Source organism: Dreissena polymorpha, chromosome 4 (assembly GCF_020536995.1).
Source record: "Dreissena polymorpha isolate Duluth1 chromosome 4, UMN_Dpol_1.0, whole genome shotgun sequence".
NCBI lineage: Eukaryota > Metazoa > Mollusca > Bivalvia > Myida > Dreissenidae > Dreissena > Dreissena polymorpha.
Window position 1 is genome coordinate 33,085,408 of NC_068358.1, and position 144,179 is coordinate 33,229,586.

General features: G+C 36.2%; 2 protein-coding genes and 1 long non-coding RNA gene across 11 annotated transcripts; 2 read left to right on the forward strand and 1 right to left on the reverse strand.

Annotated features, from left to right (window-relative positions):
* Positions 1-6,993: 6,993 nt before the first annotated feature.
* LOC127876723 (serine/arginine repetitive matrix protein 1-like) lies at positions 6,994-11,208 on the forward strand. 4 transcript variants are annotated; one of them, XM_052422151.1, is made up of 5 exons: positions 6,994-7,125; positions 8,055-8,191; positions 8,845-8,962; positions 9,419-10,870; positions 11,039-11,208. In XM_052422151.1, exons 1-5 carry the CDS (start codon positions 7,103-7,105, stop codon positions 11,190-11,192), a joined length of 1,884 nt encoding a protein of 627 aa, XP_052278111.1. In that variant the 5' UTR covers positions 6,994-7,102; the 3' UTR covers positions 11,193-11,208. The 4 variants fall into 4 exon arrangements, with proteins under 4 accessions (XP_052278111.1, XP_052278112.1, XP_052278110.1 ...); XM_052422152.1 differs by having other exon boundaries at positions 9,419-10,702; XM_052422150.1 differs by having other exon boundaries at positions 9,419-10,563; positions 10,606-11,208.
* A 4,717-nt stretch (positions 11,209-15,925) lies between these two features.
* Positions 15,926-78,649, forward strand: LOC127876718 (polyamine-transporting ATPase 13A3-like). Of its 4 annotated transcripts, XM_052422130.1 has the most exons (32): positions 15,926-16,134; positions 26,931-26,999; positions 36,462-36,629; positions 37,462-37,520; positions 38,331-38,403; positions 39,298-39,380; positions 40,321-40,465; positions 41,685-41,819; positions 43,001-43,067; positions 43,469-43,600; positions 44,594-44,770; positions 47,788-47,933; positions 48,314-48,514; positions 49,455-49,516; positions 51,768-51,912; positions 52,258-52,362; positions 53,585-53,744; positions 54,390-54,510; positions 57,343-57,467; positions 57,676-57,863; positions 58,814-58,930; positions 61,139-61,218; positions 62,242-62,394; positions 63,232-63,328; positions 64,697-64,769; positions 65,498-65,648; positions 70,936-71,087; positions 73,774-73,862; positions 74,331-74,414; positions 74,656-74,735; positions 76,253-76,428; positions 77,605-78,649. In XM_052422130.1, exons 2-32 carry the CDS (start codon positions 26,946-26,948, stop codon positions 77,709-77,711), a joined length of 3,705 nt encoding a protein of 1,234 aa, XP_052278090.1. In that variant the 5' UTR covers positions 15,926-16,134; positions 26,931-26,945; the 3' UTR covers positions 77,712-78,649. The 4 variants fall into 4 exon arrangements, with proteins under 4 accessions (XP_052278090.1, XP_052278091.1, XP_052278093.1 ...); XM_052422131.1 differs by lacking the exons at positions 15,926-16,134; positions 26,931-26,999; positions 36,462-36,629; ... (3 more) ...; positions 40,321-40,465; positions 41,685-41,819 and adding exons at positions 41,987-42,858; positions 42,909-42,930 and having other exon boundaries at positions 42,981-43,067; XM_052422133.1 differs by lacking the exons at positions 15,926-16,134; positions 26,931-26,999; positions 36,462-36,629; ... (3 more) ...; positions 40,321-40,465; positions 41,685-41,819 and adding exons at positions 41,987-42,822; positions 42,873-42,894 and having other exon boundaries at positions 42,981-43,067.
* A 55,804-nt stretch (positions 78,650-134,453) lies between these two features.
* LOC127876738 (uncharacterized) lies at positions 134,454-141,461 on the reverse strand. Of its 3 annotated transcripts, none has more exons than XR_008048050.1 (7): positions 140,824-141,461; positions 139,318-140,223; positions 137,124-139,153; positions 135,445-136,907; positions 135,119-135,220; positions 134,927-134,986; positions 134,454-134,762 (listed from the first exon to the last, which is right to left on the reverse strand). It is a non-coding gene; the product is annotated as an uncharacterized LOC127876738 (long non-coding RNA). The 3 variants fall into 3 exon arrangements; XR_008048049.1 differs by having other exon boundaries at positions 137,124-138,570; positions 138,725-139,153; positions 139,318-141,458; XR_008048048.1 differs by having other exon boundaries at positions 139,318-141,458.
* Between the last annotated feature and the right edge of the window lie 2,718 nt (positions 141,462-144,179).

The window sequence follows — 144,179 nt, forward strand, 5'->3', positions numbered from 1 at the left end:
TAAGTAGTCATTTTTTTACAACAAACAGCCGCGCAAGGTAGGTTTTTTTCCAATATCTTTGCCATACATGCCATAATTTTTCAGACCAATTCCGGGACATTGAGTTAAATTGTCCGGGACTTTTGCCGATTTTCCGGGACATGTATAAAATGTAGCGATATTTATAGACATATGCCTTTTTGGCAGGTTTTTTTTGTTCCGCATCGTTAATTGCAAAAGTTCGAAAGCCTATCCGAAATACACATGATCTATTAACGTCAAATTAAACATTGCTACTTCCGTTACTAGATACAAGCCACGTGTTTTCAGTGTAAGCGTTCTAAACATAGATGGTGACGTCACTGCGTTATTGTTATTAAGACCGGTGTGTAACGTGTAGTTGTTGATACGCCTTTATTCATTTATAACATTTATATACCGGTAATAAAAAATACAACAATACAGTACCGTTAGATCGTCAACTCAGATCAATTCACAATACATACAACCAATCACAATAAAACAAATACAACAAAACAGTACCGGTAGATCGTCAACTTAAAATCCGGACAGTCACACATTAGCGAACATAAACTGCTTTTAATTTTTTACTCAGCGATGTTGGACTTCAGAAGTGTGAACAACTATCCTATGCCCTTACGCAAAGACTTTGCTGATCATCCTCTGACTTTCATTCGACCTAGTGCGGGCAATATGGCATACATATAGCTTTCGATCGGTATATCACGCGTTTTATGTGTTGCTCTGGTTTTCGAGAACACTTCGACACAAATTTCCATTTAAGAAGCAAACGTCAGTAGTCAAATTACAAAGAGTCAGTGTTCTCGAAAATTAACGATCACAGAATTGTCTATGCTTTACCGGATGAACATATATTACACATGTCCATGCATAACAAACAAAAATATCTACCGGAGAATAAATAAACGAGTGAAAACAAATATGGCAAACGTCAGTAGTACGTTTAGAAATGGCAAACGTCAGTAGCAAAAATATGCAACCGGCAGTAGACGAATATATGCAGGGTTTTCCTTCGACCTTTTAGGGAATACCACTACTATGTTTACTTATATAATGACATTTACTTTAGCAAGTATTTTATTAATGCTAAACAAATAGATTTAGAAGCTTGATAGTATTTATAACCACGCACACTTTAGCACTACAACTGTGCTGTATAAATTAATACGTACGAAAAGTGAAAAAGTTCCTTAGAATTTGACGTTCATGACCGAATATGGCAAATGATATGGTGCGAGCGCGACACGCGTGTGCGTGTTGTACATGTAAATTTCCCCAAGAGTGGTCGCCCGCTGTTATAAGTTATAAAGATATGCCTTAAAATGGTTACATTACATTTTACTATGACTTTTTTAAAATATAATATCTTATTCGTTTAATTACTAATTGTAATAATAAATAATTATCCCGCAAACATTACATTTTAAAAAACTATCCAAAGTTTATATCTTCGCGAATTATTTGTTTACATTATACATGAGCTGTGTTTAGTTTCCGAACACAATGCATAGTGTTTATTCGATATATTAAACCTGTTTACAGATATGTCACATGCGTGTCGTTTTTAGAGAGACGCCCTGAAGACCACGTGGGGCTAAAACGACACGAGGACAGGCACCGCTGCTTGTCAAAGTATTCTTGCTGTGAGAAGCAAGTTAGCACAAAAGAGTACCTTACCAGACACATGTGCGTATTTGTTAAGTTAATAGCAAGAAGCATTAACCGGCATTTTAAATAAGTTTCCGTACATGTTCATATTCACACTAAATCATTTCAAATTAATTAAATGGACTGTGTCACTATAGGGCCCCAACAACTCTGAAATGAAGAATATACGATTATTTAATAATTAATGTTTATAATGATTTTTTTTGTCTGAAAAGTGTCGAGGCATTTTAATAGGAAATAGGAAACTCTATTATTCTGGTTGTTACTCTTTTTTAATATTCTGTATAACATTAACAGTTGCGTCGAAATCGGTAATTTGATATTTCTTCATTTGAACCCGACGTCGTGAGCTTGAACACCGCTTTATGTTTAAATTCTTTAGAAATGTTATCGATTTGTTTTATCTTTTGTCAAATGTGGTAATGCCAATATAATTAAAGACATTTTTCGAACAGACTAAAGCATTTCAAAAAACAAACAAATGTTAAGCTATTTGTGGCTTGGAGTTCACAATATTCAAATTCAGTCGGAAATGAATATCTTTTGGCGAATAAATTATACATGCTCCTTTCAAATTAGAACGAGTGTTATAGTGTCTTTGTGAACTTATTTTAAGGTGCAGTGTGCATGGGAACACGAGACAGTGATGTGTGTGGGGCTGAATTGAAAGAAAGGATGGACTTACAGGCGCACATGCACATTCATAGTGATTTAAAATGCAAACATGTTACAAATGTGGGAAGTCTTACACACACAGAAGCAGTCTGTCAAAACACAAGGCAAAAAACATGCCAATTAAATAAGCGTATTATTAAGATAATAATAATGCTGCATTTTTGTTATTTAGTTCTGTTTTCTTTTCAATGTTTATTTTTCATTGTTACCGGTAGTACATTTTACAGTTAATATGATCTCACCTTGTTTTGTTTTGTTTTCCGTCCGAAAGCGGAGGTATATTGTTTTTCCCCCCAAATGCGGAGCGACACTATTTTAGCGTTTTCCGTCCGTCCTTCCGTCACACTTTTCTGCCTAGAGATGTTTTAGAAGTTATGTATTACCTTTCATAAATCTTACTCTAGCTCATTGGGTCATTGTCGACCTAAAATGGAACAAAAGTCACCCGGGGGTGATTAGAAGCCGATTCTTGTTACCCTAGGGTGACTTCAAGCCGATTCTAGTCACCCGGGGTCAACTAACGTCGGCTTGAAGTCACTCCAGGGTGACATGAATCGGCATGAAGTAACCCCCGGGTCTTCAAGCCGATGCATGTCAACCTGGGGTTGATTCGGGTGACTTCAAGCCGATTCATGTCACCCTGGGGTGACTTCAAGCCGATTCTAGTCACCCGGGGCTGACTAGAATCGGCTTCATGTTACACCAGGGTGACATGCATCGGCTTCTTGTCACCCCCGGATGACTTTTGGGTCATTTCAGTTCGACAATGACCCAATGAGCCTTACGCTCAAGTGGATCATCATACTGCGGTCATAAATGCTAGTTTCTGTCGAGTTAAACGTGATAACTCCAGGTTTGCCCCCCCCCTTCTTAATGATAAATAATATCCGATAAGGTTGTCAGTTCTTTAAATGTGTTTGTTTGATTTTTTTCTTTATCTCAATTTGATTTTTGATATAACATGTTGATGGTATTAACAGTAATTGTTTGGTGATAATAGAACTGTACACTATTTATGTACACTAAATTAAATGCAAATTGTGAAGCAATGTTCATTATTTATAAAGTCTTATGCTTATACCTTGTGTTTTTTTTCAATACGGTTTATTCGGAGAGCTGCACTCAAGTAGTGTGTGTGCGTGTGTGTGAGTGAAAATTATTTGTTCCAAAAAGGAAATAAGTAAACGGGATAAATTTAGTTGTTTTATTTACTTTCTAAAAGAAAGAAGCTACACAGTCAACACAGTTGGAATAGTTAGTAAATCAGATAGAATATTCATCAAAGGTTACTTAAATGTTAATGCATGTTCCTGCACATTTACACCGAAACATATATCTGTGTTTGCAATTCTACCACGACACTTGTATTCTATCTAGACAAAGAAGAAAATGAAGTGTCGGCTATTATGTATAAATAACTATTGTTCAGAGCTTTATGTTTGGAAAAAAGTTCCTAACAGTTCACAGAAATATTGTAGTAAAATGCATATGCTAAAACGCGCTCTTAAAGAAATCTAATAAAACTTGACTAGTTTATAAATGTAATATATAACAAAGAGTAGTATTTTTATAATAACGGGAATAACTGCATCTACAAAAATGTTATCCTTATGGAAACTTCATTTAAATATCACTTATAGCATGTCATCTTTTCAGCAACATTAATAAGCTTGACGTTATTTTCGACTTTTCGTTATCAATGAAGGAAACGTAATTTTCAAAGTACTAATGACCGAAAACGATGTCACATGTATGTACCGATTCAATGGCGTCACTAAATAGAGCTTCGCACTAGGCATCTATAGGAAAAAACGGACACTAATTTCTGCATTCTGCGGCATAGTTGCATCAAATTATTACCAAAACAATCATGCGTAAATCTAACAAAATTTATCTGTTGTTTTAGTTTTCTTTTATTTTGTAGCAATAATCAAAATAATGTGCTGTGTTTACTGATATGTATGATGTCACGTTGATATACCGCGCACTGTTTATGAATGAATAATGCGTCATTTGATATACATTTTTTACAATGACGTAACATGTATATTGAATTCGCAGAAATGGGGAGATTATATTAGCCTTGTTCTGAGAAAACTGGTTAATCAGGGACGACACTGTTCGTCTAAACTGGTTAATCAGGGACGACACTTTCCGGCTAAACTTGATTTTCGGTAAGGAGGGACTTCCTTGAAACTAAATATACCATAAAAGCGGAAAGTGTCGTCCCTGATTAGCCTATGCGGACTGCACTTTACGCACATGTATTAAGCCCAGTTTTCTCAGAACGCGACTCATATATAAACTTTAAATACATGGAGATTGTGACCTCGAACTGATCGAAGAGTAATTTTTGGTTATTAAGGTTATCTTAACCAAGGGTATTTCGTTTCGATGCGTGTTAGCTCACATGAGCCTCCTGCTCTCAAACCACTCGGTCTGTCTGTCTTCGCATGATTTAATTCCTAGACACCGACACTTCAAGCCGTGGGCTATTACGGCAATAACCAACTCTTACCCGTCGATGAGTTCTTAAATAAGTTTATAATAATCAGTTGTCGTCTGTTCCCATCATGGATGTTCAAAACATCTTGGAATCGTTTCGTCGAGCTTTTTCCCACCGAACTCACAGTGTTCCTTTGTGAATGGCATTTCTGTTTGTAGACACAGTTCATAATTTGACCTTTGTCTAACTTTCTCTTTTGTCAAACTCGTGGTCCCTGAAAGAATGTCGCAAGTTATATGCCGATATTTGATTTCGCAAACGAATAAAGTCATATTTACGATTAAACGTGTTTCTACAGAAATCAGAAGAACACAAAACCTACTTTATTTGAACACATGCTTTTAAGCCGACAACGACTGATTTAGCGTTAAAATTCCCGGGTACGTTTTAGTATATTTACCGTACCCGGGGTACATGTAAGTATACTTAAGTGTACCCGGGGTACATGTGAGTAGTAACCGAGCCGACAATGACCAATCGAGCGTGAGTAAACAAATCGCATACAAGTACCTTAAACTGTATTGAAACAAAAACTTGAGTGTGCTTCCCTTTTCGAGCGGCTGGTGAGGCAGATGATGTTTACGTCGACAAAAGCATATACTTGAGGCTAAGCTGAAAGAAACAACAAACACCTCAGCACTTTTGACGATACACAAAAATAATCATAGACACCCTTTAAATGAATTCTACAGAAAAAGTTCAAACAAGTAAACTAGTATAAGTCACAAATCAATAAGATTTCATATTACTTTATTAACATTAGCTCATTGTTGTTGTTGAAGAATTTATATATGTCGTGCATTATGACATCAATCTTAACTTGTTATATCTAATTTAAATCTAAATTAGCATAAAGTATATTGTTTCACATGTTTTTTTATATTTAATTAACCACCTGCATATATTCGCCTACTGCCGTTTGCATATTTGTGCTACTGACGTTTGCCATTCCTAAACGTACTACTGACGTTTGCCATATTTGTTTTCAATCATTACACGTTTATTTATTATCCGGTAGATATTTTTTTTGTTTATGCATAGACATATGTAATATATGTTCGTCCGGTAAAGCATAGACAGTTTTGTGATCGTTAATTTTCGAGAACATTGACTCTTTGTAATTTTACTACTGACGTTTGCTTCTTAAATGGAAATTTGTGTCAAAGTGTTCTCGAAAACCAGAGCAACACACAAAACGCGTGAGAGACCGATCGAAAGCTATATACATGCCATATTGCCTGCACTAGGTCGTATGAAAGTCAGAGGATGATCAGCAAAGATATTGGGAAAAAACCTACCTTTCGCGGCTGTTTGTTGTCAAAAATGACTTCTGACGTTGACTTTTGTGGTCACGTTGCAGTTTTTGTTCATTCACAGTGGTATTGCTAACTTGTCGTCTACATTCTATCTCTTAATTACCATTAATATAGTACAATTGACACTCAATAAAACAAACAAAATAAGGAAATAAGATTTATCTAATAAGACAGGTCCTCTTATAATAACATTGTTAAGCGTTTCTGTTTTTTATATATGCATATTGTATCCATGCTCAATGACATTGAAGGAAGTGAGACAGGGGAGGTAAATGTGCACATGCAATCTCAAAATTGATGCCCGTTTTAATAAAAGTTGGCGATATTCTGTATTCATCTATCAAACGTAAAGGAAATATTGTGTTTTGCATTCTTCATGTGTTTTTCCGCCACTCAGTCGGCATGTTGACAAAATTTCGATGTATTAGTTGTTATTTCAGTAAAATTAAATTAAATGAAATATGATGATTGGAAAAGCAGACATCGGTTGCAAATGTAGTGAGCACGTCTGAACTGTACCCACGGGAAAATCCCATTGTTTCCGCGAATAGTTTGTTACAGGTTAATCATAATATCATCACGAATAGTGTGTGCTTTTCTTTAATGTCCCCTGCCTAACGGATTGATAAACTAGAAAGCTGACCTTACATTAACATAGAATAACCCTTTATCCCAAAAGCTACACAAAGTACTTTTTCTTCATCATTACTTATCGCATCAGTAAATAAAACCAACCTAATGCAATATTATGCGTTGGTCCAAACGTCAATTATAATAAAAAAGAACTGACGTAATAATAACATCAATGTCGTGACGTCGCGACGTCGTGACGTCGTGACGTCGCTCATTCAGTGTTGCTAGCAACAGCATTTCACAAACAGCAAGTATCAATCAATTCCGATTTTCAACATTTAAGATGAGTATAAGAAATACCGAAGGGTAAGTATGTTATATGTATTATAGAACGTCTATACAGTTCAAAGTCCCATACAATTTGAATGTAATATTATGCGTGGGCAAAACCGACTTTTAAATAAAAAAGAAATTTAAAAATTATATAACGTCTATCCAGACTTTACAAGTTGATGCTAAGATCATGGAAGACGTAATGGCAGTGATTAAATAATTAAATTGAAGATATTTTAAATATGTATTTCTTATTTATATTTTATTTACAATTAGTCCACGATTTCAATAACTAAAATTTTTTTTTTTTTATTTAAAGGGGCCTTTTCACAGATTTTGGCATTTTTTTAACTTATTCATTAAATGCTTTATATTGATAAATGTAAACACTGGATCGTAAAAGCTCCAGTAAAAAATCAAGAAAAAAATTAAAAAAAGGAAAAGAACATTGCCCGGAGCAGGTTTCGAACCAGTGACCCCTGGAGTCCTGCCAGAGTCCTGAAGTAAAAACGCTTTAGCCTACTGAGCTATTCCGCCGAGTACACATTCATGACGTATTTTATACCTTATATAAGCAATCTTCGTAGTTTCACAAAATTTAACGACAAAAACAGAACTCTCCAAATTATTCAATCGTTTCGCGTTGCAACGCTTTATAATTTTTAGGTTTTAAAATCGTCAAAAGATGCATATAATGGCTATATTAGAGCATGGTTAATGTTCAGTATTACTGTTTCCTCACAAATATCATAACTAAAACGAAAACTTACGAATCTGAAACAACTTTTTTCAATTTTGTCAATTTACCAAAGCGTGAAAAGATCCCTTTAAGTGAAGATGCTATTCAAACTTACCTAGGTTCTTCGTTTAATGTATTAACCATCTTTTTAAAGACAAAATATACAGAATGTTTATGGCACCTCACAATATAATAATGGAAAGTAATAATTTTTATTCCTAAGATGGCAGTCACATCATGGCAGCATATTCCGCCAGGCGGACGGTGACAGCGTGCATGTGACTTCTGGTGATTCGTCGCAACAAAGCGGAGTTGGAGAAGGGGACACTTGCGCCGAGCGAATCAACAAAGATGGCGACGGTGGATATATATTTATTATATACCTGACATTCAATGAAAACCATGTTCATGTTATTATTATTTATGTATACGTTATCTATTTATAAATTATAGTCAGACTCATACAATGCGCGTTTTATCTCTGCCACACTTGCCCGGTGAGCTGTATACGTTTATTTTTTTGTTTACGTATTCTAAAGACTTCAAGCAAATCAAGTCATATGGTTTTCACAATTTAACATACTGGGGCGAAAACCAAACATTTTTACGAAGACATGTTATTTGAAAGTCTTAATGGCTTGTATTGAGTGGATCTTTTTCCTAATTGGCAATTATTCTGCTAACTCTCGCAGTCATCAAAGCACAGAAAAATGCAAACCATGGCAAATAGTTAAGTCAAATGCAGTCTTTGTCATGTGCTCTGCAGTAATAAACAAATATTATATTTTTTATTTGAAAACAATTGTACGATTTTTTATTAATTAAATTATTTATTGTTGCGGTATCTTTTACCATGCTTCTGTGTGATTATTTAATTTCCATGGCTATTTTACTTTTGGTTAAATAGTTTATACAACATTAATAAGTGACTAAGTGATATATATTTAGTTGGCCGTATTATTCCAAACGCCTGACTTGATCTCGTTTTACGATTTTTTTTATTTTTCACACAGATCCCATCTCCCTGACACCTCGTGCGCAGCAACGGAAGTTGGAGGAAGTGCGCACGCGCATTGCAGAGCAAGAGAAATGCATGATGAGTCAGCGCCAACGCCTTGAAAATAAAAAACAGTACGATCATCAGTATTTAAAAATTATGGAATTCTTCTCAGCTGTGTCTTTAAAATATAATATATAATATAGGTCGTGTCTCTTTAAAAAATAAAATATATAAAATATAATAATAATAGAATAAAAACATACACACTTTACAATAACGCAACTAAAATATATAGTCAATTAGATATATATATATATATATATATATATATATATATATATATATATATATATATATATATATATATATATATATTTATTTATTTATTTATTTATTTATTGTCAACACAAAACTGACCCTTTAAGGAAACCAACTAAGTGTTTAGCAATAAAAATTAAACAAGTGTGTATCCAAGTATACATGTAAATGGTCCTTATCGAAACATATCGTTGATGATTTTGATCGAGATAATACATTGTACACTGACTAAACTTCTTTTATAACTTTGACTTTATTTTGACTTAAAGGTTTTACGAGCACTTGTACACGATGTATGTGAGCGAGACAAACGAAATGGCACAGAAGGAAGCAGAAATAGAGAAAATGAACGCAGAGATAGAAGAGTTCAAGAGAGAAGCGCGGGAGCTCAGAATCATCAACAGAAACGTGATTTACAGGGTAGCCGTCGAGGACCAGAACTTCAAGGACACAACAAAATACCTGCGCAGGTTTGAAAGCCAGTTGAAGAGAACACAGATGCTTACGGCCAAAGCCGAAGGTATTGACGATGATCTTGTTGTGGCGTACCGGAAGGAGAAAGAGAAGTTGAAGGAGGCTCAGGAATCAGCCGAAAGGTTACAGAAGCTGCACGACACGCACAAAGAGAATCTAGAGTTCGTAAACAAGTACTTGAAGTCATACTTTGAAGAATACGGCATGATTAATGGTGGGGAAGATTTAATACCTTCGGATGTTCTTAAGAAAATATTACATGAAAGGTCTGCCGTTTTATCACATTGTCGTATCGACGACCATGATGATGATGACGACATCGTGTTCTCTACACGAATGGACAATTCACCAGCTCCAATCAACTGTACTCGGGACAGTGATACAAACGGACGTGAATCACCCATAGCAACGGTCAAAGCTACCGAAACTTATGAACCAGAAATCGATACGTCTCCCAAACTGGAAGGCGCGCTGGGGAGTCTAAAGACGAATTCAACTGTATTTTTGTCACGCATACAAGGAGCACATGAACTTAAACGAAAAGGGGAAGAACAAAATATTGCTCTGAAAACTCAGGAAGAAAAGTTACTGAGTCCTTCTCGTAAAGCAAATGACTCGGTTAAGGAGAAACGCACATCTCGACAACGTTCTACTGGTGCAAGCACCGCAAAGAGGCAAGTACACACACGAGATGCCAGAACAAACAATGTCAGTCAAAAACTAGCTCCCAAACCACAAATCGATGCCATTCAAGCAAAATGTAAGACTGTTACCCTGCCTGGGTTTGAATCGCGCATAAACGTACGTCCAACGACAAGCGAAAGTTCTGCTGGGCTAAACTGGAGTAAACAAAAACAAGGTGTTAAGCTCCCTGCGGTTGTCGGTATGCGAAAATCACGTTGCATCGGAAGATCCTCCAGATCCACGCATACTCCTGCACCTCCCATCGGAAGATCATCCACCTCCACGCATACTCCTGCACCTCGCATAGGAAGGTCATCCAGCTACGCGCATACCCCTGCACCTCCCATCGGAAGATCATCCAGCTCCACGCATACTCCTGCACCTCCCATCGGAAGGTCATCCAGCTCCACGCATTCCCCTGCACCTCCCATCGGAAGGTCATCCAGCTCCACGCATTCCCCTGCACCTCCCATCGGAAGGTCATCCAGCCCCTCGCATACCCCTGCACCTCCCATTGAAAGGCCATCCAGCTCCACGCATACTCCTGCTCCTCCCATCGGAAGGTCATCCAGCTCCACGCATTCCCCTGCACCTCCCATCGGAAGGTCATCCAGCTCCACGCATTCCCCTGCACCTCCCATCGGAAGGTCATCCAGCCCCTCGCATACCCCTGCACCTCCCATTGAAAGGCCATCCAGCTCCACGCATACTCCTGCTCCTCCCATTGGAAGGTCATCCAGCTCCACGCATACCCCTGCAACTTCCATCGGAAGGTCATCCAGGTCAACGCATACCCCTGTACCTCCAAGGACTAAGAATGAAGAAAAGAAACGGTTTTCGCGGAAAAACAAAACCAATGACAGTTTAAATAAATTGGATAGATAGTTGCATATATGAATATAAAAATTATCATATAAATCTGGTTGTTGACTTTATTGACTGAAAGCAAAGTTTCATTATTATTGCCTGACCTACCGTTAAAAAAGCCGACAATTTTTTATTTAATTCTTACAAAATGTGTAATGTGTAATTCATTTGAGCACATCGCTATGCTGAAATGTGTGCGTACGTTTATTTGTTTAAATACTAATTTAAACAAATACTGGTTTATATTATCTTATAAACAACATGAAATCAATTATCATTTCAATCATGTTGTCAAACTTTCATTATCATCAAGCCACCAACAGTCTTAATTTAAAATAAGCTACAATATTTTTATAGAAAAGTTAGATATACGAGAATTCTTATCTAGAAAAAAAGTCCTTTAAAACTATTATCCAATGCGACTTATTTTTATAATCAAACCATCAGCAGTGTCAATCTGGTAACGTTCAACGTTTTTAAGTTAAACCAGTGTATAAAGGCTTTAGGATACCATATGATATATGGTACTTGCTAAGTTCGCCGTACAGAGGACTTCTTGATATTGACTTTCTGATGCACCAAACCGTGTTGCAAGATCGTGGGTGCTTTTCGTAACCTCTCGATTTACATACACAAAAGTAGTACTTTCATCTTTAGATGATATGCCAACTGTAACATAAACTTATAGATAAGTTTTGCTAACAAGCATATGTATCCGTAGAATCGGCCCTCTTAATGAAAACATCCGAATATTTTACGTGAAAAGATTGAAATACATACACGTTTAATACGTCAATCTGTAGTTTAATGTGTATTCTTGGACATAACAACAAAAACTGCATTAAAATCGGTAATATTTGCCAAAATATTGGCGAGACAAAGCCCTATGTAGTTATCGGTATCATGTAAACCGTTTCTCATAATATCTGCCCTTCTGATTGGTTGCTAAGGTTTGTTACAAAGTGCATGTTCTTTTTATATAAAAAGTTTCTTAATGGAAACACAAAACTGTTGTTCATGTTTCTCTTTAAAAAAAAATCCAAAAAATATTGGCTTATACAACATTTGATCAACCTACTAATTAACCAAAAACAAACTACGACAATTATAAGGGTCGTGTTATGAGAAAACTGGGCTTAATGCATTTGCGTAAAGTGTCGTCCCAGATTAGCCTGTGCAGTCCGCGCAGGCTAATCAGTGACTACACTTTCCGCTTTTATGACATTTTTCGTTAAAATGAAGTCTCTACTTAGTAAAAATCCAATTAAGGCGTAAAGTGTCGTCCCTGATTAGCCTGTGCGGACTGCACAGGCTAATCTGGGACGACCCTTTACGCACATGCATTATGCCCAATTTTTCCAGAACACGACTCATATGTAAACATAATATCGGCCTGGAATTAACATGACCTACTTTCAAATTAAAATCATGAGAAAGATCGTCGTTATAGTCATTTATAAACAGCAAATAAATAAATACATAAAACTTCTAAATATGGAAAAAAACATAGTTACTGGCATTTCTTGCCGTTTTTCTTCAAAGGTACGATACAATGAAGACGGTTGATACTATAAGAATAAGGGATAGATAGCACATATGCCAACATCTCTTGAGAATAATGCGTACACACTTTAAATATTATTTCTTTCTATAAGAACGCTCAATTTTGCGCTCTCTGCCACATGCATAATGAGATTGAGCGTGCATACCAAACATTATATGATTAAAAGCAGAATGTTAATGGTGTATTACGGAAAACAGTAGATGGCCGTTCTCTGTGAAAAGGGGGTAAAGGGCTTTAATGAATATCGCAAAGTGTTGTCCCAGATTAGCCTGTGCAGTCTGCACATGCTAATCAGGGACGGCACTTTCCGCTTTTATTATATGTTTTATTTGAAGAAAGTCTCTTCTTAGCCAAATTCAAGTTTATGCGTAGAGTGTCGTCCCTGATTAGCCTTTGCGGACTGCACAGGCTTATCTGGGACGACACTTTACGCACATGCATTAAACCCCTTTTTCAAAGAGCACAGCACAGATAGACTAACCACAGCCTATGTAACAAGTATGGTTCACATCTACTACGCTAATGATGCGATCATATGGCACAGTATTTTGAGCGGTAACAAACAAAAACAAGCAAAAACAAACATGTCACTTTAACTTAAAAGTCCTCCCTTCTCTGCATTTATAATTTATAAAACGCGTGGGAAAGGGGACTCTTTAAAGTATTTATTTTGCTCCGATAGTCGAAAACTTATCAAATACTACCGTTTACTACCTTACCATAATTGTAAAAATATCTCAAAATAAGCGTTAATCGTAATGGTGGATAACCGGTACACAAAAACGCAAGTTATGAAGAAAGTGAGCCTTGGAAATTGTTTCTAACCCTTATTAGGCTTAACCCATTAATGCCTAGTGGACTCTCCCATCCTTCTAAATTGGATCAATTTATTTCCAAAATTAGGGATGTCTAGCATATTTATTTCTATCTTATAATATTTTTTACAGAAATTTCTTTAAGCAAATAGCGCAGTCCCTGATGAGACGCCGCATAATGCGGCGTCTGACTCTCATCTGGGTCTACGCTGTTTGCCAATGACTTTTTTCTAGACGCAAGGCATAAATGGGTTAAGTGTCAGTGTTATTTCTTGCAATCAGCTTTAAATGTCTACGCTATCAGCATTTGATCTTCTGTATTGCCATAGTACAATATGCGTCTGTAGTTTAGTTTCCATTTATTTGTATTAAACGACATAAATACTTGCCGATAAGTTTTACTTAGATAAAAAAACACGAACAGATTTCATTGGGTTTACACTGTGCTTGTGTCGGTACAGAGAGTTTGCTGGTTTTAAAAGTGAACGCTCTGTTAACAGTTCGGTGGCGTAATCGCTGCGAGATGTGTGTTTTTTTTAGACCTATTCTTGTTTAGACTCAGATTCTTAATGACCTGATGTGCTGCGTTAATATCGTAGCATTTTCTTTCTTTCGTTCACGAACAAATTAACCGTTTCGCGGCTTAAAAGTCATATAAATTCATAAAAGTCTATAACATCAATCAATAAGAGAAATAAGTATGCGTATGTCTAAAATCATATTACGCTTTATCAATAAATACTTTAATGAATTTGATTTCTGCATAGAATACTACTCTCTTCCGCTTTGAAAATTGATTATAAACGGAGAGAAAAACACACACACTACTGTTTATGCATACTTTGTTTCTGTTGTCGTTAACTCTTTCAGTGCGGGAACCGAATTTTGAAGGCCTTTGCAAACAGTTTGGATCCTGATGAGACGCCACAGAACGTGGCGTCTCCTCAGGATCCAAACTGTTTGCTATTCTGATAGTATTCTTTGAAAAAAAGTCGAAGAAAATGCTAATTTTAGAAATTCTGCAGACGACATTTTAGCAGACGACAAATTTCCCAGCATGCAAAGGGTTAAGCGTTATGTTCGTTTCAGACTTGTTAAAAATAACATATAAGCCTTGTATTCAGCATTAAAGGGGCCTTTTCACAGATTTTGGCATTTTTTAACTTATTCATTAAATGCTTTATATCGATAAATGTAAACATTGGATCGTAAAAGCTCAAGTAAAAAATCAAGAATAAAATTAAAAAAAGGAAAAGAACATTGCCCGGACTAGGTTTCGAACCAGTGACCCCTGGAGTCCTGCCAGAGTCCTGAAGTAAAAACGCTTTAGCCTACTGAGCTATTCCGCCGAGTACATATACTTTAAGTATTTTATACCTTATATAAGCAATCTTCGTAGTTTCACAAAATTTAACGACAAAAACAGAACTCTCCAAATTATTCAATCGTTTCGCGTTGCAACGCTTTATATTTTTTAGGTTTTAAAATCGTCAAAAAATGCATATAATGGCTATATTAGACCATGGTAAATGTTCAGTATTACTATTTCCTCACAAATATCATAACTAAAACGAAAATTTGCGAATCTGAAACAACTTTTTTCAATTTTGTCAATTTACCAAAGCGTGAAAAGATCCCTTTAATATGTGTAACTGATGACTTAAATCTGAATTTCTTTCTCCGTGCACACGCTGGTTGAGTGTGTAATTGTTGTATCTCACGAAGAAATGTAATAAAGATACTACGGTAAGCACCCAAACTCTCGATTTGTGTGTGATTTTCGCCAAATCAATGGCAGGGAAACCATGCTGCAGCAATAAATGTGAAGAAGTAACATTAGATACACATTTTTTCGTATATGTCATTTTGCATGCACTACGAATTTGTGATAGAAATTTGCATTTTCAACCTACAAGTATCTGTAAGTCACTTGATGCATGTAAAGTAAGTAAAACCAAAGCGGACTTTGATGCGTTGACTTTAATCATGTGATTGTAAACAAAGCTGCATCTACGTGAGTGTCCATATCTGTCTGAACGCGTGCAGGTTTTATCAGTTTAGTAAATTTATGGGTTTAAATCTAGACCAAGGATACATGCTACAGTGGTCCATCGACAATGTTACACCCGTGCTACTAGTAGTACATACATTACAACAACTTTTTAATTAACCTCTACATCTTCTCCAGTTGATTAACACATCTACTTAATTTCTAAGTTATTTTTGTCGTTGTCCTTATACGGTGAAAATTATATGCACCGTGGATAAGACGAATCGGCTTTATTTCATTAACCTCTGAAAAGAGATTGGGCGAGTGTTTACGGGCAGTGTCATATAACCGTTCTATTTAAACATTAAACAGGGATGACCTGTTATCAAGAAAAAGATCGCCCACTGACGGGTTATATCAGTGGTAACGTCGCTTAGTGTTAAAACGCGAGCACCTCAGCAAATGACAAAGTATTAATTGAGAATCGTCGCTAAAATCGACGACAAATCAGTTTTAGTCATTATTTGACAGCGGTATGTTAGCGTGTGTGTTCGATATAAAACGTTTTTATGCGAAAGTTGGATTTGGCAGGTATGTTGTCCGTTTCATTAGATTTATTATAATTTTGATAATTTAGTTTGCTTTGTATTTTCTTTTTTCTAAACTGTCTTTTAAGGCGTTCGAAATTGCATAATGGTACGGTGGTCAAATGTACAGGGACCTAAAAGTAATCACCTCTTTATATACTATAAAACAAATACAAGTGATACAACTGTGGAGAAAAACACATATTAAACCCCCTGGTCTGCACACAGTTCACTTTATTTTATCAGACGCCGATCATCGTATAAATCTAGCCATATTATACACAGAGGGGTAATCACGTGATAGTCAAGATGGCGATGTCCATTACGAGACAGTTATTGTTCGCCGTTTTATACACTTCATTATTCATTTTTATTTTTTAAATGACGCTCACTTTCCAGCCATATCAGTAAATATCAGTAATCATGATTACTCAGAAAATAAAACAATTTATATTCTCCCGCATGTTTACATGACCGAATGACTTAAGTCAAACAATCAAAATATATGGGTATTTCTCTTAAAAGGAATGAACAAAACCGATTTGAAATAATGCAAACTGAGCATTAAGATTTCTTCGCCACAACCTCAAAATTGACTTACCAAACGTGAAAGACCATGCTAATAAATCTATAACAAGGCTCTAATCAGAATACTCCTTCACTTCCTGGGATTCACAAACGAAAATTCAAACACATAAAGTGAAAACGGTATATATCTCAATATAAGTTCGGTAAATAATATAACGGATTCACTTTATTGGCATACACTTTCAAATGCGCCGAACAAAATTCGGTCTCATCATGCAATATAAAATCATTAATCATGTAGTTGCCGTCATTCCTCCTGATATTCTTCTTGTTTGTGTCGACCCCGGATCCAGGCTCAGCAGTATTCATGGTTTTGAACACATAAATAACCAACCTGAATGGAACCAGCATAGCTGGATCAAATCCCTGCGTTCATAACCAACCACGTGATGATTGCCGAGCCAAGTGGTACAATAATTTACCTGTTGTTAATTTTCCTTTTTTTATTTATATAAATATTTTTATTATTATTTACGTATTTTCAAAATATTAAACAAAATGTTACTACCGGTACTTTTCATAAATAATACTTAAATAAGAAAATGAAATCCTCCAAAATCTGGTAGGATTTTTGTGTAATGGCATGGATTTTATGTGAGACCATGGGACGAGAACTCTGCGTGGAGATTAATACGAATCTCAGAAGACTCGTCTAAATTTCCATTCTATCCGTAAAACGCAATCCCATGGATTTTTGTACCACCCTTGTATGTCATAGCCCCCTCCCCCGTTGACATTTTCCGTAATAATAATTTTTAATTAACTTACATCCAACTGAGCATCTGGAACAGTCTTCACTTTTTACCTATTTGGCGCCGGAGCAAAATCATTATCTTGATGAAACTCAGTCAAAATGTTTAGTTAGAAAGTATCGATGGCCGAGTACATATGCGCATTTTGTACAATTAATGAAATTGAAGATGAGTATCATTTTGTTCTAGTATGTCCGTTATATTATAAGTTTAGAAATGTACATGTTGTTTACAAAAGATAATAAACCAAGCTAACCAAGTATATTTTTTTACAATTATTAAATGAGACCAGATAAAATGTATTGATACGTCTAGCTATTTAAAGCAATTAGACTAAGAATTATAATATATAGATCAATGAGAGTTCCCCCCCCCCCCCACAACTGAAATTTAGTACATAATATCTAACTGAACTAGAAGTGGCGCGTATCCACACGCCGCATAGATGTTATATTAAAAGGCAATTTTGGGTAGGTAAGGCCTATGTTGTCGGGGTCCCGGGGTGGGTAATGTGGACATGGATGGTCGAGATAGACCGTGTTATCATAAGAGATGTTCAGTATTAATTTGAAGTTAATTGGTGAATAAATAAAGTTATGCTAAAACAAAATTTTGGGTACGAACAAACATTTGGGAACGACAATTTTGGGTATGTACAAATTATGCCCCAAAAAAATTTGGGGTACGAAAAAATGTGGGTTAGAAAAAAATGTGGGTACGAAAAAAACTTTTGGTGCGAAAACATTTGGGATAGAAAAAAAATGGGTAAGATAACAAATGTTGGAACGAAAAAAAAATTTTGTACGAAAAACATTTGGGTACAACAAAATTTGGGTACGAAAAGGTTTGGGTACGAAAAAATTATGCCAAAAAAAGATAAAATTTGGGTACGAAAAATAAATTGGGTACAAAAAATATGGGTACGAAAAAAAATTGGGTACGAAGAAAATTTGGTTACGAAGAAAAAAATTGTGTACGCAAAAAAATTGGAAACAAAAAAATTTGGGTATGAAAAAGTTTGGGAACGAAAAAAAAGTGGGTACAAACAAAATTGGGTACGAAAATAAATTGGGGTACGAAAACAATTTTGGTATGAACAAAAATGGGTAGGACATTTTTTTTTGGTACGAACAAAATTGGGTACGAAAAAAAATTGGAAACGAAAAATGTTTGGTACGAAAAAGAATTTTGGGACAAAAAACAGGGTACGACGAAGAATTTGGGTACGAAAAAATTTTGGTATGAAAAAATTTGGGTACGAACAAAAATTTGGGTAAGAAAAAAAAAATGGGTACGAAAAAAAATTTGGGTACGAAAACAATTTTGTTATGAAAAAAATTGGGTAGGAAAAAAAATTGGGACGAAAAAAATTGGGTACGAAAAACAATTTGGAAACGAAAAAAATTTGATACGAAAAACAATTTTGGGACAAAAAATGGGTATGAAAAAGAATTTGGGTACGAAACAATTTGGGTACGAAAAAAAATGTGGGTACGAACAAAAAATGTGGGTACGAAAAAAAAAGTTGGGTACGAAAAAGATTTTGTGTACGAAAAAAAATTCGGGTACGAAAAAAATTTGGGTACGAACAAAATTGGGTACGAACAAAATGGTTACGAAAAAAAATTGTTACGAAAAAAAATGGGTAAGAAAAAAAAATGGGGTTACGGGGAAGTAGTACCCGTGGACCTCTCGATAAATTTGAAAAAGGACGGGAATTAAGCTGCCTTTTCCCTTTATCAATGGCCCAGAGGTGGGTAATGTGGACATGGATGGTCGAGATAGACCGTGTTGTCATAAGAGATGCTCAGTATTAATTTGAAGTCAATTGGTGAATAAATGAAGAAGCTATGTTTAAACAAACTTTTGGGTGGGCGTGGTCGGCCACTATCTCCTCCTACACTATTAGCACGAGAACCTTGAAACTTACACAAATGGAAGCTATGAGCATATGTGCGACGGTGCACTATCGGAATTTTGATCTGACGGCTGGGTCAAAAATTATTATCATGTGCGTCGCATGTTGTTCGTTAAATGAGATTTGTTTTACCCATTTTACCCATTTATTTACCCATAACTTGTGACCCAGGGGTCAGGTCAAAATTCCGTCGCCGTTACCGTCGCACATATGCTCATAGCTGCCATGTGTGTCAGTTTCAAGGTTCTAGTGCTAATAGTGTAGGAGGAGATAGTGGCCGAACGGACGGACAGAAAGACGGAGACCAATACAATATCCCCACGCTTTTAAAAGCGTGAGGATAATAACATTGATAAATTCCATCGTGGAAGAGGTATTTATTACGCATACCATCTGTACACGTGGTAATTTGGGGGATGTCGGTACGCGCGAAATCTTCTGTTATTGGAAGTTCAATATTCACATGTAGTATAAACGAATTCCCCGTTATCGAACCTTAATTTATTAAAGAAAATAAAAACTAATTTGTTGTTTTGCACAATTCATTTTAGTGATTCAAAAATGTCATATTAGCAATGTTTCGTATATATAATATCACCTTTTTAAGTACTAACGGTGGTCATGGCGCCGGCTCGGCGTCGGAAATCGTGTTAAACTTTCCGAAATCCCAGTTATACAACGTTTGATCGTGTCAGATGCACGTGCATACACTGTTTAACCCATTTATGCCTAGTGGACTCTCACACCCTTCTAAATTGGATCAATTTATTTCCAAAATTGGGGATGTCTAGTATATTTATTTCTATATTTAAAATATTTCTTACAGAAATTCCATCATGCGGCGTCTCATCTGGGTCTACGCTGTTTGCCAAGGCATTTTTTTCTAGACGCTAGGCATAAATGGGTTAAACAACAATAACATTTCTTAAATACAATCGTCAAATACCATTGTATACGTGTCATGTATTAGTAATACCAACATGAAACCTATTTACATGTTGGATTTCGGTACCCGCGCGAGCGTCATGGAGCGTGTTTAACTTTCTGAAATACCAGTTGAACAACGTTTGTTCCTTGCAGATGCATGTGCATACAATGTTGTTTTTTTTTGTTTTTTTTTTGTAAATAACATCGGTAAATGCCGTTGTAGATGTGTTATTTTTTTATTAATACCATCACGAGACCTAGTAAAATGGGGGTTTTCGGTACCGAAATACCCGAAGGATCCGATGGTAACTTTACATCTTTTCTGTAGTATCATGATATATATAATAAATACTCTTATTCGTTAAAGTGTCACATTCGTAAAACGTTATTTTTATTGCATTGTTGCCTAACATTAGATAAGCTATTAATAATAAGCTATTAATAATATTGAATCTGAAATATGCTGTATACATTGCACCTGAAAATTTACCTGCCCATTCTTTATAGAAATATGATTTTTTTTTCAATTTATTGATTGAATCGATTTCAATTTTTATCAAACCAAAGTTAATGTAATTTTACTGGGACACACACTCGCTAACGGGAAATAAAGCCGAATACATCGAATATGATAGGTATGTTAGCGATACTGATTTTGATATTGACCCAGATATTAAAACCCTTATCCCGTGTTCAACTTGTGACCCGGTTAAGGATCGATTGGAGTCTACCTCTAAGATATATATGCAAAGCTACAGATATTAGTATCGTGAACGGATGGTAACACAATGCCCATATTATATGAGCCGTATGGATGGTAACACAATGCCCATATTATATGAGCCGTGCTCTGTGAAAGAGGGGTTTAATGCATGTGCATTAAGTGTCGTTCCAAATAAGTAAGTGCAGTCCGCACAGGGACGACACTTTTCTCCTGATCTGGATTTTTGCTAAGAAGAGACTTTCTTAAAAAGAGAATATCATAAAAGCGAAAAGTGTCGTCTCTGATTGGCCTGTGTAGTCCGCACAGGCTAATCTGGGACGACACATTACGCATATGCACGGCCCATATGTAAAATAACCTGCTATTCATATAATGTTTATTATTGTTATATTTTTCGATCAAGGATATATCGTAGATAATTTCTATGCTGAAAGTTAATTTTACTCCCGCCATTATTATTCTTTCAAATTATTTTTTAAAAAGAATTATGACTAGAGAGATTAGTATAGATTTTATTCTTAGGGGAGAAAGCAACACTTGTGTGCCTATATTATTTGTGTTCCACTTGTAACAACTCATTTACTTTATCCCAATTTTACAGGGAATTCGGTTGATTAAAGCCCCGTTTATTAAATTTCTGCTGTAAACCACGGCATGTGCTACGTTGTTAGGCTACTTTGTAAACAAATGTAGTTCCTTGTATATAACAACTAGATGTTTTATTGATGTTATAAAACTTTTAGATTTGCAATTCAATATGAATAAAATTGTAATTAATAACGCACGACTCTTTGTCACAGAACGATATTCTGATCTAAACAAAATGATTATTTGATCAGCGGTTATTTTTGGAACGCGGAGTAATACACTGACCTTGGTTACAATACAGTTACTAGTATTATCAAAGTACGACAAACACTCATGAAAACTAATTGTGTTTAAGTTAAAAGGTTTACTGACTAAACAGTGGGATAAATATAATGATAGATTAGTGTTGATTTTAGATAAGGTTTATCATGCTCGGCACGAAAACGAAAAAGCACTCGCCAAGGTTCGTGCTTTTTGTTTTCTAAACCTCGCATGATAAACCTGATCTATAATCAATACTTACCTATTATTCTCTATATAATGAATGAATATTTAATGCATTCATATATAAATATATACGCGTAACACATAGGTTTCCATAAATCAATATCTATGTTCATAATAGTGAAATTTGTAATATTATGATTATGAGAAATGGGGATAAAAATTGGCTGTCTACTTGGAATATCTGAGAACCCTTAATTGTTTTTTTTTTCAGTTCTTAAGTTTTGATTTTCGATGCAGATTACCATGGTAATATGCGGTAAAAGAGCAGACAATCAAAATGATACAGGTCCCATACATTAATTTTTGGAATAAAATTCGCATACTAACTTATATGTAGTTAACGCATTTCTAACAACAGGAACATGCTACACCGCGAGATCAAAATCAATTTGGCATCAAAATGGTATTGATACAAAACACCGGAAAAGTATGTAACATGTGATCAACAGCAAAATAACTTGCTACATGCATGTATCATGTTCATGCTTATTATTAGGCATTGCAGTTTGCTAGTTGTTGGAATCTGCACACACACTATTTTGTTGATTAATCGAATAAAACAGAGGCCGAGTTTTGAATTAGTCAAGACGTTATATTGTATTGTAAGTATTTAGTATAACAAGTTAATTCTTGTAAAATTTATAATGTGTGCTTGTTCGTCTGTAAATAATTTCGTGTTTCGAATAGACTTCTAATGAATTTGAAACGATTTTTTTTAAATAGAGCTTTTTTACCTTCATATGTTTCTAATGCATGCTCGAATGCATAAGATCCATAAAAATGATTTTCAAAGTCATATTCATCTTCAAAAACAGAACTGTTATATCCATTAGTAAGAGTTTGAATGACATCATAATTATATGCTGATATTTTGTATAAATTCCCTTCCGAGTAAACTTGACTTAGAAACTGTTTTTTTCACATAGTTCAGCAAGGGTTCACTTTAACCCATTTATGCCTAGTGGACTCTCACATCCTTCTAAATTGGATCAAATCATTTCCAAAATTAGGGATGTCTAGTATATTTATTTCTATATTTAGAATATTTCTTACAGAAATCCCTTTCAGAAAATAGCGCAGACCCTGATGAGACGCCGCATCTACGCTGTTTGCCAAGGTCTCTTTTTCCAGACGCTAGGCATTAATGGGTTAAGATGGAACAAGTAAAACGGCTGTATCTCCATTGCCATTCGTTGTGTTCTGTATGGAAGAAACTAATCCAAGAACATTTACTGCATTAAATCTGGTTTTCCATCAATTTGTTTGCCCATCTTTTTCTGCATTCTTCACACATTTAAACGCATAAGAGCTCTTTAAAGTAGATTCAGTTGCTCTTTTTTATTGTAATGATATGTCTAAAATCTTTAAAGTAAACCAAATTTCCCCAATACTCATTCTCTACACATTTTTTTTAAACAGATGTTAACAACTCATTGTGTCTCAAATATGCTACAACTCTGCAATAACAAAATGAAGCAAATAGTATCATACATGTATTAAGCGTCATGTTTAAATGCTAAACTTTGCATTTTTTATTATACATATTTGAGAATAATTGTAAATGCACACGTATCATGGATTTTTACTCATGCGGCCCATACTTGAATATGTATTTGTTTTAGTTCATATATTAACCAATTTCAATGCTATTGAGAAATTATACCAGTCTAATATATATTACTCCTTTCTTGTAAATCTATTCAGTGGAATTGATACTGGTATTATTTCACATGCACAATGCTAACAAATCGTGTAGATTCAGTACATCTCATGTAATTAACAATACAGTTACACGCATGCGCATTACAAAGATGTAACAAACGACACAGTACTATTTTGTGTCCATGGTCATAGCTCTAAAGAAATGTGTGTCACAATAAATACCTCTAAATGACACCTAAACGACAGTGAAAGATAAACACAATTTGAAGATGTTTGATTAGTGATGGCAGACCGTTAAGGGGCCTAGATATTTGTTTGACCAACGGTAAGCGGATCAGGTATTTGGAAATTTGTGGGCTACTTACTGAAGATACTGTTTTTGATAAGCATACATAAAATGTGTCAAGAAGGTTGAACAATTCAGGTATTTGAAATAAAGCTAATTAAACCCAAACACATACAGCACAACCGGATGCCATGGTGAAGATCGTCGTCGTCACCGTCGTGGTCATCATCCTCATCATCATCATCATCATGAAAGTCCACACAAAAAACACACCTTTTTCTAATTTATAAATATCAGCATGTGGACTTTCAAGGTTCAATTCACAGTGTTCACTTTCAAGGTCAAAGTCACAGTGTGCACTTTCAAGGTCAATGTCAGAGTGTGAACTTTAAAGAACCAAGTCACAGTGTGCACTTTAAGGTCCAAGTCACAGTGTTCACTTTCACGGTCCAGGTCACATTGTGCACTTTCAAGGTCAATGTCAAAGTGTGCATTTTCAAGGTCAATGTCGCAGTGTGCACTTGCAAGATCAATGTCACAGTGTTCACTTTCAAGGTCCAAGTCACAGTGATCACTTTCACGGTCCAAGTCACATTGTGCAATCTAAAGGAAAATGTCAAAGTGTGCACTTTCAAGGTCAATGTCGCAGTGTGCACTTGCAAGATCAATGTCACAGTGAGCACTTTCATGGTCCAAGTCACTGTGTGCACTTTCAAGGTCCAAGTCATAGTGTAATCTTTCAAGATCCAAGTCACCTTGTGCACATTCAATGTCAATGTCAAAGTGTGCACTGTCAAGGTCAATGTCACGGTGTGCACTTTCAAGGTCAATGTCACAGTGTGCACTTTAATGGTCCAAGTGACTGTGTGCACTTTCAAGGTCCAAGTCACTGTGTGCACTTTTAAGGTCAATCTCACAGTGTGCACTTTCAAGGTCAATGTCACACTGTGCACTTTCAATGTCCAAGTCAAAGTATTCACTTTCAAGGTCCAAGTCACAGTGTGCAATTTCAAGGTCAATGTCACAGTATGCACTTTCAAGGTCCAAGTCACAGGGTTCACTTTCAAGATCCGAGCCACAGTGTGAACTTTCAAGGTAATTTCACAGTGTGCACTTTCATGGTCAAAGTCACAGTGTGCACTTTCAAGGTCAATTTCACAATGTGCACTTTGAAGGTCCAAGGTCACAGTGTGCACTTTCAAGGTCCAAGTTACATGGTGCACTTTATTGGTCTAAGCCACAGTGTGCACTTTCAAGATCCAAGTCACAGGGTGCACTTTCAAGGTCAATGTCACAGTGTGCACTTTCAAGATCCAAGTCACAGTGTGCACTTATTTTCGAGGTCAATTTTATCGTGTGAACTGAGAGTTTGTTCTCTTTCATTACATATCTACACATGTAGCCAATGTACTTGTTCTTGTCCGGCTCATAACTTTGCTGTATAATAACGCATTTTGAAATAGATCAGCTCAAATGACCAGCATATAATTTTACGACGACGTGTAACGTGCAAAGCATGTTGCTAGCTCATAGATCAATTTCACAGTTGCCATTTGTTTTTGCAAATTCCTTATACTTTTATCTTGAAACTGCATGTTCGTGTTCGGCTAATAACGTTGTTGTTTATTATATTACCCAGTTGCTCGCTTTATGGTCAAGGCCACAGGTCACCCTTGTAGTTTGGCATAACACTTTTATTGCAAATATTTTTTCGCGCATTACAGGAAATAAATTGGCACGAATAATTATATCTGGACAATGTCTCGCGTGAAAATATAATGTCGGTCTCATGAAGAATACAGTGAAAACTTGAAGTGTGTGCGAAGTCCTTGTATGATATTAGAAATAGTTGATTTTAAGTCAGTACAATGTCCTTCTGGCCGATTGAAAAAAATGTCATCACCTACTATTCGCCCACTATTTTATTTGCTTAAATGCCATTATCTCTTGTGTGAACTACGCTTAATATGTACCAACAACAATAGACTGGACAAAGTTCTGACACATTTCTAGTATCCGTTAAAATAATTATTAACACTCGATGAAACCAAATAAAAACACCCATTATTTATAATTGAACTACTTACTTTTCATTGACTGTTTGCGCGTTAGCAGTGCAGGTAACGTATAAAATATTTTAAATCCACACACCTTGCCTCTGACTTTGAAATGAAATACATGTTAATAAATCCATATAGATGCAATTTGAAAGTGTGCAAAATTGTCATTAAATCTATAACCTAGTTAGCAAGTAATTTATTATTTTTCAAACGGTACCGCTTTTAAAACCGAAAGTGGGATATCTAGACGTATACGTCCATTCATTTCGACAGACGCGATTATTTTTAAGTTTTAAAGCGCAAAAAAGACGGATTTCTACCGTGTAACCACCAGACATATTTTAATTGGAAAAGATAACATCAAATCTATAGCCTAGTTAGCAAGTAATTTATTATTTTTCAAACGGCACCGCTTTTTAAACCGAAAGTAGGATTTCTAGACGTATACGTCCATTCCGACAAACGCGATTATTTGTAAGTTTTAAAGCGCAAAAAGACGGATATCTACCTTGTAATCACCAGATATATTCTAAGTGGCATAGATACAAAATGTTTCTTATTTATACTTAAATTTACTATGCCAAATAAGGTGTGTGACTTTACTGATTTTGAAATATAGCATGTTTTGTACACCATGAAGTTATCGGACCGCAGTTGTAATCGAAGTTATATAACAAATGTATATGTATTGTGTTCGGGATCGAACTATTGAAAAAAAAATTGAACTTCAAAAAAATATTCGTTTTTCTCGTCAGTCGTTTGATTGTAAGGTATATTTTGTATTACAGCTGACATTGTCAAGCATGACGCCACAACGAGGCAAACTCTACATCAACCACGGGGAAGATGACCAAATGGTAAGTTGTAGTTGCTGCAGTTTCGCTTTTATCAAGCTATATTAAAAGCGAAATATAAAAACTGACGCGTTGTAAACCTGATAGACCTTGAATTGACCTTACACTGTAGTCTGTGAATAGATGGGAACTGCCTGATTGTAGTCTACTTGTGAACAGTGTGTATTCGTCATATGCTATCGTGTGGTTGTGAACAGTGTGTATTCGTCATATGCTATCGTGTGGTTGTGAACAGTGTGTATTCGTCATATGCTATCGTGTGGTTGTGAACAGTGTGTATTCGTCATATGCTATCGTGTGGTTGTGAACAGTGTGTATTCGTCATATGCTATCGTGTGGTTGTGAACAGTGTGTATTCGTCATATGCTATCGTGTGGTTGTGAACAGTGTGTATTCGTCATATGCTATCGTGTGGTTGTGAACAGTGTGTATTCGTCATATGCTATCGTGTGGTTGTGAACAGTGTGTATTCGTCATATGCTATCGTGTGGTTGTGAACAGTGTGTATTCGTAATATGCTTTCGTGTGGTTGTGAACAGTGTGTATTCGTCATATGCTATCGTGTGGTTGTGAACAGTGTGTATTCGTAATATGCTATCGTGTGGTTGTGAACAGTGTGTATTCGTCATATGCTATCGTGTGGTTGTGAACAGTGTGTATTCGTCATATGCTATCGTGTGGTTGTGAACAGTGTGTATTCGTCATATGCTATCGTGTGGTTGTGAACAGTGTGTATTCGTCATATGCTATCGTGTGGTTGTGAACAGTGTGTATTCGTCATATGCTATCGTGTGGTTGTGAACAGTGTGTGTTCGTCATATGCTATCGTGTGGTTGTGAACAGTGTGTATTCGTCATATGCTATCGTGTGGTTGTAAACAGTGTGTATTCGTCATATGCTATCGTGTGGTTGTGAACAGTTTGTATTCGTCATATGCTATCGTGTGGTTGTGAACAGTGTGTATTTATGATATGCTATCGTGTGGTTGTGAACAGTGTGTATTCGTCATATGCTATCTTGTGCTTGTGAACAGTGTGTATTCGCCATATGCTATCGTGTGGTTGTGAACAGTGTGTATTCATCATATGCTATCGTGTGGTTGTGAACAATGTGTATTCGTCATATGCCATCGTGTGGTTGTGAATAGTGTGTATTCGTCATATGCGATCGTGTGGTTGTGAACAGTGTGTATTTATTATATGCTATCGTGTGGTTGTGAACAGTGTGTATTCGTCATATGCTATCGTGTGGTTGTGAACAGTGTGTATTCGTCATATGCTATCGTGTGGTTGTAAACAGTGTGTATTCGTCATATGCTATCGTGTGGTTGTGAACAGTTTGTATTCGTCATATGCTATCGTGTGGTTGTGAACAGTGTGTATTTATCATATACTATCGTGTGGTTGTGAACAGTGTGTATTCATCATATGCTATCGTGTGGTTGTGAACAGTGTGTATTCATCATATGCTATCGTGTAGTTGTGAACAGTGTGTATTCATCATATGCTATCGTGTGGTTGTGAACAGTGTATATTCGTCATATGCTATCGTGTGGTTGTGAACAGTGTGTATTCATCATATGCTATCGTGTGGTTGTGAACAGTGTGTATTCATCATATGCTATCGTGTGATTGTGAACAGTGTGTATTCATCATATGCTATCGTGTGGTTGTGAAAAGTGTGTATTCATCATATGCTATCGTGTGGTTGTGAACAGTGTGTATTCGTCATATGCTATCATGCGGTTGTGAACAGTGTGTGTTGACCATTTGCTACATTGTGATAGTGAACAGTGTGTATTGACCAGTGTGTATTGACCATTTGCTATAGTGTGGATCTGAACAGGGTATATTAACCCCTCTCTTAATCTGGTTGTGAAAAACGTGTAGAGACTCTAGCAGGATGTCTATGAACTATGTGTACTGACCTTTGCTGTGGTCTGGTGGTTAAGTGCGTGTATTTACTCCAAACTTATGTTTCTATTCGCGAAAAAAGAGTATGTTGTCCCCCAATTATATCGGTCTTATGGAGAAATGTACGTACTTCCCCCTCCATGTATAAACTTAATATCATTCTATCGTGTGTATATATAAACTATTCTCGTGTATACTTCGATGCGCATCGGTGTCAAGTGTATTTTTAAAATTCAACTCTGTATTCGACTCGACATATGTATGTGTTTGGTATGTATTTCGGACTGCTATCACTGATCGCGTGATGTACCATAACTTATTAAGTCATATGATTTATTAAAGATAAGACGTATTTATGACATTTACAATTTTAGTTACTGCATAAATCTTGTTACCTTGATCCAATTAAAATTTTGTAAACCGAAAATATGTGTAGCCTAAATTGATAACATTTATAATTTTACAGCTTTCTTTAAGGAACGGTGGTATTCTTCATTAATCAAACGACAACCTAGTCAGATAACACTCAACGGTCCTTTAAAAGGCTTCAATAACCACGCTACATCATAGTTTTATTGTGACCCAAGATCCGTTCTGCTGTTTTAATAAACCCGCTAAACATAGTAACATTTAGTCTAAATATTTTGTTTAAGCTCGATTGCATCGAAAGCCGATTGCTAATTGAAGCGCTTTCGAGTCCGTTTCCTGGGTAGAACAATTTTTTGGTGTCTAATTGATCTAACAACTCTTCAACAGTGGGGATTGTCCGCCATCTTAAATCTCCATATACGGGGTTAAGTACGCGTATGACTTGTAAGCCTGCGCTAGACATTAATACCATTAGAAAATTGCAATAACATGCCCACATCTATTACACAGTGTACCTCAACATCCATTTCACGGTGCACCCTAAGATAATGCATGATATTAATAAAACTCAACAAGAATATGGCAACTTTCCTTAAACAGGGTCGCGAGTCTCAAATAGTTATGTTGCCACGTTGGACGTCAAGCGGTGATAGATAACGTATATGCGGCTGAGACTACATAAGTAGTCGTGCCATGTACTTTGTATTACTTTCTCTAAAAAAACTGTTTTATAGCAAGCTTACAAATTCAAATACGACATTCTCAAAATTGTCCGATTAACACGGACGCTTATTTTTAGTTTATGAATTACAGTTTACAAATTTATTAAGTGCCAATACCCAGATTTTTATAAGAACATGTTACGTTTTATGCCCCGTCCATTCGTGTGGGATGGAAGTCCGCCCGTCCGGATTTCGTGTCTCTGTAACTTTTACATATCTGTGAGAATTTTAACATAACTTCGTTTTATTACGTCCACATAATAAGACAATGTGTCTAGAAGAACTCTGGTGCTCCTCAGTTTAAGGTAAAGGTAGCAATTCAAGGTCAAGGGTAGAAAATTCTAGTGTGTTTATAATTATATGTAACTTTAAATTCGGGGAAGTATTTTAAAATAACTTCGGAAACTCAATGCCTATTACCAAACGATGTGGTCATTGTCAAAATTTCATGTCAAAATTTATAGATTGTATACATGAGTAACTCGCAGACTGTTTAGGTTTTATGCTGTTTGCTGCTCATCAATATCAAAGGGTTGGAAGTGAATATCAAGATCGTACTTTTGAGTAAAAATAAAACTTCCACGGATTTTGTTTACATACAGCGACTACTGGTATGCCTGTTTCTTGGAGTTTTTTTTCATCCGATCATTTTCAGTCGAAACAATTCGAAATGGACCCCAAATAAATTAGCTGAAATACACTAACGCTTGACAAGAATGATGTGAAAGTACGTTCATGCTAAATTCAATGTCTTTTAAATCCAACGTTCTTCCAGGCTTAATAGGTTTCTTTCAGGTCATGGACTAAGTTTCAGGTCATGGACTATGTTTCATGATAACACATTTTGCGTAGACGTTACAACTTTATGTACACAAATATGAATCAAACCCTTTGTCATATATCGCCCTATTAGTGCAAAAAGGTAACATTTGACTAATAATTTCAATTTTACATGGTACCATTTTGCACCAATCGGGGGGGGGGGGGGGGCATATGGTATGTTGATTTGAGAATATAAGCCATGTTTTCAACACGACTACATTTCGTCGCCTTAATTCTAAAGTCGCGAATGTCAAAAATCGCAAAAAATGCATATTTATTATCATTTTGTCGGCTTGACGAGCTCTACACGATGCAACAATCTGCATATGTGTACCTTTCTCTGCTAAGGTACTATTGACCCCTCAACATTGGCGAAGCGTGACAATTTTCTATTCATTTTAATTCTAACATCGCGAATGTCTTTGTGTAGGAATATATAAATAAGTTGACAGTGTGATTTCCATAATCACGAAACTCAAAACTTTTCTTTAAAATGTACGTTAAAAAGCCACGAATGTAATTATTCATTAATATTACTTTTTTTATTTTAAAAGCAATTGTCTTTAAATTGTGCAAATAGATTGCATACATCTCAACCACCTGTCAAAATTGCATAAAGATATCTTCTTTTATAATGCATGGTTTGTTATTTCAAAACTTAAGAAGCGATTTTCTCAAAATCACTTTTTTGGACTTTCGTGCATTTTCAATTAATGTGACGATTTGATGCGTTTAACGTGGGTGCATCGTGTGTCAGACGCAAGTTAGGGGGAAAGCCTACCTACGTTTATATATTAATACGATTGTTGCGAGCATTACACTCGGTTGACAAGCGGTATTCAAAAATTCTTCGCAACGAGTTTCTCTTGTCAAAAGCCAGTGTACATCATGCGTATACCTGCGTTTTAAATAACACGCGTGCTTTTTAAAGTGAGCTTATTACCGGTTTGAGAGTGTCACATTGTGGCAAAAACATCCCCCCACACACAAGTCTAATCTTGCTTATGCCGTTGATCTGTCCGGTATAGTGTCGACTATTTTGAAAACAAAGATATACTCTTGCCGAGAGTTCCACGAGAGAAGAGCATGTCAGCTCGTATAAATATATTTTATTCACATAGATACTCTCCTACCAATTTCCCCAATAATGTGTCGATTAACAATTGGCCAAGCAGTGGCCTTCGCCAGTATTTGGGCACAAGCGCACTAATAATTGCGTTCACCACTAGCAGCTGCTATACAATCTTTGTTACGTTAACCCATTTATGCCTAGCGTCTAGAAAAAAGGCCTTGGCAAACAGCGTAGGCCCAGATGAGACGCCGCATCATGGGTTTGCGCTGTTTGTTTAAAGGAATTTCTGTAAGAAATATTCTAAATATAGAAATAAATATACTAGACATCCCTTATTTTGGAAATAAATTGATCCAATTTAGAAGGATGGGAGAGTCCACTAGGCATAAATGGATTAATGGTATTTGTGGGCATGGCGATCGCTCGAATGAACAAATCGTCCACTTCTCTACATAAAAAGAAAACGCAATCGACGAATTATAGACGAGCGCTTTCGAAGTGTCCTTGCGAGGAAAGTAAAGTCTATTTAGGATGCGTCTCTCAACGGGCCAAATCCGAGTAAAACAACTTGCCGTGGATGAATGTTCGATTCCCTTAAGAGGGATGTTTGCCGCACGACCGAAGCATCAATTTAAGCGCTTGGGATGATTACAGTTCGCGTCGGTTGCGGGGACCTTGCTATTGGGTGAAAAGATACACGGTCGTCGTAGTCCGACGCACGTTTTCGACACAATCCTCGATGCAAGCTTGACCTTATGGCGACTCATACAGCTTGTGACCTGACCGAGGTTTTAGACTGATCTTTGAATCAAACTTTGCCTGTCAGTATCTTCTTTGATTAAAATTCATGACCTGATATTGATAGGCAAGCAAACATTTATCAGTACAAATAAGCCACAGTAATACGCATTGGTTTTTCCTACCTGCTTTATCACCGCACAAGACCTTGAACGACATTTGAAATTGTGTTAAACATAGACATAGGGTTTGTAACTATAAATCGTTTATATCTTTGTGCTCTACCTTTGATAAAGAGCAATAAACGCTGCCCTCTTTAAATGGGCATATTGACGTTTTCCCCGACTATATGGGCATATATATATATTGACGTTTTCCCCGACAATATGTACTAATTAAAACTGTGTTTATTGCCATTTTGAACACATCTATTGTGTTAGGTCACTGATCAAGTTGCATAACTCTGACATGAAATTAAGCGGTAGTGTGCCAGTGTTTCCATTTAGATATTTAAGGGAAACGTACAACGTCTCCATATCAAGGTTTCTGCTACATGTATTCAATTGATACTTATAACTTATAATTATGTTCGGGGTCAATGTGTTCGGTAACTGACCAGGTACCATGTGACATTTAGCCGAATTATGCCCCTTTCTATACTTACTAAAATTCTGGTCGACGTTTGCGTACAACCAATCCATATGCCTATATTTACTACGGCTACTCAAATAAAACTTTACACATGTGTTTTATGTAGACCAAAAGTGACATTGCGGTCGGGCCGGTTATACGTTTTGTCAATTTTAAGATGGACGTCATGGTTATAGCATGTGTGTCAATGTAAAGTCGACACAATGAGTACATAGGAACCTAAGACAAGGGCATATATCGGCCGCTAGTCCTAATGTGCAATTTAATAGGACTTTGTAGGCTGAACAACGTCGAGAATAAGTACGTGTTGCCAGAATGTCAATCACTTGCAACACTTCATTTTGGAGATGCATTTAATAACAGAAATGTTTAAGAACCGTTGGAGGAAATCATACGATTATTATTTTTCTATTTTTGTCAAACTATTTCTTCTTTGTTCAGAAAATCGGGCAAAGAATTGCAATTTAGCAAGGATTCGTTGACCAAAATGTGTACAGAAACATTCAACCCATTTAGAAACGCGAGGATCTTTACAAGTTATGTTATGGTGATATTTTTATTTTAATAAGCCGATGTTTTAGCCTGTATGACGGGCGAATTTCAATCTTTATTAGATATTTTTGCATTTTTTCCAAAACAGATGGAGTCAATGCACGAGATATAATTTGACAGTCGTATCAAAATAGTATCATCACTTGACTAACATTAGATACATACTGTTCCTTTTCAAACGATTATTTTTTTCTTTAACTTAAAAACGCAAAAGCAAATCTATACAGAATAAAAACACATTCTTGTAATACAAAACAATTGTTAATATTTAATTATAAAAAGTCCCAACACAGTTTCAAACGATCAGCAACTCGAATAAAACATGTATGATTATTACCCGAAATGTGTTGCATACGAAAGGCCGTTTCAATATGATTATAACAGCTGCCAATTCTTTTCAAAATCCCATAACGCACGCGAAAGTACGAGCAGGACACTAAATCCCCCTTTCATAACACTTTCATGTAAATACATATGCACAATGGTGACTTTATATGCCTTTATATAACATTATCATGGCGGAACAAAACAATCAACATTAAATGTACCGCTCACATAAGGACGTTCCAATATTTTTTGCATCTATTATTTCAAGTCAACATATATAATGACTCTTACTAGTATTTGCTTCATTCCTATGTTTGATGGTCCGAATTTACTATTAGAAAAAAACTAAACAAATAACGTTTACAGAGTGATAACACGTATCTGTGTGCCCTGAGGAAAACTGTGCTTTAATCCTGTGAGTGATCAAATTATTGCTAGTTTTCGATTTATTTGCAGCGCATTTACAAAATTATTTTATGCACTGAGGAATTATAGGAATCTATTAATAAACAGGAAAGCACTTATTCAAATATTAGTCCATCTATCTCTATAAACTAAAACAAAGTGAATCACTGGCGGGATGTAACCTTAATACGTTTTACATTAACATTCCAAAAATATAATATCTCAAATCAAAGAAAAATAGTATTTGCTTCATATGAATTAATTAAATTCTCTATTATTTGTACTGTAAATGCAAATTTAACTAGTTTTATCGAATGTATTTTATTATGATTATGTTGTGCATATATGTAATGCTTACCAACAGTGTAGTAGAACATTTTAACAGGGGGCTTATTTACATTACGGACACAGAAGACTACCACTTACAGGGATGTCAAACGCCCGTTCACAGAAACGCCAAACGTTGTATACAGATTTAGGTTCTAATCTTGCACATACTTATATTTAAATCCATTAAGGTAGTACTGGCAGTCGTCTTGTTGTATTTCCTGTACGCCAAAACGTACATGATTTTACAATTGAAGTAGTAAATATACAAGTAGAGACCGTGTAAACAAACTGCGTAGAAACGATTATGCAAAATATATAACTTTATTTTAGTTTAAAATGTGCATTGACGCCACTTCTTTTTCTTAATACCACTTCGTTATAAGTGAAATCATATCTATTACAAAAATGCAAAAACACATCAAGTAGATTGACCAGAAGTCAATGTTTTGTTAATGAAGGATATTGTATATGCAATCGTTTGATGTCATAAGAGATATAATTGTTTATAAAATTCCACAATGTCACAAAGATAGTTACGTTTTCCGTTTGGTTGTTATTTTATGTTTCTGTACATATGTCGATCAACTAAACTTCGCTGATTTGAAATACATTGTCCGGTTTTAAACTACGACAAAATATGTTAAATATTCACCTTCTATATTCCCCCATCGTTTAAAAAGAAAACATTTGGCCCTTAGCGCTTCCTCGGATGTATCACGTGCTCGTGTATTGATGTATCTCAAAAAGAGGTGGAGCCACTGTTTAACTACCGTGCTGATCTTTTGAATCGAGTAGGAGCGTATGGCAGGGACGTTTATCGTTGCGTGTTTAAGCTTTTGAAGCGATTTCTAAATATATTTTTAAACATTTCGGTAAAAGCGGTATTTAACAACTATATAGCGTCAACACGCAAGTATTAGAGAGCATTAACGGGTGTGGTTTGTTTAAGCAATATGATGCGAGGAATCCACTGGGGGATCAACAAATAATTAAACGTAATACTGGTATCATAATTATTATTAATAATTAACTATAATACTTGTATAATAATTATTATTAATAAGGTTGAGTTTTCGTATTCAATACACTTCATTTAATAATTGTGCTAATAAATAACGAACAAAATTGCATGAACACGAAAGATTATAATTTCGGCTTTATATGCCGAATAACTAACAGATATATAATCATAAAACTATGAAAAAAACATGTGTCGACTTCTTGTGAATGTAAAACTGAACAATCAGAATAAATGTATACAATAATGGAAAAGTTCGGCAGGTGAACGATTTTACCGTTTTGCTACGTCTCTAATAAGTACTTTTCAGAGATATGTTGAACGTATTATGTATCTGGTTTCAAGTAAGTTTCAAGTATGTTTACAGTATGTTAGGATATGATGAGACATGACACCGTATAACAACACTTTCATTAACTTAATGACTAACTAACAGGATTTAGTTTAGACTATTTAAACATATACATGTATACACACACGAATAAGGAAAGAGCAAATGTATTATTGTATTTTTTATTTCAAATGCTTTTAATGCCTGTTGTACAGGAAGTCTACGGCTATGAACGCAGCATTGTGAAGACCAGCGTCACGTGGGTGTTCATCGTGCTCACAGCGGGCCTGCTGCGGCTCTTCTTCTTCTGGCTCCCGCACCTGATGGTCCGCGCCATGAACAAGAGATGCTCCCTCGACCGGGCAACGGTTCTCGTTTTTAGGGTAAGCTCACTTTGTCGTTGTCGGCTCCGGTACTACTTAAATGTACCCGAGTACTATAAAGAAATCTACAATTTACATTGGTTTCGGAAATACGCTTGAAGCCACCTAGTCATTCTCCGGGGCCCTTTGTAGTATTTATTCCACATCCCGCGTACTTTGTAGTACACCTATAAGTCGTACCTGCGCCGCCAATGACCAATCGATTGTTAGTTTGTAAATAAACATAATACGCTTTACTTCCTTCGTGCATTTTATATTAGTTCGTTTAATCGGTATTAATAAAAGAAACTATTTAAACGTCTTAAAGGGTCTTTTCACAGATTTTGGCATGTTTTGAAGTTTGTCATTAAATGCTTTATATTGATAAATGTAAGCATTGGATCTAAAAAGCTCCAGTAAAAAATCAAGAATAAAATAAAAAAAAACGGAAAGGGCTCGAACCAGTGACCCCCGGAGTTCTGGAGTAAAAACCAATTAGACCGCTCGGCCATCCTGCCAAGTATGAATGGCTAACGTATTTTATACTTTATATAAGCAATCTTCGTAGTTTCACAAAATTAAACGACAACAACAGAACTCTCCAAATTATTCAATCGTTTCGCGTTGCAACGCTTTATAATGTTCAGGTTTTTAAATCGTCAAAAGATGCATATAATGGCTATATTAGACCATGGTAAATGTTCAGTATTACTGTTTAATCACACATATCATAACTCAAACGAAAATTTGCGAATCTGAAACAACTATTTCAATTTTGTCAATTTACCAAAACGTGAAAAGATCCCTTTAAGACAAGACAAAGTTACAAACGTTTAGTGTGTTTCTATTTCAGGATGAATATAAACAGTGGTTCGTGTCCCACGTGCACGTTGTTACAAAGGACGGTCATCCGTAAGTACATAATAATGTTTTATATCTATATGTATGCTTTGTTTCGGACATTTTTCCCACAGTGGTCTTTACGTTCGTTCAAGCATTAAGTAATACAGAGTGAGCTATTTTCGTCCGTCACTACCCTGTGTCAGTTGTTCGTCGTCGGTTGTCAAAATTGATTTGTTCTTCCAAAAAATGTGTTCATTTTACTCAAATTTGCTCGAAAGTTCCTTCTGGTCGTCCCCTATCACATACCTTCGAATTACGATCATTTTATGCAAACACAAAATACAAGCACACTTAAAATATCCATCACAAAACATGCACTGTCAAATTTGGAAATACTGTTACATATCTAGTGAAAATTTTCTTAATTATTTCAACCAATTTAGTTTTTTTATCGATCGCCCCCAGGGGATCGGGCGTTTACCCTTATACAGTTGTAAGGATAACACTGTCTGCATTTGAACATAATTCCAAATACATGTACCTTGGTTGGATGTGTACTTACGCATTTCTTTTAGTTGTGATGAAAATCATATTAAGTATGGGTTCCCTGTAAGTAGTAGTAGAATTGCATCAATTTTACTCGTAAAGGTTAAGTTGCCATTTTGGTATCGTTCTAATTTGTAATGCATTGCAAATAAGATCATAGTATTTTTTTTGTTTTGTTTTCACATTTATTGTAAAAATATAAATTAGTATAAAATTATATTATATATATGAACAAACTTGAGTCTTCAATCCTTTGTACTTGGATATGCAATTAACTCTTTAATGCTTAAAAGAGAAAACGTAATATATGACTTAATTATCCTGTTGTTGTAGCGTGAACGCTGGGCGTGTAAGGTCTGTGTCTGGAGGCAGCAACACCCCTCTAGCGGACGTAGAAGGCGCCAAGGTAACAACCCAAAAGCGGCAACAATAAATAAATCCATGTTGATTAAAGGCTTAATTCTCCTACGAAAATAACACAAATATACTATGTAGGTTCGCACGAAGAAAGTGTTTACGAAGGAATTACAATTCTAACTGTACGTTTTGTTTACGAAGAGACATAATCCACACATGTTCGACAATGGCTGAATGCAAGCTTTTGTTGAAAAATGATTTCCGAAAGAAGATTACTTCTTTTTGTAAATAAGGTTGATAATCATGGAGAACGGTACGACACTACTAAGTATGGGTCCTTGATTACTAACCCTTTCAGTGCGGGACCGAATTTTGAAGGCCTTTGCAAACAGTTTGGATCCAGATGAGACGCCACAGAACGTGGCGTCTCATCAGGATCCAAACTGTTTGCTATTCTGATAATATTCTTTGAAAAAAATCGCAGATAATGCTAATTTTAGAAATTCAGCAGACGGCATTTTAGCAGACGACAAATTTCCCAGCATGCAAAGGGTTAATCTTCGCAAGTAGGACAATGCAATACTCTTGATTACTGGAGGTTACTTATCTTGCAATACTCTTGATTACTGGAGGTTACTTATCTTTAAAATAAGTTCACGTACATAATTTAGATCACAGTTTATTGACGGCCTTTACGGTTTTAATAATCTTAGAAATTATGACTTATAAATTGACTGAAAGTCAAGGTATATCTCGTGTTTTTGGACACAAGTCATTTTTCGTGATAAGTAATATTATAACATTTCATCTTTTTAACATGCATTTAGTCCGACTCAAATAGCTGTCCTCAATTATCTATCTTTTTTTATTTATCGAAATGCATGGAATTCTGTGTTAAGAAATATTCTGTTACACAATGCTTGCCAATATTCTTTAATTTCAGAAATCTAACGTTATACGGTATTTCGTGACTAAAAAGATTAAATATGTCTGGGACACCGAATATTCACATTTCATCAGACTCAAGTAAGTACCAACCAGTGTATATAGAGAAAATAGGTTAGTGTTGATTATAGATGATGTTTATCATGCGAGGCTGAGAAAACAAAAAGCACGAGCCTTGTCGAGTGATTTTTCTTTTTCGTGCCGAGCATGATAAACCTGATCTATAGTCAACACAAATCTATTATTCTATTTATCCCACTGTATTCGGTAAACCTTTTTATTTAAACAAAATAAGTTTTCATGAGTGTTTGTCGTACTTTGATAATGAATGTAGTGTAACCAAGGTCAGTGTATTACTCCGCGTTCCAAAAATAACCGCTGATCAAATAATCATTTTTTTAAATCAGAATATCGTTCTGTGACAAAGAGTCGTGCGTTATTAATTAGAATTGTATTCATATTGAATTGCAAATCTAAAAGATTTATAACATCAATGTAACATTTAGTTGTTACATACAAGGAACTACATTTGTTTACAACGTAGCCTAACAACGTAGCACGTGCCGTGGTTTATAACAGAAATGTAATCAATCGGGCTTTAATCAACCGAATTCGCTGTAAAAGTGTGATAAATTCATATATACCTGCTTATCGGCGGCATTTTAAAGAAGTGTTTGTCAATGTGATTACCAATACTCCCCGACGCCAAAAAAAAATAATCGTAAGGTGTATCAAGTTGTATCGAAACAAATCTAAATTAAAAAGGCGCAAAACTTTGTTTACGTCATTTTAACGTAGGCTGACAAAACGTGCACATTCATAACTTCATTTCATAACGAACAAAGCATTCTATACATGTTTTAGTGGTGTAGGTGTACGTTGAACAGATACTTCAGTCAAATCTGTGTCGACATAAAGACAAACAGACGTTCACCATGTACGTTTTGGGCTTTGATTTACTTAGCAAACACGGTTTAGTGAAATTCATACGTGGTAAACACGTAATTCTTTTGTTTTGCAGAGGTATCGAGGATAACGTCACTTGCAATTATTTTCACGATGCGGCGTGCCTGTCTTTCAACGAAGTCTTCAGAAGTCGTGTACTATACGGATTTAACTCCATCGACATCCACGTCACGCCGATCATCAAACTGCTGTTTAAAGAGGTACGCATACATGAATGAACATCTCGCCGCCTGTCAATCAATCTCTTATCTAAAATATCGATCAACAAATCGGGAATCGATAAATCCGGGAGCCGGTTACTATCGGGATGAAGGCTCATCGAATGTCGAGGTCACTTTTGTTATTCAAAGGGGTTTCGTTAATTTTCTTCAAAGAAGCGTGAATGAAAATTTGTTTAACGGTGTAAATTGGGTTCACAAAAATTAGACAGTCGGTATCCTTAATAATTAGTTGGAGACCTTGCCTGTATACCATTTCAAAAGCCGAAATTTAATCTCGACAAGTGCTTATGGCGGATTCAGTATGTATAATTACAGAAATACACGTAATAAAACGTTAATTTATTTCAGAAAATGACCAAACTTATTTTTGTGTTGCACGTTTCATTTTTAAGATAAATAAGTGTCATGTTATAAAAGTTAAATATGAATTATATCAGGTTTCTATGTGATATCTGTTGGATTACGGTTCAAGCTCTGCGCAACTTTCCAAGATCCCCATAATAAATCGCTGTTTGTGGGAAAAACAAGTAACGTAATGGATATGATGTCCGTATAGCGACCGGCAGTCATGGGTTCCATCCTCACTGTAGGAGCTTTTTTTTTAGATCTTTTCCACGTATGTATTGTGTATGTATTTATTTTGACCTTGCGGTCAAGGATAACCCATGAAAGTGCAAGCACTTATTTCCAATGGGGTCCTTTGGTTTTTGCTGAAGAGACAGCAAGCAGAAGAGACAGTATTGGGATACAAGGAATCCGGGTGCGATACCCTAGCTCTTTGCGAATAGATACCTTGGTTCTTTTACGTGCTCAGTGTATAGCACCGATACACGCGAGCATTACCTGGGTTTCATACCAGTACATCTCTAGTTGGGTGGGAAACACTTGAAGCATTTCTGAACTTTCCAGTGCCCCGGCCGGGATTTGAACCTCTGGAATGGTAGACCAGAGTGTTACCACCGCACACCGCACCACACACATTAAGTACTAGTTCTACCCAGGAAAATGAATCGAGAGCTTTTAAACAAGCCTAAGGCTGTCGATGCAATCGAGCTTAAATAAATAGATTGAAACTATGTGTTTGACAGTACATGTGCCGATGTTGTCAAGCGGGGCTTAATGCATGTCCGGACAGGCTAATCAGGGACGACACTTTCCGCCTATAACTGATTTTTAACGTTTTCGGTTTGTGTTGCAGGTTCTGTCGCCCTTCTACATCTTCCAGATCTTCAGCTGTACGCTGTGGTTCGTGGACGAGTATATGTACTACGCCTCATGCATCGTACTCATTTCGGTACTCTCCATCACCGCCACCATCTACCAGACAAGGAAGGTACACAATGCTAAAACGGGTCTTAACCCTTAAAGCGCTGGAGCTGAATTTTAAAGGCCTTTGCAAACAGTTTGGATCCAGATGAGACGCCACAGAACGTGGCGTCTCATCTGGATCCAAACTGTTTGCTATTCTGATAGTATTCTTTGAAAAAATCGAAGAAAATGCTAATTTTAGAAATTCAGCAGAAGACATTTTAGCAGACGACAAATTTCCCAGCATGCAAAGGGTTAATGCATGTGTGTGAAGTGTCTTCCCAGTGTAGCATGTGCAGTACGCATAGGATACGCGTTGACGACACTTTCCGCATAATTTGGTTTCTCCGCAACATTTTCAAGACCAGGAAGGTGAGCTTTCGGTCTTATCGCCGCCCATTGATTCCGCTGTTAGACCCAAGTCGTTTTGATGGAAACAAGAAGCTATGGTTTATTATTTAACTCCAATTAATCATACACGTAAAATGGTAATGAGGCGCTAGCTGGAAAAAAGTGTCTTCCCAGATTGGTGTGTGCCTTTCGCACAGGCTTATCTATCCAGTCCAAGCGGAAATTGCGCTCCCACACTGGCACATGTTCGTTCCAAGATTAGCATGTGCTATTCCGGAGCTCGACTCGATTACTAGTTATTTATTGCTTTGTGATAGTTTAAAGCCACCATCTTACAGACCAAGAAGGCGCGCTACGCTTGCATCTCTACTAACACTACGAACATCTGGCCTGAATCTATGTCTTCTTTTTTTGTGTTTTATACCATAAATATCCCTGACACAAACATACATAATAATTTCATTTTTGGGGCAATTCATTTGTGTTCTATTGATAAAATTCGCCCCGTGCCTGCCTTTAAGAAAAGGTAAACATTCGTATTGTGTAAACTTTATGCGTTAAGTTTATAACGTTCATCGACCGTCATCTCGTAACGGTGTGAATATAATTGGACAAATACGTTTACTGCCTATGTTACAGATGCATGGACAAATACGTTTACTGCCTATGTTACAGATGCATGGACAAATACGTTTACTGCCTATGTTACAGATGCATTGACAAATACGTTTACTGCCTATGTTACAGATGCATTGACAAATACGTTTACTGCCTATGTTACAGATGCATTGACAAATACGTTTACTGCCTATGTTACAGATGCATTGACAAATACGTTTACTGCCTATGTTACAGATGCAACGTGCACTTCGGAACACCATTCAGTCTTCAACTATTGTTACTGTGATCAGAAATAACAACGGTAAGTTTATGGAATCGGTCATACGTTTTCAGCATGTTTGTTAAGGCAATACGTATACAAATTCTAAAACGTTAGCGGTATCCGCTTTGTTAAACTGGAAGACCGGCGTTTTACCTAAACAGTATGACAAACTGTCGAAATCAGTACAAATGACATCAATCGAAAACCGCGTCGATTTCGGCATTCTATCAACAGTTGTTTCGGCAATTTTAAGCCGCGCTTGTCGCCTTGTGATGCAACGATAAAATCTGCGACAAAAAAATACGGCTTTGGCTTCAGAAACTTTTAAAATTGATTTTAAATGATTATTTTCGAGCCCTTAAGATATTATGTTTTGATAAAAAAAAGGTATGTATAGACTTGCTGTCTCTATCTATTTGAGTTCCTATGCTGTTTTTCAGAGTGCATGGAGATCAATTCCGATGACCTTGTGCCCGGCGATATCATCGAGATCCCAAGAAGTGGCTGCCTCATGCAGTGCGACGCCGTGCTGGTCTCCGGAAACTGTATCGTCAATGAAAGCATGTTAACAGGCAAGTACGGACCAACCGATGTTTCAATGGACCAACAGGGTTTCCGCAAGTAGTTTGCTAGCCCATAGCCATCAATAATCATTTAAGAGACTTTTATGCAAGTATTGCGTACAGATGGACAAACGGACGGACGAAGAGACGGACGGATTGGCAAAGTTCTTGTGTCCTTTTGATGAATTTTCAACAAATTAATTAAGTTGGTAGGTTCATAAGTAGGTGAAGCAGACAGCAAGATACCATAGCCCAATTGTTTGAATTCTATATGTATTACCATTTACTGACTTTCAGTCCAGACTAAAACTCTTCTTTGGAAATATGATACGTCACTTGATTCATATACTAGTAATATGCAATTGTATTAGCAAAAGTGTTTATCGATACTTTTCAATTTTACCAAAAATGTTTAAAGAAAAAGTCGAGCCTTGAACAAAAAACTGCATATTTGTTTTTATAACATGACCTACGCTCCAGGAGTGAAATAACGTAATGCTCAATTTTGTTTATTACACGGGTGTTATTACACTTGTTATACAACTGCTAAATGACGTCATTTTTTACGACATGACGTCATTATTCCAGCGACTTTCTTCAGTTAAACTCTTTTACAATGTGAATAAACAGTGAAAATAACATAAAATACAAAGGGAATGTGTTGGTCATCTTATAAATAGAATCTTTGATTCGTGGTCATTTTGTATTGAATTTATTAAACTCGTCATCTAAATAAGGATAAAAACTCGGCGAGCCTCGTTTTTATTTTTATTTAGATGACTTCTTTAATAAATTCAATACAAAACGACCACTCATGCAAGATCCTATATATATATGCATTCATGCGGATTACTGTTTACTTTTATTAGCTCTTGTTCTAAGGGTATTTCGAACCTGTAAGGGGTACAGCACATATTCAACACATTTTTTTATATTAAACACTTCTGGTTTAAAAAGCAATACAGTCCTGGTTTTAATGTACCTTCATGTTTTACTATAAAGGCGAAAGTGTTCCTGTAACAAAGACACCACTCCCAAACCCACGATTCACGCATGAAGACAGCAAGGTATACTTTAATGTCAAGGACCATGCACGTCACATCCTGTACTGCGGAACCCAGGTCATGCAGACACGATACTATGGAGGTCACAAGGTCAAGGCCGTTGTATTCAGGACAGGTGGATATCGCTGTCACTTGATATATAACGTTTACATATCTTTGATAATGTCGTATTGCAGTATTATAAAGAAGTTGTAAACTGAAATCTTATTATCAACGTAAATCGCGCCTTTATTAATAAAGCGTACAAATTTGACAACAGAAGTGAACCTACAATTAACCTACACTCAAAGACTGCACAATTTTACGACATGCATTATGTAACTAGTCCATATAAAATTTGTTTGGAACGACTAAAATTGAATAATATAATTCACATTTCGCCAATGCCCAAGTATTATAAACATTATTAACAGTCGATGTTTTTTTGTCCCCTACCGGTGAAACCGGAGGGGACTTATGGTTTGCGCTCAGCACCCGATTATGGCCATAGGCGCTCGATGCCAATGTTTGTATTTTTTTATTTTTTTTTAGTATTATTATTTTTTTTTAGTTACCCGTAGTTTATTATAATGCAAACACATACTAAATCAATAAAAACCTTCCGACAAAACGTCTGCTTAAAAAAAGTTCGACTATGTACATAGAAATTGACAAGGTAATAACTCGCCATTTTCTGAAGCAACGGAAGTGCATCATTATGCATAATTAAATCGCTGTCACCCCGCTTGCTTATTGAATTCCGCGCGCAGGCCGGGAACCTCGATCTTTAAATATCAATAAAAACTTAAGTTCTCGTTTGGTATCCTAGGTTTTCACAAGAACCTAGGTTCTCATTTGAAAACCTAGGTTCTCATGAGAACCAAGGTTCTCATTTGAAAACCTAGGTTCTCATGAGAATCTAGGTTCTCATTCTGAGAACCTAGGTTCTCATTGTGAGAACCTAGGTTCTCATGAGAAACCTAGTTTCTTGGGATTATGCGTCGAACCGCTTGCCATACCCGATTGTATAAACGCTGGTTAAAGTTACCGCTCGGTAACATTCAAACCTTGGTAAGTTTGCGGTTATTCAGGTATAGTAACCTTCAAGGTAACTCGATTGTATAAACACGATATGCCGCAAAGTAACCTAACCGCGCATAGTGGAATTTAACCACCGGTAACTTTAACCAAAACATTCCCACAATGCATTTTCTAATGACGTAATTTTCGCGCGAAGTGTCACGCTTATAAACAGCGACATGTATAAGTTTTTATCAAATTCATTTAAAAATGAATTTACAATAAATGAAGTGTAAATTTTAACTATGAGTTCATCAAAATGACCAGGGACAAATTGATAATGATGTCCGGATTTGCATTATTTAGCGGAATCCCTGGTGCTTCCAAACTGCAAGAGAGTGCTTACAAAGACGTCTATTCTTCTAGTTGTTCTAGATGTAACATAAAAATTATACATGGTCGTCGTAACATGCTAGACTATTCTTCTAATTTGGCTTATGTTTACAATAAACTTACTTACTTTCTCGTACAATACGGGAATTTACCATGGACAAATAAAACATTGTTCAAGTTTAAATATATCTTTGTATACAGAAATCTGCAAATGCAACCGAGTTTACCAACGGCTATTATTTGTGTCGTGTTCTGAGAAAACTGGACATAATGCATAAGCGTAAAGTGTCGTCCCAGATTAGCTTGTTAAGTTCGCACAGGCTAATCAGGGACGACACTTGCCGCAAAAAAATGATTTTTGCTAAGAAGGGACATCATTTTAACAAAAAATGTCATAAAAGCGGAAAGTGTCGTCCCTGATTAGCCTGTGCGAACTGCACAGGCTAATATGGGACGACACTTTAGGCTAATGCATTATGCCCATTTTTCTCAGAACACGACACATTTGATAAACTGCTCCGGTTCATTTTGACAGCAGTAATGTACATAGAGAACATGACGTAGCGTGTGTCAAGTCGAAAGTTTATTGAGTTCTCATTTGAATATAATGATATGATGGCATAAGATGATAAGGGTCTTTATTTAACTATGCTAAAATAATTATCAAAGACCCTAGATGCAAACTCGTCAATTATTGAATTAAATGGATTATTTGTTGATTTTAAAGGATTATTAAAGGTGAGATACTAGTTCGAACGTGTTTTGTTTTTGTTTGTACTTTTGTTGTTCCCTGTTCTCGGAGAAATGATTTTAACATGGGCGCCATTGATGCATCGGATCACACACGGCATACCCATAACAGAATATAAGAAACACGCTCTGTGCGTCCTTAAATTCGTCGTCCGAAGTTGGAAATCGTATTGCCCTGTAAATTAAGTCAAATAAAGTGTCAGTCGCTGCAATTTGTTGTTTACTCGTCGAAATTGTGAAGGTCGTCGATGGTTAGCTTTTATAATGTCGCGCGCCGCGGCCATTTTGTGTAAGTTACCTCTCGGTTACTTGTACCTACCCACCTAGGGAAGCAGGGTTTGTTTTAACGGGGTTTTAACCGATCGGTATAACTAACCAAATTTTATACAAACGCTTACCGACCAGTAACCAACAAGTTACCGACTTTTAACCGCCGGTATGTGGTTAACCGCCGGTTCAACTGTTTATACAATCGGGTGCTGTCTGTCTGTCAGTAAGTCTGTCAGTCAGTCAGTCTGTCAAACTTGTCTGGATCATGCGATAACTTTAAAAGTGCTCAATATTTTTTCATGAAACTTGGAATGCAATATGGAGATAATGCACGTCATTTCATTTTGTTCCTACGTCTAGAATTCTGGTTACTATCGCAACAAATATATAAAAAAAATACTGGCAATGGTGGAGTTTCACCGGTAGGGGACTATATTGCTTGGCAATTTCTTGTTTATTTTATTTTATATAATATTTTATTACTTAGGTTTAAATGCGTTATTCATTTATTGTAGTTATCATCAGGTACATGCTATGTTGTTTTATGTCATCGTTTTGTTTGCATTATCATTTTATTATTAAATCACAGTAGTGCCCGTGTGAAATGTAAACGCGATAATAAAGAATAGTAAATTTGCTCAAAAGGTCCTTATTTACTACAGTGTCGAATTAATAAAATGTTGTAAAGGTTTTGGCACATAGTTCATTATATTTTTACAGCATTTAGCACTGCAAAGGGGGAACTTGTTCGCTCCATCTTGTATCCAAAGCCCGTGGACTTCCGGTTCAACCGAGATACATACATCTTTGTTGGCATCTTGGGCGTTATATCTGTCATGGGCTTCATTTATACAATCATTTTAATGGTATGTTAAATTTTGAATGGTAGCCGTTGATATAATTTGACAATGACACAAAACGGAAAAGTATTTAATGAGTTGCCGTAGACAAAACAAAACAAAACACAAAAAAATCCGGAGTAAGGTTAGTGTTTTCAAGAGTTTACAGCGAAGCATTTTCGCGCACATTTTTAAGGAATTCAGTTTAAAAAAACACAAAATTACTGCTAAAGTAATTACTATATATAGCTGTTTGAATCACATGTGATTGTTATTTTTTTCAACAATAAATTTTAAATCGATTGCGGGAGCTTTCGATGCAGAATTAAAAGAAAGTCTTTAAATATTCTGAGGCGTCAGTGGAAGACTCTGTGCTAATAATGGTTATGAGTATGAATTATATTTAGGTACGTCGTGACAATCTCGTTGAAGACATAATCATACGATCCCTGGACCTGGTCACCATCGCCGTACCGCCGGCACTCCCGGCCGCGCTCACCGTGGGGATCGTGTTCGCCCAGAGCCGCCTGAAACGAGCGCGAATCTACTGCATCAGCCCACGCAGCATCAACGTCTGCGGCAGCATCAACACAGTCTGCTTTGACAAGGTAACGCTGGCGGGGCAGAATATCACTACAGAGCAGACTGCAGTAGTGTAACCAACTATGATAACGATTTGTGCAGCTTTAACAATGATTGGGCCGTGCTCTGTGATAAAGGGGTTTGATTCATGTGCGGTCATCTCAGGCTAATCAGGGACGACACTTTCCGCCTAAACTAGATTTTGGCTAAGAAAATACTTTCTTTAAACATAAAATATCATAAAAGCGGAAAGTGCCGTCCCTGATTATCCAATGCGGACTTCACAGGCTTATCTGGAACGACACTCTACGCCCATGCAGTAAACCTTTCACAGAGCACGGCCAAATAATTTCTAAAGGAATGACAGTATTACATCATGATTGCGATTGCAAAAAAAGAGATAATTAAATATTACTTACGGGCGCGTGTAATACAGCATTCCACAATCAACGTGTTCGATACAATCCGTCAGATCAAAACCATCATGGCATATTCTTTGTAAACGAACTGCTTATTCCTTGTTTATTTTAGAAAAAACTTTTCCCTATGTATTTTTTGTCAGTATTTGTTGATATAATTTTCTTGCTGAATTCTTAGTTTCTTAATCTGTGTGTCGTCTCATGCTTTCAACAGATTGTCAGCGATTACTCTATCGCTAACGTTGGAATGATACAACCACAACTCTATGTTTCTACTAAAATGTTCTATTGAAGAAAGTCTTATGTATCGTTTGGATGAAGTCACTGACGAAGACCTGTAAATTTGAGTTGTAATTTAACCGAGGTTTGTCCTTTTTTGTGCTTGATTGCACGATACAATGTGCGTGTAACAACATCTTTCCACCATTGAGTTCAAATGTTAAAGTAAACAGTTTGCTTTCGTATGAGATTATTGAGACTAAGGTCAATGCCCAAGGCAAATTACCTGTGACGAGCATTTTGCGACAATAATGCTTTGTCTTTGCAGACCGGTACACTGACTGAAGAGGGGCTGGATATGCACAGCATTGTGCCGGTACATGATGGCAAGTAAGTATGTTATGTACACAGCATTGTGCCGGTACATGATGCCAAGTAAGTCTGTTATGTACACAGCATTGTGCCGGTACATGATGGCAAGTAAGTCTGTTGTGTACACAGCATTGTGCCGGTACATGATGGCAAGTAAGTCTGTTGTGTACACAACATTTATTCAAGTTGTTGACTGCCCATAAAGCGAAGTTGAATGCTCAAACTAGGTTGGAATCGTTTAATCAGCAGTGTATGGAAATGATGATTGTGCACCGGAATGGAAGTTAATGCGGACAATGCTAATTTTTTTATATCTTTATAACGTAATACTACTTTGGCAAGTAAGTCTGTTGTGTACACAACATTTATTCAAGTTGTTGACTGCCCATAAAGCGAAGTTTAATGCTCAAACTAGGTTGGAATCGTTAAATCAGCAGGAAATCTGTAATATCTGAAATATGTATGGAAATGATGATTGTGCACTGGAATGGAAGTTAATGCGGACAATGCTATTTTTTTTAAATCTTTATAACGTAACACTACTTTTGCACCGGAACGCTGAGTTAATCTGGCGATTGTCGAGTTCCTTGTTTCGCAATGACCCGTTGCTATACGTGAAGAAGAAAAACTGTATGCAATAATAACACTTTATGACTTATTTATCATTGACAACATTGTATAATATTATTATATCCGTTAATTGTTTAAGACGCTATATTAAGGAGTAAGTCCTTATTCATATTTCTCACATGTCTCATTATTTCATAAATTCAACATGAATGAATGTGCGAAAATCAATATACAATGTGCTTTTTCATAAATATAAACAAAGTGGGGCTTTGCTTGAAAAATAATAAAATACTGGTCCGTCTGTCTGTGTTCGATATTGCCCGTATATCTGAAATAAAAGTGTTTTTACAACAGTTAAAACTTCTTCACATTCATATAAATACAATGTTTAAGAAAAAACTGCTATATGCCACCCTACCGGGGGCATAAAAAGAGTCAACATAGAAATAATATGATGAAAAAGCGACAGGAGCTGCTTCATTGGTTTTGTGAAAACACTCTTTAATATAAACATAAAATTTACATTTACACAAAAGGATTAGTCTGAAAAGCGTTTTAATATGATATGATGGGTACCAGTATAGTCATGTGTGATGGGTACCAGTATAGTCATGTGTGATGGGTACCAGTATAGTCATGTGTGATGGGTACCAGTATAGTCATGTGTGATGGGTACCAGTATAGTCATGTGTGATGGGTACCAGTATAGTCATGTGTGATGGGTACCAGTATAGTCATGTGTGATGGGTACCAGTATAGTCATGTGTGATGGGTTCCAGTATAGTCATGTGTGATGGGTACCAGTATAGTCATGTGTGATGGGTACCAGTATAGTCATGTGTGATGGGTACCAGTATAGTCATGTGTGATGGGTACCAGTATAGTCATGTGTGATGGGTACCAGTATAGTCATGTGTGATGGGTACCAGTATAGTCATGTGTGATGGGTACCAGTATAGCCATGTGTGATGGGTACCAGTATAGTCATGTGCAATACATCATTCAACACCTTTAATATTTGATTTGGACAACTCAAATGTTTATTCAACCTAAAGCAGTAAGGATATGCAATTACATGACGTTTTTCAATACAATTTTCCATGACATTTGACTCCATTGTTAATTAAGGCGATATATGCTAAATGATATTACAAAACACAGAAGCCAATAATTGTGTTTGACCTAAGTTCTATTCTGCTTCCGTTAGCATATTCTCATTTATTAAAACGGAGATCGTGCACATTAGTTGCTATTGTAGTAAATATATATGCGTTCTGAGAAAACCGGGGGTAATGCATGTGCGTAAAGTGTCGTCCCAGATTAGCCTGTGCAGTCCGCACAGGCTATTTAGGGACGACACTTTCCGCTTACAAGGTATTTTTAGTTTCAATGAAGTCCCTCCTTACCAAAAATCAAGTTCAGGCGGAAAGTGTCGTCCCTGATTAGCCTGCGAGGACTGCATTATAAAATGGTGGTGTGTTTGTGCATATTAAAAAGGACACACTGTGTCGTTTATACAAACGAAGGACGTACTTTTCATACTTGCTTTGCATTTATATGTCATGGCGACGTCCACCCACTCAGATGGTACCACATTCACTGAACATTTCGGTGCCCAAATGCATTTTTCCATTCCATATACATAAACAGAAAAATTGAATACTCTGTTCTTATCAACCGGACGATTTAAATATTTCAGATTTGGGCTTGAGCTATCGAGCGTTAAAATGTTACCCCGCGGAAACATGATGGTGGGAATGGCCACGTGTCACTCGTTGACTATCATTGAAGGCGTTCTAAGCGGGGACCCATTGGAACTGATCATGTTTGAGTCCATAGGATGGGTATGTGTACAAATAGAGAAGAGTTCAAATGCATTTGCTGGATAGGTTGAATAGAAATAGGCAGTTCCATTGCATAGCCCGGGTAGGCGAACTAGTAGAAGATAGTCACAGTCCATAAGCCAAGTAGGTTTTCTTTTAGTGAACAGTTCGAATCTATAAACTTGGTAGGCGTCATTGAAAGAAACAGTTCCATTCCATAGGCTGGTTAGGTGTCATAAAAATAGACAGTTCCATTCAATAGGCCGGGTATGTGTCTTAAAAGTAAACATATCTGCGGTCCATTAACTCTGTTTGTCTCCACAACAGTGCCAGTCTTTATAATTGCTCATTCATGGTTTTATTCAGGAACTTAAAGAACCAGGCATGGAAGAGAGCAGTAACTTCGACACGATCTGTCCCACAATTGTGTACCCGAAGACTGAGGAGCCGGTGGGACCTGTATATCACAATGTAGTGCACTTAAGCGAATGGCAGCAATACAAAATATTTGTGTATTTACTTTAAAGCTCGACAGTGGAATGCGTGTGTAAGCGTTTTGGATTGCCTTTGTCCGTCGTGCGTCGTGCATAAACGTTTCATATAAGCGTCATCTCTTCATAAGCCGCTTAGCAGATCATTAAAGTCATCAGAGCCGTGCACTGTGAAAAGGCGGTTCAATGCATTTGCGTAAAGTGTCGTCCAATATTAGCCTGTGCAGTTCGCACTGGCTAACAGGGACGACAATTTTCGCCAAAACTTCATTTTCTCTAAGAAGAGACTTTCTGTAAACAGAAAAGCAATGAAAGCGGGAAGTGTTGTCTTTGAGTAATCTGTCCGGACTGCACAGGCTAATCTGGGACGACATTTAAGGCACATGCCTTACACCCCCTTTTTACCGAGCACGAATCATATTTAAGAAAAACTGAAGCTTCAAGGGTCGGGATATTAATATTTGGCGTTTTATATTCTTATACGATCCTCATTTTGACTTCTGAAGTCAGCAACTTTAAAAATCTATTCTCTGTAACCGCAAGTCCTACACCTTTCATACGAAGTATGCTATACCATTTAGTTGCCATGTACAAAGATTATTTAGGTTTCCTCCCTGGGGTCAAACTATGTACACCACAGGGTTAAGTTATTTATATAGTTTATATAGCGAATTAAGTTCATACATCGTCTCGTAAACAAGGTCAACAGTTGTAATATTGGTCATTTTACATCGTAAAGTAGTCATTTACTTTTTGTTAATATGGCTTCTGGGAACAAAATTGTCCCTGCTTTGGGTGTTGATTTAACACGTTTAATATTTGCCTGTAATGCATAATGAACAGCTTTGTTCCATGGTATGTGAGATCAGATTGAGGTCCTTTTACAACGATTCTTTTAACAGGCCAAACTGGTTCGAAATGGACTACGCCAAATTGCAAAAACGTTCGAGCTATGGTCATTCTCGTCCTCTTGTGTGCATGTTGAACAAAAGAAGCGATGTGTAAAAGTGTATTCAAAGCTTTTTGCAAACAAATCATTATTCATTAATTTGTGCTTTTATGTGCAGTCTTTACACTGCATGTTTTCTAGTACTGGAATATAAAGTATATATGTAAATGCAGTGTACCGTAGTGTAAATACTATATTATATAGCATTTTATCCCAATTTTCTATTTCGAAAAAACAAACAACTACATTACAGCTTACTTCAAGATTCGAGATTGGAATTGTCCGTCAGTTCACGTTCTCCTCGAGCCTGCAGCGGATGTCCGTCATCGTTCGGCAGCTGGGCAGCGACCACTTCGACATCTACACCAAGGGCGCACCGGAAATGGTTTCCTCGCTCTGCGTCACTGATACCGGTACGGACTTCCTTCTTTATGTTTGGTACAATATTGTGCAAATGGTGAAATATTTAAAAAGACATCATTAAAAATATTAACTGGGTCGCGCTTTAATCTCCCATCACAGATCTTAAAAAGTCACGTGCTATAGGCACGGAATTGCATCTGCACACACTATAAAAGTAATATTTAGTTTGGCAAAAATGTTATGGTTTTATGGAAATCCAAACAATATATCACGTACAATGTGAGATAATTCAGCTTAAACATACGCTGAGCTAGAATGACAATCGTGCAGAGCCCTATTTTGCAATACATATTCTCTTAAGTAGCAGTTGGCAGTATAAACGCAACGTTAAATATATTATTTACTTTTTATAATATAAGCCGCTCTCTGATAAAAACGAGGCTAAATGCTTTAGAGTTAAGTGTCGTCCCAGAATAGCCTGTGCAGTTCGCACAGGCTAATTAGGGGCGACACTTCACGCCGTTATTGTAATTTTCGTGTAAATTTAGTCTTTTCTTAGCAAAATCCAGTTAAGGCGGAAATTGTCGTCCCTGATTAGCCTGTGCGGAGTGCACAGGCTAATCTGGGACGACACTTTACGCACACATTTAACCCTGTTTTCCAATAGCGAGGCTCATGTGTATTTACTTCTATAGTTCCGCCTGATTTCCACGATGTATTAATGACGTACACACGCCATGGATACAGGGTCCTCGCTCTAGCATACAAGCCACTGTCCGACAGATTAAAGTATCCGAAATTGCAGAGAATTGAGAGGTGCGTATTTACCGCATTTATATTTTTTTCGTTAAATTCATCAATGAAGATATATTGCACGTTCGTAGGGTTAACTATGCCTTATTTTGTAGAGGTACAGTCGTCCAAACGTACAAGGTTAGTAATATTTCGCCTTTCATGTTGCAAAGAAACCTTCTAGGCATTGGAAAACTGATATCTAACTTTATTTGAATTATCTTCATAATGTCTCAACCCCATGCGCCGACCTATCGGGGTCCGTGTTCAACAACTCATTTTTAGACTTAAAGGGGCCTTTTCACAGATTTTGGCATGTTTTGAAGTTCGTCATTAAATGCTTTATATTGATAAATGTAAACATTGGATCTAAAAAGATCCAGTAAAAATTCAAGAATAAAATTTTAAAAAGAAAAAAAAAGGTAACCCTTAGCAGGGCTCGAACCACTGACCCCTGGAGTCCTGGAGTAAAAACGAGTTAGACCACTCGGCTATCCTTCCTGATAGAAAGCAAGAGGTATTTTATACTTTATATAAGCAATCCTCATAGTTTCACAAAATATAGCGACAGCAACAGAAGTCTCCAAATTATTCATTTGTTTCGCGTTGCAACGCTTTATAATTTTCAATTTTTTAAATCGTAAAAAGATGCATGTAATGGCTATTTTAGATCATGGTAAATGTTCAGTATTACTGTTTCCTCAATTATATCATAACTAATACGAAAATTTGCGAATCTGAAACAACTTTTTTCAATTTTGTCAATTTTCCCAAACGTGAAAAGGCCCCTTTAAGAATAAATTATAGACTTAGAACCAAGACAAAATACGGCAAGCGTTTGAGTATACACAGGCTATCCCATGTGACAATGTCCCTAACGAAATGTTTTACACGAAGACTTATGACGATAGAAGAATTTAATACCAAGACTTCTCAATATTAGAGCATTTTTGGACTAGTCGAACTAAAAGAACATTCTTTATTCTTATACTTGAGTACGGGCCCTGGTTACACGTACACAGACCTTTCTGGTTACATATGCGCCGACCTATCTGGTAACACGTGTACTGACCTATCTGCTTGCATGTGCGCCGACCTATCTTGTTACATGTGCACCGACCTTTCTGGTAACCCCTGTATGGTAACATGTTCCCAATCTATCTGGTAACATATGCGCCAATCTATCTGGTAACATATGCGCCGACCTATCTGTTAACATATGCGCCGACCTATCTGGTTAAATGTGCGCCGAACTATCTGGTAACATATGCATCGACCTATCTGGTTAAATGTTCACCGACCTATCTTGTTACATGTGCGCCGAACTATCTGGTTACATGTGCACCGACCTATCTGGTTACATGTGCACCGACCTATCTGGTTACATGTGCGCCGACCTATCTGGTGACATGTGCGCCGAACTGTTTGACTACATGTGCGCCGACCTATCTGGTTACACGTGCGCCGGACTATCTGGTTACATGTGCACCGACCTATCTGGTAACATATGCGCCGACCTATCTGGTAACATATGCACCAACCTTTCTGGTTAAATGTTCGCCGACCTATCTGGTTACATATTTGCCGGCCTATCTGGTTACATGTGCACCGACCTATCTGGCTTCATATGCACTGACCTATCTGGTTACATATGCGCCGACCTATCTGGTAACATATGCACTGACCTATCTGGTAACATATGCATTGACCTATCTGGTTTAATGTTCGCCGACCTATCTGATAACATTTGCACCGAACTATCTGGTTAAATGTTCGTCAACCTTTCTGGTTTCATGTGCGCCAACATATCTGGAAACATATGCGCCGACTTATCTGGTAAAATATGCGCCGACCTATCTGGTAACATATGCACCAACCTATCGGGTTAAATGTTCGCCGACCTATCTTGAAACATATGCGCCGACATATCTGGAAACATATGCGCCGACCTATCTGATTAAATGTTCGCCGACCTATCTGGTAATATATTCACCGACCTATCTGGTAAAATGTACGCCGACCTATCTGGAAACACATTCGACGGCCTATCTGAAAAAATATGCGCCGACCTATCTGGTAACATATGCGCCGACCTCTCTGGACACATATTCGCTGACCTATCTGGTTAAATGTGCGCCGACCTATCTGGAAACATATGCGCCGACCTATCTGGCTAAATATGCGCCGACCTATTTTAAACATATGCATCGACCTATCTGGTTAAATTTACGTCGACCTATATGGTAACATATGCGCCGACTTATCTGGTTAAATATGCGCTGGCCTATCTGGTTAAATGTGCGCCGTCTTATCTTGAAACATATGCGCCGACCTATCAGGTTTAATGTGCGCCGACCTATCTGGAAACATATGCGCTGACCTATCTGGAAACATATGCACCGACCTATCTGGTGAAATATGCGCCGACCTATCTGGTTGCATGTGCGTTAAATGTTCGTCAACCTATCTGGTTACATGTGCGCCTATCTTTCTGGTAACATATGTGCCGACCTATCTGGAAACATATGTGTCGACTTCAGTGGTTAAATTAACGACCTATGTAATTACATGTGCGCCAACCTATCTGGTTAGATGTGTGCCGACCTATCTGGTAACATATGCGCCGACCAACCTGTTACATATGCGCTTACCTATCTGGTTACGTATGCGCCGACCAATCTGGTTACATGTGCGACGACCAATCTGGTATTTGTGCGCCGACCTATATGGTCACGACTTATATGGTTACATGTGCGCTGCCGTATCTGGTTACATGTGGTCCTATCTTGTTACATGTTCGCCGACCAATTTGGTTACAAAAGCGCCTATCTGGTAACATGTGCTCCGTGTGTACAGGGAGCAGGTGGAACGCGGCCTCACCTTCCTCGGCCTCATCATCATGGAGAACAGGCTAAAGCCGGAAACCACCCAGGTCATCAACCAGCTCAACAGGGCAAACATCAGAACCATTATGGTCACTGGTAAAGTTTCGAGACTTTCAACGTCTTTAAACATATTAAAAGATTTCAGTGTGTTAATACTTATTTATTAAAATTGCGATAACTGAACCTCGCTTTACACCAAGCCACATTCAGCTTGAATTTTCGAAGAAAAGGGAAATGTCGAAAACAATCTTGAAAACGGTGAATCATAGCTGCCATGACGTCACTGCCTATTTCTTGATTAAAGGCGACAACATGTTGACCGCACTTAGTGTGGCCCGAGAGAGCGGGTTCGTGAAGCCCACTGAGCCCATCATTCTCGTGCAGGCGTTCCCACCACAAACAGACGCCGTCGGTAACGTCACAGAGACGCCGCACGTGGAGTACGTCTACACAGACGCACGGGAAGACGTTGAAGACAACGTTAATAGCATGGTAATAACATTTTATTTACTGGGGACATTCTATTAAATAACATGGCTCGGTTTATAATCTTGAAATACAAATGACTTATGAAGAAACAACCACAGTAGCGGCTTAATATTGGTGTCATGCTACTAAGTGGTCGATTGATAGTGCTTAGAGCAATATGAAGGTAGAAAGTTAGTCTAGGTAACAGATAAACGTCGATACCGGTAATTTCGAAAATAAATTACAGCTGGAATTTCGACAATTTGAATTGTTTCTTCGCAAGCATCGGACCTTTGTGATAAGAGCAAGCGCTTAATAAGCCGTTTTTTATACGTGTTTTACTATACAAAGTAACCAAATCGAAGGCAAAATTGCTGTCGATAGTTTAAACTAAATTTGTTTACCTGAACCAAGAGAAATGTTTTATTCAATATTGGGGATTTTACTCGGTTTGTCGGCGTTGTTATATTGCAAGATATATACTCGTGCAGTGTGTACTAATTCATAGTATAAGTGGATAATATGCAAGTACACATATGTACTCAGCTAGTTCCTTTGCCTTTCATGATGGGATTTTCAAAAAATTTACACACGTTATCAGGATTAGGCAATAATCACGATGTATCAAACAAGTTAAAATGCTTTAAATATTGATTTAATCTACTTATTGCAGTTTTTACATTTTACATATATACATACAACACGAATGTTTGTGTCCAATTACATTTAGCGGAGGCAACTGTATCCTTTAGACTCATGTCCAGATATCAAAATGGTAATATGAAAGTAGTTACTGAAATGCGTAGTTCAATATGAACATACACATATATGCACAATTTTGATCAGAGTGAAGAATGTGAGCGTTGTCAAGTTTCACACAATGTATGTAACCTTTCGTCCGCTATTGTCACTCAACTTTTGTTTAATGTAAGCATTGCGTATGTTAAGCACAATTTCCCTCAATATATTGACAGGGTATCAAAGACGGTGGCGCCGACATTGAGAAGGGCCAAGGACGCATCTACCACTTCGCGGTCACTGGGAAGTCATGGGCCGTACTGAAAGAACATTTCTCAGAGCTGATGTCAAAAGTATCAACTATTATTATGCTGCGTCTTATTTATTAATCGATCAAATCAGACCATCGGTTTGAAGACCGCGTATTATTTTAAACATATTTGGGTCCAATAATTAGGTGAGCATGTGATTGGGTCGATGGGTAATTCATATCGAAAACACACTCTTTTTGTATATGATAACTCGATGTTTCGAATGGTCGAAATCCGGATTTTCGCAAGCAGCAAAAACACGATGAGAATGAATGAGCGAAATCGCGATGCAAAATGCGAGATGAAAAGTTTCGTGCTATCGACTGAGCATAGGTCTAGAACGCGGGATCGCGCAAGTAATGTCACAATCTCGCCTTTAGGTTGCGTATGTGAAGACTGCCATATAATTACCGTTACCTCTAATACACTATATAGTTTCATGACGCACTGAATACTTGAATCAGTATAAAGTATAAATAAGACACCACAATCACAACGTGTGATTATTTGTGTAAGAATAGAGTATAGGCATTATTAACTCGTGGTACTTGTATAATGTGTAATTTGGACCTTTGCTCAAACTTTGAATGTTAATGGATATGAGGTTTCTCTCGTTATAATGTGCATTATCCGATTTTGTTGGTTTTGTAATCAGTTCGAAAACGTTTTAATTGTACGTGGTATTGTATGCAATACGCTAAGCGTGGGTATATAGTAGAGCTAAAACAATACAATCATGGTCTAACAGGGTTTAAATAATGAAATATGTATTCGTTGTAAACATCTATACTGTTATTGTTAACGACGTACAGTTTAAAATAGCGTTTGTCCATAGCGGACACTTTTCCTTCGTGGTATGATATTAACCAATTTAAGCCTAGTGGACTCTTCCATCCTTGTAAATTGGATCAATTTATTTCCAAAATTAGGGATGTCTAGTATATTTATTTCTATATTTAGAATATTTCTTACAGAAACCCCTTTAAGCAAACAGCGCAGACCCGGATGAGACGCCGCATCATGCGGCGTCTCATCAGGGTCTACGCTGTTTGCCAAGGCCTTTTTTTCTAGACGCAAGGCATAAATGGGTTAAAAGCCAGTAGGTATTGCAAGTTGAGCATCAATTAATATGCAATTGCTTCATTTACAGATTTCCACATATTTTAAAAACTGATATAACATTGTTTTATTAGCACAACGGACATAATTATTTGTAATTTTCTATGGTATGAAGAACACACATAAAAAAAAATATGTAACGGGACGGATGTTCGAACCAGGCAATTACGGAAATAAAGGCCAAACTGCAACCACTTGGTCACTCAGACGTTTGAAGCTTATACAATTTGTTCACGCTAACTCACTATTTGATAACAATTGCTTAAGCATTAACTAGGTATTTAAAAATGATTTGGATTATCCATAACCAAACCGATAGTCAGGACTGTTATTTCGTTTGTCTAAATGTTCTTGATGCATTCTTTTCCGAATGTATGAGTATGACAATGTTTTATCTCTGTTATTCAGCGAATATGTGAGTCGCGTTCTGAGAAAACTGGGCATAATGCATGTGCGTAAAGTGTCGTCCCAGATTAGCCTGTGCAGTTCGCACAGGCTAATCAGGGACGACTTTTTCCACCTAAATTGGATTTTTGCTAAGAAGAGACTGTCTGTGCGGACTGAACAAGGTAATCTGGGACGACACTTTACGCACATGTATTATACCCAGGTTTCTCAGAACACGACTCATGCTTTCTCAAGCTGACATAAAATTGCATTTGAGTCCATTTGGGTCAAGGTCAATGTCACCTTTGCTCATATTCGGGCAAACGTTTGCGCTGAATAGTTTCAGTCAGGATGAAGACACTGTGCTTACATTGTATGTGTGATAAAGCGCCGGATTGCGTTTTCGGCCCGTGGGGTCAAGGTCATCGTAGTAAAAGTGCAAAAAGAGTTTCTCTTCGATAACGTTAGTTTAGATGAACGTATAAGGCTGTTATTTTATTTGTACGTTTCTTATATGCATTCTTAAGGTGGGATTGCTTTAGTGCCAGTTGGGTTTTAATCATTGTTGCTAAAAATATAATGGCTTCCGCTCAATAACTTAAGTTTGTCTTCAGGTATGGTGCTAAAATTTTCAATGATGTAGCTTATATGCTGACCTCGCTTTAAAAGTCTACTTTATTCACTTTATTTATTGGCAAATATTTGAACATCTTTTTCGTGACAGTCAGTTTTATTGCCTCGTAGATTGTCGTCCGTGGCACCATCTTTGCGAGGATGTCTCCTGACCAGAAAGCTCAACTTGTTGAAAATCTCCAGGACTTGGGGTAAATAGACTTAACCCATTTATGCCTGGTGGACTCTCACATTCTTCTAAATTGGATCAATTTATTTCCAAAATTAGGGATGTCTAGTATATTTATTTCTATATTTAGAATATTTCTTACAGAAATTCCTTTCAGCAAACAGCGCAGACCCAGATGAGACGCCGCATCATGCGGCGTCTCATCTGAATCTACGCTGTTTGTCCAATGTTAAAATTTATCAATATAAAGAAAAGCATTTAATGACAAGCTTTAATACATGCCAAACTCTGTGAAAAGGCCCCCTTTAAAGCGCTCTGCTGGCTTAATTGGACATGTGGTTCACTTATACCGATAGATAAAATGTCGAGTCAGACACTGAGCTGTTGTTATTGGTTTATGACTCACATATAAATCAAATGTCGAGTACAGCACTCGTCTTTCTTGCTTTGTTCGTGTCAGATCAAAAGTGGAATTTTGCTTTGTGTTACCGAATTGTAAATTTTTCGTGCCCCAATATTTTTCTACGCCGTAAAGCATGTTATATAGGACGTAAACATGTAAATTGCCTTTCACTTAAACACAACATCGGTTTATAAATGTATGCTATTTATGAATGTTTACCTTTTTCACTAAATATATGTTGAATACACAGGATGTCTTTCAGTTTTAAGGGAGGCTAGCTAATGTTATGTACATAATAAATTCCATTGCGTTTATTTTGTCAATTACTAATTTCAGTTAAGTATCGATGATCCTTTTGTTGTGTTGCTGCTCAAATTCCATTCATGCACGAGGCTGCATAATGAAAATATCGCATCCGTTGTTAATTTTCGTCTACATAAAAATGTTGCGCATATTTAAAATGTACGCGTTTTCGTATTAATAACCGTCTAAATGCAATCGCGTTTTCATGACAAAGCAAAACAAAGACGAGTCACGTACACTAAGGACGTTTGTCGTTATTCTTAAATGTTCTTTAATTTTCATAAACCTTTGGTATACATGCATGCTCGCTTGCCCTGTTCATTTACTTGCATGCTACAGTTACTATGTGGGCATGTGTGGTGACGGCGCAAACGACTGTGGCGCTCTCAAGACCGCCCACGCGGGAATCAGCCTTTCAGAGGCGGAGGCGTCCGTCGCCTCTCCTTTCACTTCCAAGAATGCCAACATTTCATGTGTGCCGACTGTTATACGGTACGTAAGAAAGCATGCCACTAGCTCATATTCATCGCATTAATACAAAAGCAAAGATTTAGCTAAGGTATTCTGTATTGTTTTGTTTTAAAATTTGTTAAATTCAGATGGAAGCTATATCTAAAAACATTACGCTCAAGTAATGTACGTCGATATCTGCCATTTGTTTTGGTTATTTTTGCATGTTTGATTGACTTGCATATTAACCCATTTATGCCTAGTGGACTCTCCCATCCTTCTAAGTTGGATCAATTTATTTCCAAAATTAGGGATGTCTAGTATATTTATTTCTATATTTAGAATCTTTCTTACAGAAATTTCTGTAAGCAAACAGCGCAGACCCAGATGAGACGCCGCATTATGCGGCGTCTCATCTGGGTCTACGCTGTTTGCAATGTCCTTTTTTCAGGACGCTAGGCATGAATGGGTTAATATAGCATAGGTTTCGCCCCCCCCTCCCCCACAGATTTAGCAGTTATACTATGTATTATGTTGTTGTCAATGCGATGAACTCGGGGAAATCCATACGAGACGCGTTCTGTGAAAACGGGGCTTAATTCATGTGCGTTAAGTTTCATCCCAGATTAGCCTGTGCAGTCCGCACAGGCTAATCAGGGACGACACTTTCCGCCTTAACTGGATTTTCGTGTTAAAGAAACTTTCTGTAAACGAAAAATATCATAAAAGCGGAAAGTGTCGTCCTTGATTAGCCTTTGCGGACTCAACAGGCTAATCTGGGACGACACTTTACGCACATGCATTAAGCCCGTTTTCTCAGAACAGTGCTAATATTTTAACCACATTACGTTCAAGGGATGTTCTTTGTTTGCTTTACAGAGAGGGCCGCGCCGCTCTGGTGACCAGTTTTGGGATTTTCAAGTACATGGCCTGCTACAGTCTTACACAGTTCCTGTCAGTTCTCATACTCTATTGGGTACGTCTCTAACACAGATCCTGTCAGTGCTTTAAATGTATCGGTAACGTCTTTGACACCTTCGATTAGATCAAACGAGAAGCGGTGATTAATATTCTTATATAGCTCTCAAATATGAAACTGGCACTGACAATTTTAGACGCGATTTCAATTGATTGCATCGTACCTCAATAAGTATATTGTGATGATCCCATTTAACTCGTGCAAAATGTTCAAGGGAAACCCGAATGCAAATATAGTGAAGAAATGAATGCTCGATATTTATGCTATGGAGTTTCTGAATGCCAGGACAATGTTGTCGTTCTACCGTTTACTAGTAAACCTTTCATAAAGCTCGGGCTTTTTTGTCATGTTTATTTAAAGATAAACTGCGACGTTGTTTATCATATCTTTATCTTATCGTAAACAATATTTTTCATCGCCGGAAGTGACCATGTTACCTTTCAGTATATAACCAATTTCTTGTCTGTTATGGTCATTATAAGTTTAATCCAATTCTTGCATGCTTAGATCATTCTTCTGTAACCAATTTTCCTTTTTTTGGTTGGGTCAATATGTATGTATTTAAATTATCCGCAAATCTTTAAGCCAATTATAATCTGTGAAACTCACTGAGTATGTAAACAAATGATCGTCTGTAATTGTTTACCTGTCTGTAGACCAATAATGTCTGTAATTGTTTACCTGTCTGTAAATCAATGATCGTCTGTAATTGCTTACCTGTGTGTTGACCAATGATCGTCTGTACTTGTTAACCTGTCTGTAAACCAATGATCGTCTGTAATTGTTTACTGTGTCTGTAAACCAATGATCGTCCGTAATTGTTTACCTGTCTGTAACCAATGATCGTCTGTAATTGTTTACCTGTCTGTAACCAATGATCGTCTGTAATTGTTTGCTGTGTAAGTAAACCAATGATCGTCTGTACTTCTTTACCTGTCTGTAAACCAATGATCGTCTGTAATTGTTTACATGTCTTTAAACAAATTCTTATCTGTTTGGTCACTTTCTCTGTAAAATATCGATAGCTAAATTCACAGTGTTTCTTTACCAATATTCTTCTGTTAGGGCCAATGTGTGTGTGTCAGCAATAAATCGTCCAAATATGCCAATATGTCTGGAACTAACATTCTTATCTTTTAAGATCAACTTGTCTTTAAACCAATAATCGTCTGCAAATGTCATTTATCTGTCAACCAATAGTCGTATGTTATGGTCACTATATATTTGAACCAAAAATCGTCTGTAAAGGTCACGTTGTATGTAAACCAAATTCTAGTCTGATAAGGTCAACTGGTCTGCAAACCAATAATCATCTGTAATTGTCGATTTGTCTGCAAACCAATTCTTGTCTGTTTCTCGTTGCAGATCAGCAACAATTTGACAGACTTCGAGTTCCTCTACATCGACCTTATCCTGTTGACAAGTCTCAGTGTCACGTGTAAGTAATTCATCTAATACTGTTTATTTCGATCATAACGTGTTTGTTTTCCTTATTTGAGAACACCGGCGAGCAGGATATTTTTTGTCGGAGTGTACATCTTTTTCAAGAATGAATATTTTTTTCCATAATAACCTTGCGAAATATATTATTATTAAAATGATGAGAATAATAATACTGCAGTCTGCACAGGCTTATCAGGGACAACACTTTCCGCTTTTATGATAGTTTTCGTTATAAGAAAGCCTCTAATTAGCGAAATACCAGTTAAGGCGGAAAGTGTTGTCCCTGATTAGCCTGTGCGGACTGCACAGGCTAGTCTTGGACGACGACACTTTACGCACCCCTCTTTTCTCAGAGCACGGCCCTTATATAAAACATACATAGACGGGTATATATTAATCACAATTGAAATTCAATGTTTAAACTGTTTAAATAACATTTTATTTTTAAATTATTTTACAAGTCTTTAACCCATTTATGCCTAGCGTCTAGAAAAAAGGCGTTGGCAAACATCGTAGACCCAGATGAGACGCCGAATGATGCGGCGTCTCATTAGGATCTGCGCTGTTTGCTTAAAGGAACTTCTGTAAGAAATATTCTAAATATAGAAATAAGTATACTAGAAATTCATAATTTTGGAAATAAATCAATTTAGAAGGATGGAAGAGTCCACTATGCATAAATGGGTTAATGTATACGTTTAATGACCGTCTGTCTGCGCACAGTCGGACGAACACACGCCTACGGCAAGCTGCACAGAGTGCCCCCACTAGTGAAGCTGACGAGTGTGGCCCCCGTGTTGTCGCTGATCCTGCATATTATCATCATGCTGGCCGTCCAAGTTTTCTTCCTCTTCTACATTAAACAGGCGTCATGGTAACAACATCTAGTCGTTAATACGTGAAACATATAGGCGTTAATACGTGATTTAACATCTAGTTGTTTATACGTTTTTCTTGCTTGTTTTCTTAGGTTTAGGATATGGGAGTATGTCTGCACTGTAAATATGTCTAGTGTATGCGTTGTGTTTTATTACACCTTATATGTTGTTAAAGTATATAATTTGGGAACGTAAATTATTGGTTGGGCTCGTTTACGTCTTGCTCCGTCAAACCAGACTTTGTACGCAATGATCCTAAACTAACCGTTATTTGTTTTCGGACACAAACAATATTTACTATTGTTCGTGTCCGAAAATTAAGGTATTATGTTCCCAAAAAAGAGTATACGAAAATTGTGATACTGCTGAAAATATACCTCGTCAACAATGGAGTCGCGTTCTGAGAAAACTGGACATACTGCATGTGCGTAAAGTGTCGTCCCTGATTAGCCTGTGCAGTCCGCACATGCTAATCAGGGACGACATTTTCCGCTTTTATGACATATTTCGTTTAAATGAAGTCTCTTGTTAGCAAAAATCCAATTTACGCAAAAAGTGTCGTCCCTGATAAGCCTGTGCGGAATGCACAGGCTAATCTGAGACGACATTTTACGCACATGCATTATGCCCAGTTTTCTCAGAACAAGACACAATTAATAATGTCGTGTACTTGTATGTACCGAACACTTTAGTATTCGATTTTTAAGGAAATGTTTGCAAATCATTGAACATAATTTCATTAAGTTTCACTTTGTTTAACCGAACGATATTCCGAAGTTGTACATTGACCACATAGCACGATGATAAGCATTTTGAATACTGTTACAATAATGTTTAATTCGCACCAAACAAACTGTGGCAATTTTGATTTATTTGTCTTAAACATTCAAAATTATCACAGTAAAATATGTGCCAATTTGTGCCACTTAAGCAGGCACAATTACACGTAGCTGTATATAATTGAATTGTGAATTTTCGACACTAATGAACGAATACCTAATTGTTATAAGAAATCAAATAAAGTAATTTACATCATACAGTTGATTCTCAAGTGATACACACCATAAACCGAGAATGAATAAAGAAGACGTTTTTGAGTTCTTACTGTGATCCCTTCATTAATTATCGAGTGCCTCACATTGTATATCAGAGGGGGTAATCACGTGATATTCAAGATGGCGACGTCAATGCTGAGGCACGTATTTTTCGCCGTTCTATTCCGTTTATAACTTGTATCATTTTTGGCCTGGGGCGTAGCCCTAAGGCCATAGCAATGATATAAATTTCTGAGACAGTCAGAATTGGCTGGCGGCAAAAACCCACGAATGAATTAATTCCCAAAAGTCCGATTTACCACTTGGCGGTAATTCATGCGCAATCAAAGAAGTTCTTCGCAGATCTCAATAACCCGCCTTGCAAATACAGAACATCACTATATAACATGACAGTGTCATAAAACGTGTAATAAATATTATTGAAGCAAAATTGCTAAGCATTGGCTACGATATAGTTTTTATTATTGTTTGCATATTCATGCGAGGATAAGTTCCTCACTTGACGGTCTTGGAAGAAAAGATACGAGTGTCTACGGAGACAGTAAGAAGATTTTTTTTTCTGATACATTTTTTGAAGACATTACATTTGGTATTTATAAACATATTTTAAGATATTGTTATTTTATTTTGCGTAAATTCAAGAAAAAAGAAAATGAAAAAAAAAAACAACAACAAATATTCATGATCATTCTTTGAAATATACGAAGTTACCGGATATGATATTTCACTGCGCAGATCTAGCGCAAATCGAGCGCAAAAAATAATACGTGAGACAACGTACACAATCTGTACACCGTTCTTTATCAGGGTAAAGTCCCAGTCTCACTATGTTGCCGGCGGAGACCCTTTGCGTGATCCGTGATCTACCGGGATGAACCGGGGCTCTACCGGGATGAACCGGGGCTCCATCGGGGATGAACCGGGGAAAACCGGGGCTCCACCGGGAAAGTATTAAAATGTTTAATACCTCCGGGATGAACCGGGAGTCACCGGGAAGGACCCGCAACGACAGGCGCGGCACCGGGAACAACCGGGATGGCACCAGGAACAACCGGGACGGCACCGTAGCTCCACCGGGGCCCATACAGACCCCGGTACAGCCACGGCAACGCCCCGGGGAATGCCGTTAGAGTCCCGGTATAGCTACGGTATATAAGAAAACAGGCGCTCTGTCGGAACGCCACCGGCATTCACCGGGGCTCCGCCGGGGCATTACCGGCGACGACCGGGGTAAAACAAGGGCGTTGCCGTAGCTCTGCCGGGGTCTGATGCCGGTTTAGACACGGTGACTGCCGCAGTGTTACGGTATACCGGGGCTCTGCCGGCTTTCACCGGGGCTCAACCGTGGCACTTCCGGCGACAACCGGGGCTATGCCGGGACGCTGCCGGCTTTCATCGGGGCACTACCGGCGACAACCGGGGCTCTGCCGGGGCTTCACATGGATAAACCGTAGCCAGTCCGGGTTGACCGGGACTCTGCCGGGCTGTTGATCGGCTTCAACCGGGGCGGCACCGGGAAATAGTGTGACTGCGTTAAAAAATTTATACGAATCATCCCGGTCCTCGCCGGTCGACCGGCTTTAGCAAAACGGGATGGAACGGGGCTCTACCGGCAAAATAATTAGGCTTAAGTGGATTTTCTTTTGTATACACATTACAAAGGAAGTATGAGTGTTTTCCTGATCTGTTAATTATGTAATAGAAAGCTATTTTAGGCTATTGAAAGTGATTTATTTGACGCCAACAAAAACAGTTTTTTGCGGCCATGTTGTTGTTGTATATCTTCACCGCCTATGTAGACGAACCTCTACCAGAGCTGTAGTGTTGAACAAAAGGTTATCGTTCCCACAACCAGTATCGTGTTGTCCTTCACCGTCTATGTACACTGTAGTATATACACAACTATTGTCTTGTCTTACAGTCTCTGAGCTTCTGCACTCAACCGCTAGGGTCAATCCGTATAAATTCGGACTAAAGGAGAAATTTGGACAAAACATCGTAAATGCATTTTACGTCACACTAAACCACAGGTGGTTAGCGTGTGGCTATGATATTAATTAGTGAAAACATCATTTTGAATGATAAATAATCATATTAAATTAACTTTTCTGAAAAAAAAAAATATTTCACTATCAAATATATATATAACAAGGTATGCAACTCAAAATCAGCCCAAAACGGGGTGCATCGCTTTGAACAGCCATATCTTCATAAATTTTGAAGCGATTTTCACGATCTCGGTCTTATTCAACGCAGAAATGAATTTCCTTTCTGGAAATGTATATGTCTTGCAATATTTTAACAAATGCTGGGTCAACTTTTAAGAAATAACACGATACACAACACGCATGACCCAGTTGACAGTGATCATGCTGTCTTTAAGACTGAAATCTTCACGGAGTAAAGGGCAACTTCCCTACAAAGTTCATGTAGTTCGATACCATAATTCAATAAAACGTATGAAAAAACATTATTACCGTTCTTGTCGTTACATTCTGCATCAAGACTAACTGTCCAGCGTCGTTTGAAACCTTTGTTTACATACATTTCAACTAACTGACATTTTAAACATACGAGTGATTTCATAGGTCCAATGCGGAGGTGTGTCTTTACAACTGGAGATTTCATTCATAAAGAATACATGATCACTGTCAACTGGGTCATGATGTTGTGTTATAACCCCCAAATAACCATTATCTATGATTTTGTGCTGTAAACCCCAAATATTTCATAGTTCATTTTATTTACATTGGTTTCCTTTTTTTATTGGCATCCGTGTGCAGTTTTCATTAATGGAACCGAACTGTGTAGGTTTTAAAAAATCTGCTTCATCTTGTAAGCGTAATTTCATATTTTTCTCAACTTCAAGGGGAGATGATTCTGAACTTATTCTTACGTTGCTCATTTACGATAGGGGTTGAGTACTCATTGATATGAAAAACACTGTACAAGTTTTAATGCGTTTACGAACCCCCCACCCTCTCACACATATTTCATGGGCATAATAAAAAACAAAAAATGGTTACAAATAAAACAGCATATTTATGTAAACGAAAATGTCTACATCAAAACAAAAAGTTAACATAGAACACACATAAAATAATTTGGTTCTACTGGGGCTCGAACCTTGGGCCTCTCACATGTTAAGCGAGCGTGTAAACACTACACTACGGAACCGTTTGAAATGACCGTAGTGTAACGGTTATCAATAAAGCAATAAACCGTGTAATCGCTGTCGTCTTGTAAAATTGAAGAAAATACGCTATAACCAAAACTCGAACAGCAAAAGTCTGCGCTATTGTTACAAAAACCACAAAATAAATATATTTCGATAATGTTTTGTTTTTATACAAAACCATAAAGTTTCACCGGTTCGCGTATTTGCCCAGTCCCTGTGATCTTTTATTATTGCCCAGTCCCTGTGATCAGTTATTAATTAAAGAATTAGCTTTGCATTATTGGCAATAAATGTTGTAGTAAATGTAATAGGCACAAATGCAGTACTTATTTACACTAATTTACACAAAAATCACCACTATGCAAGATATTCTGACAACAAAAATATATACATTGATCCGTAAAATAACTTCTCCTACCATAAGCAAAAAAAAACGTATTACATACGAGTCGCCGCACTTCAGTGCGACGCCAATAACATGCGTAATGTTTCACCTGATGAACGCAAATATGAAGATTTCTGAAAACAAATGCAACTGTCCGAACATTCAGAGTTATTACCTAGTGAAAAAATCTCTGATTTTCGAAAAATTGGAGTCACAAAATATTATCATTTAGAATAAATACGGTTACTGAGATACTTAACGAAAGTGTATTCAAAATCATTCAGTTTATCGAGTCAAATTTAGTTTAAATATCGGGTTATTGGAAAAGTAAAAAGATAAATGGTTTTAATTCCTCGACACTAGAACGCATGGAGGAACTGTAATATTTTCTTTTGACACATACATGGAAAGCTCGCTTTGAAATGCATATTCAATATGATTCGGTAAATTGCAACCGTTACTTACAATAAATGCACATCTTTTTCTGCTAAGTTATTCGTATACGAATTTTGTTGTTGTTATGGAACCAAAAACCGAAATACCCTTTATGGATGTATGCTATATTTGGCGTTGGCTTAAATATGTGATGCGGATGGATTATGATGAAGTTATTATTACTTATAATACAAAATATTTCCGTTCTATTACTTCGTGGTATTCTGTAGGTTTGTGGCCTTCGTAATCGACCCAGAGGACGAATATAATTACATAAGCTACGAGAACATGGCCATCTACGTTAGTTCAACCTACCAGTACATCATCCTCGCCATAATCTTCTCCAAGGGCAAACCCTACCGAAAATCCATGTTCACCAACTGTAAGTCACACACAGAATACGTAGGACATACATTCATAGAAGAACACTAGATACAACTTTCGCCGGACAAATGAAATGAGTCGTGTTTTGAGAAAACTGGGCTTAATGCATGTGCTTAAAGTATCATCACCCAGATTAGCCTGTGCAGTCAGAACAGGCTTATCAGGGACGACACTCTCCGCCTCAATTGCATGTTTGCTAAGAAAAAACTTCATTGAAACAAAAAATGTCACAAAAGCGACACTGTTTTGGGGGGACGACACTTTACGCGAATGCATTAAACCCCCTTTTCACAGAGACCGCTTAATTGATTAGTTTAGACCTATTTATTAACCTCAGGCTTATTGAACGCTCTCGAGTCCGTTTCCTGGGCATAGAACCAGTACTTGGTGTCTTTGGAGGAGATCTAAAGAACGCTCCCACAGTGGGGATCGAAACCATGACCTTCCGGTCGCTAGGCGGACACCATATCCACTACGCCACGGCGACCTCTTCAATTGATTAAACATTTAAAATACTAGTATGTCATTTCCATAAATTGTGAATAAGCAAGAGTTATTTTCCCTTCACAGTGATAGGCACGTTGCTGAGTTATATGCCATGTAAAAAAATATGTATGCCAGAAGCAGTTAATATTATGAAGTCAACTACTTCTCAAGCGATTGGATTTTAACGTAAAATATGTCATTAGCACAGAGTTTTAACCCATATATGCCCAGCGTCCTGAAAAAAGGACATTGCAAACAGCGTAAACCCAGATGAGACGCCGCATGATGCGGCGTCTCATCTGGGTCTACGCTGTTTGCTTAAATGAATTTCTTTATGAAATATTCTAAATATAGAAATAAATATACTTAACACCCCTAATTTTGGAAATAAATTGACCCAATTTAGAAGGATGGGAGAGTCCACTGGGCATAAATGGGTTAATGCACAAGATTCTGCACGCTTTTTTCATTATGCGTCATTCATTAAGCCATGTTTATGGCATAAGTATAAAGTGTGTGGTCGGAACTTTTTTTTATTCCTCAAGCAAATGAATTGAAACGTATAATATGTACTCACCATAGCGTGAAGCTGTTTCAAACACAACGTAAAATATGTACTCACCATAGCGTGAAGCTGTTTCAAACACATATCTAACATGCAGCGTGAAGCTGTTTCAAACACATATCTAACATGCAGCGTGAAGCTGTTTCAAACACATATCTAACATGCACAATGACTCACACGTTGGAGAATTATCTGCTGCTATCGGACCATTTAATTGCGGAAGGAATACACATTTATAAATTCGTGGAACAATACTATTTATTCATTCTTCAAGCTATGGAAAGAAACTGAAATATGACAATGTCGTGAATTGCAAATGTGTAAGACTTCCTGCTCATGCCCAGTAATGAGAGTTGCTGAGTTATATGCCGTTGATCTTAGCCATTTTAATAGCAGAATCAAATATTGATTAATCCATGTATGCCTAGTGGACTCTCCCATCCTTCTAAATTGGATCAATTTATTTCCAAAATTAGGGATGTCTAGTGTATTTTGTTTCTATATTTAGAATATTTCTTACAGAAATTCCTTTAAGCAAACAGCGCAGACCCGGATGAGACGCCGCATTATGCGGCGTCTCATCTGGGTCTACGCTGTTTGCCAAGGCCTTTTTTCTAGACGCTAGGTATACATGGGTAAATTTTGTGAAACCAGCATCGTCTACATTTCTCGAGCAAAATAGTTCAGGTACGTGTATGATATGGAAACAGAAAACCATTACAGTGTATTTTTTCTCATAATTAAATGTTGAATACGGTATATTCATGTGTGGCGCAAAATGATAGATATGTAATACAATTACAACGAATTTGGTTTCTCATACTGAATGTTAACTCTAGAATTCATTGGTGATAAAACACACGATAAATATGTTATAAAAACTGTTAAAAGTGTAAATGAATTAAATGATATTGAACGATGTGATACTTTTTTTTCAACACGTTTTATTTTACGATTGCAGACAAGATTACACATTCAATATGAAATATAACAGTAATGTTTTGCAATCAGACACAGGAAAACATGCAATGCATCCAACACATGTCTAAGGTTAATTATAATTAATTATATATTCCCATTCACTCTCAAAGGATTCTAAAATATTTTTTAAAATTGATATTTTTCTCAAGTTAACATATTCGTATTTAATGTATTTCTTTGCTCCTGTTATGCTTGGAATGCATTTATTCAAATGACACTCGTATAAGTATAGCTTAATAATGAAAATTACATTTTTTATGGCTCTAGCAGACGTTATGAATATCCAAGTAGAAGGATTGTCATGTTCATGAAAGGATTTAATGTAAGTGTCTAATATGCATGCAATATTTTATCAAATGAGTCGCGTTCTGAGAAAACTGGGCATAATGCATGTGCGTAAAGTGTTGTCTCAGATTAGCCTTTGCAGTCCGCACAGGCTAATCAGGGACGACACTTTCCGCTTTTATGACATTTTTCGTTTAAATGAAGTCTCTTCTTAGCAAAAATCCAATTTAGGCGGAAAGTGTAGTCCCTGATTAGCCTGTGCACACTGCACATGCTAATTTGTGACGACACTTTACGCACATGCATTATGCCCAGTTTTCTTAGAACACGACTCAAATATATACTTTTTGACGTTCTTGTACCCTAGATGCATTCCTCGTGAATTTGATAATCGTGTTTGGAGTTACCGCCTGGCTGAATATTTATCCTACTGATGCAGTTGCGGAGTTTTTTGAGGTGGGTCTTTCTAAATACCATCCTCTTTCAAAATACTATCCTTTTTCAAAATACCTTCCTATTTCATAAAACCATCCTGTTTCAAAATACAGCCCTATTTCAAAATACAGTCCACAACGGAATTCTGTCTTCTATCTTCTGTAATTTACATTTAGTGCATGATATTTTCAATGAATCTTATTTCATTTGCAGGTCATATGTGTCTTGGAATAAACTGTATGATTATGCACTTTATATTATACAAGGGCATACTGACATATACCTGGGTAACTGGTATCCGTCTAACAAATATTTTATTTTTATTTTTTGAAGGTGACACATAAGCCATATAACTGCCATTTAGCATACCGGATACTTCGTTTCCTTTATATAGTCTATATTCATATGAATATATAAGCATGCTATCGTTTGACGTAAAATATAGAAAGTATTTTTTATATGTTATTATAAGGCCATTGTATTTTTCAGTTGCAAATGCCTCCCGATGTTCCATATCGTTTTATATTCCTGGGAGTTGGCTTTATTAACCTGCTGCTATGCCTTCTTCTTGAGGTAGGATTCTTCTAACAAGAATATTGTAGATATTAAAATTTCGGTTTAAATTTTAAATATTATGGTTTAAAAAAAGTTCTCAAACATTTTGAGTTAAACCGTTTTGTGTTGTACTCTTTTGTGTTTAATCAACTCGAGTTACAGATTTGAGCGTTTTCAGCCAATTGCGTCCATTTTTTTAAAGGTTGAATCAGTAATTGTATGTTTAAGCCGCTAGTTTGTATTTCTGTATTTGTTGCAGACGTTTGTCCTGGACAGCCATTTTATGACTGTTACGGTACAAAATAAGCTGGAAAGAATTCTACCCGGGGCACGCCCAAGGTGGGTAAATACTTAACACCTACTTCATTTTAATTCAACATATCGCAACTGGTTGCTATGGTTACAGTTATAAAAATACATTCAATATAAAAAAGCTAGAACGCTGAAACTTGGTTTGTGAATAGCGGCAATGTCTGGAATATCCCTGTTATGTTAGCTATTTCTTTCGCTCAAACAGCAAGATTGCGATAAATACTGAAATACGTGAAAACTAAAGTAAAGGTCTTGCAATAACTCAACAAGTAGTAAAGGTTGGTTTATGAAACTTGGTAAGTAGATACAAACAGAGTAAAATACATTGTATGAGGGGTTTATGCACGTTAATACAGATTTTTTCCGCGGATTTTTTTTTCGAGAATTTTACGAAAACCAAAATCTATTATGCGCCAGCTGAAAAAGTACATAAGGAAGGTTTATGAAACTCCGTGTTTGGATAGAAGGCCATACAGAGAAATATGCTCTCTATTTCAGTCTATATGGTGTACAAAAATTGTATTTGTTATGGTAAGATAAATCGTGGTTTATCCGTTTACATAAATAAGTGAAAACTTACATATTGACCCTGCAATAACTCACAAAGTACTTGAGCTAGTTAAATGAAACTAGGTAAGAGCTCGGTAGTCCGGGACAACCAAAATATTTGTTCGGACTAGTAAAAATTACTTTTCTTGTCCGTTCGATGAGACAAGTGAAACAATGTTTTCATTTTCTCTATAAAAAAATAAGGAAAATTGGTTAATTTCCAGTAAATTGGCTGGAATTTCGTTCCAAAATATAATGTTGAAATTTAAACAATCAGGGTGTTCTTTAAACTATGAAGGCAATATTTAAACAAGATATTCTCACAATTCTCTGTTCTTATCACATGGATAAAAAATCATATATAGTTTAGTAAGAGCCAACGTGGTTACACATTAAAATCCAGAGGGCGACAATGCGATAGTGCGATAGTACGATGGCGACAATGCGATAGTACGATGGCGACAGTGCGATAGTTCGATGGCGACAATGCGATAGTGCGATAATACGATGACACCAGTGCGACAATACGATGGCGACAGTGCGATAGTGCGATGGCGACAATGCGACAATGCGATAGTGCGATAATACGATGACGACAGTGCGACAATACGATGGCGACAGTGCGATAGTACGATGGCGACAATGCGATAATACGATGACGACAGTACGACAACGCGATATTACAATGGCAACATTGCGATAGTTCGATAGCGACAATGCGATAGTACGATGGCGACAGTACGATATGACTATCGCATTGTCGCCATCGTACTATCGCTTTGTCGCCATCGTACTATTGTGGCCATCTTACTATCGCGTTATCGCATTGTCGCCATCGTACTATCGCATTGTCGCCATCGCACTATCGCACTGTCGCCGTCGTTCTTTCGTACTATCGCATTGTCGCCCGCTGGATTTACATGTGTAGCCTCGATGGCCCAACGGTATTCCGTATTTGATCCGTCTTTTTGCAATATCAATTTATGATTAAACAGATACGAAGAGGTTGAAAGCTTGCTCCAAGCCAATAGTACGTGGCCGCCTGTGACGTCCGAGGACCTCGCCAGCACATTCCAGCGTCTGGACAGCGCGTATCAGTCTAGAAGCACCCTCAACGAGATGGACAATCTTTCATTGTCGGGCAGCGAGTCGGGCAGTATTCGCCTTACAGGTAGCAATAATATGAAGCGTTAACATATTTGTCGCATTCTGAGAAAACTGGGCATAATTCAAGTGCGTAAAGTGTCGTCCCAGATTAGTCTGTGCAGTCCGCACAGGCTAATCAGGGACGACACTTTTCGCCTTAATTGTCTTTCTGCTAAGAAGAGACTTCATTTTAACGAAAAATGTCATGAAAGCGGAAAATGTCGTCCCTTATTAGCCTGTGCGGACTGCACAGGCTAATCTGGGACGAAACTTTACGCACATGCATTATGCCAAGTTTTCTCAGAACACGACTCATATACAAGCAAAGTCACGAATTATCATGTGTATGCAACCAAACAAATGCATACACGGATATGCATGCAATGACTGAATACTTACATATGAAGACGTACAACGCATTACAGTTTTCGTTGCTAAAATGCTTGATTAGTCAAACAGAAGCTATACTTATAACCGCCTGCATATCTTTTGTGCGCCCAACGGTTCAATGTTCAATCGATTGTATTATGCAACCACTTTATGGTAACTGTCATGCATTTTTTTATTGATTTTGGGAAAGTGCCTTGTCTTCCATTTTGTAGGAAAACTATCGACACGACAGCAGAGAAATGTTCCATGAAAACTTGCAATTTGGGAAATGATGCATCATTTTTAAGCACGTTCGGCGCTTTATTTATAAACAATCTTATTAATTCTTATGTTTATATACATTACTATAGTGTGCCTTTTATAGCATACTCGCGGTTTCATATGAAGCATTTGAAAAGCACCGCATACACGTGGTCGTTCACAATAATGCAACTATGTGCATATGCGACATAACATGTATAGCAATCACTTGGGAAATGGCTCGGACATAATATTTATGGAAATATTTATAAACATGTCAAACATATCGATTTGTATATCGATTCGCCTTGGTGTAGTGGATATGCTGTCCGCCTAGCGGCCGGGAGGTCACGGGTTCGTTCCCCACTGTGTACTGGTTCTTAGTCACAGGAAACTGACTGGAGAGCTTTTCAATAAGCCACAGGTTTTCGATGCAATCGAGCTTAAATAAATAGGTTTAAACTAACTATGCTGCAAAATATGTTCCGTCATGTATGATCCAAAGTATAATCGATTGATTGTTCACCCTCAAGTATTGAATCGTTTGTTTAAATTATCTTTTTATGCTCAGCGTCGACCGGAAAACAAAGAACTAGATTGGACAACGGGATTCTATCTGGAGTGGACAATCCGACATATCACGGGGACGAACACAGCAACGAATCGACCCGGCTGTAATCCCTGACGTGTAGGTGACGAACACAACAACAAGGCAAAGCATCTGTTATCACGGACGATAGGTAGTCAACAAATTCAAGAGAGTTTTCAAACTTTTGAACAGTCGGTATTTTGTTAATCAAAGTATGCCATGATACAGCTTCCATTTCATTTTGACAACGTACAGTTTTGTTTACCCGTCGATTTATAACCACGTGCAAATCGTATAGAGATTGGTATTGGTGTATTTTGTATTCATTCACATCCCACCACCGTGGAACTATTGCCATATTTAGTTATTACTGTTTCTAGTCAACAAATGTCGCACAAGTTTTATTAGTGAATGAGTATTTTAATATATTTGATTTGTTATTATTTTTTAAACTCGAACAAACGATACACTTTTTATTGAGCTAAGTATTATATTGTGCGACGAGGAAAAGTAAAATAACCTTAAATCAGTTATTGTGCTTGTCAAAGGACAGCTATTTTACTTGTATCGATCCTAAGGTATTTATTTATATTTATATCTATACATCGGTAAAACATTGTTGAATTTACTACCTTGGCCAAATTTTTACATTTACATGTTTAGAGTTTTTCTCCTACAGACCCAAATCAAACAAAGAATTTTCGTATCAATTAATGTAAAGTAAAGGATGAATAACAACGGCTCACTGAACTAACGGAATAGGGATTTCGTATGAATACCAGCTCACATATTATCACTTTTTATTTTCAATTGATTGTACAAAATAAGTGCTATTCCTTCCGTACTTATATTTCATTTTCTAACAATCTCTACTACTCCTTTAACGTGTAATTAGTACAACTTCTGTGTAAACTAAATGTAGAAACAACTAGAGTCGCCCGTTCATCTTTGCAAAAGATGACAATTATTGATTATAAATGTATATAAACATTATTATGCGGTTTAGTCATAATACACATGCAAAGCATTTGTGTGTCCTTTTCCTTTCAAATTACCGACATATAGCACTCAACATATTTCTTAAAATCAAAATTTGTTCCAATCATCGATCTTGTGTGATACGCAGACAAGGTTTACGAAGCCTGTTTGTAAACCATGTCTTTTTCTAACCTTAAGTACATCTTGAATATGCAGGATCCAATGTCACGGCCTTTTGCAGATTCATTTACAACAAAATTAGCGTCTCAGATATTCTTGCACCGTCCACGACAGTAAGGTTTGACGTATAACGCAGCGAGAACTTCCGTCCACGACAGTAAGGTTTGACGTATAACGCAGCGAGAACTTCCGTCCACGACAGTAAGGTTTGACGTATAACGCAGCGAGAACTTCCGTCCACGACAGTAAGGTTTGACGTATAACGCAGCGAGAACTTCCGTCCACGACAGTAAGGTTTGACGTATAACGCAGCGATAACTTCCGTCCACGACAGTAAGGTTTGACGTATAACGCAGCGAGAACTTCCGTCCACGACAGTGAGGTTTGACGTATAACGCAGCGAGAACTTCGAGAGATGTCTTTTCAAGACAAACAAACGCGGCATGAGAGGATAAGTGTCCACTATAATAGTCTTGTGCACATCAATTGTCAACATAAAAATCACTTGCAGTACATTGAAAACTCACCCTTTGTAGTGTCGACGGTGAACGCATTAAAATGTCTTGCCTGAAAAAATGTCTCATCCCCAATCGACGAACATCTATGTTATAAGGCAATGATTGTTTGGTTTCATATCCTTTTTAAAGATGCCTCTTATAATTATATAAATTAAGCCAAAGGACGAAAAACAACAAGTCTTAACTATGAAAGGCAATATTTATGGCCGCGTTCACTTAAGAAGATCTGATTGCATTTGAAGTTGTTTATTGTTTAAGACAGAACACCGGTGAAGATGGGATAGAATATCGTCTTGTTTACCAAAATAAACGTCTAAAAAAGTTAGAAAATTAGATTTGTATATATGCATAAACATGTTTAGCTTTGTTAGTTTACAGTCAGCGACACGCATTCTGTTCGCCCGATTGGTTAACAAAAACAACATATTTAGCTTATTATCTTATACGAAACCGCAAAACATTTAGTCTAAGATATTTTACCATAAAAAGCATGAAACACGAGTGTCTACCAGGATAAAAGTGTTCAGTTTTTGTCGAATAAAAAGAGCAAACTTTGATTTTTAGCTTGTTTGTGGTAAAACAAGAAATACAAAAACACATGTAAAACGAACACATCATTTAAAATACAACTTTCTTGTGCCTGATAAAGCGTGTATGAAAAGTTCAAAAGCTATCGTGTTTATGTATTCAATGAACACTATGTATTTTCTTTTTGTATCTTAAGAACGTTTTCAAGAACGTTCGAAAAAAATTATCGAAAGTTAATAAAAGCTATCTAATGCATTCGCTTTTCGACATAACCTTCAAGCATTCCGTTTGCCCGATTGGCCACCGAGATCAACATGTTGACGTTGTTTTCTAATATAAAACAGAACAATTTTGATATTAGCTTTTGCAGACAAATATAAAAACATGTGAAAACCTAACATTTTATAATAATTAAAAATCTATAACGCTTATTAAAATAGAGGACTTTAAAATCCAGTTTAATAAGAAATAAGTTAATAAGTTTAAAACCTTTAAATCAAATTTTACATCCGAAATCACATTCAGGGAGTAGATCGTACGCAAGTTACTGGTTCAGTGTGAGTGAGAACAATGTTAAGTGGTGTTCAAAATGGCGGCCACCGGTAGATTGTTCGTTCGATGTTTTCTTCCGAACGTTTGAAAGGTTTTTTCATTAACCTTACCTATTCGAAAGTATTCTTAAGCGCTTGATGATCTTCTGACATCCATTTAACCTCGGTATAAATTTTGTAGATGCATTTTCAATATTTCTCAGCAGTTTTCATGGAAAGGTGGACTCAATAATCATCATAGTTTACATTGCATGAGCAACAGGATGCTTCAAGCAGGCAATCGCAATATACATGTATGCATGAAAATTCGATAATTAACCCACATGTTCATAACTGGTGAACACATGAAACCCACTTTCCGTAACTGGTGTTTTCTATCCCAATCGGGTACTAGCTCACTTCTCATTTCAACAAGGGTGTTGCGTTGTTGATAGACAGTGTGACATGTCCTCAAAGTGTATGTTTGGATCCGAAACGACCCATACATTTGTAAGGCTGTTTAACATATCAAGAGTTTTTTTTCTGAAGACAAGCATATCAAGAGATTACACTTTGCAAAAACATTTGCAAAACATTTTCAGTTTTGAGAATAAAAAAATGGACAACTACGTAAAATAAGCATTTTATGTAATTCATTCTGTATTATAAATGTAACCAATATATAAAAATAATATAAACATTTTTTAGCTCCTATTTTCATATACATCGAGAGAGAAATGCTTATGAGTAAACATATAAAATATGTGTCAAGGTCTCTAAAGTACAAGAATGGTCCCACATATCAAATGTGTGTCAAACTCCATGCAGTACAAGTATGGTCCTACATATCAAATGTGTGTCAATCTCCCTACAGTACAAGTATGATCTCATATATCAAATGTGTGTCAAACTCCATGTAGTACAAGTATGGTTTCTTATATCAAATGTGTGTCAAGCTCCCTGCAGTTCAAGTATGGTCTCACATATAATATGTGTATCTAGCTCCCCGCAATACAAGTATGGTCCAGCAGATACAAAATGCGTGTCAAGTTCCCTGCTTTTATTTTCATATACAAATATGTATCAATCTCTATGCAGTACAAGTATGATCTCATATATCAAATGTGTGTCAATCTTCTTACAGTAAAAGAATGACCCCACTTATCAAATGTGTCTCAATCTCCATACAGTACAAGTATGGTCCCACTTATCAAATGGGTGTCAATCTCCATACAGTACAAATATAGTCCAATTTATCAAATGGGTGTCAATCTCCCTACAGTACAAGTATGGTCCCAATCATCAAATGGGTGTCAATCTCCCTACAGTTCAAGTATGGTCCCACTTATCAAATGTGTGTCAATCTCCCTACAGTACAAATATAGTCCAACTTATCAAATGGGTGTCAATCTCCCTACAATACACGTATGGTCCCACTTATCAGATGGGTGTCAATCTCCCTAAAGTACAAGTATAATCTTATATCTCAAATGTGTGTCAAGCTTCATGCAGTACACGTATGATCCCACTAATAAAATGTGTGTCAATCTCTCTACAGTACAAGTATGGTCCCACTTTTCAAATGGCTGTCAATCTTTCTTCCCTACAGTACAAGTATGATCTCATATATCAAATGTATGTCAAACTTAAGGCCGTACAAGTATGATCTCATATATCATATGTGTTTCAAGCTTCATAAAGTACAAGTATGGACCCCCTTATCAAATATGCGTCAATCTCCCCTCAGTACATGTATGATCTCATATATGACAAATGTGTGTCAAGCGCCCTGCATTACCATTATGGCCCCACATATCTGATTTGTGTCAAACACTCTGCAGTACAAGTATGGCCCCATATATCCAACTCTCTGAAATATCAACGTTTATAACCTTATCGCTAACAGCGTGCTGTCAGCCAAGCCTGTCGCTATCGATCTACATTTTTCGGCGATTGTGCTAAAATCACCGACCTCGAAACGAAATATTGTATAGCTTGATCATAACAATTTTTTTATTTTTATGAAGATAATTTACAGACTTAAACGACATGCCTATTTCTTCACCTAAATAAAAGAAGAAATACTAACATGATCAAGGTTTGTAGGTTGTATGATGCAATGCACCAAACGCCCTTTACATGTTAGGAATTCTCATGGCGAACAGGTCTAATATACATGATTGAGTTTTAAATCATTTTTAAACCTTGCTCGCAGACGTTTTTCAAACGCCTCAATTTTGAATTGTTTTATTTTACACTTTAATTGTTTTAATATATGTCAATGAAATAGTGATAATTAAGTACTAAGCTATTTAACAGGGCACAGGATCACGTGACTTTGTGTGTTTCCACTCTCATGGATGTATACACACGGTAAGTGGTGCTTTATTTCAATATAACTTTTTTTACAATTATTTGTCGAAAGAATTTCATTTAACTAGTGCATTAAATACAGATTTTTTTTATGCTGCTTATGGCAATATGAAATACATCGGAATTACTTTATTTAATAAGTAGGTGTTTTTGTTCAAACATTTGGTATCTACTGCATTCATAGTACACGGCTATGCTTCACGAAACGTAAAAATTGTGTCAATAATTTCAGACGAATTCAATGATTAATTCTTATACCTTAAGATATTGGAACAAACTGCAAGCAAAACTGTCTTTTATGCACTGAAGATTTTTGCAAATGTATTTCAATTACTTGAGGTATCTGCAAAAATAAAGTTTATACCGGTGTGTTTACATTTTGTTCAGCCCGTGTGTAAAACACGGGAAACCCCGTTGATTCTGCACCCTGTTAAAGATGGAGTAACGTGAAATCGATGTCATACATTAGGTTTGTGATATTTCTAAAACAGATATTTCAGTCATTTTAAGCAGTTTCCATAAGAAAATTATGTTTTTGAGAAATATTTAAGTTTTTTTAAAGCATATGTGATACATGTAACCAATCCACAAGAAAGTGGAAGAAAAAAAAGTTTAATTGTTTTAGACATTTTTAGAGGGGAGGGCGTAACTATGTTTTCATACTTATTAATAGTTATGTCATTTGTAAAATAATGTGGCTTGTTTTGTGTATATGCAACTCGTAAAAGATTTCGATCATTAAACTTATTTTTTATTTCAGTACATACGATAACAACACAAAATCACCATATACATTAAAACATAGAGGCAGTTATAAGTATGGTGATAGTAAATAAGAATAAACCGAAATGAAACCGACTTCAAAGTTCCAACAAAGCAATCACAAATGAATTTTTGGTCTGATTTTATTCAAAAAGTCAATTTTAAGAAAATAGTCACGACCAGTATTTACTTGCATCTTACAAATAGTAAGCACAACCTTTGACAAAAATGATTGATAAAAGTTTAGGCAACCAGTTCACGGTCACAATTATCTCGACGGAGCTTATAGATGTAGCATTGACTACCTTTTATGCATATAAATTACTCATTTCACCTAAATACAAAAGAAAAACTAGAATGATCCAGGTTTGTAGGTTGACTGTAACTAAATAAAACATGTATTTGAACAAAATCTTACTTATGCTGGGAAAACGGATATTTATTTTATTGGGCATCATAACACGTGTACGACTAAATGACAATATGACGGGTATGCACAATCTGTATTTTATAGAGATTCCACAGGTAAAGGGCTCTTGAATTGATTGCACTTCGTTAAGGTTTGTTGTAAACATTAGGAATGCGACTTTACTTCCAAAGCCTTGCCTGGTATAAATTAATTTAATTTTCCCATGCTATTTAGTCAAAATATCAAGTATAACGTATTTTAAATTATGCATATTGTCATGTTTTTTCCTTCGTTTGATTTTACAATAGAACATCTGAATAACTTGCCAACAAACAACAAAACAAGCAATTCGTTGAATTGATATCCCCCGCCAATATGCTTCTGGACACAAAATTGTTATATTTGACACTCAAAAAAGCTTTTTTTTCAAAATACAAAGGGCCATAACTCTGTTATAAACAAACGGTGTACAATGCCATTAGGCGTGCATCATCCTCTTATTGATATACATACCCATACCAAGTTTCAAAGAAATCCGCAAAAGTACTTCCAAGATATGGCTCCGGACACAAAAAAACAACATTTTTTTTCAAGATACAAAGGGCCATAACTCGGTTAATAACACATGGTGTACAATGCCATTTGGCGTGCATCATTTTCCTATCCATATATATACTCATAACAAGTTTCAATGAAATCTACCTAAGCACTTCCAAGATATGGCTCCGGACGGACGGACGGAAGGACAGACGGACAACGCCTAAACAATATCCCGCCGCCTTTGGCGGGGGATAATAATATTGTTTAAGGTCCAGTTAGCAAATGGGTATAGATTAAGCATATTACGTCGACAATATAAATACATTATCATTCATTTACAATAATGCAAACATTTGTTCATCAATGTGTCTTCCTAATCGCATGTGTCTTACACCAGGTGATAGAACTGGACGAGATATGCGTTCTGATTGACTATTTCTAGGTATCGGAACCAAGTTCATAGGTTAAACCGTAGTTGCCCTAGTTTGGTAATTTGTGTTTCCACCGATGGCCATTCTTTGTGGTAAAATGTTTATTCAAGGTGTAGTAGTTACCTCGGACGTTTCCGTGTGATATTTGATGAGACTGTTGTTTTCACAGGTAACCCATAGAAACTCAAGAAGTATGCTGTATTTGTTGTGTGAATATACTTTATTCGCCAATATGCATTGTACATTTTCATCCAAACATTGCTGGATCACAAAGAAAATACAGTAGAAGCACTCATAATGCAATTATGCATGAAATGATATAATAAATATAATGCAAACACATAGTTATGAAGGTCAATTAGTATCATAGAGAGGCTCCACCAATTTCCAGTAAGTTTTGTTTAAATACTTGCTTAATTTGTTCACTGTGTAGGTTTGTTTGCAGCTATTCTGCAGTATTTTAATACTTTATTGTTTCGACGGAAGATGGGTTAGTTCCATGCGACTTTAGTGCCCACTATTGTTTCGTGGTTAAATGAAAATTGTTTTGTTGTTTTTGACGCGCTTTTTTATAGTGCGCATTTACGATGTTTAATGACATTTTTTCTCGAGGAAGATATGTGGAAGTTTCGTGCGTTTTATAATCCGATTTGTATGCACTATTGTTACCAATTATTCCACCGGAAGATTTTTAAAGTTCTGCGAGATCATTTGGTTAATGTTAATAATTGCATCGCCTTGTTCGCTGAAAGACAAACCAAATCCGGAAAGTTAATATATAATTTAATGGAACATAGCACGTGTTCAAAATGGCTTTATATAAATATCAAATAGAGAATCTTCTATTTTTATGTTAACTATGAAGTCAACACACAAGTATCAACTATAAGGTAACAATTACTTCGATGTTTCATAATGTGTGCATTTTTGTTTCATTAAAAACCGACTTTAAAACAAAATCAGCCATAAATAATGTACATTAATCAGTTATCTTATTGAAACTTGACCACAAATTATGAAGGGAACTTTAACCAAGTATCTGTCTATTGAAATGCTAAGAGTTGGTGGTATATCAAAGTACATGGTCGAGTTGAGAAAAGCAATTATTGACAATGTAACAATTTAACATGTCCGCTTGAAGAGCTCAATACAGCAAACATTGATTTTTTTTAAGTTTGTGATTTTTGTGTCGTTATGATTTTTAATAATACTTACAATTTGCAAGAAAGAGGCTTATATCACTGATTCTGTCACACAAAAAAATGTTCATAATTATTAGAATGGACTGTTTTCGCAATCGTAAATTGTGTTGTGTTTTCAACATTCTTTAGAGCGACAGCAAGTACAAGTGGTAGTTGTTGACATTTCACATTCTTTTGAATAGCACATGTTCATTTTATTTTTAAGCAGAGTTTAGACAAAACGAACTAAAAGTTAAAAACACATCGCTGCTTGCAACTTCTCTTAAACACGTTCTGAATTACACACACATGTTTTCACGTGAAAGATTGTTTTATCGTTATAGAATATGCCGTAAACGTTTGGGTAAAAAATGTTGCTTATTGGTTCAATAAAGAAATGAAAGGGAACCTTTTGTAAAGTTAGATATACGTTAACTTCTTATCATCTCTAGCTCTGTTTATTCTTTCGATATGGTCTTCAAAAGCAATATTCAAATCGGTGGTCAGCTCGCCTGCTATCTCCTTATTTCTATACACAGCGCACGTCTGACACTGGTCCTTCTTGGTAATATGGCATGAATAGTTAAACTCCTACAGAAAATTGTACGATACAATGAACTTGATATGTATTGCCTGCCCGTTTCTTTACACTTTTCTTTGTATATTTAATACATTTTACTAATATGTAATTCAGATCCTAGAAAACGCCATTTAGTGTCTTGGCGTGTGTAATGTGCTTCTACTGTAGGAAATAATTCTATATGATTACGAACATCTTCTATGATTGCATCTGGGATTTTGTTATGGGGAGTGTGCTTTCCACGCCTGTCAAAAGAAGTAGATGTTCCTGAAGATAGTGATTTCAGTGCTGTATCTATCATTCTGCCACCAATAGCTAACGTCTTCTGGAAGAAAGCTTTGCAAACACGTTTCTTATCTAAGCGATATACTCTAGAAATAGCTCTGCGCTTTGATGAGTGTGTCCTTACACGACTCGGCACATCCTCCGTTAATGGCAATTGTAAAATATTGAAGGTTGGGTTAACATATATCCCGATCAGACTAGAATATTTAATACATATACCAATTGTCTGGTATACAAAATAGTAACATAGGTTTTTACTCAAAATCCTCATGCATAATACTTGTATGCTTACTTTGTTTAAACTTATTATAATGTGTGTATTTTAAACTGGCAGGAGGGAAAATCATGTTTGTTCTCCCTTTCATGTGCGTGAATTACATTTTGAACTTGAGTAAAATACTTTGTAAATATTTTCTAAAACGAAATACTAGCAATTTCTGTCACAGAATATTTTTATTTGTATACCTTCTTGTTATACCATTTGAACCTAACATATTGACTGATTGTATTTATAAATGTAGCATTATTTGTGTTAAACACTATTTGTATCAGTCTTATTGGCTTTTGTGGTCATGTTTATCATTAAAATATAAAAAGCCTATGTGGTAACAGTGATACACGCGTAGTTAAATATAACAACCTGATGTACGTGATGCTATTCGAGACTAAAGGTAGACGTAAATATTACTCTAAGAGGGATTGGCAGGATGTCACATGCTGACAAACATGCTGATGATCATTCATTGCTTAACCACTCGAAAGTGATGTACGTAAATTGATGTGGAGTGTTACCAAAATAAAGATTATAATCATAGATAATGTTCGAAGTTTATGAGGTCTTTTCGGAACAGGGCCTGCATTATGTGAAGACCCATAGTGTGTCCCGCAATTCCTACCAAATTTAATTACAAGACTCCCGAAAGTTGAAACGAATTTTGAATTAAAGCTTCACTTTCCAGCTACGTGTACATTGAGGTTTTACTGACAGTTATTCAATTTAGGTGTGGTCTTATGCGGTGGCGGGGCGGGGGGGGGGGGGGTGGAACCGAATTGCCCAGAGGAAACCCACCTGTCCGGTATGGGGACCACCTACCAAACTCACATGCCCTCGGAATGGGGATTGAACCCCGGTTGCAGAAGTGAGAAGTGCATGTACCCACCACTGCGTTAACCGGATAGCCTTATAGATAATGAATTAACATAAACCTATTTAAATTGAGATTTTGAAAATCAGGTCAAAGCCTTTGTTGCATAATACAACTAAATCTGGTCATTGTGTTTGCTGCATAAAACAATTAAAACCAGGTCAATGTGTTCGCTGCACAATAAAAATAAGTCAGGTCTATGTGTTTGCTGCATAATACAACTACACCAGGTCAATTTGTTCGCTGCGTAAAACAACTAAATCACTTCAATGTGTTCGCTGCGTAAAACAACTAAATCACATAAATATGTTTTGCTGCAGAATACAACTAAATCAGGTGGATGTGATTTCTGCATTTACAACCAAATCAGGTCAATGTGTTCACTGCATAATACACCTTAATCATGTAAATGTGTTAGCTGCGTAATACAAATAAATCAGGTTAATGTGTTTGCTGCATAATACAACAATCAGGTAAATGTGTTCACTGCATAATGAAACTAAATCAGGTAAATGTGTTCATCGCATAAAACAACTAAATCGTATCAAATTGTGTTTGCTGCATAATGCAACAACGAGGTCACTGTGTTTGCTGCATAATGCAACAAGTAAGTCAATGTGTTCACTGCATAATACAATCAGGACAATGTGTTCGCTGCATAATGCAACAAACAGGTCAATGTGTTCACTGCATAATGCAACAAACAGGTCAATGTGTTAGCTGCATATTACAACAAACAGGTCAATGTGTTCGCTGCATAATATTACTTAATCAGATCAATGTTTTGCTGCATAATAAAACTAAATCAGGTTAATGTGTTTGCTGCATAATGCAACAATCAGGGTACTGTGTTCACTGCATAAAACAACTAAATCAGTTGAATGTGTTTGGTGCATAATACAACAATCAGATCAAATTGTGTTCGCTGCATAATGCAACGTTTGTGTTAATGTGATTGCTGCATAATCCAACAAACAGGTCAATATGATCACTGCATAAAACAGGGGCGGATCCAGGATTTCTGGTGGGGGGGGGGATATTGAAAGAGTTGCTGTGTGTCCAGGGGGCCGAAAGGGAAGCTCCACGATTTTAGTGATGTTGAAGGCTTTGACAACCACTTCTCGAGCATGTCACGCCTTATATACTTTCATCAAAGTACCTTCTTATTTTGCCAAAAAGTGCATAGTTTACACGTAAAACGGATGGATATAGCAAGAAGAAATGCTTTAAACAAGAACACACTGACGGTTATAAGGCTAGTGGCGAATACAGCAGGCAGGGGAGAGCATGAAAACAATTTTTGTACCTGCAGCAAGATAATGACCAAGATGAAGACGAGATTTTATTTAACTGGTTTGTTATAGATCTATCACTAAATTGCACAAAGTATAATACATAGTCCGAGACTCTCTTTCAGTCTAACAGTCAGCTAAAACTTGCTTTGATTTCATTTTAATCTCACTTAACTCTCCATCAATGGGTTTAGCAAACACAACTTACGAGGGTGTCTTCTCGCATATATGTTTATAACCTCATTGATATCTATTGAAAACCGGGTGACAGAGAGTCTGAAGATAAAACGTTTAGCGATTTTCAGTGATTAGTTGGAAATGTTGTGAACAAAAAAGAAGAAAAAAGAGCTAAAATAGGTGATTTAGGTCTAGTTAAGTGTGAAACATCAAATGAATTGACTTAACTTTGGCGATTTTAGGGGGGCGTTCGCCGCGTCCGACCCCTTGGAACCGCCTATGTAATACAACAATCAGGTAAATGTGTTCACTGCATAATGCAACAAACAGGTCAATGTGTTCACTGCATAATTAAAAAATTAGGTCAATATGTTCACGCACAATGCAACAAAAAGGTCAATGGATTCACTGCAAAATACAACAATCAGGTCAATGTGTTGTTATGCATTTAACAACTAAATCACTTGAATGTGAATGCTGCATAATTAAACACTCACTTCAATGTGTTCGAAGCAAAATGCAACTAAATCAGGTCAAAGTGTTTGCTGCATAATACTACTAAATCAGGTCAATAAGTTCATCGCATAATACAACTAAATCATTTGAATGTGTTTGCTTCATAATGCAACACACAGGTCAATGCGTTGGCTACAAAATGCAACTCAATCAGGTCAATCTTTTTGCTGCATAATACAACAATCAGATAAATGTGTTCGCAGAGTAATGCAATCAGGTTAATGTGTTTGCTGCAAATACAAAAATCAGGTCAATGTGTTATCTGTATAATGCAACAATGAGGCCAATGTGTTTCCTGCTTAATACAACAATCAGGTCAATGTGTTCTCTGCATAATACAACTTAATCATGGCCATTCATTCCTTGTCAAAGAAATTAGTTTTTACAGTGATGTATGCATTTGATTGAGCGTTCATTTGCTGTTCTTATTGATATCCGAGTTTTTCAAATTGCAGCGTTATATCTTCGTCTAATATGTTGCTTAAGTGCTAGAAGGTAACACAATTACAGGGCATATACATCATTTTGTAAGTTAATACATGTCATTTACCCACAATCTATTATATTACATTTCTATTTGGTATATTATTTTTAACAACAACAAAAAATACATCTGGAGCAGTTAGGCAAAACTTCCGTGTCATACAAATATTACCAATAAAAAAAAAACATCCTTTAGGGTATTGCAATTTAAAAAAAGTTTTATGTTGTAGAAAATATTATAACATGCATGTTGCCTTTCTAAGTTTTGCTTGTCAGCATGATCGTGGCAGTCTATCTAGTGTTTTTCAGTCAAAATTAGCAATGTTTGTATGAATCCGGAGCGATATATACATAGGACAAATTGTAAGTGACTCTGTGATATATCTGTAAAGTTGTTAACTCTTATCGTGTTTAATTTGGTTGCTATTGTATCTATGAGCTAGGATGTTCATAATAGCAATACTTAACTATCGGTCCTTCACAGCCAACATTTAAGTATGCCCTTTCGTTTACCAAATCTGCTTTGCGCTCCTCACAAGTGGTTATTTCCGTTGATCTTGATTGTGACACCAAATTGTGTGTTGTACTCACATACATATATTTAAAAGTAGACCAAATCCAAATATATTGTGTATGCCCCGGCATTGACTGACTGGGAGGTATATATTGATTTACCCATCCTTCCATCTCTACATGGTTAACACAAAATGACTCATTCCATAGAATAGCAATTATGTTTTCTACAAAGCTTTCATACTTGCATGGATGTTGTCTTTGAACACTAGCAACACACCCACTCTAACATTACCTCATGTTGCTGTTGACGCTGACCTACATTTGGCTCAGACTAATACAGAGTCCAATCAATTGGTTAACCCTTTACCACTTAGATACATATTTTGTACACATTTGTAGTCCCTTAGAAAATAATATTAAATTAAATATCTATCTAACAAGATTCAAGTTTTAAAGGCCTCATTTCCAACCCTTAGAAACTGATTAGCAGCAAACAGCATGAAAACCTCAACCGTCTTACCCAGGCTGTTCTGGTTTTATGCTGTTTGTGCATAGCCATTTGCACTTTGCTTTGAATGGGAAAGGGTTAGCTAAATTACATGCATTCCATCTAACATCATTTACGCTTCCTACAATGCTTAAATATTTACATGGATGTTATCTGTGAACACTCTCAATACACGAAAATCACCTGCCTCATCTTGACTATGACATTTACCAACTTTGGGACTTCAACTCAGTAAGAAGGTTTAAATTATTGTTACACCAAATTTTTCTATCTTTATTTTCACCCTGACATTTACCTCATTTTTGTTCTTGGATTTTTCACTCAGGCCAATTTCTTTTTAATTATGATTGTCATTATCCATGCTCATGTCATTGCCTTATGTTTTATTTTCATTCGCTGTCCATTCATTGTCTGTCTGTTTGAGAGTAACCATCAATGATACACCTTCACCTATAAACCTTCATTTTTACTTTGACAATGATCTGATACTTCACACATTTGTTTGGTGTCAAGCTGTGATGTCACTGACCAAGTCATATTATCCTAATTTTTGATAACACGGAATAGTGCGGAATGCGTGATAACCACTTCTGGGGCATGCATTACCGTCTGTGAGAAACACAACGCTCTTATTCAATACAGCATTATAACAAAAAGAACAAACAAATAATGTTTATCGCTTATTAAAAGTAAAATTTATTTTTTATCAGATCAAGCATTTAGATCTTTTAAGGGGCTTTAAAAAAAGATTTTAGCTCCTTCCAGCTCACATGGAAATATGTATAATAGGTGTCCAATATACATAATTATCTATCTTTATCATGACATGGCAGTGATGGGGAAAATGTGTGCTTATTATCATTCAACATGTATTTCTATGAAGTCAGTCAAGAGCCACTAATTCAGAAAACGGATACAATTTTTATTAACTGCTATTTCCAGCTATCCACTATTTAAAGGGGCCTTTTCACAGATTTTGGCATTTTTTAACTTATTCATTAAATGCTTTATATCGATAAATGTAAACATTGGATCGTAAAAGCTCCAGTAAAAAATCAAGAATAAAATTAAAAAAAGGAAAAGAACATTGCCCGGACCAGGTTTCGAACCAGTGACCCCTGGAGTCCTGCCAGAGTCCCGAAGTAAAAACGCTTTAACCTACTGAGCTATTCCGCCGTGTATATATACTGAACGTATTTTATACCATATATAAGCAATCTTCGTAGTTTCACAAAATTTAACGACAAAAACAGAACTCTCCAAATTATTCAATCGTTTCGCGTTGCAACGCTTTAAAATTTTTAGGTTTTAAAATCGTCAAAAGATGCATATAATGGCTATATTAGACCATGGTAAATGTTCAGTATTACTGTTTCCTTACAAATATCATAACTTAAACGAAAATTTGCGAATCTGAAACAACTTTTTTCAATTTTGGCAATTTACCAAAGCGTGAAAAGATCCCTTTAAGTACTCGCAGTCAACAAGGATGTGTGTTGACCCTCTTGTTTTACTGTAGCTGTCTTATCCAGAGGTTTTGACCTAGATTCCTTTCCATACTTGTATGCAGCGAGAAAATTGATGGCAGATATAATTGCGCACATGTTCATGTTATTTGCATGTTCATGCTATTTGCCTTTGCCTGCCATGTCAACATTAGTAGATTTCTCGCAAACAATCTGCCTTCTATCTAAACATAAGTAGATTTTACGCAAACATTTGACGATATCTGCAAGGCCCAAATTTACATGTGTCATGGGAAATCAGTGTCTGTATTCTAGTTTTGTACGATTTAGTCGGAAAGTAACATATTAACATTCAGAGTATTGTAGAATGACTTGAATGGATTCTTGTTCTTAATTAACTTATTGTTTTCTTAATTTAATTTTCACATTTTTTCATTTGTATGTAGGACTTTTTAATTTCGTTTGCAGATTTCAGTATGAAGGCCACACTTTATTTTACATGAAATATTAAAGCTAGACATTGTTTATTCTATAAAAAAAATTCTAGTTGGAAATTTTGTTAGCTCTCTTCCAAAAAACACTGTTAATAATTTAACATTCAGGCTGGAGGAGGATCAATGGTAGATTGTTCTTAAGTGGTTCAACACAGAGTCATGAATGCATACTTCAACCACTAGTTAATAACTAGGAGTGTTCTCCTTAACCAGGAAGAGTTTTTCATAATGAGAAATGTTAAATTGAAACTGACAGTGATTTCTGAAAGAAACACTCAACTAAACAATACCATCATTGTGACTATATACTTGGAAAAAGTATTTTGAGTATGAAAACCCATCAATGGTTAAAGAGGTTTGTTTTTAGAAGATTCAGTTCGTACACTTATTATACAATTTTAAGCATGCTCCAGAAGATTCTTTGCACATTATTTGCTATTGATTGACATGTTTAGTTTAATCACATATGATACCTAAATGTGCTATGGTATTCCTATACCATCTAAGGCAGTATAGTACTTGCATATTTCTGCATATAAAACTGTTATCATTCGTTTTCAATGGTTTTTATACCTCAATATAAGCGATAATTTCCTTTTGTCTTATTAAAATGGCATGAGCAAACATTTTGGTTCAAATTGCAGTATAAAGTGGATTTTAACAAGTTTACAATTCCACTTTAATTTACAGAATAATTTTTAACTTTGCTTTAATTAATTATTATTTTACCACCTTTCTTACCTATTTTCTGTAGACAGAGTTTCAAATTAAAGGTTATTTTGCGATAAATCATGTGGTTATACTGCAATAAATTATGGAGATATTCTGCAATCAAAACCTGTAATGTTGTAGTGCTTTTTTCCTTCTTTGCGTGTGGCCTGGGTCAGCCATCTCACAATGTTGAGGCAAGCATTTCAAAAATCTAATTTATCCATACTATTTAACAAAAACAACCTTTGTAAATTGTTTGACATTTAACATACATTTTATATTTAAAAGTACAATCCATCCGTCTGTCTGTCACAAACTTTTTTGGGCTATTTCTTAGACACTATTTAAGTTTTTAAACATGAAACTTCATAGTTGTCTATATATAAATGAGGAGAAGGGGGATATCAATTCAAAATTTGCTTGTTGATTAGGAATTAAAAGTATGAAACTGGTGAAACCAGTGTTTTAACGTAAGCTCGGCTAATAAACAACACCAGTGCATTACACCATTAGTAAATTGTATAGAAAAACTTGAGATCCTTTGTTAAAAATGTCAGCATGGGGCGGAGATCCAGATTTGTTCGAATGTGCAGTCACTTTAAAGAAATCACAGAAAGGTTTAAGCATGCACTTTTACAACCAAAATACCTCGAATCAGAAAGATAATGTGACGAAAACACTTGAGTAATGTAGTACTGGCAGAGAGCGAGGCAAGGGCAGCAATTTGGAGTAGATTTTCGTATTCTTATCCGTTTATATGTGTAAATGTTGTTTAAAGTTTGAATAATTTCTTTTCAAATTGATTAAATTGCATTTTCATGAAAAGTAATATGTTCTTAACATTTTGATTAAGAAAAATCACAAGATTTGCGACGCATACATAAACCTGCGGAGGTTTGAAAACTGTGAGAAACAATTTAAAGCAAGATAGACTTTGAACAGGCACATCAAAGACAGACATGAAATTCAACATATTCATTGTTGTGTACAAGATTGCGATAGAAAATTTCTGAGACGCTACTATTTAGTCAACCATTTAACCTCAAAACATAACTTTTTCAAAACAGATGCAAGAAGATTGGCTATAAGAGAGCATGTTCAGCCATCCAATAAGTCATTCCAATTAGGATGACATGTACATAATTGACTACAGTGAAGTTGATTCATTACTAGATTTGTTAGGAGAGCAGAATGAGGAGGAGAAATAAGGGTATAGATTTTCACTGATTTGTTAGGTTATTTTACATTAACTTCTTCATTTCTAAATTGAATTACTTCAAATTTATCCTGAACATCTCTTATGACAATACGGTAAATCTCAACTATGCATGGCCCCATTACCAACCCTCGGGCGCCCCTGTGTCAAACATGCGGCGTGGGAATACGTGTCGGCCTCTGCCGCACCATTTCTAGTTATTATTTATATTCCATTCTAACATAGTGACTAAAAATAACTGTAAGATTAAAAAATGGTTATCATAATAACCACAAATTTGTAATCGTTGTCATGAAACTAACTCTTTAACATTTATAATTTCTGAATTTATTGTTGTTATCTCCACGTTTTTCGGAGAAAAAGTGGGGATTCTGTGGTAATCTCCGCCGTCCGTCCTGGCCACTATCTTCTCCTACACTATTAGCACTAGAACCTTGAAACTAACACACATGGTAGCTATGAGCATATGTGCGACAGTGACAGCGACGGAATTTTGATCTGACTCCTGGGTCAAAAGTTATGGGGTTTGGGTTGGGGCCGGGTCAGAGATTTTCCTGCGACCGCGATAACTACTTGTTTCCCTTCAGATATTGCTTTTATATTTGGTATGCATGTGTATCTGGATAACAACTTTCCATGCGCATACATTTTTATACCCCTGTGACCTTGACCTTGAACTTGAGGTCAACTTTTAGGTTTCAAAAACTGCGACCGCGATTCGAAAAAAGGCTCCTAACTATTGTGTACCTTCAGATATTGCTTTTATATGCGGTATGCATGTGTATCTGGACAACACTTTTCCATGCGCATATTTTTTTTTTACCCATGTGACCTTGACTTTGAACTTAAGATCAGCGTTCAGTTTTCCAAATCTGCGACCGCAATTTGAAAAAGACTCATAACTACTGTGTTCCTTCAGATATTGCTTTCATATTTGGTTTGCATGTGTTTCTAGACAACACCTTTCCATGCGCATACAAGTTTTGACCACTGTGACCTTGACCTTGAATTTGAAGTCAACGTTCAGAAATCTGCGACCGCGATTCGAACAAGACTCATACCGACTCATAACTACTGTGTCCCTTCAGATATTGCTTTCATATTTGGTACGCACGTGTATCTGGACAACACCTTTTCACGCGCAAGAAATATTTGAACTTGGAGTTCGCGTTCAGGTTTCGAAATCTGCGACCGCGATTCGAAAAAAAGATCATAACGTCTGTGTCCCTTCATATATTGCTTTCATATTTTGTACGCATGTGTATCTGCACAAGACCTTTCCCTGCGCATAACATTTTTGACCCCTGTGACCTTGACCTTGAACTTAGGGTCCACGTTTAGATGTTGAAATCTATTATGTGGTTATCTCTGCCGTCTTTCGTCCGTCCTGGCCTCTATCTCCTCCTCCTAAGTACTAGAACCTTGAAACTTACACACATGGTAGCTATGAGAATATGTACAACAGTGCACTATTTGGAATTTTGATCTGACCCCTTCGTCAAAAGTTATGGGGGTTGGGTGGGCCGGGTCAGAGATTTTTATTCATTTTGTTAGGTTATTTTACATTTGCCTCTTGTGTATTTTTGTTTGCAAGATTTGATAAACATAATATTTAATATTCACAACTTTTAAATATTTTTTTTATATTTTCACCTCTTTTAAATACATTATTTTGTGTATGGGCATTGGTTTTCGTGGTTACAGTTCAAGTACAACCTTGAGATACCTTGTAAACAATCACTGATTATATTTGGAAAACACAAACACAGTAAAGAGTAGATGCAAACTTTGGAATACATTTGTACATAATTTGCACTGTAATTTCATTTGTTAAAATTTGCTTATTGGTTGTTATCTTATCTGATCCAAATATACTGCAAACTTATTTAACAAATTATAACATCAGCTTATATCTATTTAGATAGAAACTTTGACGTTGTATCTGGATATGGTATGGAAGAATGTTTTTTCCTTATATCAGTTATTAAACAAACAACAGTTAAAAATTAAAATGCATACACGGAATTTCAATAATTTAATTATTTATGGTAACCAATAGAAATTTTATTATGTTGAAAATGTTTTCTTATTCTTGAATAGTATTTACTATATCATATTAAAAAACAATATGTTATACATTTGTTCCTGCAGTTTAATAATCATGAAAATAGTATTTACTTATTTTATTGACATTTAATACAACACATATGTTTATTTTTGTGTTTAAATATGCCTTTCTAAATGACTCGTTTCCACCTTAAATTGAGAAACTTTGGAAAAATCTTAATAATTCCGTGTTCAATATACATGGAGTTTTCTTAATTACTCAATTTCGTCCACGTACCCCGTTATGACCAAAAAACTCAGAACAGGCCACCAATGCTTTAATGAATCGTAATTAATAACCGAACCCATGATTCCGCCAATTTTATTTAGCCCTAATTTTTCTCTCTATATTTCAATATTTACCTTGTGGTGCACCTTAAATAATAATACAGCTGACTATTTAAGCTAATACGACTTTGTTAAGCAGATATTGATAATCAATTGATTGTACAGTGTTGTTCTTTCCGTTCTTATTTTTTATTTGCTTACAATGTCTAGAACTACGTTGTAGCATAATTACTACCACTTTCGTGAACGAATTGTAGAAACAACGAGAGTCGCATGCACATCTTTGCAAAATATTATTTAACTTAGTATAATTTAGTATAAATGCATATAAACATCAGTACGCGTTTAAGTCATATTACAACTGCAAAACGTGTGTGTGTTCATTTCCTGTCAAGTTCCTGTCAAGTTACCGACATAAAGCATTCGCTATATTTCTTGCATCTAACTTGTGTGAATAATCATGTGATACGCTTAATTTGTTGACAAAGCCCGCTCTGTAACCCATGTCCTTTGCTAACCGTAAGCTTTGTTACTTTACAGTCATCGACAAGCATTCAGTTAGACCGATTGGTTAACAAGGGCAACATCTTTAGCTTATTATCTTCTACGAAACCGCAAAACATCGAACCTGATATATTTTTACCACGAAACGCGAGAAACACAAGTGTCTACCGAGATGAACAAGTTTTTACCTTTTATTTGATAGAGAAACATCTAAACCTTGATTTTAAAGCTTGTTTGCAGTAAAACAGAAAAAATACACGCGTTATACTAATACGTCGTTTAAAATAACACTTACTTAGGCCTGATACAAAGATAAAATACTTTTTTTTTACGTTTTTATGTATTTATTGACAAAAATGCATTCAACCCGATCTTCTTGTAACTAAAGATCGTTTAGAAGCTCGAATAAAAATAATCTTAAGTATGTAAAAGCAAGCTATTTTCTTCGCTTTTCAACATAACCTACAAGAATTCCGTCTGGCCTACTCGCCAACGAGATGAACATGTTGATTTTGTTTTATAAACAGCGAAACATTGTTTTAAGCTTGTTTGCTGATCATTACAAAAAATCACTTGTAGTACTAACACACTGTTTACACGAGTGCCTGAAAGGCTCGAAGTCGCTCACCTGATATGCAAAGGAACGGGCTTGTTCTCTATGCAGCCCAAGCGATCATTAGAACAAGTGTTCTGACCAAGATTCTTGAAGATTGACCTATAAATTTGTCTTTTAGAGGATTAACAAGGTTAAACATATAAGGAAAAATGCCCCGCAACCTGGCGACCATGCCTTTCAACAGACCGGAACCATTTTCAAACTAGTCCAAGATGTCATTACAAAAAATGTTCAGACGAAATTCAATAATCATTACAAAAAATGTTCAATAAAGACTGGACTATAAACGTGACTGTTAGAGGGTTAACAAGGTTTTACAAAAGCCATAGAAGGAAAAATGCCCCTAACCCTAGCGGTTTTTCAACGAACCTAAACCGTTTTCGACCTAATCCAAGATGTCATTAGAACACACGTTCTGACCAAGTTTCATACAGATTAGACAATAACGGTGGTTCTAGAGTTATATCAATGTTTCCTAGAGCTTTATCAGGAAAAATGCTCCGCTTCCTGGCGGTCATGGTTTTCATTAACCGGAACCGTTATCAAACTCGTCAGACGTATCACTAGGGCAAATGTTCTGACTTAGTTTCATGAAGATCGGACAATAAATGTGGCCTCTAGAGTGTTCACAAGATTTTTCTTTAGCCATAAAAGGAAAATATGCCCCGCCCCTGACGGCCATGTTTTTCAATCAACTGGAACCATATATTCGAACTCGTCCAAGATATTAATGGGACATTGTTGACGTCGCACGACGTACGACTACAAATGTTAATCAAAACAGCACACCATGAGCACATTGTGCTTAGGTGAGCTAAATAATTTTTTTATAACGCCTGCTAAAGTCTATTGAAAAAGAAGACTATACAATCCCGTTTAATAAGAATTAAGTAAATTGGTTTTAAGCGAATCAAATCAAACTTGACCTCGGCCAATCACATAGTAACAATATGTTAACCGACTTTTCCTTGGAAAGTCTTCCGTACGAAATCTCCATGCGTACTAAGCTCTTGTTCTTCGCTATAATAATTGAGCGTTTTCAAAATGTTTACCGATATTTGCCGAGCTAATTTTGAAATTGGATTGGGCAAATGAAGTGTAAACTGAGCTTATATTGAATTGTCATTAATTTTGGTAGATTATTGAATTGGCCGCTGTTTTCGCGTTGTTTCCGAGTTTTTAACCGTCTTTGCCAAGTTTTCTTAACATTAACATTAAATCCTTGAGTAATTAGTTCATTCTTTTTTTATACTTACTCTCTTTTATTCTCGTTGATTGGTTCTTTAGATTAGTGAAACTGTTATGAGGTTAATATTATTTGCGTGTGTTGTGACCAATGATGGACACAGGTTGACATATTTGTTTAAAGTTTTTAGCAGCATCAGTATGGCATCATTTACCGTTGAAAGGAGTGAACAATCACATTAGATTCAAATGGAAAATACAAAAAATCTAATTTGCAATGCTTAACATTTAACAAAACAGAATTCGGGTATTTAAATACAGCCGCAGACATTCTTTATTTCATCGTATGCAATGGGAAACACGGAAAAATTAAAGAAAAAAAAAACGACTTTCAACGTCAGCACTTGTTTAAAGTCATTTATTATATACACAGAAATAAGTCAGTCTTTTAATATAATAATGCAGTTTAATTTGAGTATTTATATGTCTAGAAAACACAGTGTTAGAAATACAAAAAATGATTTTCTAGTACTTTCAAACATGAACAGTACGATGTAATGCGGCAAAATACTATTACAGGGACCGTCAACCGCGGTTGAAAAGAAAAGTTCTAAAATACCGTGTTTTTACAATAATAATATTATTGTTGATATTGATTTAAGTATCTCGACTGGTATATTACATTACTTGAAAAAAGTTGTTGAGTTTTCATATTTTCAGTATATTTGGTAATACATTTTACTGGGTACTAATTATTGTTAAAAATACGGTATTTTACAATTTTTCTTTTTTCGTCGATCGCGGTTGATGGTCCCTTTAATGCAAACATAATAGTTAAATTTGAATCGTTAGAGTGTCTCTTTATTCGAGTGTCCGTCATATTGAGACGATAACGAAAGTGTAATACACGGAAGCAATTAAAATAAGTTTTGAGAACATTATAGATAACAATTAAACAATAGAACAAATGGAAGTTAAATGATAAGAAACAATATGGTTGGAATAAAACATGACTTATTGAAATAAAACAACTTTCATATCGTCAAAGGCAATTGTTGAAACGACGAGTTTTAGCCAAACACATTAAGCCTAAAAGACACTAACAGTCGCCGTGGTGAGATGAATATGGTGTCCGCCTAGCAACCGAGAGGTCCCTGGTTCGAACCCACTGGTTCAAGGCCCAAGTAATCGACTCAACATCGTTTTAATAAGCACGAGGCTTTAGATGCAATCGAGCTAAAATATTTAGGTTTAAACTAAACTAATAATTGAAATCAAATAATAATTGAAACTTCTTATCATGTATTAATATGTCGAAAATATTCATACCAACTTAGTATGTATTTACAAAGATTGTATAACAGGAAGCTAATGTGACAGCATTGTCAGTTAACTATCCAATCACTAAAAAACAATAATCATTAATCTATAAAAGTTGATATTTAATGACAATAACAAATCAAAATATTTATAATTGTGTTTAACCCTGTATGCATATGCTCTTCAGATTATTCTGTGCTAGTCATATCAGACATATGCATTTTCATGCGCTCACATTGTAAAATTGTGTAATTTGCTGTACGCTTGCTATGTTTTAAGCACTAATTGAAAAATGAGCATTTAAGTTTTAACCTGAATGCGACTAAGATGATTGATCATTTGAATCGATTGACGCCAACACTTTCATTTTCAAAGTTGTGTTTTCTGAATAATATGTCAAATAAACATATGTCGACCGAATATTGAGACTCTACTTTTCTAAAATGTGTATATACATGCTAATTAAAAACAATTTCTCATTTTGTTCTTGCTAAGTGTAAGAAGGTATGTTATATGGTACATATAGATCTACGTAATACTTTAAAATAATAACACATAATTCACTTGGATCCTTTTACATTTGGTAGGATTGTCATTATGTTCACAAAACATCTGGTAGACATCCGTTTGACAATCTGTTTGAATTCTCTGTCTAGTACAAAATAAACAAACGGGTTGATGACATGGTTTATGAAAAAGACTCGGAGCCCGAAGAAATAGGCCGCTCTGGCGTCGTCGGACATATCACGAAGAAACCGTTTATTGTGACTTTGTACGGCTAATAACGCCAAATACAGTACCACTGTGACTGTGAAAATAATACTCAGTACAATAGGACCTTTTGTTGCTTGCAGACGTTTAGTTTGTTTCATCTCTTTAGTATTCCGTTTTTGTTTTGTTACTTTTGTTTTCCAACTTTCGGCAGTGGTTTTGCCATCTGTATCAATGGTGTCTTCGGACGATTCTCGTGTGCTTCCGCTGCTCTGAGATAACACATTTTCACAGATATCGGTGTCCGTTGCATGACATACGGAGCTGTCGTCTGGGTGAGGACATATTTCAGCCATGGTTACTGAGCTCGTGATTCTGTGATCAATTTTAGGAAGGTTTTTATGCGATATATATGAAGAAGAACTTTCTGCTTCAGACGACTTTGTGTCGTTTTTCTTGAGCGTTCGAATCTTGGGTGGTCTCTGCTGCAGAAGTACACTAGTTATCGGTACATATAACCCGATCGTAGCGACGAGGACAACAACCAGCATAGCTCCAATTGTTAAAACATACCTTTTGTGAACGCCGTTGTCAACATAATCTTCGTCCTTTTCACAGGCGGTAATCGATACGTTTAATTCATTATCTTGATAGGTGCGTATACCCCCAACCATTGAGCCTGGGATAGATATGAGTCCAGATATCAGAATAGTACCTAAGCATGAAAGCAGAGCATTGCGTGCATGGATTTGCCAGCCATGGGGTCTGCACACTTTTCTATACCTGTCGACAGCAATAATAAGAAGACAGAATGCTTCTCCACATACGGTGAAAATGTTACAGAATGACTTAAACTTGCAAAACGTTTCGATCGGCGGAAAGACGTACCAATATATCTGCGTAATCATTTCTCCCGGCAGAGTTGTTAACACACTCAAAAGGTCCAAAAACGCTACACATATCACAAAATATCTGAAGCTGCATTTGTGATAGCGAAAGGCAAACACTAAGATTACGAGAACATTTCCGATCAAGCCCACAATTATCTCAAGTCCTGTAAACACCAGCACCCAGATAATTTTCGGAAGCATGTCCTCATTAAGTTTTTCTGCTGTTCGATTTTCCATGTCTTTTAATTATAAAGGTGTCCACATTTACAAATGTGCTCAGCCGGTAAATATCAATGTGTCTGAAGATTTAAAGCCATCGAATAAAATCATCTAATGGTTACACTCAATATTGACGGAGCTCACATATTTCCAGCACTCGCTGAAACAAAACAGTTGAAGCGATACTTGCAACCCAAAATGTAAGTTTTGCAGGTTTTATTAATTAATGTCACTTGCTGATGTAAAAGTTAAACAAACCTAGCATTTTCTGAGACCTGATCAATTCGAACGTTAACATAACATAATAAATACAAAATATTGACACGTACTTCAAACATATAACTAATACCACTCTGTAGATCTTCGAAATATCCATCTAGTAAAATCGTTTTGTTCGTTGTTGAAATCAACATATGAACACACAATTAAAAACTGTCGCTCATGCCACTTTGACAATTATCAATATATCTATAAAGTAAATCTTAAAATTTTGCGAATTCGTGTTCTTCCTTGTTGGTGCTGGTGCATTAATAAAACCATTCGCGTTTCAATTCAAAGGTTAACCAATGGTTTTGGTGTTTGTTAATTGTTTCCTATAGCTCCCAACGAATAGGATGTCACTTATAATTCTGCATCACGTGTTCTTCGGTGCTCATGTTTAATTTAGTCCGTTCCCGTGATACGTTATCTATGTTTCGGAATCTGCAACAGCAATAATGTGTGCTGCTTAGGCATTTATTTCTTCCTATAGCAAGCCTGGTTTATACTATCTCCCATCGTCCATATCAAAGATAAATCCGCATCTAAGTACAGTCTATTTCATAAACACTTTAACTATCAAAAGTTGCACTAACCGTTTCAATAAAATGTATGGACGTTATATCCTTGACCTCGCAGATATTATCGAATAGCTTTTGAGAACGACTGCATTTTACATGGAAATCGGATTCAACCATATCTGTATTTGTATTTGTTATCAGACAATTTCAAAAGTACATACATATCTGCTCATCACGTCATTAGCGGATAGAGCATCCGCATAGGATGGTACAACTTTGCTCATTCATAGTATGTGCTACGTAGGCACGATTCTTGTTACAGTCCCAATTACGGAGAAAATTGTCAAATTGAAAAACAAATGTATCAACACAATTATTAAATTTCGTTTCACATGGGATAATTAAAGATTTGCTCATAAAGAAAGCAATTAAACACCCACACTCAGAATAGACGCTTGTTCGATAACTGGTATCTTATGAAACTTGAAAAGCAATAGAATCTTCCGGTTTACACTCCCTTTAAAGGGACTGTCAATCACGACGACGAAGAAAAGAAAAGTTGTAACATACGGTATATTACATACCGTATTTTCTTTTACAATTATTAGTTTATATTGATTAAAATATCACGACTGGTATATTACATAACTTGAAAAATGTTGTTAAGGTTTCATATTTTCAATATATTTGGTAATAAATGTTGCTGGGTATGTCCACCAGTTAACTTCCAGTTAACTAAAAAAAAATCAAAGTACTGACAGTACTGGTGTGACGATGCTTTTTTAGAGGATGGATATTAAAGCATCAATTTAAGTTTATCTACATCACAACAATTGTGTTTGCGGGTAAAAAATTTGGGGTACGGTGAAGTAGTACCCGTGGGGAACTTGACCCACAATCGCACATTCTCGGCCCTTTCCGTCAAACATCGGATGAGTTCCTCGAAGGCAATAGTATGAATACACTTTTCGGAAGCGGTAATGAGTTCCTACCTACGCGCGTCAAAATGTTAGCGAAATATGTAAACAAAGCGGTAGCCTGTCAGAAATGTTGGAAATAACGAAGAAAATCGTGTATTGATGTAAGCTAATTGAAGAAATGTACAGAAAATATGTTAAATAAGCAACAGCGATATTTTTGACAGCCACATAATTGTTAATAGTTTGATATCACAAAATAAAAGTGAAAGTAGAACTGTCAAAAATGACAACCTGTCAACGTGTTGTTTTTGCTGGCAAGAGAGGGCAATTACACTCAGTGTGTTCACATTTTACCATAGGCTTTGTCAATGACCTTTATAGTATGGGTGGCTTTGTTATTATTTATTGCTATCATGTAACTGCATGATTGTGTATATGTTTACAATACACAAAGCATAAATAATGATATACATTACTGAATGACCTTATAATAATCTGATAACTATAGCCAGGTCAACTAAGGGCTTAAAATACAATTGCTTGTCCTGATTTCATGAAGACTTGAGCTATTTATGAACATAGAGTATTAAGATATGTGGTAATCGACAAATAAAAAGTATTTTGATCTGTGTTGTGCAGGCTCTTTTTCCATGACTGTGAAAGTTAAATTATCATGTTAAAAGGATGTCAATTTTTTTCTGAAGCATTTCATTCAACCATTGCATATAATGAACTGTTCTGCATATAATTTTCCATTTTGATAGGTGTTTATTAGGTGATCTACAGGGATGACCAGGGTGCCAGATAAAAGGGATATACATTTGAGATCAGGTCGGGGCTCCATATAAAAGTGGTTTAATGGTATACATTTTATATATGGCCAGTGCTGAAAAGAAAATGGGCATATATTTCCGAAAATTTTACCATTTAAAAATGTTTAAATACCGCTTGACTAAGGCTCTTAATTCATCAAGCATTAACATTTGTACTATATCTTTTTAACACTAAACAAGAGGGCCATGATTGCCCTGTATCGCTCCACTGCTGAAAAAAAGGCTCAAACAAATATTCTCGGCATGTTCAAATACTTAAATATTGGCCCTATTTAAGCACATGTACACTTTTGTGACCCCCTGGGCTGGGTCAAATTTAACCCCAGGGGCATAATTTGAGCAAACTTTGTAGAGGACTACTATATCTCACTGCATAAAAAATGTGGTAGCCCTAGGTCCTAGAGTTAAGGACAAGAATATTTTAAAAGTTTTCACAAAATAAGCAAGATATAAGCGTATATAATGTTCAATTTTGTGACCCGCGGGTCAGGGTCAAATTTGACCCAAAGGGCATAATTTGAAAAAACTTGGTAGAGGACTATAAGATGTTACTGCATACCAAATTTGGTAGCCATAGTCCGAATGGTTTTCGACAAGAAGATTTTTAAAAGATTTCACAAAATAGGCGCTTTATAAGCGTTTACTCAATTGTGTGATCCCCGGGGCAGGGTCAAAGTTGACCCCAAAGGCATTATTTGAACAAATTTGGTAGGAAGTTTATTAGATGTCACTACATACCAAATTTGGTAGCCCTAGGCCCAATGGTTATGGACAATAAGATTTTTTTAGTTGTCACAAAATAGGCCCCATATAAGCGTATGTTCAGTTTTGTGACCCCCGGGCAGGGTCAAATTTGACCCCAGGGGCATTATTTGAACAAACTTGGTAGACAACTATAAGATGTCACTACATACCAAATTTGTTAGCCCTATGACTTATGGATAAGGACAAGAAGATTTTTAAAGATTTCACAAAATAGGCACTATATAAGCATATAATCGATTTTGTGGCCCCCAGAGCAGGGTCAAATATGACCCCTGGGGCATAATTTAAACAAACTAAGTAGAGGACTATACAATGTCACTACATACCAAATTGTGTAGCCCTAGGCCTAATGGTTATGGACAAGACATTTTTTAAAGTGTTCACAAAATAGGCATTATATAAGCATATGTTCAATTTTGTGACCCCCGGGGCAGGGTCAAATTTGACCCCAGGGATAAAATTTGAACAAATTTGGTAGAGGACTATTAGATGTCACTACATACCAAATTTGATAGCCATAGGCCGGATGGTTATGGACAAAAAGATTTTTGAAGTTTTCACAAAATAGGCCTTATATAAGCATATGTTCAATTTTGTGACCCCCGGGGCAGGGTCACATTTGACCCCAGGGATAAAATTTGAACAAGTTTGGGAGAGGACTATTAGATGTCACTACATACCAAATGTGATAGCCCTAGGCCCGATGGTTATAGACAAGAAGATTTTTAAAGTTTTCACAAAATAGGCCTTATATAAGCATATGTTCAATTTTGTGACCCCCGGGGCAGGATCAAATTTGACCACAGGGGCATAATTTAAACATTGAACAAATTTGGTAGAGAACTATAAGATGTCACTACATACCCAATTTGATAGTCCTACGCTCAATGGTTATGGACAAGCAGATTTTTGAAGTTTTCACAAAATAAGCCCTTTATAAGCATATATTCAATTTTGTGACCTCCGGGGCACTTTCAAACTTGACCCCAGAGGCATAATTTGAACAAAATTAAGAAACGAACTATTACATGTCACTAGATACCAAATTTGGTTGCCCTATGCCATACGGTTATGGACAGAAAGATTTTTAAAGTTTTCACAAAAAAGGCCTTATATAAGCATATGTTCAATTTTGTGACCCTCGGGGCAGGGTAAAACTTGACCCCAGGGGCATAATTTGAACAAACTTGGTAGAGGACTATAAGATGTCACTACATACCAAATTTGGTAGCCCTAGGCCCAATGGTTATTGACGAGAAGATTTGTAAAGTTTTCACAAAATAGACCCTATATAAGCATATGTTCAATTTTTTGACCCCCGGGGCAGGGTCAAATTTGACCCCAGGGATAAAATTTGAACAAATTTGGTAGAGGACTATTAGATGTCACTACATACCAAATTTGATGTCCATATGCCGGATGGTTATGGACAAAAAGATTTTTGAAGTTTTCACAAAATAGGCCTTATATAAGCATATGTTCAATTTTGTGACCCCCGGGGCAGGGTCACATTTGACCCCAGGGATAAAATTTGAACAAATTTGGGGGAGGACTATTAGATGTCACTACATACCAAATTTGATGTCCATATGCCGGATGATTATGGACAAAAAGATTTTTGAAGTTTTCACAAAATAGGCCTTATATAAGCATATGTTCAATTTTGTGACCCCCGGGGCTGCGTCAAATTTGACCCCAGGGGCATAATTTAAACATTGAACAAATTTGGTAGAGAACTATAAGATGTCACTACATACCAAATTTGATAGTCCTACGCTCAATGGTTATGGACAAGCAGATTTTTGAAGTTTTCACAAAATAAGCCCTTTATAAGCATATATTCAATTTTGTGACCCCCGGGGCACTTTTAAACTTGACCCCAGAGGCATAATTTGAACAAACTAAGAAATGAACTACTACATGTCACTAGATACCAAATTCGGTAGCCCTATGCCATACGGTTATCGACAGAAAGATTTTTAAAGTTTTCACAAAAAAGGCCTTATATAAGCATATGTTCAATTTTGTGACCCTCGGGGCAGGGTAAAACTTGACCCCAGGGGCATAATTTGAACAAACTTGGTAGAGGACTATAAGATGTCACTACATACCAAATTTGGTAGCCCTAGGCCCAATGGTTATTGACGAGAAGATTTGTAAAGTTTTCACAAAATAGACCCTATATAAGCATATGTTCAATTTTTTGACCCCCGGGGCAGGGTCAAACTTGACCCCAGGGGCATAATTTGAACAAATTTGGTAGAGTACTATTAGATGTCTCTACATACCAAATTTGATAGCCCTATGCACAATGGTTATGGCCGAGTAGATTTTGAAAGTTTTCACAAAATAGGCATTATGTAAGCAAATTTTCAATTTTGTGATCCCCGGGGCAGAGTCAAATTTGACCCCAGGGGCATAATTTGAACAAATTTGAAAGAGGTTCACCCCAGAAACATTCCTGAGAAATTTCATCAGAATTGGACCAGTAGTTTAGGAGAAGAAGATGTTTAAAGGAAAAGTTAATGCACGGACGGACGGACGCACGCACGCACGACACACACAGGACCATGACATAAGCGTGGAGCTAAAAATAATATTTAAAGTACAAATTTAATCTACCAATGTGTACAGATACTACTAAACATATATTTGACTGTATTAAATGTAGGAACTAGTTAAAATACCCATTAGAAAAACAAGATCAGGGGGTAAAATATTCATTGCCTGAAGCTCTGACCCTGGAGCTATGTTTATATCTCTTTAAACACACTGATTAAAGAAGTTAAACAATACATTGGTACAACAGAGGGAAAATCATCCCCTCTAAACAACATAATACATAATATGTTTAATATTTTTGGATCTGTATCTGGATCTGGATAGGTACACACCTTAAGGTATGTGCGCTGTGGGGGAGAGATGAGAGTGACTTACATTTTGGATTTAATTTAATTCACTGAAATTCATCACTGAAGTTACAGTATGATCTTATTTGATATAGATGTACATGATTGTATCATGCAACATATATTAAATAATTATCAGTATAAATTACTGTCATGATTTCAGTACCATTTAAATGATTTCACTTAAGTTTATAATTCATATACATTAATTGTGTAAAGATTATCAATAAAAGTATACAAGATGCAAACATATTTGAAATAATACAGTTTGATATACTGTATATAATGTAACTACACATCCAAGCAGTCCATCAAACCATTGCAACCGAGCCACCTGGTGTGCCAATGCACCAGCAGAAAAGTCAAATTTCTTCTTAGTGCATTTTCTATTTATAACATCTAAATTAGTTACAGGTACATGTTTACATGTGTATGTGTTTGAAAAAATGTATAATCTTTAATTACATCATCTGACCATGCATGTCCTTGATTTCAAAATCAAGGCCCAGGTCTGACACATTGATAACATTAACATTAAACTGTTACCAGGCTTCTGAAATTAATTTTTATTGAACTATGTAAGGCAATCTAAATCAGGCACTGATTTTTCTTGTTTTCAAACAGTCATATATCAGTTGTGGCCTCTCGGAAATGACCCATTTGTGTTTCTTGTCACAACCTTAAAACTTTCCACACTTCAATAATAGCAAATCTGGATTAAGGTGATCTTCAATGGTACATTTACACTTTAGCTGTGTCACAAGAGTGCTGGTAAAGACAAGTCACATATTTAAATCTAGGCCATGTCAAATTCAAAGTGTCATCGACAAATGAATGATGTGTTCATAAATTATTGTCCCAATGTTTACTATTGCTGTTAGTTTTTATATAATATAACTGATGACTATCATGTGAGAGAAAATTCACATTATCTTAGCATATTCGGTTAAGCAGCCTTGTAGATAACAAAGTTTGCTAGTTTTCAACGCCGCTTCTGGGGATCAGACTCGCAGCGCAACCTCATGCAATCAAAGTCGACACTCTACCACTAGGCATTTAGGTAGATTCTGAAATTGTTCGATCCCTCGAGAGCAACCAAACCAAAAATTAAGTCAAATATTGCCGACTCAGTTTTATTGAGTCTGTTCATGAGAGATAATGGAAGGTGCAACATCTCTCACGCCCCCTAGCATCGCCTTAAAGTGATACTATGGGCATCTAGCAGTTTGTATGTGTCTATCGCACCGTTGTTTATTTTTTATGTTTTCACTTCATATACACTTATATGTGTTAATACAGCATTAACATACTTAAACAATATCTCGGAAAGAGAAAAACAATATCCCGGAAAGAGAAAAACAATGCATTTGAATATCAACCGTACTTTCGTTCGACAACTGATCACGCATGTACAATGTGAACCTAAATTTAGTTTTAGTGCAGATTCGTTTATACGACACAAATACACAATTTTGTTTTACGGTTCATTTCGGCTTACAGGACTGGGTGGGTCACGTAAAATATTGAATATAAAATATATTTTTATAAACAACTGGTAGCAAGATGAGTTGCAGATAATTGGTCAGTAACCACATTTAAACTTACTCTTTTGACCTGTTAATTCTTTTCAGCTCAATTCAACAGTGAAAAATGCCCATAATATCATTTTAAGCAGTATTCACTTCTCAACACGAAAGTGCTGGAGTCATTGATCCCGAGCATGCCGAGGGACCAGAAAAAAAGCACTGGATTTATGTTTGAAAAAAAACATTTGATTAATGACAATTCTAATATTTGAGCCAGGTCACAGGAAAATGGCAGTCTAATCAGTATTCAATTAAGCTATTTGTTTTTGTCAGAAAACCGCTTTTAAGCAAACAGCTTTTAAGCGACTGCAGGCTGATCTGGATCCAAACTGGCCTCAATCGCTTTAATGTCTGTTTTACTGTGACACAGTTCATTTAACTTTAAAATGATATCAAGTACTAAAATAGAAAGAAGAAAGAATACAAACCAGTTATATGAGTAAAGAGGTTGTTATCAATGTTGAATTTCAGGACAGCTTGGTGATCTGCAAATCCCATATGATATGTTGATATCGGGTATCATAGTCAATCAATAAGTCGCAAAATGCTCAAATAGAATTTATAAAGCAAAATGTGACTTAAATTGATACTAAAAATACCAGTATGCCAGTTTTGCCGTGTCAAGATCCAGAAAGTCCTTCATTCACATCGAATGTATCCTTCGAATTCCATCCATTGTTGTCATTAGCGGAGATTTAGTGAATAAATAACTCATATACCCTAAATGACAGTTTCTAAATAGCCAACCAAGCCGATTTATGCTGTAAGAAAGTTTTGACACGAGTGCAACTTTTTCTCATGGGCGCGGCCATTGTTGTATGTTGAGGCACGAACGACAACTCTGATGTCAGAGAATGTTATAAATTAAAATCAGCGAGGTATGCCGATTAGAAAAACCGAGTTATCTCAATCGGACTGGCTCGGTCTTTTACATAGGTCGCCATTGTGAAGAATTTTTTCATGGTATCATAACTTAGACGATGCTGAAGCAGTAGTGTCAAAAACACCAGTAGATTGATCATCATTGTCACGTGGTAAACCCAGGAATGCAAATTGCGCATGCGTAGTGAATTGTATAAACCTTATATTTGAAATGATCAATCTACTTGCGTTATTTACAGTGTGTTTATCGTTATATCACCTATTTTCGCGATGTACTTTCGATTTCACATCGCGAAATTTTATTACCGAATATACTGAAAATATGAACTTTATTTAAATAATGTAAGATACCGGTCGTGATATTTTATTCAATTAAAACTTATAATTGTAAATGAATACGGTATTTCAGAACTGAACAACTGAATGGTAAGTTCGTATTGATGAAGAGTACTACTTAGAGAAAGTTATCTGCCTATTCATTCATAAATTCCTTCTTTGAACCACTCCAACAGAACAATGACTACCGGGTTTTCAAAATACAATGTGGACAAGTCTTAAATTGTGATGCCTAAATATCGTTTCTGTTTTAAAATCATTTGTGTACTATACTTTTTGGTAAATATTCGTGCAAAACAATCAAGTAGTTTCGCTATCGATAAGTGTGCATGAGCAGCCCGCCAGAAATCGTCCGGGGAGGTATGAGATGTGGTCTCTATGTTTTTTAACTATTATTAATAAGTTATTATAAATCATCTAAAGTAAGAAAAGCTTATTGTAAAATAGCCGAGCTTTGTAGAAACATTTGATTAACGCTTTAATTACACAGGCGTTTTTCAATCAAACAAATTTTTTATATATATTTACAAGAAACATTTACAGAACTGTGAATGTTGCACAAACCAGTGAGCAATCAAAACATATCATAAAGTGTCTAGAATCGAATATGTTCGTATGATGTTAATAAATTTTTACAGATGACAAAATACATAACTAAACTGTTAAGATAATTAAAGCGCTGAAGGCACTGAACATGTAGGTGTTGGCTGTTGTATAAGTTTAGACGCAACTTAGCTTTCAAAATTATGGTATAGCTTTTCATATTGCAAGTTTTAAATGAACACAACCCATTCAAATTTATAAAGAGTGTGTCTTAAAGCACATGTCCAGATGTTTTTTTGAATCATTAATTAAAAAAGTATACTTTAAGCTTCATTTTGGGAAAACACTTCTTAGTGCATATGCATTAATTGGCATCCCAGTACCATAGACTATATAAACGAAAAACATTATACAATCATAAATGTCGTCCTTAATTAGCTTGTTCGCATAGCCCAGGCTAATCAGTTTGCACAGGCTAATATTGTTTTACATGCATAAAGCCCCGTTTTCCCTAAAAGCAGCCAATATGTACAGATTTTAGTGATAAACACTAGACTGGCCAATCTCGTCTTACAAGCTGTTAAACACTATAAGTCATATACACCCACTGCAGTGTACCAGTGGTGAACTAAAACAGGCAGATGTGGAGGTTTTCTTTCCTTGCAGACGCCCCTAGCATTTGTCGTCTGCTTTACTGCAACAGGCAGTGGTTGTCTTTTCATAGCGTAGTTAAGCAGTTAAGCGCCATACTGATTTGCAAAATGTGCTCTGTAAATTTAGTGAGAGCTAACGCTCACACTATAATCAAAGCGCAGAAGGCACTAAAGTTGTTAGCTATTGCATAATTTAAGACGCAATTCATTTTCCAAAATTAATCGCAAGTTTGAAATGAAAACACGCAATTCAAATTTATAAAATGTGTGTCATAACGCAAGCTTTGTGTGCACTTTTTATCTACTATTTATTTCATAGAGATAACTTAGATAAAATAAAAACAACATGGCTCTTTTTGGACGTTCTGAAAGCATAGAATGTATGATGAAAATGGTAAAGAGAACTGGATATAAAGACACTTTGCGATCACTATCATCTTAAATGAATAGTTTTGGAATATCGAGTACCTATCTAACTAAGAATATAATTTCATGATGAAAATTCCCTGTACAAAACTTTTGATTTTTGACACCATATACAAATTCAAAATATACATGAAATTATTCTCGGTTTGATAAATACGGTATATTATGGATGATTACGTGTTATTTAGAAGAGAGATTATGGTAATGGTTTAGCGCGAATAATGCACGGGTTTTGTGTGCATGTTTTAGCGCGAAAGCGCACGATTTTTTCGTTTTAGGGTATATATGATTTGCACATCTATTGAGTCGCCATTCGAGGGTGTATTTGACAGGCAAACGTTATGGAACAAGAAAAAGAAATGGTGATAACCCCGCCCGCCCGCCCTTAATGAGCAAATGTATGGTTAAATAATTGGTTACATTGCTTTTATGTTTAACATTTTGCAATTATAAAGTCTATATTTAGTATATTTTCAGTTCGGTTTTTAGTCCATGTGAGATGGGATCTTAACACAAACCGATTCCTTTACTGGGAAAGACGATGGGTGTATTTTTAATTTAAGTCTGAAGCAGCTAAGTTTTCTTGATTATTTTGACTCATTTTTTACTTAATATTGTGTTTGAATGAGGTTTTTTAAGTTATGGGTGTCATGTTTTTCGAGACTCTCACTTCCTGGAGATAGTACCTCCAGCATATTTATTGAAATATTGGTATGTTTAAAGTTCAGTGTTATTATTTTTTGTTTTCTTTCGTAATGAACGTTTAATTTTAAAGATATTCTTATTGTACGATTACTTAATATTTTCATTTTGGTGTGACTGGTTAGATGTTGAAGTCGGTTTAATATAGCTGTTCGTCATATGCATTTATATATTTCTCGGAATACTTATGATTTATCAACATTCTTTTTAGGTGCTTTATGGATTTTATGGTTTGAGTGATTTGTTTGATTTTATGTTGATGTCCGGGGTGTGTGCGGGATGCTTTTGATGTTTGTTTGTTATGTTAATTTGCGCAATGAAATTGATAATGTTGTAATTACATTTTTTACTAAATAATACTTAATGTTTACAGTATAATAATAGCTGCTTATTTGTAGATTTCTCTAAAATTAGAGGTTTCGGGAGGTGATGAAGGCACCTAGACACCGGTCTCGAGCCATGGGTCCTCATACGCCCCCCTGCCATTGAAAGAAAAAATAAGAAAACAAAAATGGCAGTAGGGTTGCTTATCCCGCTCGCGGTTTTACCTGAATCGTTTATTACTACTGATTATTGTATGGGGTGTACGTGAAGTCATGTACACTTCTCTTGATTGGTGGTGATGGATGAATCTTGCAGATATTAGCAGCTTCTTTGAACAAATTAATGTTTCACAATTGTTAATTTATAATATTTAAGCAAGTTAGCGTGATTGATGGGCATTGGCGGCGTCCTGCGTGCACTTTGGGCATCGGCCGTGATCAGTTTATTCAAACAGTAACTCTTTATTTGTGATATATACATGACGTCTAATTTTTAAATTTGCATTTGTTCACATGACACACATGTGCATGTGAAGAATTCATTATTACATGCCCTACAGCATTTAAATAGTATCGTTTCAGTTCTTTATACACCTGAACAAAGATGTTACACCGTTTCCAGTCGTCTCGAGGCTCATCAATTGAGCGGTGCCGTTGAAGTCTATATCCATTGCACATACAACACATACGGGCGTCAGAAGAATTATTTTTTGCGTTTAAATGTTGAAAGTCCTGTCAAATACAAGCACTCACTCCTATTTTGTCTTTGGTTTATTATTTGTATGATAATGATAATGATGATGATATGGGTTATAAAGATGATGAGATTTTAATAGTATTTTGAGAATAGAGAATAATAAATTTACTCATAACTATGAGTAAAATAGGATAATAGATGAAAATAAATAGAAAAAATAAATCTGCAAGCAATACTTTTTACTCATGAATTAGGTAGTCATCAAGACAGACCTGTTGACCCGTACATTGTTTTTATGCATTACTTGTTACCCGAGCAGTTCACGCGGTGTCAACATCTCTGACCTAAACATAAGAATACAGCACTAATGCGCTTTTTCTGCGTAGCTGTTTTACTCAGTTTTCATCTTAATGACTTTTACAAAACGCCAACAGACAAGCTTAAATAGTTTCGAATATTTCATAAGATGATTCGAGATACAACCTCTGAATTTTGGCTACATCAATGTGTCTGTGCTCAGTGCAAAGGATGTAGCACTGTTCCGTGTAAAGAATTCCGGACTACTCACTGTATGTTCAAACGACTCAAAGTGTGGCCCTGTTACAATTACGCGTTAAAATCAATCTCGCAGAATTTCACTTTTGCTTTTAAGATGAGAAAACAATCATTATTGAAATAGTATAGTGTCACGATAAGAGAAAATCGTTTAATTATCCAACCACAATGTTTGCCGTACTTGGTCAGCAAGTCTGGAAATCGTTCCTAAACGCGTGGATAGGCTGCTATTGTTAACAAGTTTGCTATTTTGAATTCAATTTTGTATCAAAAAACATTTTGCTAAAATGTGGCATTTACAATGCGCAATGAGATTTTTAATGACCCTCGTCATGCGCAAATGGGTCTTATTCCATATGCGCCCATCATATATATTGCCCAATCAGCCTGCGGATTTCTCAGTCTGGTCAGGAGAAACATAATGAGACCATAACATATTGAGTGATTTTATAGCAAACAGCATCGCCTATGACCTGACTGCGCAAATGCACATGTTGGGTTTAACAAACGCTGGCCGAAACGCATAATATCCATTTTCGCATGACGCGGCTATAAACGTGTGATTTCAATGTGTCGAAAGAAAACTGCGTTTAAATAAAATATCAACATACGATATATTTCGCTAGTGAAGAAATATACTCATAACAAGGCATGTTAGGACACATATGATGTGCACTCCCGTAGTATATTTTATCTACTTACACTAATGTGTGGTTTGACAAGGCTAGCACACAGTTCATGCGGTGAATATGCAACTTACAAGTGAAAACACCCCACAATAGATTAACTTTTGTTTTCATTTTATTTATTTATTGAGAAGAGTTAATTGCAAGCTTTATTTCAAAGTCAACGTATACGCCGACTACATTTGTAAAAGATATTTCTTGTTATATTTAGTTGTTTTCGGTTTTAGCGATTATAAAGCATTTTTGAGGTTGTCTATAGTATGCCTGTAGTAATTGGTGAACTCATGTCCAACGTTTAATACATTGAGAACTGTGAATATAAACAAGCTTAGCCTTCTACTAGCCTACTACGAATCTATTAATAGCCTCAAATTATGAATGACCTGTACTACGGCATTAAGTTGTACGTGAGAGCAAGGAACGACAACTCTGCGTGGAGATTGCCGTGCAATTGGACTCTCCCTTGTTTATCGACAGCCGCATCTATTAATAGCCTCAGATTATGAATGAGCTGAGCACAGATACTACGTTATGAAGACTCAGCAGAAAGTGGACTATTTTAATCATTCATAAACAATCTCTTCAGCGACAGGTATAATACAATCCTTGTTTATTGATTCTTTTCTGTTTAAGCTTCGTTCGAAACTATTACATTTAACACGATATTTATATAATGTTTCCATTTTTGAATGAATATGGTTGGAGAACTCAAACCTCTTGCATAAATTATACAACTCTTTCTTGCGCGGATACGGCATGTGTGGCGGGTAGTTAGGCTTTCCGTAGATAAGCCGAACCGATTTGAAATTTTCAGTAAAGGCTGTCCGGCTAGCGCAGTGGTTGGCACGCTCGCTTCTAGGCGACCCGGGTTCGATTCCCGTTTCCGGCGCATGTGAGTTTGGTTGGTGGTCACCATACCAGACAGGTGGGGTTTCCTCCGGGTACTCCGGTTATCCCCCACAGCACAAGGCCACCTTAAAATTAAAAATATTTCAGTAAACAATAAATAGCTGGAAATTGCAGCTATCATTCAAAATTCGTCCCAACTTTCGTGAGTCTAAAAATATCTTATTAGGAAGGATTGCTGGGACACATTCCGAGTCCTCACATAATGCAGCCTAAGGCGCGGAGGGACCTCATAAACATCGAAATACACACACAATTTTCAGTAACAACATAAGTGTTCGCTTCGCGAACAGTAACAATAATTTATGGTCGTTTTTTATTACCACCGTTTCAAAGCGGAAAACTAAACAATATAGATATTCATTAGTTCCTCAAGAGCCCGAAAGCAAGCGACTATGAAACGATATAAAGGCTATTAAGTAATAACTTCCGCGTTGCAATTTATTGTATGTCAGCTGTCAAACAAGAGGGCCAGAGGCTCACGGTCGCTCACCTGAGACATGAGGTAACTGAAATGGTATTAGCAACTTTTGAGATGTTTCTCAAACCATGTTCAAACTTGGCCAGAGTGTCAACTAGAGAGTTAACAAAGTTTTACTATAGCCATATCCGAAAATATGCACAGCCCCTCTCCGCCATGTTTTTTAACGGACGCAAAACCCTTTTCGAAATCAGCAAATATAGCATGAGAAAAACTGTTTTCACCAAGTATCAAGATGATTGGACTAAAAACGTGACAGTTAGAGTGTGAATGAGGTTTAACGATAGCCATATAAGGAAAAATTACAGGCCTCTGGCGGCCTTTTTATATCAACAAACCATTACTCCTTTTTACTGAGCGGAGCTATCAAATAAACAAATGTTCTTACAATTTTCATGAAGATTGGAAAATAAATATGACTTCAAGAGAGTTTACACGGTTTTACTATGGCCATAACATCCAAGACATTATAAGAATAAATTTTCTGACCAAATGTCATAAAGATTGAACTCTAAATGGGACTTTTAGAATGTTAACACGGTTTAACAATAGCCATATAAGGAAAAATGTCCCGCGCCCTGGCGGCCATGTTTTTCAACAGACCGAAACCATGTTGAATTACCATAAATCTAAAATACACGGTTTCTATACCACGTAACTTTTTCGGATCTGTGTTGGGAGAATAAAGCGCAACTCAGTTTACATTTTTAAGGATCTCTTTTTAAATATTTCACCATTTTTAATGGGATCAAGTGGAGAGCCCGCTCATCGGTAAGAGTTTTCTATAGGTATCATGATCTTTTTAAACAACTAAGTATTTTTTCAGGAAAATGCAATCGCGCGTTTGAACGGTAAGAAAAATGTCGTTTCAGTGTGGGGACTTCATATTACAAACGATTTCATATTCTTCTAACACAGATCTTAATAATTCACGTGGTATAGACACCGTGAAATAGCAACACATGTTCTGACCAAGTTTAATAAGGATTGGACCACACATATAACCACTAGAGACTTAATAATGTTTTACAATAGCCATTCAGTCCAGGATTACCTATAAGGGAGAGGAGGAAACTGCCTGTGTGCCCCGCGACTTTCAGATGCCTTTCAGACAGAGACTTTGACGAAGATTTTATTTACTTACTTACTTAGCCTTATCCAATAACTTAAAAAATCCATCTATTTAATATCAATGCTATGCTCCGATTCATCGTCCTACCAAGTGACATTCATTTATTATTTTAAAAAAGCGTATGAAATCGAAAGGCGTTCTTGTAGTCACTAGGCCGAATAGAGGCCTTGGGTGTGGGCCCCAAAAGTTTCATAAGTCGATAAAGACATACCAGAATCACGTTGAAATCGTTAAATTGACAGTTAATCCTGTGATCTGATACAATATGTATAGCCTTCATTTGGCGATGTATGCTACGGACGTGCGATTCTTTGACAATAATTGCCATACTTATTTATTACAAAATATTTCCGGCTTACAAATTCCGATTGTTTGCATAATTACATGTAGCATTGATAAATTTATAATTACAACTTCTGTCACTTTCATATGAATGCTGCATTCTGATTGGATAATTTGTTCACGTGACCGGTTTTTCATTTTTCGATGAACCCACTTCGTATGCAAATTTAAACATGAATATTTATGGCGCTACTTTCTGGTCATAAACAAGTTTCCAAAATGACGTTATGTTTTGCGCGAAACTTAATGGCGTTGTTTTTTTTATTGGTCATTAGCGAAATGACGTTATATTTTTTTGCGTGAACTTCAACGATATACCCATTTGATGGAGATGAAACCGAAACTGAAAATAGGTTCATACGCTAGATTAATTTTATGACATTACCGCGATAGAATTTCAGCTTTAAGATCATTTTGTTTTGTAATAATAAGACATGAATAGCATTTTTCTGCATTTCATCGATGTATGAACTGTCGGGAAAATTACGCCTAATTTGCATAAACGCCAATTGTTTGCATAATTACATGTAACATTGATAATTTTTTATATACATTTGTGGTTTTGTTTTATAAACTAATTAATGAATTTTTATTTGTAAGCATATATGTTAATGTTTCATTTTGAGAATTTATGTTGAAATTTAATATAAAGCAATCACACTGCCATGTATTATAACTACAATTAATAAATATATTAAATAAAACGAAAGAGCAGTGTAATTACTATACAAGCAATATTTATATACACTTAATGAAACTTCTGCTGACCAGCAAAAGAGAAACCTTATTACAGCATGATATGTTCCTTAGTTTATGACAAGGAACCAATTTGAAATCAGTAAGGCACAACACAAATTTAATAGACAAACGCAAAAACACACATAAACCCACCGAATATTCGAAGATAATAAATTGACTCATTTAACGCAAAGACAAAATATAATGTTTTTTCTATATCAATATCAAGTATGGTATTATAGATTATGTGCCACGTCAAAAACTAACGCTCGGTTTGCTTTAAACATATTAAACAGACAGCGATAACAGAGTGGGGTTCGTTTTTTGTCCTACGCTATACACGATTATGAATTCTTTCGCGGATAAATTTATGTTTCATAACGGTTATGAAAAAAAATTGTTGCAATCGATCGAGCTTATTTAGTATTAAGCTTCTGTTTTGCGCAGTGTGTTAAAGAATGTATATTAAAATATTTCAGATTGGTAAACATAGCTACGATCCTGTACCTTACAGATTAGTTTTGTTTTTAACTAATATTGTTCTGACAAGCAGAGCTGTACACCATGCAGACAATGATCAAAAATTGCCGATTTGAAAAGAAAAAACGAGGTAGCGTAAAAATGTAAACAATAAATAGGATAATCCGATATAAATTTATATATTAACTGGTTATAGCAATTAAATATCAACAATTATTTGAAAACGCTAAAACTCTAGTTGTTTGTTTACAAAATGCATTGTTTATTCTTAGAATTTGGAAAACGAGGCTCGAACTATAGTGTGTAAAGCACACGTAGTCGCTTGTCTGATCCCAGTGTGTTTAGATGTTGCTGGTGGAGCGAACGCAAGCGACAATAATTTGAGAAGAATAGCATATTTTATGCGACAAGATAAACTCGTCAAACGTGAAACCGACAAGAAACGGGCCGCCGGTGCGACTCTTCGTACAAGGCTGTTGGAGCTGCTAAAATAAGAAATTTAAACGAAGGGATTTAGATTCCTGCGAAAAAACAAACACGTGGCGATCAATATTAATAACTTATTCTTACGATCAGTCATGTGTTCTGGTTAATATTCAGTAAGTATAATATGATGGTTTCTAAGAAGTATGCATAATTCTTATCTAATAAATGGGAATCGTATCGCAGTGATTATTTTAATTTCCTTTTCCATGTGTTCGATTCATAAATCTCTTATTATAATTGTGTGAACAATTTTGCTTGTAGTGATTGACAATTATCAAATAATCAATTTAACAACTAATGCATACCAGTTGTTTGTAAATAAAATGTATCAAATCGAAAAAACAAACATCGTAAAGACAACTAAAAAGCATTTCAGAAATGGCATATTATTAAATTGCTACCATTTTTATTTCGTTTTACGTTCTCAAAGAAAAATGTTTTTTTTTAATATTTTGTAATAAGACGTTTAATTTTGCTGTCAGTGATGATGAGATGAATATAAATGAGTGCAAAACCTTACTTGAAATCTCAGGAATACGATATTTATTCTTTGCAGTCGATAGATAATTATTTCATTGTTTAACAAGCAAGTTCAAATACAAATAATACGTAATGAATTTCCGGATAGCACTACTAAAATCCATGTGATTGGATTTGTGTTTTTGCCGTTTTTACTAACTTAAATTGATATATCTTATAAAAAGTGTGTGTCTTATAATCAAGAATTATGTTATGAATGTGTATTAACTAACTAGTACTGTGTTAGTTGAATATATTGCCGTTTTTTTATACATGTACCACAAACAATTGTGAGCGGGATTGGAGTTGAACCAGGATTTGTTAGCGGAGGAGCGGATGTTAAACAAATACTCTATGGTAAGATTGTAATTATGAACTTGGTGAGCATGCAAACATTTAAATTGTAAATGATTGATTCGGTTTCCCCTACGTGGTAAGTGAACAACACCAAGAGTTAAATAGCTGTAAACGTCTTGAACGCGTTTGGTTGTCTAGTTAGTGCAGTGATTGGCAGATGCGCTACTTTCCTAGGCGACCTGGATCAGATTTTGGTATTAAATATCTGCATGATTAAAACATATATTTTAAGTCGCCTATGTAACTAAATGTGTAGACCTATCACAATTCTAAGTTAACCGATAGAACAATGGAAATTGTACAAAGCCACTGAGTAGATGATTATTGTTAGAGACGGTAATTTGGCTTTTATGTATTTAAAAAAAAAGTTCCAACCAATTGTCCACCGCCGAAGACCATATACTATTAGGTTTTTGCGCCGTACTCTTGCACGCACATGCGTAAGACTTTTACTGTATTTGCATTTGTATACTAAAACAGTGACTTCGTTCACAATCCGTTTTACAAAAACCAACTGAGTTGCTAAAATATAATAAACAAAAGCAGCACCATCACAAATAATTACATCTACATTTATTTAGAAGTACACTACGTTTTGTACCAAAGGTACGGTAAAATATGCATTTAGTTTCAAGAGAGTAGAACATAAACACATGGTAATGATTTTTTGTATAAACACATTCCCAGGTTATGTTTGCTGTAATGGACGTTATTTTTCTTCTTGTACCATTTTAGATTAAATGGAATTATTTTCGAGCGCTTTAAATGGCTCTGGTCAACCAGTTGTTTCACTTTTTCCTGTAATGTAATAGCCGCTTCTTGCAAATCTTTAACACAATGAAGATCGTTTACTTCTGGCATGTAGTTGTTTTCTATATTATAATCTAGCTCGTTTACTTCTGGCATTGAGGGCTCTTTTGTTATCCTTCCGGTTTGAACTGGCCCACGGAATCGACGCCAGACATATAGTGATGCCAGCGTGATTGGCACAATAGGCGCAGCAACAGCGCCTAATAATGCTAAACCAAAGTTAAGTGTGAATCACGCAGTCGAGGCAAACGCAGCTGCTGCTATACTTGCGCCAATTGTTGGAGGTCCGGCTCCGCCGACACTAGTTGATGGCGCTTTTAAAACTGCAACCCTGCTTTACCAGCGCCAATAGTCGAAGGACCAGATCCGCCGACGCCCATTGCTGCCGCTGTTATACTTGCAGCCCCTGCTATACCGCAACAGCGCCAATCGTTTTGTTCGACGACGCAAGTTTGTTCTTTTCCCCGGAAAGAGCATGCTCTAAGCGGTTTCTAACATCACCAGTGAGATGGTGCAGCGTGTCTGCCACATTGAGCATATGTTGCAAACTAGAAAAGTCACGGTCCTCAAGCTTGAGATCGCCGCAGCTCTTGACCAAAGTGGTTAAGTTTAGTAGCGCATCGTGTAACGTTCTGTTCATGTCAGTTGCAGCACCCCTACTGCATCTGTTTTTAACTGAAATATAAACATATACAATAAAAAGTTGAAAAAAATCGTATTGCCTCGTTGTAATAAAATGAAGCTTTATAGCATTAAATAAAAATTAAAACATAATCCAAAACCAAAAAGAATTTGTAAAGTCATTCAAGAAAAAGTGTTGTTTTGTATGAATATATATGGTAAATTATCAGATGAATGAATTTTATTTAAGCCGCCTTGTGATAAAACGTAGCTTCACTGTTCCCTTTTGGTCTAGACTAAAATATTTGCTTAGGTCGTTTTTGAAGTGATTCTGAAATTTGATACAGTTAATAATGATATTCACGATGCCGTTACAATCGGCGTCGTGAGCCGTGTTCACATTCTCATAACCATCTGGTGGCATGTAACATTTAGCTATCGACCACGCGATTGTGCACCATTGGGTTGCGTCCGTATTTGTCCAGGAAGGTCCTTTAAAACGATGATTGTCGATGATCGATTTGCATAAACTATCACACATGCCGTTCGTTGGACATCTTGTGTTACTGAGAGCGACACTGTTGTGAAATGTACAGCCTCTGCGGTTGGTGTTGCAAATAGTCTTTGTAGGGCATTTGAAAACATTGGGAGTCATGCGTTTGTTACATACTGTGTCTTGTGGCTGAAGCGTAGTGACTTGAGCATGTTGAAGCATCTGAATACGAAACGATTCAATCTCTGCCTCAACGACATCAGTTAGAACATGGCAAAGCTTGGTGCAAACTAGCATTTCATCTAGTTTCGATATTCAGTGCTAGTAAAATCGTCTTGAAAATTGGCCATATCCAAATTGTCAAGTCTGCAATTTTGGTTTGCTTGCGCCTGCAATTACAAACAAAATACAATTGTTATAAAAAGTATGGACTTAAAACAAATAAATACGAATCGTCGTTTCAACACGTTTTACTACATACATATATATATATATATATATATATATATATATATATATATATATATATATATATATATATATATATATATATATATATAATGCAATTATAAATAAAAGCTTGTAATATTTGAAGTCTTTTTGCGTAGATGCGTGGGATGGGCGAAATTGTGTTTCGTTTCGTTGTAAAGACAGTATTTTTGAATTACGAAATTACATTTGAAATGAATTGTTGTGTTTCCAAATTGAATTCAATAGACTATGAGTGTTAACGAATAAACACAAACAAGCACGCACCCACACATTAACACACGCACACACACACACGCACGCACGAATAAATACATAGAGCGAATAAACTTGGATATTTACTGGAATCTGGATATTGACCATAAGTATGAGTAGTTCAAATTTTTCAAGAATTTCCACACGAATGTAAGATGCAAAAAAAACTCTTGACAGTTAAAGGGAGATATTAAATGGAGACTTTTAACACGGTATATTTTTAGCAACGAGCTTTCTAAAAGATTGGACTCTTCGTGTCAGCTCTAGGTGAAATTTTTATAAAGTTACGTTACGGGGACTAGTATCGCCTTTTAACATAGTTAGTTGTATATATAAATGCAATTTGGATAACGCAACTGAAGTGTGGTAAGAAATTGTTGTAGGCCTTCTTTTAAAATCCCACTCAAGTCGTGTATGGTTTATTTTTTTTTATCTTATTCATCAATAAAATGATACTAGTTGATAAATATAATTTATTAAAAAAATAATGTGCATCGTTTTGATGCGTGTCTATTGTGAGGAATAAACCCTTTCAACAACCTTGCAATCTTTTTACTTTTACTCTACGCATCCTTCACTGAGTGAATGTAGATACTGGAGCTGTCTTTAAGTGAGGTTAGTTGGAACAACCCTGCAATGTTCAGCACATCACACGTTTCTCACCCGAATCGTTCACTATAAAATCTTACGCACGATAAGACAGATAATAGGATGTTTTATTTTTTCAAACTTTGAACATGTTCAACATTTATTGGCTTCACGATTGTATTAACGATTTATAAATTGCTTCTTTGAACCACTCCAACGGAACAGTATCTATTCACAATACAGAGCGGACAAGACTGATGTTTAAGTGCCTGAATCTCGGTTCAGTTTCGAAATCGTTTTACAACAGCTTAGTGTACATGTTCATGCGAAACATCATGTGATTTCGCTATAATTGACAAATAAAAGGCAAAGCCATTAAGACTGCATGAGCAGCCCGCCCGCAAACAATCGTCCGGGGAGCGGTTTATTGCGGTCCATATGTTTATTTGTTATAAATGATAAGTAACGTAAAAACTTTAAACTAAGACAAACTTTGCTGGATGAACCAAAATATGCTGAAGATAAATGCAGATAAGACAGAAGTCATTTTATTCTCCTGCAAACAACATCAAACACACATTCAAGATATCACTGTACAAACGTTTACGAACTCTAAATTAAATATGGAAAAATATGTCAACTCAATTTCAAGAACATGTTTCTCACAAAAACGACATATCAGCCACATCAGACAATATCTGTCAAAAGACGCAACAAAGTCCCTGATCAACTCCCTTGGCACATCACCTATGGGCTACTGCAACTCCCTCCTCTATGGGGAACCAACGACAAAACAAAACAAACTTAAGCAAGTACAAAACACAGCAGCACGTATTATATAAAAAAACTCGACGGAATTAACACATCACACAATTTTTAAAAGAAATACACCGGTTACCGGTGAACCGCCGCATTGAATTTAAAATCTTAATGACGACATACAAAGCTGTCCACGATCGAGTGCCATCATATACAAAGACATGTTAAAAGTCGAAATATCATAACGTTTTTTGTGATCTGAAAACTCATTACGACTTCAACAGCCACCGAAATTATTTCGCCATGGAAAATATGGAGGAAGAAGTTTCACAAGTGTTGCGCCTGAGTTGTGGAATGCTTTACCGCACCATATTCGGAACTCTGGAACAATTGGAACGTTCAAGTCACGACTAAAAAAAACACATATGGTTGTAAACGTTTACAGCGGGTAATGTATAATAATTATTTCAATGAAGCAGTGAATAAACAAGGGTTACGGGTTTCAGCCAGATAGTCGGCATGGACTGTCTGCCTTAAGCAGCAGTGCAACGACTTAACAATAATCAGAATGAAGTGAAACTGACAGTTTTATGTGCGAAAGCGGGGGCAGGTAGGTAGGTTTTGACCCAATCACTTTATTTACTTTTTAGAATTAATTGTTTGTATTTTACTTATTTTGGTTTTCGAGCAAAGCAGGAATCTAAGTGGATCACATATAATTGCACATTTGTTTTGAGTATTGATGCTGGATGCGGTTGGCATGCTGTCCTGTACAATAGCCACGTGGTGATATGCTGCCCTGTACGACAGACACATGGTAGTATACTGCCCTGTACAACAGCCACATGGTATTATACTGCCCTTTACAACAGACACATGTTAATACACTGCCCTGTACAACAGCCGCATGGTAATATACTGCCCTGTACAACAGTCAGATGGTAGTGTACTGCCCTGTACAAGTGCCACATGGAAATATACTGCCCTGTACTAGAGCCACATAGTGATATACTGCTCTGTACAACATCCACATGGTAGTATGCTGCCCTGTACAACAGCCACATCGTAATATACTGCCCTGTACAACAGCCACATGGTAGTATACTACCCTGTACATTAGCCACATGTTAATGCACTGCCCTGTGCGGCTGCCACACGGCAGTATACTGCCCTGAACAAGAGCCACATGGTAATATACTGCCCTGTACAACAGCCACATGGTAATATACTGCCCTGTACAAGAGCCACATGGTAGTTAACTGCCCTGTGCAAGAGCCACTTTATAGTATACTGCCCTGTACAACAGCCTTATGGTAGTATACTGCCCTGTAGATAAGCCACGTGATTGTATACTGCCCTGTACAACAGCCACATGGTAGTATATTGCCCTGTACAACAGACACATGGTAATATACTGCCCTGTAGAACAGACACATGGTAATATACTTCCCGGTACAAGAACCACATGGTAGTATACTGCCTTGTACAACAGACACATGGTAATATACTGCCCAGTACAACACCCATTAGGCGTTTTCTTTATTTTAATCGTCATTTGATAAAGACTGTTCTTGTATAACGTTTTATTAGTTAGAATGTGCTCTCAAAGTTGATGCTTTAACAAATGTTATTTGTTATATATGTACATGTTTTTGTACAGCGCCTTTGAATGCATAATACTCTATGAAAAGGGCGCTTTATAAATGTGGTATTATATTATTATTTTCTGTGAAAATATACTATACAGATAACCTGAGAGCAAACGAAAGTTATTTCGTTACACATATTATATTGAAAAACACTTTAAACAGTTGGTGTTTTGCAACTGACAGCACAGGCTAGCCTCGGACAAAACTGAACGCTAATGCACAAACCGCCGCATTGAATTTAAAATCCTAATGACGACATACAAAAAAAATCGAGTGCCATCATATACAAAGACATGTTAAAAGTCGAAATATCATCACGTTCTTTGTATTTCGGCTTCAACAACCATCAAAATTATATCGCCATGGGAAATATTGCGGAAGAAGTTTCACAAGTGTTGCGCCTGAGTTGTAGAATGCTTTACCGCACCATATTCGGAACTCTGGAAAAATTGGAACGTTCAAGTCAAGCCAAAAAAACAACAACACATATGGTTGTAAACGTTTACAACGGGTAGTGTTTAATTATTATTTTGAATGAAGCAGTGAATAAACAAGGGTTTCGGGTTTCAGCTAGATAGTTGGCATGGACTGTCTGCTTTAAGCAACAGTTCAACGACTTAACAATAATCCGAATGAAGTGAAACTGACAGTTTTATGTGTGAAAGCGGGGGCAGGTAGGTAGGTTTTGACCCAATCACTTTATTTACTTCTTTGAATTAAGTCTTCGTATTTTGCTTATTTTGGTTTTCGAGCAAAGCAGGAATCTAAGTGGATCACATATAATTGCATATTCGTTTTGAGTATTGATGCTGGATGCGGTTGGCATGCTGTCCTGTACAATAGCCACGTGGTGATATGCTGCCCTGTACGACAGACACATGACACAATGTCTGGAATATCCCTGTTATGTTAGCTATTTCGTTCACTCAAACAGCAAGATTGCGATAAATACTGAAATACGTGAAAACTAAAGTAAAGGTCTTGCAATAACTCAACAAGTAGTAAAGGTTGGTTTATGAAACTCGGTAAGTACATACAAACAGAGTAACCTACATTGTATGAGGGTTTAATGCACGTTAACCCAAATTTTTTTGCGGAAAAATATTTCGTTTTCAAGAATTTAACGAAAACCAAAATATATTATGCGCCAGCTGAAAAAAGATCATAAGGTAGGTTTATGAAACTCCGTGTTTGGATAGAACGCCTTATAGAGAAATATGCTCTCTATTTCAGTTTATATGTTATACAAAAAATGTATTTGTTATGGAAACATAAATCGTGGTTTATACGTTTACAGGAATAAGTGAAAACTAAAATTTTGGCCCTGCGATAGTTTGCAAAGTACTTGAGCTAGTTGGATGACACTAGGTAAGAGCTCGGTAGTCCGAGACAATCACACTGTTTGTTCGGACTATTAACCCATTTATGCCGAGTGGACTCGCCCATCCTTCTAAATTGGATCAATTCATTTCCAAAATTAGGGATGTCTACTATATTTATTTCTATATTTAGAATATTTCATACAGAAATTCCTTTAAGCAAACAGCGCAGACCCAGATGCGACGCCGCATCATGCGGCGTCTCATCGGGTCTACGCTGTTTGCCAAGTCCTTTTTTCTAGACGCTAGGCATAAAGGATCTAAAAAGACTCTTCTAGTCCGTTTGATTAGACAAGTGAAACAAGTTTTTATTTTCTTTATCAAAAAGAAGGAAAATTGGTTAATTTCCAGTAAATTGGCAGAAATTTCGTTTCAAAATATAATGTTGAAATTTTAACAATCAGGATGTTGGTTATACTATGACGACAATGTTTAAACAAGATATTCGTTGACTACTCTGTCCTAATCACATGGATAAAAATCATATATAGTTAATTTCATTACCCGCTGCCTTTAATATTTTCGGAAAAAAAAGATACTAGATCTAGTTTAACAACTCTCCGCTGTTCTAGTAAGATTTGATTGTTGAAATAAACATCTTCGTTATGCACAATAAATTGCCTTTAAACTGTTACTTGCACCAATTGCAACATTGGTTTGTATCAATTTAATTGAAATATTTAAGTAAAATTACTGGATACTTAAATAGCATAAAATATACAAATTAAGATTAAATAGTATAAAATATACAATTTAAGATTATGAAAAGTAACTTTTTGGACCGATTTATAACAACGTGCAAATCATATAGAGATTGGTATTGTCGTGTTTTGTATTCATACACATCCCACCGACGTGGAAGTATTGCAATATTTCGTTATTTTTGTTCTTAGTCAACAAATGTCTCACCACTTGTATTAGTGTATTAGAATTTTACTATATTTGATATGTGCTTGTTTTTAAACTCGAACAAACGATATATGTTTTTAATGAACTAAGTGTTCTATTGTGCGACGATGTAAAGTAAAATAACATTTAATCAGTTATTGTGCTTGTCAAAGGACAGATATTTTAATTGTATCGATCCTCAGGAATCTATTCCATATTGATATCTATACATCGGTATCGCATTGTTGAATTCACAACACTGGCCAACTTTTTTTATTTACATGTTTGCAGTTCTTCTTTCACAGAACCAAATAAAACAAATTTTTTGTTACAATTAATGTATTGTACTACATGATGAATAACAAATTTTCACAAAACTTTATTTCATTTTATTTAAACATTTGAGGATATTCTTAATAAATTGTGTAAATGTAAACACGCGCCCGATATATATCTATACTTCTTCAATTAATTGTATTTAACAACCGAACCCCTGATTCCGCCATTTTCATTTAGCACTAATTTTCCCCACGACAACTCAACATTAACCTCATACTGCCCATTAATTTTATTTTTATTACAGCTGAATATTCAAGCTTAAATGTCGCTTAGCCTTTTATATACAGATATTGATAATTTAACTGACGGTATAGGGATATCGTATGTATAACAGTTTACATATTATCCCTTTTAATTTTCAATTGATTGTACAAACTTAGTGTTGTTTTTTCCGTACTTATATGTCATTTTCTAGCAATGTTTAAAACTTCTTTGAAGTGTAAGTTGTAAAACGTTTGTGTAAACTAAATGTACAAACAACTAGAGTCGCATGTTCATCTTTGCAAAAGATGACAATTATTGATTAAATATAAATGTATATAAACATTATTATGCGGTTAAGTCATAATAAAGATGCAAAGCATTTGTGTGTCCCTTTCTTCTCAAGTTACCAACATAAAGCACTCAAAATATTTCTTGAAATCCAAATTGGTTCCAGTCATCGTTCCAATTAATCGTGTGATACGCAGTCAAGGTTTATAAGCCCGGGGACCGTTTCGATAAACATCGTAGTACACATTTACGACCCGATACATTTTCGAAGATTCCTAATTGCTAAAGTCCATATCATATGGTTATTAATTTGCAGTAATTAATGCAACTCGAAATCGAGCCTATGGGTATTTGGTCCCGCGATAAAATTAATTGCGTAGGAGTGTGAGTCATTTCAGCGTTGGATTGTTATTGCATGCCTATTATCAGCGAATGTTCAAGCTTTAAATATAAACTGTTTTTGTTTTAACATAGAGCGGTCAATAGTTTCACTAAAAACGGATTAGGAAATTTTATCCTGTACGTTTCAATCATGCACTCAATGGAAATTCGTTGGTTCATTTCAATCGTGGATGTAGCAAGTCAAAATCGAACCTATGGGCATTTGGTCCCGCGATTAACTTGACTGTCTAAGAGTATGAATATTGCTATTGAGCAGCGAGTAGTATTCGTGTTATAACCAAAGCCGGGACTTGCACCCAGATTTCTTCTCCCTCGAAGAAGGAAAAGCGTTTTGCTTTGAACTACTTTGGTTTTGTAAACACGTTTCATACAAGCTACATGATCAAGAGGTGTCACTCAGCGTTTGTACGGGCTTGTGACCGTTCTTTTCACAGCGAAATGAAAAGAGCCGCTTTACCACCTTGCGATATGCAATACGGACTAGCATACTAGCAAATATAGCAGTAACTTTTGTCATACATACATGAAGAAACATTGGCCTTTCGGCGATGGCTAAACCTCAGAAATCCCATTCAAATAGATATTTTTCACATCTTGCAGAAATGTTTTGACGCAGCATTGAAGCGACACTGCTTTCCAAACTAACCAAGTAGTTGTTTAACATGTGCATACAGATCTGTTACATCAATACATCATATATTGTATCTTATAACCAAACCATATCATTGAAGTAATACTGCTTTCCGAAATATTAAAGCAGGTGTATGAATGTGCTTACGGGTCTGTAACATTGATGCTACTATACTATATATTACATCTCACAACCAAATCATAGCGATGAAGCGATACTGCTTTTCAAAACATTCAAGCAGTTGTGTTACTTGACTGTCGTTTCAAAATGGGAACATTCGTATTGTTCTGTACAAACAATTGAGTTCTTGAGTGTTGAATACGGTTGAAGTGTAGCGAAATGTTTCAGGTTTTAAACTGCATGCAACTTTTAACGCAAAATTGCTTTGCACAATTTCAAACTTCATGATCATACATCGAAAGTTATGAAACTGCGTATATAGTTTCTATTTATTTTGCTAGCGAAATTTTAACATTTCATTGAATAACGCAAGTTTATGGCCATGTGGTGAATGTCATGAAAGTCGCTTAAACTGATGTATATACTTTTTCATCATATCATCTCAAATGGAAAGTCAAAATAATCCCTAAACGTCATTTATGTAGTGTGTTTTGTTCGTATATTCTACAAGCGCAATAGACGTTCCTCATTGAAAGACAAGTTATACCAATAACGAGCCGTTGTACAAAATGTGTATGCAGTCAAAAGCGAGTAACTGCTTTAAGTTTACGAGTCACTCAATGTTAGTTTCAACACGAGTAGTTCGTAAGGCGCAATTAATGTTCAACGCAACATTGAGTAGCATAGTTTGTGTCCATATGGCAAATATCTTATAACGGTTAGTTGTTTATATAGTTTTTTTATCATTTCACCTCAAACTAAAGTTTGAAAGTTTTTTGCTTTGTACGATTGAAAGCTAGTGGTGTCACTCGGCGTTTTCACGGACTTGTGACCGTTCCTCTTGTCTGAGTACAAGAGAAGTCGCCTTCCCACCCCAGCCCTAGCAGACTTTGTGCATTGAAGCACTTAATAGAAATGTTATTGCTCGGTCATCGGTCAGGTTCGGTCAACGCGTGCCTGCGTTTCTGAGAGAGCCAGATTAAGATATTTCGTGTCACCGTACGAAAATACCATGGTGTCGCATAGCAAAGCACAGGCATGTCACCATGCGTGCCTACCACCCTTCCAACAGCGCAACAATGTGGTGTTGAAAGGATTCCCAGATAGTGTCGAAAGTATTGACGGTCATAACGGGGACGAGTTGCTTTATAGCGCCTCATTTCGTATTGACTTGCAACCCCGCCCTAGACCGCTACACAGCTAAATGGGCAGGACTCCATCTGACTATCAATCTCAGCGGTCATAGTTTTGAAAAGCGTCTGCTTGTTAATTGTTGGTATTTTGGTACTTGGAATCTCTTGTGCCCAAGTAGACTTAAAATTTGGTTTTATAGATCATGCAATCATTAACTGGTTGGTAGCCTTATCAAATGCCATCGCGTCCTCGGACTCGCATACGCATCGACCCACGTCAGGTTCTAAAGCTTGCGGGCAATAATGAGTGTCCCTCGCGATAGATTGAGGAGCCTTGCCAGAGTATAACGACAGCATGGATAACACATGTTAGAACCGAAAACCGAGGCGTTTCCCCTCAAGTGCTATCGGTTCGCTTCGCAACTTGTGGAGTCGGTCTATTGACACCTACATACCTCGGTCGCCCATACTCAGTCAATTAACCGCTGTTGTCTTTCTGCTTGCCAAATAGCAGTCAAAACAACCTTACATTGATCTAGCCAGATTGGAAACTACGAGCGAAAACTAACTCGCCCAAGCGAGTGACCCGCTCCCGATTCGAGCAAAACCTCACCTAAGCACTATCGACCCAAAAAACGCCAGTAACACTGCTCCGTTACTAGGGAGCCTTGCTAGTCAACACAAGTAATTTGCAATCCTGGCTAGAGCAATGAGTATATTCGGACTGGTGTACCACCATGTGATTGTCTGCGCTTAAATTGTTGGTATTTGATACTTAGAGTCTCTTGTGCCAAAGTAGAGACTGAATATTTGTTTTATAAATCAAGCAATCATTTACTGGTTGGTAGTTCTAACAGTGCGTCAAAATAAGCACCGTGAAAACATTTTAGCACCGAAATACCGAGGTGTTTACCCCCAAGTGCTATCAGTGCGCTTCACACTTGTGGAGTCTTAAACCCCTCGGCCGCCCAAACACAGTTAATGACTGTTAATGTTTATTTTTTGTTTGATTTTGGTATTGCATAGTTTAAACACAAACACATACATCAATACATCAATATTGCTGGCCAGCACAATAAAACAAGGAAAAAAAAGGTAGGAGAACAATCTCCTTTATTTTTCATGTAAAAACATAAACATAAACATACACACTGTCAACACTTGCCACTTGCAACACCGAGTTCGTTTCAGTGCAGAATGTACACATTTTTCGATCGACACATATTCGCAATGTTACATGGATTCACAAAGTTACATGGATTCACAAAGTTGCACTGATGTCCATACGCGGGCCAATATTCGAGTTATCGGTGCGATGGACCCACGGTTTTGTCGCAGCTGTACGCCACACGTATGTATTGACTACTCGGTGTCCACATCAAGGTTTGTATATTGGCACTGAAAATAGAAAAGCAAATTGTGTTAAACAGTAAACGATGAAAGTAAACAGCCTGAAATGATAAAAACATGCATGTGTAATATACCATGTATCAAATAAAATAGTAAACACAAACTGCTAAAGAAAAACACACAACTCTACCAACTGTTTAACTGATACTTACTTTTTTGTTTTGTGTTGCATGTTCAGGCGCCTTTCTGTCACTGCTCGTCTAGCAGTACAGCTGAAATGAAATAGAAAGCATGATCAGAAACTTTCATTGTAATTGTACAACTTACAATTTATGTGCACAATTTTGCATTTAAGTATAACATACAGTAAAACAATTTCAATCAATTGTTCAACTAATACTCACTTTTTTGTTGTGTTGTTTCCACAAAGGCGCCTTGTTGTCACTGCTCGCCTGGTAGTAAACCTGACACGTCTAGTAGTAGAGAACACTCGTCCAGCAGTAAAGCTGAAATGAAATCGAAAGCATGATCAGAAACTTTTGAATGTGTTTGTACAACTTACAATTTATAAACACAATATTGAACTGTAACAGTAAACATGAAACAGATAACAATTTTACTTACCTATGTTGTCTTCGCTGAAATACAAAAGTCATGTTCATAGCAATCATAGCATATTAACACACGATGAATACAACTCAAAACTTTTAGTAAGAAACTCAGTACTTACTTTGTATCTTGTATCCAATCCCTCTGCTGGCAATCTTCTTCAGTCCACAATCTAGCTGAAATCAAGACTCAATGCATACATGTAAATTTTGCCAAATAACAAACAGAACTGTGAACCAAAACTTTAACTAAACAAAACTAACTTTTCAACTGTAATGGTACTCACCTCTGGCAACTGAAATCATACAGACATTTTGCATAGCACAATACATTTTTAGTTTGAAGATAAGAATGATTTATGAACATTTTACTTACACAAAGCATAAATATAAAAGACATGCTATGATGAAAAAAACAATATGTATACAAAATTATACATAAAGAAACACACTATACTTACCATTGCTGACCTGAAATTGAAAAAAGCACATTTTGTATAGCAGAATACAAGTCATCAAAACAGTTCAATATGAAAATTAAAGAAAGTTAGTGTACTTACCACAGGCTACTGAAATGAAAAACAGACATTTTGCATAGCAGTATACAAGTCATCAAAACAGTTCAATATGAAATTATAGAAAGTATGTGTACTTACCACAGCCATACTGAAATGAAAAAAACATTAAGCATTGCATAGCAGTATACACATCATCAAAACAGTTCAATATGAAAATTAAAGAAGGCAATTGTACTTACCAACAGGCTACTGAAAAAATACATTAAGCATTGCATAGTAGAATACAAGTCATCAAAACAGTTCAATATGAAATTATAGAAAGTTTGTGTACTTACCACAGCCATACTGAAATGAAAAAGAAACACATTTTACAATGCAGTATACAAGTCATCAAAACAGTTCAATATGAAAATTAAAGAAAGTTAGTGTACTTACCACAGGCAACTGAAATGAAAAAAACACATTTTGTATAGCAGAATACAAGTCATCAAAACAGTTCAATATGAAAATTAAAGAAAGTTAGTGTACTTACCACAGCCACACTGAAATGTAAAAAACAATAAGCATTGCATAGCAGTATACAAATCATCAAAACAGTTCAATATGAAAATTAAAGAAGGCAATTGTACTTACCACAGCCACACTGAAATGAAAAATATATTAAGCATTGCATAGCAGGATACAAGTCATCAAAACAGTTCAATATGAAAATTAAAGAAGGCAATTGTACTTACCACAGCCACACTGAAATGAAAAATATATTAAGCATTGCATAGCAGGATACAAGTCATCAAAACATTTCAATATGAAATTATACAAAGTTAGTGTACTTACCACAGGATACTGAAATGAAAAACAGACATTTTACAATGCAGAATACAGGTCATAAAAACAGTTCAATATTAAATTATAGAAAGTTTGTGTACTTACCACAGCCATACTGGAATGAAAAAAACATTTAGCAATGCATAATAATCAAGACTTACCTAGCTGATCTTGAATCATTCTCTGTTTCTCAACTTCTCAGTTGTCCAAAAGTCTGCTCTGTAACGACCCACCATTCCAATCTGAAAAATAGTTAAGCATAACAAAGCACAAAACAAACCAAAAGAATAGTTTACTTACCTCATATTTTGTGCAGGTTTTCAACAGCCAATTTTCTTCTTGAAACCTGTATTCGTCTCTTTTTTGACCCACTGTCGAACAGTCACAGCAATGTAAGTCTGAAACATAGAAGGGCATAACAACATTACATACAAACCAGTATATTTGTTTTGACTTACCTCGTGGCTAGAGTCGAGACACAGCTGCTGAATTTCTTTTCTGTCACAAGCTGTCAAATCATCTCTGCAACATCTCTGCAATTGAAACCTGAAACAGAGTAAAACAGAAAAACATTTTGTATACAATATAGTAAACGCTTACCTTGTTATCGGCCTGAGTTGCAGCAGTGATTTTTTCTTGAAATCTTCTTCTTTTCCCTCACTGCATGAGAGACCTGAAAAATAGCATGCAGTGCAAAACACATGAGTTAAATTAAACCAAAATTTTGTTTCTACTTACCTTGCTTCTGTAGAGTTGAATCACAGTAGTAGAATTCCTTCTTCAAACACATTTCTCTGTCTACACCAGGAACTTGAATCTGAAACAGAGAAAAGCATCACATCAAATTGTACAGCTCAAGTGCATTCATTCAATGCTTACCTACTTTCTGTTGAGTTGTTTCACAGCAGATGAAATCCTTATTCACTGTTGGCACTGCTATGAGACCATTTCTGCATGTGAAATCTGAAACAGAGTAAAGCAAAGTATGCATGGTAAAAATCAAACCAACAATTGTAACACTTACCCTGTTTGCATGTCCCATTCACTTTCTCAGCAATGTTCCTCTTCTTGAATCGTCTTCGTCGCTGACTACAAGTACACCTGAAACATAGCATGCACAAAACATACCATATAAAAACAAAATACAAGTGTTCATACTAAAATGAAACACACTTACCTTTCTGCGTTGCTCAGCTCTGTTCGACTGTCAACTCTTCATGTCATGTCATACCTGAAACGAACTAAATCAAAACATGCATAGCACACTATCATTGATGAATCATTGATAAAATATTGAAACAAGTGTATGCTTCATAGCTCTGTGTATTTTTCACTTTAAATCACAGACAACTGGCGATCACAAAAGTAAAGACATTTTTGTACTACTCAAACATTAAGCTCACATTCACGAACACCAACCGACAGAGTTGTTATAGAGTGATAATCCCTAAAACTGTAAAAAAGAATCGAAATCAGTTTTCATTAATCATGGTTTATTGAAACAAATGTATACTACAATACTCACCACAGCTCCCTGAAATGAAATAGAAATGTTAACAGCATGCAAACAAATGTTAACCAATATCAAATCATCTATAGTAAATATCAACAAAAGCATTTTGATACACATAGTAAGTGTTCACCATCATAGTACATCATCAGTTAGTTCGACATCCCACGGTTGCTCAAGTGTAAGTACTGGCTAGCATTTACCCTTTTCAGTAAACCGTCACACATCAGCATTTTTAGACACAAGTACTGATAGATTCTACCCTTGCTATCATCTTTCACAGACTTCTATGAGTACACAACTGAAAAATATAAAACGTTTGTACTCACTGTTTGGCAGATCCAAGAAACACGTCTGTTCTGCTTGCCATCTGGACATCAACTGAAACAAAACATCTGGAAACACACATACATGTAAAACGTTTTTGAACATAAACCAACACAGATCAAACTTGAATTATCCATCTGTACATGACACACATAAAAAATAGCATAAGTTTACCATCACATTACAGCAGTACAAATTAAAACAAAAAATTGATCGACTTACCTTGCTTCTGTAGAGTTGAGTAACAGACGTGGAAATCTTCTTCCATGTGTAAACCAGTGACTCGAATCTGAAATAAAGTAAAGAACACATTGTACAATTCAAATCAATGAATTAAAACTTACCTTACTTTTGATGAATTGTGTTTCAGCAGTTGAGATCCTGTTTAATTTCTGCATGTGAAATCTGAAACAGAGCAAAGCACGCATGTTACAAATTAAACAAACACAATTGTTACACTTACCCTGTTTGCAAGTCCCAATCACATTCTCAACAATGTTCCTCTTATCGTATCGTCTTCGTCGCTGTCAGCAAGTACACCTGAAACATAGAAGCATGCACAAAACATCCCATATAACAACTATTTTGTACTTACCATATGAGTGCTTTTCTGTTCAGGTCAGCTTGAAAACCCATCACTGCCATCAGCATCTGAAAAATAGTACATCACAAACAAACAAACAAACATAACATATCATAAAAACAGTTTAACACAACAGATATGAGAGCTCTCGCAACCACGTCTGTTCTGTTCGACTGTCCAAAAGCAAGTGACAGTACTTCAATTCACTAACATTGAGAAATTCTTAACTTACCTTCAAGGCTTGTTGAGTAGCTCCAAAAACAAGACTGCTTGGCTCCACTGTTCACTCCAACTGTCATATCATCACTGGATAAGCACTCCTGAAATGTATTAAAACAAAACATGCATAGAACAAACATTCAGTCAAAAGTACTTACCTTTCAATTTGTCACTGCCCTGTGCTCAACTCCAGTCAGCATGACATCTCTGCTTGAAAGTCTGAAACATATAAAAACATGCAATGCAAAACAAACATAGTTACTTACCTTCTAGCATATTGTTGGAGCTCCAGAAAACACAACTGTTCACTCCAGCTGCCAGACTTGAACACATCTGAAAATCTGAACAAAGCATTCATGTTCATACTTTACTAGCCGTACAATTAAAGTTACTGACATAATCATCATCCAAAATAGAGTACACGAAAAGCTAGCTAGGTTTACCTCTGTTCATGTGTTATACACCAAATGAAACCATGATGATAAAGTAACTCACTTTATCTCTTCTTTTGTCAAAATACAAGTGTTCATAGTGGAATGAAACAGACTTACCTTTTCGTTTCCCAGCTCTGTTCAAATCATGTCAGGTTTTCATCTCATGTCAAATCTGAAACGAACTAAATCAAAACATGCATAGTATACAATCATTGATAAAATTTCGAAACATTTGTATGCTTCATAGCTCTGTGTATTTTCACTTTACAGATCACGGACAGCTGGCGACCACAAAAGCGAAAACATTTTTGTACTACTCAAACATTGCTGTATTAAGCTCACACTCATGAACACCAACCGACAGAGTTGCTATAGACTTATAATCCCTAAAACTGTACAATAAGAATCAAAAGCAGTTTTCAGTCATAATCTTTTATTGAATTCTATACATATGCACTACAATCTACAGTACTCACCACAGCACCCTGAAATGAAATAGAAATGTTACAGCATGCAAATACAATTTAAGCAATATCATATCATTTATCTACTATGTTTGCAAATTTTTTTCAATCATATGTTCGTTTCCCCAAAGAAGCTCATATTCTGTTCCACCATCATACACCATCATCGCTAATCACAACATATCGACACTATATCAGTACTGAGTAATTTCTACCCAACGCATTACACTTCTATACAAGTAAACCTGTACAAAACGAATCGAAATCAGTTTTCATTCATCATGATTTATTGAAACAAATTTATACTACAATACTCACCACAGCCCCCTGAAATGAAATAGAAATGTTACAGCATGCAAATACAATTTAATCAATATCATACATATCAACAAAAGCGATTCAATACATTGTCATTTAATATTTTTGCAACATTTTTCCATCATATGTTCGCTTCCTCAAAATAGCTCAATGCATATTCTGTTCCACCATCATCCACTATTATCGCTCATCACAACATATCGACACTGTATCAGCACTGAGTAATTTCTACCCAACACATTACAACCATCATACATCATCACGCAACTTGTAAACAGTAAAACGAAAAAAATTTGTACTCACGTTTTTTGTAGACAGCAGCTCGATGAACACGTCCGCACAGCTCGACATCTGAACCTCAACTGACAGTCAATCGCTTGACACCACAACATAAATTTAATTATTCACAACAGTCAGGGCTTAAAAAAACACGTCCGATCAGTCCGATGTCAAAACTTAAAGTGAAGTCAAGTCGTTCAAAAAAATTAATGTAAGTCAAACCTTTCATATATAACGCTCACAAAAGTTCGTTGTCAGTCAGTACTAAACGTTCAAAAGTTATCATCGCATGAGAGCATGATTTCATTTCACAACGCAAGTAAAAGTCAAGCCGTCATCTCATGACAATACCCTAACACTGCAGTCCACCAGTAATTCCATAACCCGAGTACCAAGTCGCTATTCTATAACGCGAAGTCAATTTAACTCTCAAAGTACAAGTCAGTTAAACTCAAAACTTTTCATCAATAGTCAGAGCTCACGAAAGTACGTCCGTCTTTGTCAAAGTCTTTCATTGAACTAAGATTAAGTCAATGTAAAAAAAAGAGCGCATAAAAAACACGTCCGTAACGGTCAATTTCAAAGTCGCAACTGAGCGTTCTTTGCCAGCCCAGTTCAATTTATACTGAGTACGACGTCGAGAGCTTCGAAAAACACGTCCGAACCCTTCAACGATCAAACGAAGAATGACAAAAAAGCACATTGAAAATGTTTATACTTCATGATTTAAGTTACGATTGAATGTGTATTTGATGAGAAATCAAAAAATCATACTTAACATGCAAAAATCCTACAAATATTGACTTTGTGATGATATTTTTTCATGACCATACAAGCCGAAATATTCACACACAGCTTGAATGGGCATACAAATTGATAAGCATGAGTCCGTACAATCCATCCAGTATTTCCTTCGAGTTAAAGCAAATCCATGGTCTTTAGGTCTCAAATCTTGTTATGAGGCGTACCCAACGCAGATTTTTAGAGTAAATGTAAAAACTAGAAAATGCGTGTAGAGATCTATATTATTAAAAAATCTAGTCAAACATAGATTTACTAACCTATCATTCTGAAATAATCCTAGATCATATCAAATATGTGAGTAATCCATCAAAATATTTATTACTGAACATTTAACATCAGCACAAAATATTCCCGTATACCCATTTAGTTTTCTACATAGCCTGAACAATTCAATATTTATTTTCAATTCCGAGAACTCAAATGTTTTCATGACGTTCGACTGACGAAAGCAGCTCGATATGATTTCTATTGAGGAGCGACTATCGCGTTGTGATTTTTTCAACTCTGTTTTGTGAGTTTAGTGCCAATACAACGAAGATATAGTAAACAAATATCCAACCACATATATCAAAATGTTCAGCACACTGGCGCCTACACAATCATATACAAATAGTATGGTTATGTGTACAATTGTTCTCGTAAATTTGAAATATCAATAAAATCTGCGTTAAGATCAAATTATCATAACTCGCGCATTCGATTTTGTATGAACAAATAGTATCAGTATGAGCGCATCGAAATTTCAGTTAATCTGGTGAAAATTTTATTGAATTTGGACATCGGGTTTCACAGATATTCGTGTTAAATCAGTTGCAAAGAAACTCAGTTTGCTATCGTCGATAATATGTAAACTCCCCTTGTACTGTGGATGAGATTTATTGAAATGACGTCGTCGATTTGCACTGACATCGAAGGGTCAAAATTACGATTCATGAAATGTGTGTTTGTTTTTATATGGTTTTCTGCCCGTATAACTGCAGCGTTTTACAAAAACATCAAGTATGTTACACCAAAATGCACAGAAATAAATTCCCCATCGCATGATGCAAATATTACTGTATCATATTGCGAAATGAAAATCTTTTCTTCATATCAACCCAAGTTTTACCAATAAACAGAAATTTTGACATATATCCACTTATCTACTTGCAAAATATTTAAACTCTTATTGTTACTGTCTATTTGCTGGTTATGATTGTGAAAATTTCATCGAAATGCGTTCACGCGTTATTGAGGCAGTTAACATAAACCGCTTCGATACAAACACAGTTTTATCAACTATTCGCTATCTAACGACGTTCGGTTTAACTCGACTGAAAAGTTCAAAATTTCTATAAGCACGAATGCGTTTTCTCTCAGCAGTATTCTTGTAATTAGACCTATTGTGGAGTATCATACATCAAAATGTGCAGAACAGAATTCCCTATAGAATGATAGCAATTGTTATGTACTTGTATTGAATGGGAATTTTTTTCCTTGTCAGTGAAGTGATTTTCATGCGAAAAACTAAGAATTTCTACTTAATGCGAATATGTTAGCAAAAAATGATCCCCACAAAACTTGTTGCTATTAACACGTTTTATATTAATGCGAAAATTTTTGGTAGATCGGTCAACTATTTGAAGAGAAAACACGACCTCAACTTTTTCGTATAGTGCATTTCGCTGTAGATCTACACTTTAACAGATTCAATGAGATGACGTTGTATGTTATGAAGAATTTATCAAAGGCGTGTTTCAAGCAAAATGGTTTTCGGTCAATATTGAAGCCAATTTTCAACACACTATCAAGTATGTGGTATCAAAATGTGCAGAATTAAATTCTGTACAAGCAGATGTTCAAATCACCCCAATATCAATGAGTACAAAAAAGTTTTCTATTCAGCGACTCGTTTTCAAATCAAACATCTGCGATTTTAACACACACGCATAAATGCTAGAGAAAATTTATCAGCGTATAATTTATAGCCAATATTGCACTGAACAAAATGATAAAAATCCCATGTTGTTATCTCAAGTGGTGTGGAAGATCCCCCGCTTTAAACTTTGTACGAAATCACTGTTCTATTCGCAGAGTTTTCGACGTTGAGTCAAAATGTAAAGTTAAAGACAGAAATGCGTTTAGTACGAAATCGTTATCGCACTGTATTTTTTGTTTGTTTAGACATACGATTAAGTGGAATACATCAAAATGCGTGGAATCGAATGTCCTACAAGCTAATACCAAAATGAAGATAAATTCTCTTAACACGAAAAAGTTTTCTTGTTAGCGAATTTTTTAATGTTGAATATCTTATGCAATGAGTCGTGTGAGAACAATATAGGCGAGACAAAAATTGTAGCTATCATAGGATTACATATTATGGTGAAAATTTCATCAGGATATCATGAGACGTTTTCGAGCAAATTGAGTTAAACCGATGTAACTTAACATCTTGTTTCGTTTGTTTACATGGATAAAAGACGACGTTGTAAAAATCTAAAGTTAAAGACAGAAATGCGTTTATGACAAAATCGTTATCGGACTGTTTTATTGTTGTGTCTAAACATACGGTAAAGTGTAATATATAAAAATGC

Bases quoted from the DNA above. Each gene is read 5' to 3' on its own strand.
- LOC127876723 (XM_052422149.1), top strand. From the start codon at position 7,103: ATGAGTATAAGAAATACCGAAGG. The intron at 8,192-8,844 runs GTGGATATATAT...TTTTTCACACAG, and splicing joins AATCAACAAAGATGGCGACG to ATCCCATCTCCCTGACACCT. The intron at 8,963-9,418 runs GTACGATCATCA...TTTGACTTAAAG, and splicing joins CGCCTTGAAAATAAAAAACA to GTTTTACGAGCACTTGTACA.
- LOC127876718 (XM_052422130.1), top strand. From the start codon at position 26,946: ATGACGCCACAACGAGGCAAACTCTACATCAACCACGGGGAAGATGAC. The intron at 47,934-48,313 runs GTATGTTAAATT...AATTATATTTAG, and splicing joins TTTATACAATCATTTTAATG to GTACGTCGTGACAATCTCGT. The intron at 63,329-64,696 runs GTACGTCTCTAA...TTCTCGTTGCAG, and splicing joins CAGTTCTCATACTCTATTGG to ATCAGCAACAATTTGACAGA.